A 121,896-nucleotide genomic window follows, 5' to 3' on the forward strand; every position below is an offset into this window, starting at 1 on the left:
GGTACAGAGAGCAGCAAGAGAAGGTCAATTCTCTCATGATTCTGTCAACTGTAGGTTTTCAATCAAAAGCCAAGGCCCATCCATCGAGCTCTCAAACAGCTCTCAGTTCTGGACACAGAGAGATGTAAAAACAAAGGTGAGGATGTAAAAATAAAAAAATGAAAACTTCACTCATAGTACATTAAGAGTCAGCTATCTTGACCATCATTGATGTGGTGTTTTTGCAGTCTAGTACCACAGAACACTTTTATTTCCTTGGATTTTTTTGTTGATGAATTATCAAATACTAGTTCAACATTTTGGGATATAAATTGATTCACTCTCTTTCCAAGAGTGAGAGGAGAAGATCAATATCAACCTCATGTTTGTGTGGTACAGAGGTGCAGTCAGGGTCCAGTTAGCCTCACTTAACATGAAGAGAGGAAGCAGGGGGGAAAAAGCTAGCTTAGCTCTGGCCAAAGAGAAAACAACCTATCAACAATTCTAAAGCTCACATGGATGGATTTTGTCAGAAAATAGTTCCAATGCATAACAAATGAGCTGAAAAGGCAAAAAAGAGTTTGGATGAGATCCTGGATGGAGAGGTGTGGGTAATGTGGACAGCAATTGGAGGCGAGTGAACTTTGTAAAAACGAAGCTAACGTCAGAATCAGGTCGGCTGTGAAGGTCTTTGATTTGATGTTGTGGGTGTTTACAGCTCATTCAGCTTTTCTTCCATTTCAGTTGTCCAGCGCTCTCTCACACTACAGACCCCTCTGCTCACCATTTTCCCTTTCCCTGTTTAATTTACCGATACACACACGCGTGACATCATCAGTTGCCAATGTCAGTTGCAAATATCAAACGTGTTTAAAAAAGTCTTTATATGAAGGACTGGCAACGACTGGATCTGAAGACTCATTAAAATCTTTATCACACACTGTATGTTTTATTTGTCGAACACCAACAGACCCAGACTGGAACAGACCAATGATTCAACTTGATCCAATCAGTCTTCACACCCAAATGTCATAATATGTGTTGAACTGTTCCTATAGGTTTTAAACAGCATACATACTGTATACTAATTTTTTAAAATGATCTCTCACTAATTTCAAGTTATGTATTTATCTAATGCTATTATCTTGTGACTCACTCGTTGGGGCGGTTCATGGAGGTCTAATAACTCACTAAGAGACTTTGTGTTGTTTTTTTCTTTAATTTGTCACACATTTGCATATTCAATTACCAAAAACTGTGATGGGAAAACAACAAATCTATTATTAAATACATCTGTTTTTGTTTGCCATAAGTTTATACCCAAGAAAACCAAATGTTTTAAACACCACATACCAATATTATATTATTGTTATATATTTTAGTAAAAAGAAAAGGAAATTGATATTTATTGATGTGACAATAAAACAGATGAAAAAATCCCACGGTAACTCTGAAGAAGGGTGTGGCAGGAGAAACATTTTCACCACAGTGACAATAACATTTGAATGTTTTCTCATGGTTGTCTTTTCATTTCCTCATAGCAGGAGCATTCCTTTATCTTTACACATCGTGCTCTCTGCCAGGACCTGATCAACCTGCTGAGTTTCTGAACAGGAAGTGTTTGATTATTACTGTAAGTTTGCTCCAGCTGTTCTGGGAATCACCTCAGCAGCATCACTTTCACAAAGAGGAAAAGGCTGAAAGTCTACATTCAAGCTTAACCAGACTGCAAGCGTACATACTGTATGTACTCACAAACGTGAGAATTTATAACACGCAGCACACACCCTTTATGATGATTAACTATTGTATTTACTTCTGTGTGTATGTGTGTTTGTATCTGCTGGTCTCAGCAAAGTGATTGTGTTAGATATTGATGCAATGCTCTTCACGCCTTTATGGAGTGTAAAATTAACGAGCTGTCGGCTATGCGGATGAGATTAAATGTTATGTGCGTGAGTGTGTATGTGTGTGTAAGAGTGTGCATGATTCATTGGTGGTGGGCGTTTGGAGAGCTGCTGCTCTGCATGCTAAACTGACGCCACAGGCGGTGAGGGTCAGCACGCACCCAGCTCAGGAAAAGGACGCCACAGTTGGGAGGAGAAGCTGGATTACTGTGCCTGTGGTTGACAATAACAATCCAAGCCATGCACTTATATCAAGATCAGAAACACTTTACTTTACTACACCCCCACGTCTAATATTAATAAGCTGTTTATGAGCAATAAATGGTTTATAACACACTGTAGGATAGTGATGAGCAGATATGAGCATGTGGTTTTTAGTCAAGAACAGAGTTTCATGTGGAAACATCTATGTCTGGTGAATAAACAGTTAATGAATGACTCATAACACAGCATAACATAGCTGTAATCATATTTATTGATATATGATCACACACAAACAAATCCTTACAGTATAAGACATTTATGAACTGTTCATACACATTTATAGATGTTTCATGATGACGTCTGGAGCCACTTAGTCCACTTAATAGATTTCTTCTAGAGCTTTCAGCTGCATCTCATAGCCTTCATAAGTGGAATGAGTTGTATTATGTATTTCATTTATACAAATTTAATAAATAAAATAAATTAGTCATTAGTAAAATAAACACAATAAATGAATATGATCAATAAATATGTCATATTTAATGTGAAAACTGTCACTATATTGTCACTATATTGTCAATCGCCTTCTCAACTCTTAAACAGCAAAAGTGTTATTATTCTTGTTCATTGGATAAGATGGTAGTATCCACACAACAATGCAAATTATGCTGATTTGGTGCTGCTTGCATCCCCATGTGAATGCTGGTTTTATTAATTATAGGGTCCTTGCTTTATTTATTTAATTTGGTTCAGCTTTATGCATGTTTATTTATTGTTGCTGTGGTCATGTGGTGTCCTGGAATTCTGGTTCTATAACGAGAGCAGACCATGGACTGTGCATAAAGATGGATGTGGCAATGTGTGACATCACCCACTGGTTTGGATTACAGCCAGTTTGAAGCCCAGAGTTGCAACTCATGGTCGGTGCCATCTTTCCTGTTCTAAATAAGGAGTGCAGGGAACACCAAGCAGTGCACACTCGGGCTAACATTAGCTACTTTAGCTAAATTGTGCTAACAGGGCAGGTAACATAAAGTAACATTATCGAAAGATTGCAACAATAATCGACTCAGTGTGAGTCCCGGAGCCAGGGAGAGCAGCATGTGAGTCAACTGTCAATCATAGCTGTCAATCAACGCCTACAGGGTCTACAAGTCTTCAAATCTTATTAACATAGCAATAATTTCCAAAATAACCACCAGCACACTTATTACAGGGCCCAAATTTAGTGATTGAGACTATAATGACTCACTGAAAAAAATTATTAACAGTATTTCTAGAGAGAAGTTTTTGAATGGGAGATAATTGGAGTACCTAGCAACCATATGTGGCACTAAGGTAACTGCATTGGCTTCAGTCTCAAGCTGTGCTAGTTGCTGATTGGAGCACACCAAAGCAAATTCCTATCATATATATTGAGATGGAAGTATTGAATCTTGAAATCTTGAATCTTAGCTTTTGACAAATACATATATATTAAATAACACTTAAAATGGCCTTATATATCTGCTTACAATTACATTATAGTGTAATTACAGTGTGTTATAAACAATTTATTAATTGTTTATGTAGAGCCTATATCTAGGTAAAGTGTTTTTGGTGTACATCCTGGTCAGAGCTGATTAATATTTAAGAGTGAATCCCTTTACTCAAAGCTGTCACCATATTGAAATAGTAGTCTGGAGTAATGGTTCTAAAGAGCACATTCACTTATCAGAGCGTTGCAGTTACTAAACTCACTGTGTAGCTCTATTAGCTGCTCGCAGTAAAATAATTAAAATCACAGCAATCTTTGCAAATAAGAAAATTGCTACCCCTCTAATTTGATGACTTAAAGGCAAGCAGCAGTGGTGGGTGGGGAAAAGCTCCAGACTCTGCTGAATCTGACTGCTGCTGTTATTTAATGCAGGAGGTATTTTGGGGGTGTGGGATGAATAAAACATCAGAGCACCTTGTTTATTTCCATCCTTCAACCGTAACTCGTTCTTTACATAATTGAATTGTAGTCCGTTCGAGGCAGTGCATCTAATTGAACCTCTACCCGTTAGCCAGGGAATGATTTGTTTCCATGCTGACTCCAAACTCTGATCCTCTGAGGGTTGCTCTGCACTGAGGAGAGCTCTTCTGGATCACATGAAGGGTTAGGGTCATGTGTTTTTTATCTAAGTGGACTCTTTGCATCATCTTTCCTTCTTGCTTGTGGATTTTAAGCTCCTTCTGCTTGTGTGCTCCCATCTTTTAGTGTGTGAGAAGCAGCCATCCTATACCTGGCAGCCATTCAACCTGGATGATTTACACACTAAACAGCACTGCCCCCTTTCCCTTCTCCAGGTCAAAATATCCCCCTCCCCCCTCTCTCTTCCGCTGCTTCTTTTCCCCACACAATGTGATTTTGTTAATGTGTGATTTGTTGCCTAATCTGTCATGTCTCACATTACAGTAAAGAGTGCTCCCCCTGGCAGGCTTTGATTGTGAGAGATGTTTGGCCCATTGTGCACTGAGGTTCTTTATGCACAGCCATGCTCGCTCCATATGGACGCCATTGTGGCTGGCAATTAATGATCACATTCAGTTCCACTTCCGCTTTCTCACACTGAGCAACAGCAGCATATTAGCATTCTGCCCCAGCATGAAGGTAGGGAAAATGGTCAGATGTACAGAAAGGGGAGTGATCCTAAATATACAGTGTGAGATGTGAACAAAGCATTACAAAGTGTTGTGTTGTGCTTTGTACTATTCTTAGCTCCATTATCAGATGAAGTTTTATGGAGTGAGCTAACAAGGTCTGCTATGGTCCTGTTAGGCCAGTTCAGCAGTCTGACCCTGAATGGATATATGAGTCACTTAATGGACTAAATGCCCTGTGCGAAAACACAGAATTGCAAGTTCTGCTTTATAATTGCCTGCAGCCAAAATGCATTTTGAATATTGATCAATAGCTCTTTTTTTAAAAGCTCAATGCCATTTTGATCATCCTTTCTACTCTACAATGGGATTGTCAGACAAATCTCAAAAACAACAACAACATCAGTAACCTCTGGTGCAGTGAAATGTTCTGTTCTATAGGTCCAGTGAGGTAAGGACTGGTTGTGTGGCTGAGCTGTGCTACTCCAGTCAGCTGGGCCCTAAGACACTGACCAGGACCTGTCGCTCCCAATTAGCCCCTCTCATCCTCTCACCGCTCCTAATTCAATCCCTCTGCTGAGCTCAGCCTGGAGTAAACTACTCACACACCTCACTACTTACTGCTAACCCACAGTCAGGAGGTATACACATGCTGCAAACATTTCACTGTCACTTATTAAAGATGTGACATACAGCACTTAATATACCTTTGTTAAATTAAATGTGATACATTGATATAATTGCCACAAACAAATGTAAGCCTCCAGCTATCTGCTCATGTCATTCTAAAAGTAACAAAAAAGATTCTCATAAATCACATCGCTTGCTTGATTGGAATATGGATGATACTGAACCAACAACAATACAACTATTATGTTGACTGTGGATGACTGATGGTCTGACAAACATTTTATATTTCGTTCTGAATCATTCGGACTTTTCATTACAAGGCTGTTTGAATAATTGTACATTACGGTTTTATGTAATGAACCTTATGTAATGTAGAAGACAATTAACATTTTTGTGATTCTTCTCATTGGCCTTTCACTCCTACCAACAGTTGCTGTTGCCAAACCTTTGCTTTGTTTGCTGTACAAGAAATACCTCCTCTCCTATTTTAGGATGTAAAACAATCTTTTCATCATAATCCAACACAATAACACATAATGTAACAAGAATAAAATGCTACAGCCATTGGAGCGGCTCTGTGAGGCTGTATTTAGGCACAGTGGTGCTTTGAGATAAATGCTAACGTCAGCATGCTAACATTCTCACAATGCTGATGTTTAGCCTCTCACCAAATAATAATCCTGTGCATAGCTATGACATCATTCATCTACAAGCGTGCTGAGCCGGAGCAGGGATGTAGAAAAGTGGTAATACAGGGATGTCTAGATCATCTTCATTTATTAGTTGTCATACATAATTACAAATCAGCTAGCGTAAAACGTGTTTCTCATCGTCGCCTCCTCTGGCTCATGGCATGATCAGCAACAGGTGTGTGCTTTTAAAGATTCTCATTACTCTCGATAGCCAAAGGTCAATTGCAGATCATGTGACACAAACATTTACATTTCTAAATCCATAATACACATATCACATGTCATATGCAAAGTACAATTCATGTTTATGTACATAGTAGTCAATGATACAACAGTTTCACCCATAGCAGGCCATTGTATTGTTTACCATGTTCAATATCTTAGTTTGGTGTTAGCATGCTAACATTTGGCTAATAAGCACTAAACACAAAATCATTAGAACGTCTTAGTTTTGCAGTTATTTGGTCATAAACTAAAGTATTGGACAAAGGCAAATTTTGACCTAATAATGGCACAAGAGGTAAAGTCAGGAGATCAACAAAGTCGGATTTGTTCTCTGAGCACCATGAGTACCAAATGTCATGGCAGTCCAAATAATATTTGTTAAGACATTTAACTGAACATCTAAAATGTCCACCTCAGGGTGTGTCAGTACACTGTGACATCAATGTCACAGTGTACTGACACACCCACACAGTGTACTGGAGTACACTTCTACATCACTGCACCAAGGTGAGAAGCTAAACCAGGAGGTAAGTGAAAACAAGATTTTCAGGGGGTGTTAAGTTACTATTTAACCCCTTAAAATGTTTTCCAATTTTAACCCTGAACCTATCAGGTGCTGGATACTCTGTATTATCTAGTCCCAGCTCTTCATTGAAGCTATATGATGTTAATACTGAGTGAAAAATTCAAACCCATGAGTGCATCATTTTATACAATTTCCCCAAAATTCAGCTTGACATATTTATTATCTTGAGAAAAAAAAAGGTTCTGAGGGTTCGAACAATGTTTGGCTGCACAGCATGAGTTTGTAATGATTGGTTGATTATGATCATATCTTAGACACATTTTCAGGGTACATTCAAACTTGTAAAACTGTCAATAAGCAAGAACCACTTCCTGCTCTCTCATTGTAAGCCATTTGGGATGAAAGTATCAACTGAATGCATAAACAATGAATAAAATGCATTGGGCTCGTTGTCAGGGGGACTGCTCTGAAGCAAATAGGTCAGAGGTCCAGTACCTGCAGTAATAACCAATGTGTCTATGAACAGTCATGTATCCTGTCGAAGGATGTCAAAGTGACCTTGAACAAAAACACAGTCTCTCTATCTGCTCACTTATTGTGAGCTGCTCTCAGGAAGATTGCCAGCTTAACGTCAGAGATGTAAATATTGCACAGTTCATTTTTCTACCACTTCCATGAGCTCATATTTCAATTTCCCTCCCCGCTTATCCAGCCTGCGGAGGTCACGTAAAGCTCCGATAGAGAATAATATGGGCCAGAAAAACAAAAAGTAAGCTGATCTCTTGTTTTGGAGGAAGGAGGATGTGATAGAGGTAGAGGTTACAGTCCAAGTGGAATGAATAAGAGCAGCCTCCTCAGCAGCGGGACATATGGGGATCATGCAGGTTCGTTGTGCGGTGACTGACAGCCGGTTTCAAGTGAACAGGGGAGGAAACCGGAGACGAGGAGGTCAACAGACACTGGGCTCACTGGCTCAGGTTGAATGGGTCAGTGTTTCCACTCACACCTCGCCATCCTTCGACAGGCTGTGCTGCAAAAAATCAACTGAACAAGTCATTTAATCCACAAGGTGGTAGAGCTTTCCTTCAAAGACGTGAAGAAATCTGCTCCTCAGCTTGTTCCAAAAGCTGTTTCAGCTTCTTTCTTTTATATATGTAAAACAGCATCATCATGAATGTATGCTTAGATGACAATATCGACATTTTGTGTAGTGCAGTGAAGCCTATAGGCCAGACAGAGGGTTTGTTTACCTCTTTGTGCCGTTATCCCACTTACTGAAGGAATTCATATAGAAACTGATACCTACACGGCCACAATGATTACGAGGGATCTTTACAGGGATGCAATCACAGGGATTATGCAAATGTATTCTCGCTCAGCAGTCGAGGATGAGGATACAGGATCCTGGGGAGGAAGTTACTTTAGCTGGGACAAAAAGCTCAGGGCAGCAGCAGTAAACAAACTGATACGTGACAGACACACTGAGAGACACCCACAGGTCATATCAGTCACCACTTACTGCTCTGTTTTCTCTTCTTCTGTTCTCAATGTTGTGTTCGGGGTCCCGGAGAGGCCGGACCCTCTTTAACAGCTCAAAAAATATACTTAATATTACTGTATCAGTTTGATAATTAATGGCTTTTAATTTTATGAGAATAGCTTACAAACATGTTTCATAGCAGACATGTTACAGAAGTCTGCAAATGACAGTGATGCATTAGTGTTGTTGTCTTGTAGTTAATCTACAATGGATTTTCTCGTCACTGTCCAAAGAAAACCATGCATCCCCAAATTTGGTCATTTTGAATTTTTTGAACCGAAGGAAGACGTGTTCTTCTATGGGTTGGGAAAGTTCTCTGACCTCTTAAGTGAAATTAACCATTTGAAAAGCCATTGTATTGTCACAAAACTGAAAACAAGGCTGTCTTTCTTAGCTTATGAAAAGTTGACATCTTGGAGATACATGGTTTTATCAAGACTGTGTTGGCATACAGGTCTATTTCTTTTATTTTGTAAAGATTTTTCAGGGCATTTTGCATTTATTTGACAGTCAGTGCAGAGACAGGAAACACAGGGAGACAGAGGGGTGCAACATGCAACAAAGGTCCTCCAGCCAGGAGTCAAACCATGGATGTTGCAGTTATGTGGTATGGTGGTAAATTGATGCTAATCTACATGCTATATAGTTTAGTTTTTTCTTCTTTGATGTCTTCCTTAACCCTTTTAAAAAATCATTAGCACAATCTTTTTTAAAAATTTTTAATGATTTATGGGCTCATTTGTTATTTGTGGAAAAAAATATTAACTAAAATTATATTTGTGATGGTGTTGATAGTACTTTTTACACAGCATTGCCTCTCTGAAATCCCATATAAGTGTGTACACACACACAATTGCACACATACAGAGTGTTCCAAGTCTACACACATGTACATTTGAGGATCTATGGGAAACTAAATTTTCAATTTCAGTTTGCTTTATTGGCATAACATGGAAAAACATTTGTGTTGCCAAACCATGTATAAGAAAATAGTAGCCAAAGAACAAGAGAACAGTAAGGATTATACTACAAACTGGTTTCAGAATATATAAGAAAACAATTATCAACAGTGAACATTAAAGCAACTCATTATATCTTGTGGAGCCTATCATCATGTGTTATGTTCATAAGAGTCAGGTCAGCTCTCTCTGTCTCTCACCCACTCAGCTTCTCTCTAACTTTAACACTATCGTGAAAATCATGTATATCCAAATTTGGTGATTTTGAAAATTTCAGTTAAACTAAAGGATTAAATGTTCCCCTATGGGTTGGGGAAATTCTCCTTTGTCTTAACATAATTAAACTATTTAAAAAAACAGTTGGATTATCTGAAAATACATCGTCACAAAGCTAAAAACAGAGTTTTTTCTTTGCTTATGAAAAGCTAACATTTTGGAGATATATGTTTTTCACATAACATTGTTCATGCAAAGCCCATATAACACATTAAACACATGAAATATTTCTTTATGTGGTGTAATAACAATGATGTATGGTCATTTATTTGTCACCTTCATCAAATGTGCATGCCCAGTTTGTCTTCAGTGCATTTTAAAATGTTGGGTTTTTGATGGGTTCAGAACAAAAGAGAAACATTTTGCAATTATAATTATTTTGGTGCACATACAGCAGTTGGCTCTGTCAGACCCTTATCAACGAGGAAGTAAATCCCAGGATACTCAAGGGTAAGATGCTTTAGAGACCTATGATTTAATCATAAACTGATGATATAAACATTTCACACTATGAGTCTGCGTGAGAGGGAGTTAAGACTTAATTCCCACTCATTAATTTGAAAAGGTCAGAGCTCACAGGCAAACAGGCAAATTTCAAGCAAGAGCATAAGCAAATAAACATATGCATTTATGTGAGCGTTCTCAAAGTGCACGCACGCACGCTTACATCAGCAGAAACAAATAGTATCTCATTATATCTCAGTTGTGCCCTGCAGCAGGGTGAGTATTCAGACAGTTGTCCTGAAGACTTCGCAGGGTTTTACTGTGTTAGATTGTGAGCAAATTAGTTTGGACCCTGAGGGCTAAGTCGATGCCAGCCTCAGGGGCTCTGTGCGTGTGTGAGTGTGTGTGAGTGTGTGTGTGACTCTTAGTGCGGAGCTACGCATGTTAAAGAGAGTGTGTCTGCTGCTGGATGTGGAGGACATCACATATGTCCCTGTGTGCCTCTGCCAGTGTCCAAAAATAAATGGGCACTTGTGTTGACCCCTTGTTGATGAATTTATTTAAGAGTAAAGGTCACTGATTTGTCAGCAACGTGTGTCACGTTTGTCTGCTTGTGATCCTCCTCCCCTGCTCTTCCTTTTCAGCCTCACATTAAGTATAATACAGTCGGTTCTCTCTTCACATTTCCTCTCTCATCTGCTTCCTCTGCCTCTCGCTCTGTATTTGCTGTGGCAGCTGTAGTTGCTCTTTTTAATTTTAGTGTGCCTGTTGGCTGCCTGGTGATTAATTGGACGGCGGGGCTCAGGTTGTAAATAGATGTTCTATTCTCATGGTTGTTTTCCCGGTTAGGAGACCACGCAGCTGATTAGAGTACTCACTGAATATGCAACACAGCAGGTGCTAGAAAGCCCAGGGTTAACACAAATAACACACAAATACAGTTGTCTGTGTTTCCTTTCATATGTGTGTGTGTGTGTGTGCCTCTGACAGACAAGTAGCATGTGACTATAAGCTAAATACACAGAAATGCGAGCAATGCATATTAATGTATTTTTGCCCGTCCCACACTGTTACCACATATGCCGTAACCAGAAGGCCCAAGATGTTGATCCTGAGTCATAGCCCTAAATACACGCTACAGATTCATCACTACAGTAAATGCAATAAGTATCCCATTTCAAAAAAGGGCAGATCACAACAACACAAGCCACAGCAGATGTAGTCCTGCTGTCCATCAGCAGGCAGCCATGTGTTCCCAGAAAAACAGTGGCTCATGAGCAGCAATTACAACAACCACCACGGGGCTCAGGTGACTGATGGTGGCAGACAAGGGTAACGTTAGCTTGCTATTGCTATAAAAATGAAAACCCAACTGTCTTTCAAATTAAAAAAAGTAAAACACTTAGCAGAGGATTACAATGCTGAACTAATTTAAAATGCTAAATGTATTACTAGGTTTCAACAGAGCATAATATTTAGCTCCAGTGTGCCGTTAGCACCACATGCAACAGATTTTTAATACCTCAAACCAGGTAATTGATGTTTCTTATTAAAAGGCACATTTGGAGACCTTAACTAACAAGACAATACTGCTGTGATTACAGCACTCAATCATAACATTTTCAAAAATATAAGAGAGAGTTAGATGAGTACATTGATACCACTCTCATGTCTCAGGAAGCTAAATATGAAGCTATTGCCAGTAGCTGGTTAGCTTAATTTACAATAGATTGGAAGCAGGAATATCTCCTGTAAAACCACAATTTGTTGTTTTTACACTTAAGTTTTTCTGTAGATTAAATCCAGATAAACTTAAACTAGATATAAAATGTTAATTAGTGAGCTTTAGAGGTAGTAGGTGGATTTTGTTAGCTTTAGACAGAGCCAAGCTAGCAGTTTCCTTTCCTCTGTGTATTTTTTTATAATTTCTGTGCTAAGCTACTGTAAGATAACCAGCTGCTGGCGTTAGCTTCATATTTACCCTTCAGACTTTAGAGTAGCATTAATCTTTTCCTTTAACTCTTGGCAAGAAAGTGAATAAGCATCAAACTGTTCCTTTAAAAATGGTTTCACCAACTGCATTGTGTTAAGGTAATTAAAATGCTCTCACTCCCTTGAACTGCAAAGGTCTTTTTAACTTTAGTTGTCCAGGTTTTGAGATGTGTGTCTCTTTGAATAATGTTAGCAATAACAATATTCAATGCCTTTATATAAGAAGGACAGCCTGCGCTTCCTTTCACATTGGTTTTAGCCTTGCTCCTCCGATTGAATAGTTGTCTCCCGCTGCTGTCATTTTGTTGGAATAGCAGAAAATACCAATATTACAACATGCTGTTATATTCTGTTTTGATAATCGAGTTTCCATGTGATTTTAGCAAGAAGGACATCAAATATAGCCTTATGGGCATGTGACTGTTCAACTGATGGTACTCGGTGAGTATTTGAAGTTGTTATGTCTCCTCTCCGCCTCCTCCATCGTGCTTTCTTAGACACAACACACAGCAGTTCCCCTCTAGAGAAACCTCACATTGGAGTCCATGTGAACTCTGACTAGAGTCTGGATTGGAGAAGTGGTGAGTGAGAGTGTCTGTCTGCTCTGTCCGGTGTGCGCAATCATGCATGTGTAAGAAAACAGAGAGGGGAGGGAGACAGGAAGCAAAGCAACACATAATGGTTACTGATGGAAGTTAGCTAAAATTACCTTTCAGCTATAAGGTGCCTGAGAAAGTGTGTGTGCCAACAGGCCAATTAATTGGCAAACAGGTGTGTATGGAATACATGTGTGTGTTCATTTGTGTCTGGATTAGTGGTTGTGGTTGTGTGTTGATGAGAGAAAAATGTACAAGAATAGACTGCTGTTTACTGGATCTGCTGATGAGCCTCACCTTCCTCTCTTGTTAGAGGATTCCTGCAACTGTTCTCGCTCCTTTTGCAGCTGCTGTAAATTGCTACAGATAACAAATATATTTTATGTACCAGTCAAAAGTTTGGGCAATGGGAATGTGTGTCCAAACTTTTGACTGGTTCTGTATCTGTCACTCAAATTTTGCTGTATGAAGACATTTTCCATCCCTTCATTAAGTTGTTCTGTCTCCCTGCTTATCTCAGCTGTTAAGAGACTAGTGTTCTCACTGCAGGCACTCTCAGAAATGGGCAAACTCTTTCCTACACACACACACACAGACATACACATACATTCAGTTTTAGCAGTCACCTATTAATAGATCCGGCTAGGACCACTGCCTCTCTAACGTCACTCCACTCCACTTGTCAGTAACTCTGCGCCTTGGAAACAGCACCCACGACACCACTAACCTATCACATGATGAGGGGAAATAGCCAGCTGCCCGTATCACCTGACCTGCTGGAAAAAATAACCAGGACTCACATCGGGCGAAGGCGCCATCAGCCTGGGAAGGAGATGTTCTGACTGCTGGCGTTAAAACTGTGGAGGCAATGTCTGGACACAAGAAATGTAAATGAGAGTAATAACAAAAAGCTACTGTATGTGTTTCTGAAGCCACATTTTCAAGGGAAAACAATTTCCTGGTGATGTCCAGTGATTTGCAGTAACTGTTGACATGATCTCTGAAGTTGCTAATATTGTACTTACTAGAATTTGTGAAGATAGCGGTCTCTTGCTAAAATTAACTTCGTTTGAATGCAAGTCTGGGAAATGTCTGTTGAGACTTAGTGCTCAGGCTTCCTCTTTTTCTTCTGAACACATGATTTTTTTTATTTTTAGCCTGTTCAGAAATTACGGTAATCGCAGATTCTGTAACGGAGAGCCGTGAAAGCATTTTTGGGGGGTGCAAATTACATTAATCTTTGTGCGTATTTAATAAAAGGCCAGGTTTGAGGGATAATTATCATAATTATTAATTACATGGGATCCTCAGTCACGAGGCACCAGGGCATCTGTTATAGGGGATAAGAGACATTCTACAAGTACTGATCCTAATTATCATTCATCTTTATTATATTATTGCCAAATTAAAGTGACCTAAATAAACCCTTTTTTTTTATTTTTTAGACATCGTGTAACAGGTGAATTAACAGGGAAACACACACAACATACAACCATTGAGACAATTAAACAAAAGTGAGACATTACAAAGACCAAAAAACAACAAAATGTAAGGCATGTTGTGTGGAGTTATGAAGGTACAGGTATGATGGTGTGATTTCAGAGTTGATTGTGACTATGACTCAATATGTTTGTATTAGGCTTCCTTATATAAAAATATGGTCCGCTAAGATCATGGCAGTTACAATCGAATAGTGACACGTTTTCAAAAAGTACTGAAGCATCCATTCAACTGCTTAAACCACTCATGTAGCATGATTCACTCATTGGCTGTATATCTGTATGTTCTGAACAGTCAAAATGGTATTTGTAATGGGTATTTAGCTATATGGCTCAGCCCAGTCCTCACACATGTCCTCCTATTGCTCTTGCAGTGGTCAGGTGAACTTCTCAGTTCGAGCTTACTTATCTTTTATTTAGAGTAGAGCTGCAACAATTAGTCGATTAATTGATCAGTTGATCAGCAACCATTTATCAAGCAAAACTGCCTTGTCTTAACATTACAGTACAACAGACAAGAAAAAACAAGACGTGATAACATTAAAGTAGCTTAACTTGTTGGAAATTGTCATTGGCATTTTCATAGTTTTCAGATGTTTTATAGACCAAATGATTAGTTGATGAATCAAAAAACTAATTGGCAGATTAACTGATTAAGAAGATAATCGTTACCTGCCTACCTTCTTTGGTAAAAAGTCATTCCAATGAAAACCGTTCTGTGGATTATTCAAATGAACCAGGGTATTGTTGACTAAAATGTCATTTTTAAATGCTTTGCTCACAGCACAAATGAAATTACATTCTCTTCCATTATAATGGGATGGAGACAGAAATATGTGTGGCTGATAACACTAGATGTAATTGAGAAAATATGTTTTTTGTCATTTGGGTGACCTTTTAAGTACTCTACAGCAAATCTCTATTGAGCAGCTCTAGCTCGAATCCCATACTGTGGCGGCTAGAGGATGTCAGTCACAGCAATAACAGCTTTATTTGTTTACAGAAATGAAATGAATTTCTCAAAATATATGCTGTAATATTTTATTGATGTTAACTTGATACGCTTAGTGCTTTCACACGAACACAAACATGCACACAAAGAAACACACCTGCTGAGCTACAGGCCACATATATGAATGCTCGCACTGCATGTGTGTGGCATGCAGGAGTATGACGCCACTGATGTATATCACAGGCCCAGGAGCTAATTTTGTCCTTCTCAAGTGGGCGTTGATGACAGGAACACAACCCCAGCTAATCTGCACATCAACAGGAAAGAGACATGTGAATGTGTGAAAATGTATCTGAATGTATGTCCTCTAAAGCTCATATTAACCTATACACAGTACTTACCTCGCTTACAGCAGCTAGAGTTCTTCTATAGATGTGGATGGTTGTATGAGCCAATTTATGACCATCTAACGGTTATGCAGGGAGGTTATGAAAGCATAAATGTCCCATAAAAACACAAATTCAGTCCCATTTTAATTAAGTTTTGTTTATAAGGAAACTCCTCTATCTCTGATGTCAACACATTTTCCAAATTTCCCAGCACAGCAATTTAGCTTTCACACTTAGAAGGAGATGTGGTATATTTCACCAGTTCAGGGTTGTGTGTGCAGCTTAGCTTATCACCAGGCGTTTGGGAGGAAGTGGAGGACTGTCCATCTCAAACACCAGCCACTGTCCTTTCCATTCAACCCTTTTGTTGGCTTTATCTCAACATGCAGCAACTGTAAAGGTCATAAATCCTGAGTCTTCTCCCACACTGACAGAGGACACTCAGGCGTATATGTGACACTTAACCGCACAAATAACCACACATGCCTGAGACTTCCCTGTAATTGGGATTTCACATAGGATATGATAACTCCACTCCTGTGCCCAAGAATTTTTTTTTCCAAAGGCTTGTGTTGCACGAGTAAATATCAGCTCAAGTTCAACCTGATTTTAACTTTTGAACCATTGCAGTAGGACCCTCACAAGTCCAAGAAACACAAAAGTAGAAGTAGGGAAGGAATTAACATGTTGAGAAGGATCTCAAGTTGAGTTTTTATAAAAAGATTACAAGCTTTCATGATACCTAGAATGGACAAATGTTGCTGCAATGAGCCTCAAGCACAATTAAAACAGTGATGTACTGTATCTGAAGTAAAATTAAACCTGTACTTCCCATCATCCCCTGTTAATCTCCAGTAACATTGTACACCTTTCTGTCACTTGTGTGCTGACAATCATGGACACAAGTCACTATTGAGTTTTCTCTTTTTATTCTCATTGTCCCAAAAGCATTGAACTGACACACAGAAACACACTCAGTGTTTGTCGAGTGGACTGACACCAAACCTTTCTGTGTTTGGTTTCTCAAGAGTTTGGCAGGTTTTTTCTTTTATTAACTTTTAAAACACTGTGTTTACCTGCTCTATCATAAGCCAGCATGTCTCACTTACTAGCATACTACCTTCAGTAGTAACCAAGCATTACTTCCAAGGCCACGGACATATACATAAGTTTAAGGTTATAGGTTATGTTAAAAAAAAAAAAAAAAGACCGGTTCCTCACTAGCACAGTATTTCCCCACTGTGTGAAAGCCAATCCTGGATGCTATCAGAGTTCAGGGGAATGTTAGCAGCTCTGTCCTGCTCTTACACGAGGTAACGCCATATTTGCCAAACACATTCATTGGTCTTCATTCTAAAAGCCTTTCCTCTAACATTAAAAGGGAGAATACGAACAAGTATGCAAGCGAAGCAGCCAAACATGGCTATGTTAATATGTAATAACAGTCTTACATTTTTACTTATTATAGGCTACTTATAATACTAGGACTAACTAGCTCTACACTGCAATACAAGAACAAGACTGCTCCTTTATTTCTATGTCTACATGGATCGTCAGCTGTTGAGGATACTGTATGTAGCCATCAAGTGCACATTTAAGACAAGGCATTAAAAAGTCAGCCAGAGACAGCTAGCTTTTTCAACCAACTCATGGAGCTAAACGTTAGCTCAGTTGTTAAAATCTGACAGCGACAGTTGTCATTTCAGCCATCACAATTGACTGTTGATGGATAGAAATGAGAAGCTTGCTTGGGTCTACATCTATCTGAAATCAAGGACCCATTGTTTCAAAAATAACAAAGATTTTTGACTGACAAATCTGCCGCCATTATCATCGTGAACTTTGCATGTGTATTATGAGAATGCAAATCTCTACAGGTGTATCAGCAGTAACTAAGAGGGCGGGGCTTCTTTTACAGTCCGATTATAAGTCTAAGCAGGTAGTTCTTTTCAGTTCCAGTTTGATGGCATTAAAATGAACTGACAATGCAAACAGTTGTTGATGTTACTGTCAAAGTCAGAACTGAGTGTTAGATGGATCTTATTCAAAGTAATGACCTGTGTGAGTTGTCCATTAATATAATGTACCTTTATTACACCTGAAGAAACTGTAATCTAAGAACTTTAAACATCTTACAACAACTTTTAAAATCTTTCACTATCAGACTGACTCATTTACAGTATTCAGTTTCTAAAGTTTCTTATTTAACTAATTCTATTTCCTCCTGCATATGACAGATGATATTTCTCATATGCAATCAGTGTAATATTACAGGGACTGTTTAAACTGTATTGCGTATCCTGCTGCCTTTAATTGCAGTTTGTTCAGTCAGTTATCTGTGTGTCCTGTCCAGAGTTTAAATAATGAGGAAGACATTTGTTTGCCATTTGGGTGTCACAGTTGGTGATACACTAGTCGAAGCTCTACCGTGGAATATTTATAACACACCCATATCAGGAGCACCAAACCCAATGTGGCAGTAATACAGTATATGGCATCAATCGATGTTAAGTAAAAGCTTGAATAAAAATACTGCAATCAAGTGTTATTAGCTGATTGCACAAGTTATGTCAAACAAGTTAGAGCCCACTGACTTTGTACATTATACAGAACATAGGACTTATGCATAATTCATACAGCTTCATCCTAAAGGTGAGAAAATGGGAACTTATGGGTGCATGATTCAGTTTTTTACGAGCTATTTGCGAACTGCTCAGTGGCCAGCAGATCAGACTGTGGTTGTACTTGACAGCTTCTAGGTCTGAATGTGTTTAACTATGTGAACAAGGCATTCCTAACAAAAAGTGAGCATTGCTCTCAATTAAACTTCCATGGATAAGTAAAGGTTTAAAATAAAAACTTGATTATTTTACAGAATGAGCAAATAAAGCCAGACAGCTCAGCTTTTTGCAGGGTCACACAGAGTAAATTAGGGCTACGTATTGAGAAGTTATGAATGAATATTAAGAGAAAGTTTGGATTACTAAGAGAAATTATCTTTATGTGAAGGTGACTAATGGGCTGAATTCAAGACATATTGGTGAAGTCCTTCAACAGTTTAAGTCCTTCGTATATGTTGGAGGAGTGTTTTCTGGCATTAGAAGGCCTGACCAGGCATTTGTTAATTGCTTGTCCCTAATCTTCAGCCACACAGCTGTTATAAAGACTGTTTTTATTTAGCCCCCCAAAAAACACAGAAAAAATGCAAGAAACTATCTTTGCCGAACAGTGAAGACATTCTGTGTGCTTGCCAGCCAATAAATGAATTTAAATTTGATCGCTGGCTCATTTAGCAGAATGGGATTCTTGCTTAGCTGGGAGACAATTAGAGCCAATCAGCTATGAACACAGCCTTTCCATAAATCTTATTTTCAGGCAGTGCTGCGCAGAGTCCCATGGCTCATTCCAGTCTTACCTCAAACAAGACAACTCCCCCCACACCCCCACCCCTTTCCCTAAAAGCAACTGAGAGTATTGATTTTGCTGTGTGATAATTATAGCTTTCATTAACAGAGGCTGCAAAACAGAGCAGTCTCCTCTACAAGTCACTTCACCCCAAGGACATGTGTGTTGTCTCCCTTAAATATATGACAGTGGATCTATTTGATGTCCAATAAATTGATTTAGAGCAGCTGGGCAGAAATGATCAAGAACATCTTTTGCTGAATCAACCTGGTCAACAATCTGTAATCAGAGGCCCTGAGAGAGTAGCCCTCTAATGTAGGCAGGTGCCAGACCCTGCAGAGCTCTGAAAATGATCACAGAAATCCTGATCTTGACATGCTGGTCAAAAAGCACTCTGGACCACTTGAAAGGGATCCAGTGATGTCTTTCTGAAGCAGGTGAAGAGGGAGTTACAGTAGTCTAGACCAGTGTTTCCCAGCCCCCTTAGGACCTCCAAAGGGGTCACAAGATGAAACTGAGGAGTCATGAGATGATTCACAGAATAAGAAAGCAAAAGAAATATATTCCTACAACACAAAATTATGAAATTCTAATAATATTTGATTTTTCATCTCAACTCGAGACACAATAGTCCTGAGTTTAACAATATTCCTTATGCTGGTCAGGTAGGTACTTGGTCACAAACCAAAGTATTGGCAGTTCATCCAATAGTTGTAGAAATATTTCAGTCTGGACCAAAATAGTGGTGCGACTGACAACTGACTGACAGAGAGACTGACATTGACATCCCTAATGCCATGCTGCTAGTGTGGCTAAAAAGTAGAGATGCACCGATACTGATACTGATATCAGATATCAGATATCAGTTGGACTGGGTATCAGTGACAATGGGCCAATCTGGTATCAGATACCATTATTTTAATAAATAACAATTCACTAAATTCATATCTTTGTATTTATTTGTTACATTTTGCTTTACAAAGTTATGAAAGCAATGTTTAAGTCAAGTCTGATGTTGCCGTACACATAAAAGAATGATCCCAGTCTCGTCCACACAGTGAGGCATACAGCTTATTAATTCAACACTGGTATCGGATTGGTACTCAGTATCGGCTGATAGCCAAAGCCCAGGTATTGGTATTGGGACTGAAAAAGTTGGATCGGTGCATCCCTACTAAAACGAAACAAAAATGTAGAAATGGGAAGGTAAATATTGAAAGAGTAACAGGTTAGACAGACTGATATAAGAGATAGATAGATAGAAAGAATGAGGAGAAAGAAACTAGAAATTCTTTTTTTGTTTGTTTGTTTGGTTTTGTTTCGTCTGTTGCACTGAGGGCCGGTACCTCAGCACAGGAAGGAGCCGGCTCAGGAGTAATATTGGGATTCAGCTCCAGTCGCCCTCCTCTGTTTTCTATTCTGTCTGTGTGAAGCGCAGAGAGAAGGAGAGATAGACTGTTCTCTGTATCAGCACTCCAGGGGCTGCATGGCAGGCAGACACAAGTTGCCAACAGTTTCTCCATGGCATGGAAAGCTTCTCCTCTGTATGTGTGCAGTCAGACCTGCCCGATATTTGAGACTTTATATCAGCTTTGCTTTGCTTTTAGTGTATGTGCATGCTGATTCAGTACTGCAAAGTGACACAGCATCCAAGACCCCGTAGCCTTATAGCAGAGGGAGTTAAGAACTCCCTTATGAGAAACATATGTTTCGATGCACAACAACTAACCTTGGCTTGTCACAGGAGCTGTTTGTTTTGGGCTATCTTCAATGTGTGTGTGTGTGTGTGTGTGCGTGTTAAGAGGAGGTACATCATCCCTCCACTTGAACAGCAAGCTGCCCTTGGGTTACTGCAGTATTTCTCTCTCACTCTCTGTGGCCCTTTATTACCCTCTCTCTCTCACGATCTTCCGGGTAATTGTATCAGACATAAACATGCAGACGTGCTTACTTGCATATGCACGTGCCACTGCGGTCACACACACGCACACACACACACACACGTGCAGACACACACACACACACACACAGACTCTCTCTCTCTCTCTCTCTCTCTCTCTCTCAGGGCAGATGTGCAGGCTTGAATGACCCGTTGTTTCTGAGCGGTTGCTAAAAAAAGCATCTCTCCCCGTTCTGAGTTGACGGAATTGCATAATGAGTGTGATGTCAGCATTGTTCTTCCCACGGTAACAAGTGACGCTGACGGGCAACGGAGGCGAGGAGCGAGCGGGGGGGGGGGCGGAGGAGGGGGGTGGTGGTAGAGAGAAAACGCAGAGAGTGGCAAGAACATAAAGGAAAGTCAAAGCTGCACTGAGTGAGACCTTTATGTCACAACATCACCCTAAATCACAAATTGACACTGCAACCGAGAGGAGCATCCCATTAACACGTACTAGGAAGCTGTACATTCTGTTTACCCAAATGACATTCTGCTGTTGGGTATGGACACTTCTCCTCCCACATGAAACGATGACTCAGAATGTAGGACCAAAATATATCTAACAACAGCAGTGAATTTGAAATTAACTCATCGTTAAATGTTTGGCCTCCCTCATCCCTGCGGTATCTGCTGATATAAAGAGTCACAGGCCAGGCATAAACATGAGCAGGCTGAGTGCAGTTTGCTGGAGGGGTGGAAGAAGTATTCAGATTCTGAAGTTGAGTAAAAGTAGAAATATTCAACTACAAGTAAAAATCTTGCAGTCAAAATGTTTCTTAAGTAAAAGAACAGAAGTATTTTCAGCAATAATGTACTTAAATTATAAAAATGTAAGTACATTAAAGTGCTCGCAGCAGAATGACTTCTTACTGATGGATTAATGTGACAGCAGTATCTTTATGTTGTGTCTTGATCAAGGACAAGCTGATTACTTTATGTATTGTTAGCAAGGATTACCAGCTGGGCAGAGTGGTAATCAACTGCCCCTAAACCCTCAGGGGCCACAAAGGCCCCAGGTTAACTGTTTGGCAATCACTCCATGGTGGGGGTGGTTGTTGCACTTCTATAAAGTGAGGGATGGTCGAAATTGAAGCGGCAAAGGTTAACATATCCTGATTTTTATCCTCTAGTATGGGTCAAGCTAGATAAGCAAGAAGCAAGAAGGTCTTGTGTTTAAACTTGAATGTCAGTCTTCCTCTTCTCTGCTTTCTACACATAGTTCTTACTGTTGGGTCACCGACACATACCTCTGATCCTCCTAAGGATCTGTCTCTGTCATGGGTAGCATGAATAAGAGGCTTGTGCCATTAACGAAGGTCACAAGACAGTTATGGATTTCTCGGCCAAGGCCACCTTGTTATTAGCTGTCATGTAAGGCAAGCTCAACAATTCATTCAGGATAATAAAATCATTTTCATATGGAGTACGTCCACGTGCGGCTAACCTTCAATGCATGCATCCATGTTTTCAAGCTGCAATGATTTTTTTTTTGGCTGTGAGGGGTTCAAATAACTGAACCTAAGCTCTGGTCTATTCTTTACCAACCTCTGAGGGAAACATTTAGCTCTTTAGCTGCTAAATGTACCTCTGTGTTCACCAGCTAGTCACTAACTTTGGTGCTGAGCAGGTAGTGTATAGTGGGTGTTTTTTTACTGAAAAACTAAAAATCATGGTTGATGAGAGCACATTTGTGGGCTGTAAAACTAAAATAATCAGCTTAAAGGAGCTAAAAAAGCTTGTAAAGTTAAGGGGGACTGCAGAGTTGTGTGACAGTTCTCTGTGGGTTTGTCATGATGAGCAATGCCTTTGACATTTAGTAATTTGATCCACTTTTAATATGAAAAATATTGATTAGTTCAGGTTTAATTGATATGTTTCAACTTCAGAAAACTGTGTAAAACCAGAAAACATCAACAGAACAACATGGCAATAATGATATAATTATCAGACACAGATAATGTTCTTTTCTTGAGGGTGCAATAAATAGTAATGGAATTAAAATAGTTGTTGAACTCAATTAACAAACAATAAGATTTGTTTAGCTTAATCAGTCCAACAGAAAGGCTCATTGTGATTCTGTAACACATTTATATATCATAATCCATACAGTGAGGCAGTTTCAGAGTGTTATACATATAGTTTTAAATTAAGAGTGGAATGAAAGAGGCATTTACGTACAAGAGACAATTAGACAAAAAAAAAATAATAATAATTACAAGAGGGATGATTGAACTTGAAGCAGCAGAGGTGGAGATATCCTGACTTTTAACCTCTAGTATGGGTCAAGCTAGATAAGCAAGAAGCAAAATGATTAGGAGGGGAAAAAACAAATTTAAAGAGAAAATGTCAAACCGCTTCATATCAGATAAATGATTAAAGGGGCTTTCCACCAATTTTGTGAAGTTTCATTTACTCATAGTCATATAATGTCTTCTGTGGCTTTGGGGGGAGGTTGTCAACTTTTGAAAAAAATAACCTTGATGATGTCATCAGGGTAATTACTTAGAAAGCAGGAAGGGTTTAATGAAAAATGCTGTATAGTTGGATTATGATAAATGTAGGATTCAGAATTTCTCTGGAGCTTGACCCATTCTCCTCATTCCAGCATATCTCAGCCTCTGCTGCTTTGATTTTGACCATTCTTAAAAATAAATAAATAAATAAATAGATATATAAGAGAATATAAAAGAAAATATGTACACAGTACAGTACATGTATACATTTATTTAAGTATAAAATGATTATTTTCAGCAGTGGTTGTCTGAACTGTCTACCTTCCAGCGATGTCAAGCATGGCTGTAGAGTCAGTGTTGCTACATCAAACCATTACCAAGTGCATTACTTTGTTCCATAGAAAGCCAGTATGGAATATAGCCAAAATCATCCTGACAGAAAGGAACAATAACATCTTGTCTGTTGTTAATCAATTCCTAAAAGAGTCTTCCTATTTTTCTGATGGATTTTAATGGATTCTTCAAGAAGCCTTTTATTTCCTTCAGATGGAAACACATCTAATTAGATTTTTTTTTTTTCTTTTTTTTTTTTGCAGCTTTTCAACAAAATTCACTTGACAGTTGGACAGCAACGTAGCTGGTATATGTGTGTATTTGTGTGAGTGAGTTTTTGATTTCTTTTTCACTGTTCTTTTATTGGGACAAACATGCTGTTAATTGACATGTTAGTTGTGTCTTTAGAGTAGCAGTTATAAGAAATTTGTGTCCCAGCTCTGACTGCTTGATTAGAGTTTCCAATTAGACTGATCTTCTCTGTTAGCAGAGGAATTTCCCCATAGACACACAGCTTCTTTCATCTACAAGTTAGTGTTAGACAGTTGCACTTTGTTCACGTACGTTTGTGACACCAGTTAGTAGTATTACAAAGTAGGCAATAATAAGGCAATAGGGAATAATAATGAAAAACTCATTTTCTTGACCTCAGAATAAGAAGACCTTGTTCCATTAAAGTGCTGTGAATCCACATACCCACCTTCAGTAAGTGCTGCAGTGTAACTTTATCTCTGTGTTGGCATTTTACTTGATAGAGTCAAAGTGCAGCAGTAATGTAATCACAGTGCAGTAAAAGTCACAAGGCAGTGCAGATCACAATGTGTTGATACAGTAAACTGCCTCTCAAGGTATCCTCATTTTCTCTGTCAACAGGTTTAGAGCTGGAAAACAAAACCGGTAAAGAGGTCTTTAAGCAAAAAACACACACATACACACAATGTATTCCCTCCTGTGGTTCCTCTGAGCCCTCGCACAATCATCTCGCTGCGAGAGAGATCAAGGGTGGCAACATCGATGTATTTTGGTCACATTAAAAAGGAGCGAGCATGCTGATTTGGAAAAATAGCCATATAATTACCGCGTAGGAAAGGAGAAATAATGAGTGTAAGCGCTGGAACGCAGCAGGAGGGGAAGTAGATGCTGAGGCCTCTATTGTTCAGTGCTGGAGAGTCTGACTTAACCAACAGTCTAATAAGCCAGAGAAGGTGTTTAAAATGAAATGCTGGAATGTATTTCCCCTCTCTGTGCCTCCGTCCGTGACCTTAGATCCTTTTTTTTTCTAATTCGTATTGTGACAGGGAGCAGTTAAAAAAAGCAGGCACTGATTTATTTTGGTGTTACAGACTATAGTGCTGTTGTTAACTTAAAATCCCCCTTGTGGTGCAATCAGTGTAATCCTTTTTATTGCTTCCAATCAAGCCAGACAGCAGGCCCATATTGGGACCTGGCACTGCCAGCATGTTGTTGGAGTCCAAACGTACAGCGTCATGATGGATTGTGTAAATACTCTGTTGCTTGAAGGATTGGAAACAGCAGGAGAGAACACCACTGTGCAAATAACCAGTGTCTCCCCAGCTCTGACGTGAATACATTGACGTCATGCATTTTAAACGGTGTGCACAGCAGGAAATGTTCCCAGTTGTGAATGTAATCATGTCCCACCTGCCCCCATACACATATGCACACACACAAGATGTGTTCCTCCTCTTCCTCCGCTTGCCTCTTTACACTTTTTAATGTTTAGCTAAAGCCTAGAGATACAGTAGGTCCAAATATAGCAGAGGAGGGAGAGGGGATGAGTGAGTCATCAGGATCAAACTGAATGGATGTGTGTGTGTGTGTGTGTGTGTGTGTGTGTGTGTGTGTGTGTGTGTGTGTGTGTTTCCATGTTCAGGTGTAATAAGAAACACAGGCACGTCAAGAGTCTGAATCAACAAGCAGCACCATTCAAATTTACACATGTAATAAAACCGGAGTAAAGATCAGAAAGTGTAAATAGTTCTGGCATTACTTTACATGCTGTGTGATACTACGTTTGTTATTTATATAACTGGCTGTAGGAGAATTGGATGTCTTTGTGTGAGTCTGATTGTTACAAAAAACTGAATTATACCACAAAAAAAAAAATTCTCACTTACCTGTTGTAGAAGCTCCAGTCAGATATTTTTGGTTCCATTTGTTCAGATTTGGAGAAATTAATCTGTGAAATCTTTGCCTTCTCTATGAAACAATGGAGGTGAGCAGAATTTAGACATGACACAAGGATGTCATTGGTGACTTATGTGATTATGCTGCAAAATGGAAGTATTCTTATTGCCATTTTTATGTTTGTATCTTTTTAGCGTAGCAGGTATTGTTATTCTTTTTATGTACATTTTCTTACACACTAGAACTTTTCAATGTTTTTCATGAAAGCAGGCACCTCCTTATATGTGTGACGACACTCTTCATCCATTGCACTATTGTCTTTTTATTGTTGTGTGTTTTGTGTGTGTATTGCACTGAAAGAACATAATTTCATTCTGTATAATGAGTGATGTATACATAAGGACAGAATGACAATACATTCTATCTTAAAACCATGAATTTAAAAATTGCATGCAACTTTTATGGCCAAGACATGTTTTTGTCTGGTTTGGTTCAATTGGTAACTTAACCAGTAGGTTTATGGTTGTACTGTTTCATCATTTTCAGGTACAGTATTACATAAAAAAGGTCATATTTTTTGTAAAAGTTACAAAAGTGGAAGTAAGGAAGGCAGACCTGCTAAAACAATGTTGATGGTAAAAAAGTGTATTACACAAATATGACCTTTGTGACCATTTTTCAATCACAAAAAATAAACAAAAACATCTTTCTGTTGTCCACCACAGCATCTGACACACTGGAGCTAAAGCCTAAATTTAAATTTCATTTCATAAATGTCTGAAAATTAGACATACTAGCAGCATAATACTAGCATAATATACACCTACTGTGCAGGGAAGAAGGACTTGTACAGTCTGCCAGAGTGGTGGGAATTGTCCTTTACCAAGCTGGAGGCCTTTCAGAAAACATCCCTCTCTGTAGATGTCCCAGGTGGAGGTGGAGAGAGACTTTGATGATTGTCTCAGCTGTCCTCACTATTCGCTGCGGAGTCTTACAATTTGATTCAATATGGTTTTCAATATAGTGATATAGCTGGTCAGGACATGTTCACCAATTATCCAGCAGAAGATAGTGAGGATGGGGCAGAGAGGAAGGCCATCCTCTGCTGAGCCCATGCCAGCTGTCCCTTTTACACAGACATCGTTCCGGCGATGTGACTACCTCCACTGCTGGTTTATTGGCAGAACAAGAATGCCCTCCCCATTCCATGTTTGTACCTTTTACACAGAACAGCAGGAATGGAAAAAAACCAGCAGACTGGTAGTGAATTTTAGTATGCCTAGTGCTGATGTCAGAATACCACAGGCATATCAATGAGCCAGTCAGATGAACAGCTATCTATACATAAAACAGGAAATAACATGATAATAACAAATCTAACACTGCATAGCCCTTGTTACAAGAGTAGCTACAAACACAAATTGAACAACAAATATGTTACAATTCAGAACCGCAATCATAACATGCCACAGCTGGCTGGAATAAATAAAAAGAAAACAGACTTATCTGTGCTGCTATGCTTACACAAGGCAGAGTCTTCTTGGCTTTGAGTTGAAAAGGTTGATTATGTCATCGTAATCTGAAGTGTCAATTTCAAAAGACAAAAGTGTGAAGTTGTTCAGGAGTCAACATGGATTATTTTAGGCGTGTCTGGATCCGGTTTGTTGTGGAGAAAAGTCTCTCACGACCATCTTGCTGTGACTTCTCTTTAGGCACAGTCTGTTCTATCGAGACACTAGACGCTTTTTTTTTAAAGCAGCTCAAAGATTGCTGTTTAGCCATCGTTTCCTACTTTCATCTAGCTGCTAGCTACACAAAACCGCATTCTCACAAGGTGTGTGCAAAGAAGTGTAACGTCAGTCACGTCAAAGAGGAAGTTTTCATGAATCTGATAGGGTGAGCAAACTGACAATCTGGGTGGGCCTGCGCACATCGGGGCCCACCCGTAGATCCACCTCTGGCTGGAATGAATGCACTGGAGAACTGCATACAGAGTCAGAAGACTTGAGAACAGGAGTTTGGCCTGAGGTTAGTTTTATAGAGAAAAAGAACAGATTCGTATTGGCAGCTTCCCTGGAGACGAACCTTAAACCTTGAGAAGACAAGATGAGAAACATGAAAAGCCAGTGACTCATCTCATCTTGTTTTAACAGTGTCTTCATCTGTATTCATGCAGAGCAGCCATCATGGAGTGAGTCTGCCTGCGCGGATCCACATTGCTGCCCCTTGGTGAGTTCACACTATGGGCCAATCAATACTCCAGGATCGATACTTCGATACTCACAAGTTACTCATTTGGTATCGAATCCTTTAAAAACATATTGATAATGAAATTATACAAATACAAATGGATGGCTTCATCACTTCCAATGATTTCAGTACTTTAATATATTTGTGCAGATAAACAGCCCTGACATATTTAGCTGGCCCATGTCACATGACTTTTGAAACCTATATGACATGAGAACTGAGCTCTGTGCAGTGCACACTCACTTCCACATCATACTTGTGACAGAATGGCAGAAAGGAAACGTAGCATGGTGCGGTGCTACCGTGCACCTGTAGATTAAAATACAGCAAGATGCACTATTTGTGACAAGGAAGGGCCACATAGCAGCAACACGAGTAACCTCTTCAAACATTTAAAAACAACACACCCTGAAAGTTATAAGGAGGCTGAACAAAAACAAGAAGACACCCATACATCCACATCTCCTGCACCACCCTCTGTCCAAGAAAAGATGTTGCAGGAGAGTTTTCAGAGAAGCAAAGCATATCCAGGTAGCACCATTATTAGTTATTACCTCTGCCAAGGAAGGGGCAGAGGTTATGTTTTTAGTATTAAACTAATTAAATTAAAATAGTATCAAAGTAAAATTGATAAGAAGTCTTATCAGTTTGAATGAGGGAGAATGGTCCCATATCAGCCAAGCCACTGAAGCCCTCAGGCTCATAGTAGAGGCCACTAAGCAAGTTTCAGCAGAGCAGTATGTCATACCTCTGGTCTCTCTTCTCCAAAGAGCAAACACGTCTGCTGGGCAGAAGGGTCCCATCCAGTTCACAGCTTGCAATGCAAGCGGCGCTTTCAAAACATTGAGCACAACTATACTCTTGCTGCCAGCACCTTTTTTGGACATGAGGTTCAAAAACATTGTCTTTTGTGATACTGGAAATGTGGAAACCATTAAATCACAGCTCATCAGTGAGATCCAAGCCCTGGACAGTTGTGGACAGGCAACAACCAGTGATCTCTCTGTTACTGCATCAACCGCCTCTATGGGAACAGCCTTGTCAGTGCTGCAAGGGTCACCCGCTGCAAACACTGAAAGGAACGGTGCAGACTATTCAACATCAAAAGGGAGGATTATGGCAGGAGTTTGACTTGAATGGCTTCTCAGGGGAATTGCACAGCAAACACAGATGCATACATTGAAATGCGCAGATACATGAAAGAAAAAGTGATCCCAAGGAGTGAGGACCTTTGCTTTGGTGGGGAAAAAAAATGGAGAGCACATTTCCAGTGCTCAGAAAAGTGGAAAAAAGATACTTTGGAACTGTTGCAACCAAAGCAGGAGAGACAATTAGTCAGAGGCAAAGTTGGCTTAAAGCTAAAAATGTTAACATGTTCCTCCTGCTGAACACCAATCTAAAACTTGAGTAAAAATGCCAACATATATATCTCTTGTGAGCACTAAAGAAATGTGAGAATGTAGGAAGTGTAGCTCTTTCCCCAAACGCTGCTATGAGGAAATGTGTTGAATGTTCTTTACAAAGTGTAACTCATTATGTAAAAAGATAACTTGCTTTTTCATGTAGGCTTAAGAAGATTAGGAAATCTTTGTGAACAATCAAAATGAAGTAAATGAAATGCCAAGATCTTTCTGTTTGGATTTCTGAAGAAATGTCAGAATGCAAGAAAATTAATGAGGTAGTTTTTTTCTGAACATTGCTGTCAGGAAGTCTTAATAGCTGAATATGCAGAAAGTAGAAGTTGCTCTGGAAAAATCTAATCTGTTTAAGAAGACTATGAAATCCTTAAGAAAGCGCAAATGTGCATGTTTTATGTTGTTGGTATTTTAATTAATTGCATTCACATTTATGTTATAATTATTTATGTATTTTATTATTATTTAATTATAGTATTTCTGTAAAATATTACTATTTTTACTATTATTATTGTCATTAGCACAAACATTTTTATTTCATTGTACTCATATTTGCTTTTGTAATAAATGTGTTATTAATGGTTGGTATGTATTATGTGATTTGCCTTTAAGTGTAATGATGTTTTATTTTTTCTAAAAAATTACCATTATTTTTGAAAAATCACACACACATTTAAGAAATTATTACTATCGGTATCGTTAAAATTTTAACAAAAATTGTCTGTATTATATTGAATTTAAAAAGTTTGGTATCGTCCATCCCTAGTTCACACAACTGTCTGTGCCAAGGCTTCTTTTTTTTTTTTCTTAACACAGACACTCATTTAAGTTTCATCAGGCTGCTCCTGAGGGGCTGAGAGGGGAGTGCGGAGAGGGGGTGAGGGGGGGATGGACTGCAGCCGGCAGGGAGGAGAGGAGCTGCTGTGGCATCAGCTCAGGCCATGGCTGAAGACCAAATCTAACAGAGTTGAGCCGCTCTTCATCTCCTGTCCCTGCACGCTTCTCTTCATCACATTAGTAGCAGTGCAGAGAGTGTTTGCAGTGCTGTGTTTTCCTTTCTCCTCCAGATAAATGGCCAACAATCACACAGCAGGACTGGATTAACCTGCTAGGAGGCCAGGGACAAAAGTAAGCTGCGGGTCCTGACTCTCCCTTCACCCCTCGAGTTCCCGAAGTTCATTTGATTATAATTTAAAATAATATTCACCACATGAGAATAATAAAAACTGAAATATTCAAGGTATTTTTTTTACACAGGACCCCTTTATAAGATTTATATTGTGCTTTAATGGTGCACATTGCCTAAGAAAATACCCCAATTACTGCAGCACAGCAAACAACGGGCCTTGTGTTTTCAGTGAGGGTCCTGACTGGACAGACTCGCTTTCTCCTCCTACAGGTGAAACCCACAGCTGAATCCAAGACATCTTTATTCTGTGCAGGTTGCCCAGAGGCATTCTGGGAAATATGCCTACTTTAGAGGAAGGACAAAAGGAGTCAAAAAAGTAACTTCTGTAATGTGTTAAACATTAAATTGCTGATATTTTTTTTTAGCATGCAAGTGATTAATCTTGCCTGGCGAGAAGCCTCTGAAAAAGGACATCATGAGTTGCCAGTGGGATCAGAATTTAGCTGAGTATCTTTTTTTTAGTTTCAGAAATGACAAGAGATCACACACTCAGGAATTAAATGAAGCTGGGGTCAGTGATTTTCACTGACGCAAGATTCTTCTGCAACTAAAAATGCAACCATACAGTAACAAAAATAAGCCGAGTTCCTAGATGGGGAAAAACATGTTTACATATCAATCCAGGATTGTTCCTTTAACAATCAGTATTATGTAAAGGAATATTCCCCGCTGTGCTAAAACTGTATCTATGGCATTACCTTCAAATCCAATCTTGTGATGTTTGTGACCAATTAGCGGATTAGCTCCAGAAATACTTGCTCAATTTGGAATTATTATCTTTGGATTTTGTCCCTGATTACAGTTGATATGCGGTTAACAGTTACTGTGTGTGTGTGTGTGTGTCTGTAAGTGTGTATCTGTCAGTACATGTGGCTTAACAGATTGTTTTCTGTGTTTAGGCTGTTATTTGTGTCAATATGTCTCAGCAATTCCTAACAAATTTGAGCGTGGGAGTGTTTGTGTGCTGGCCTGTGTGTGCTGAGTGTGTGTGTGTGTGTGTGTGTGTGTGTGAGAGAGAGAGAGAGAGAGCAAGCGAGCGAGAGAAATGGGAGAGTGAACACGATGTACCCAGGCACAGTTTTCCTGGGCCATGTCCAACTGTAGGAGTCTGCTTGCAGCTATGTACTTTGGGGACACCTCCTATCACGTCCCCCTTATTCTCTGTCCTCGCCCTAACCTGATCTCCCCCTGTGTCCTCACTATACCCTCACCCCCAACACATGCTGCCACTGATACCCCTCCCTTGCCCTTGATTTCCTGTCTTGTCCCACTCTCTGCTCCCTTCTTAAACCTGACCTGAGTCCTTTCACGGTTTTCAGCAGTCCTTAATGGTTTCTATACAACACTTCCCCTCATCTCCACCACCCATACAGCCTCCTCTCTCTCTCTCCTTGTATTCCCTCCCTCCCTACCTTGCACTTGTCCTCTGGAAGCTTAGTGGAGTAGAGGGTTAGGTCATGTGAGGTGAATGCTGTTGGCTGTGCCAAGCCTGCAGGCTGGAGCCAGTGGCATAAAGACAAAATAGAGCCCCCAAAATACACACACACACACACACACACACACACACACACAAACACACACACACTCTTAAGCGCTTCACTGACACGTGCACTGAGAATTTAAAGTGGTAATCCTTGAGATCCTCTTGTTTTTATTTTGGCAACATGTCTGGTGCCGAGCAGTCATTACGGTGGTGTTTTGGCTCGGTGGCCCGGACCTTTCTGTTGATGAGGTTTCTAACTACAGCTCTTCTTCTATTCGTTTTAAAAAAATCACTCCTCTGTGCCAGGGTATTTTTCCCAGAAAAGACCACTTATGTGTTAAAGGAACTGTGTATGGTGTGGCAGTCCTGCTGGACAACCATAGTACTGCAACCAAAAAATCTCCTGTGGCCCAAAAAACTTTTTTCCCCACAGACAAGAATTATAAAAGACATCCGTAAAACTGGTGACAGGAGTCATGAAAATGTAATATTTGTAAAACATACATACATACATACTAGAAAAGTCATTGTTTGTGTTGTGGGTCACACAATGCTAATGAGGAAGAAAAACAACGTTTCTAATGTTTTTTGGTTTTAAGTGCTGGGTAAGCAAGTTACATTCAAGCTAATTAGAGGGCATTTTATCATAATATATGCAGTTCTCCTTACATCATGGGAAAGACCCACAAGTCACCAAGTGTTTGAGGTTGTGGGACCTGGCCAGTATGTTTCCAGGCCTCTGAACCACAGAGAACCACATCTCAGATTTGGGGTACAGCTACTTTAAAATAGCTACAGAAACATTGTGACAAGCATGGATGAGCTTGACAAGTTGTTGCAACTTTACAGAAAAAACAAGTCTTAAATCAAGATGTTTCTCTGACCAGTGTGTAAAACCTTAAGTTAGCAGCTCCTAGCAACAGCTACACAGCGAGTGAGTGGAGGAGTCAGACATGTCTGTAGCAGGACAGAGAGGAGTGAACGCTGTACACAGCACAGATTAAAGCTTGAAAGATGAAAAACGACTTTAGAAGAAAGCATTGGGGAGTTTTATGCATATGAACAAAATCAAGGTATGGTGATGTGAGTTCTTTTAATGGGAGATGTAGTTTTTTCTGTGCACACATCGAAATAGTTTTATAACTTTGTAAAAATCAAAGGTTTAAATTTCTGATAGCAGCTGCTGTAGTGGATTCTGAGCTGTCTGAGAATATGGAAAGTAAACTCCAGGAACACGCTTCAATTTTTCAGATAGACAAATGAAAGGAAAATTGAATTAGATTGTACTGAGTTACAGAAGCTAGTGGAGCAGAGGCTAACCCAACATGATGTCATGACTTCAGCTCTCTATAATGTCACAATATACAGTATGAAGCATACATTTCAGAATAAAGACACTAATTATTTTAGATTTGTCAGCACAAAATAATCAGCATTGTAGAAAAGAATATGTGGGCACATCTGGTTTTAAATCTGCTCCTGCAAGGATGAAAACACAACAGTACAGCATGGTGGAGTGCAAAGACTACACTGAACTCTTAACACTGGGTGGGCGTGCCCCTTTGTTGGCCCTGGTCCTTGGATAATCTGTACAAGCCACTTGATTCAAACAGTATTTCTTCTATAAATCAGAAAAAAGAAAACAGCAAACCCCTTCATCCACAGCAAATGACAACAATGTCATATTGAGAACAGACTCCTGAATAAAGATGACACTAGAAACAAGTGTCGGTATGTTGAAACAAGAAAGGCAAATTATACAGATCACTCTACAAGCATCAAGAAAATCAAACTTTATTTGAAGAAATTTCTAGCATCAAAAAAGCAGGTTTGTGTTGGAAACTAGTTAAATTGTTTCAAGTTAAACTCACAGGAGATTTGAACCATCAATACAAGATTAAATGACTTGTTAAGATGGATTTTTTTGCAGTAGAAGCTCCTCAGGATAACACTCAGAGATCAGGGAGGAGAGAGGCGGGTCTCACAAGATAGAGAAACACTGATACAGAAATAGGGTGAGAGAGGGAGATGAACGAGGGAATGAGGGAAAGGATGGGATGAGCGAGGGAAATAGGTTTAAAAGCTTTGCTCTGCTTTAACACCAGCAAATTATTCAGAGCCTGCAAACAATGGAGCCATGAGAGGAAGAGGACTCAGCTGAGATCAACACCATGTAGGAATTAATGAAGTTCTCCGCCAACACAGAGCAGAGAGATTTTACAGTCTGGAGGCTGGAGACACTCTCCTAATTGTGTTTTGATAAAAACAAATGTCTCATACTTCATAACTGCTGCACTGATTAAGGAAGGATGATTTTTGTCTGTTTTGGAGATTTGTCAAGCAGTTGACCAAAGTTGCGCAAAAACCTTTGTTTGCAGAGACCCCATTTACATCCGTTTGTACGGAATGAATGTTGTTATTATAGTATGTTGTCATCACGAGCAGTAAAAATGGTGACAAAGCTACGACCTGTTCTAACAACCAAGTAGCAATACAAATGTAAAAATTCTCCATCACAAATAAAAGTCCTGTATTCTTTTTAGCTTCTTTTAGCTCATTGTTTTTGTTTTGTTTCCACAAATGCTGCTCTCCTCAACCAGACAAAGTTAGCAACTAGCTGGTGAACATAGCGGAGTGTTTGGCAGCTGAAGAACCAGACATTTCCTTCAGGACTTGGTGGAGTCAAAAACAGAGATAAAACGAAAGTGAACATTGGACTTTGAACTTGGATTCACCAGGTGGCCAGACACACGACTCCAAATGAATGATAATGTTGCTTCATGTCAGCTGGATGCGCAAATAGGCAACTGTTTGCCAACATGATAGCTGTAACAACTTTATAAGGTGGTAATATGCCAATGTTGGGTTTTCAACTTGTTACACTGCCCCCAAGTGGCCAAAAAATCTATTCATACAGCTTTATTAGAAGTACATACATACGTATTATAAGCTACATCAAACTTTCAAAAGTTAAAGTACTTGATTTGCAGAATACAGTAGCCCCTTTTACACTGTAACATTATTATAACTATAATGTAATTGCTTTATTATTGCTGATGCATTAAAAGGATAGTTCAGATTTTTTGAAGAGGGGTTGTATGAAGCATTTATCCATAGTCAGTGTATAACCTGCAGTTGATTTGTGTCGATACACTCCCGGTTTGGAGAAGCAGACAGGAATACCGGCACGGAAGCTAAGCAATGTACTGCTGTGGACAGAACCAACATATTTTAGCCACCTAAAAAAAGGCCCTCCTAAAAAAAATCAATATCAGTTTAAGTGTACGCTATATTTAGAATATTGTCACCTCTTTACCTTGCTGTCAGACAGCTTTTTCCTGTGGCACTAATTTTCTCATCCATAGAACCTCTGTATTCCTAAGCATGACGTGCACTGTATTACGCTGCAGCAGCACTTTCTGACCTAAACAGCTGATCTGAGGATACCTGCAATAACTGATTTTTTAGCCACTTGGGGGCAGCAGAAACAACATTGACATATTGCCTCATAAGTCTAGCAAACAGCAGCCTATTTAAACATATTGCAGAAATGGAGGAACATAAGAATTGATTTGGATTTGTGTTTCTGGCCACCTGACAAATATAAGTCCAATATTCACTCTCCTTCTACCTCTGTTTTGGTCTCCACCAGCTCCTGATAGAAATATCTGGCTCCTCAGCTGCTAAATGTTCTATGTTCACCTGCTAAAACATCAGTGACAACGATGGAAATAAGTCCAGGACTTAATCCTTCTTACTATAATATCCTCCTTAATAAACTTGCCTTGCCTATATTGTTCTGTCCTTGATAAAGCCTGTGTTGCATTTTATAAGGGTTGTCATTAGACCTAAATCTATACTACCTGTAGCAACAATAGCTGTCACATAAATGAAGTACAATATTTCCCTTTGAAATATGGTGGAGAATGAGTATTAATCATCATAAAACATCAAAAGTATTGTATTTTACATCAAAAAATATTGATGTAAAATACAATACTTGAATAAATGTGTTTAGTTATTTTCCACCACTGACCACTAATATGAACAAAGGTCAAATTTAGCCTAAGATGAGAATGAGTTTACTCTCTTCTGTCCTGAAACTGTTCTTTGCACAATTAGCAACACTAAATAACAACAGAAATTATGTCACACAGATTAAGAGGTGGATCAACTCTGCTGATCCAAAAATAGATGGTTTGTTTGAGTTTAGATAAGTTTACTTTCACTACAGCTCCAGCCAGAGGCTGATCAGACTTCCTCATGACTCTGATGCTCACACTGCTGTCTGTCTGCTTGAGTGTGTAACATAGCAGTGTGTAACATCCCTGATAGATCATGTATTGATCTCTCTCTCTCACACACACACTTACTCACTCTGTGTCTTTCTGGTTTGCCAGCACCCTGATTAAACTTCTAAAGCAGATTGCATAATACATGCAACAGAAGCGGGGCAGTGGAGATTTAGAACAGCAGCCTCTCTCTCTCTCTCTCTCTCTCTCTCTCTTTCTGATGAAGGGATTGCATAAGAAAGGAGAAGGGATGGATTCAGGTCATGGTGGCTCTGGGAGCCAGTGTGAGTGATTAGACCAGACACTCTCAGGCAACTCAAGCTCGCTCCCTGTCTGGAGAGGAGGGATGGAGGAAAGTAAAGGGGAGACAGAGAGAGACTGGCCTTCCAGGCTGTCAACCCATTCCACTTGACTGCTGTTCTATTCCTGACCAGCCTGTGTGCTGTTCCAAAAATAAAACACTATGAAGGAGTGGGCGAGCACTCGCATATGCAGCAACACTCCCCCACCTCCCTTTAACACAGACGTATACACAATCACTTCTCACATTGAGTGCAAGCAAAATATATCTTTTAAAAATCAAATCATTTAGGAGGTAAGATGCCTGTTTGGAACTCATGCTTTGCAGAGAAACATGGTTCAAACCCACCAAACTTTATTCTAAATTCTAGCTGAGATATTTCATGAGACGTTTCAAAGACATAATATTGGTTAAATATATATAAAATGATGCACAAAACAACTAGAATATTTCCATTGATTGTAGTTTAAAAGAAGAGCTTCAACAAGCAGATATAGAGAAGCCTATATATAACACTGTCACTAGATCCATCCTGAAATGAATTGTTCAACATTTTTAGGAATACACTTAGTCATTTTCTGTCCAAAAGTGTGTTAAGAAGACTGATATCAATCTCATGTCTGTTAAACTCTGTTAAGTACAGAGCTGTTAGCTTAGCTTAGCATAAAGACCGGAAACAAGGGGAAGCTAGCTCAGCTCTGTTCAAAGTTAAAATATGCCTACCAACAACTCTAAAGCTCAGTTAGCTCATATCTTTTTTGCTTAACCTGTATACAAACAGAAATGTAAAAACAACAGAGTCAAGAAATTGTTCCACAGCATAACTTCTCCTAAAACCACAATTTGTCACTTTTACATTTGTGTTTGAGTACAGATTTAACACACAATATTCATGTTATTTAGTGACCTTTGGAGGTGTTGATGAGAAGATCAATCTCATGTCTGTGCATTATGCACAGAGCTAGAGTTAGGACATGTTTAGCTTAGCTAAGCATGAGGACTGGAGGAGAGCGCATGAACAGATATGACAACAATTCGTTACGCTTTGGAGCTATTTCTTGACAAGATACAACATGTTAATGACTTTGCTTTAGAGATATTGTTGAGTTATTTTTAACGTTAGACAGAACCAGGCTAGCTGTTTCCACCTTACTTCCAGTCTTTATGCTAAAGCTAACCATGTCCTCATGTTCCGTAACTCAACGTATAAATATACGTTTGATTTTGATACTCTCATCTCATTTACAGAAAGGAAATCAATAAATGTATTTTCTGTCATATTACTTTAACACCAGAATAGTAAAGCTAATGTCAAACTCGAACAAGGAAACTGTGGTTAGTTTCTTCTCTGCCTTATATAGACAGCTTGGCACAGCAATTTCCAGTGATGAAGCACAAATTTACTGTACAAGTATGTTTATACCCTTCATCACAAATATTTGTCTACACATTCACAAGCCCTTTCTTTGTTTATGTCGCCTGTGTAACACACACACACACACACACACACCGCCTCACACACAAATCTCCTTACACCGTCAGTAATCAAGCACATGACATTTTATTCGGATTTAAATGTTTAATGTGAAATACACTCGGCTGTTATGTAATCTTTGCTGATGTTTACAGTTCTGAGGATTTTCATAGCATGCAATCCGTATTTAAGATCCCATTATTCATTAGAAAAAATGAATGACACCACTGAAATATTCAGGAGCAGTCAATCAAGGACAGTAAACTGCTTCTCAAAGTGTCACTTAGTTATCTCATCACCACTTGACATGAAAATAAATGAAAGGAGGACACACTTTCTCCCTTCATTTTCCACCAGTCAGTCACTGTTTTCCTCCGAGCAGTGAAAGTTGCTGAGTTTGCATTGTGTGTGTGTGTGTGTGTGTGTGTGTGTGTGTGTGTGTGTGTGTGTGTGTGTGTGTGTGTGTGTGGTTACATGTTGTCCCAGCCGTTTCATTACATAAGGACAGCATCAGCAGTGGAACAGAATTAACCGCAGGCTCAGTAACCGGTTTACAGTGTAAATAAATAAGGTGTAAATAAATAAGGTTGTAAAAAGCGTGATCTACCAGCTGGGTGGGAGACAGAAACAAGCAGCCAATTTGAATAGCTCACTTTAGTGTCTTCATTACATGGTCAGTTATCAGGGCCTTAGATAACAGCACCTTTTCACCAGAGGACAATAAAACTTGTGCAGCCATTGAACTACTTTTCCTGAACATGTTCCTGCATTGCGGGTAATAAGGCTCTGACAATGGATCATTGGGCTCTGAAGTTGCCTTACTGCCTCATGAGTCTATGAGAAAATGCAGTAACAGATAGGGAGTGAAATGATGTTGCCAGCACTAAGTCCTGAGCCACTCTGCTTCAGTTTGGATGTTGGGGGTGAACAGTTTATATGAGCCTCTGCTGTCCTCTAGTGGAGCTGAAGGTTTACTACATCTGCTGATGACATGATCTCAAAAAACCAAGACATACACAGCAGATATCTCATTTATTCCCTTTTTTCTGCTGGTTTCTTATTGACATTAAGCAGGAGCATATCCCAGCATGCACTTAAAATCATCCTGAAAGTCCTACCAAGTGAGGCACTCCCAATTCTGTAGACGGCTAAGAATATAATAATATGGGTTATAAGGAAAGCATCTTCTGTCACAAATATTTCATCTAACGAGACCAATGATCCACATAGAGTCTCGTGTTGCCTTTAAGTGCCTCTTGTAAGCTCCATAGTGCCAGTTCAGAAGTCATCAATACACTTTGTTGCATTTTTATTTAAATCTGCAATAATTTACAGTGGAAACAAGTTGTCAACCCAACACTGACATATCATCACCTTTTAAGTTTATATAGTGAACTTGATAGCAAACAGTTGCTAATTTACACATGCAATAGCTACAGAGAAACATTATCAGTCATTTGGAGTGGTGAATGTAACTCCAATATTCTCTCTCCTTTAGCTCTGTTTTTTGAGCCTTATAGAGCTATGAGAGCATTGAAAGTGAAGCGAAACAGTAAAGTTGCAGTCAGATAAACAATGAACTGAAACTCACTTCAAAGCTCCGTAAAGTTGAGGGGAGCTGTAGAGTCACGTGATAATTCAGAGGTTCAGTTTTTCAAGTCATGTCTTTCATGACTTAAAACAACCGTCAGGAGCCCAGATGAACATTGAAACAGGTTTTTCTCGCTGTAATCATTCCTCCTGTTCATACTGGCTATTAGAGATCTCTTCATAATGTACTTACAATGTAAGTGATGTGGGACAAAAAAAGTCCCTCTTTTTGTTACTATACTTCCATCGCAGCTCAACAGGGAAACACAGTCTGAGGAAACACAAAGAGGGAATTTGATGCTAAAAAGACTGTAAATGTGGCAGATATCCACTTGATATGACTAACTCAGACTGCTGAAGCCTCATATAAGCTTCACATCAACTTTTAAATGCATTTTTGCACAAAATGGCCCCCATCACTGAAAGCACATTTGAAGGGGATCTTTTAATAGCAAGCATGAACAGGAGGAATGATTACAGCAAGGACAACCTCTTTCACTGTTCATATGGACACCTGACTGCTGTTTAAAAGCACCCTTGAAAAACTGTGAACCTGTCCTTGAAGTTTTTTTGGGTAGAAATAATTCAAACACGGACCCCAGGTTGTTTTTTCATGGTTGATTATTTATTATTGTCTTCAAATCACGCAGCCCAAAACTGCATGGTGGAGAACAAGGGTAAAAAAGTGCAGAGTACCAAGTATCGATTTAATGAACAAAAACGCATTAAAGTTAAAGAATTAAACCTTTGGTGCAACACAAAAACACAGGTTATGCAATATCTTACTGCAGTATCATAGAATAATAAATATAGTAGGCATATTTCCAACTGCATATGAAGGCAACATCCTCCTTGATCAATTCTCTCAGTATATGCACAGAACACAACACTACACAGAATTGTACCTACACTTTAGTTCACACTTGTTCAATTTCAGTTTTACTTTTCAATGAATCTTTCTAGTTTGGATTGTGCTGAGTACCTGCAGCAGAGAGAGCAGCTGTAGGGTCGACTGTATGTGGAAAACTTCAGTCAACACCAGAGGATGCTGTGGTTCACACAAACTACGTTACCTGTACTTCATGAGCAGCGACCAACACTCCTCTGACTCTTTGTGTTAAATCCATGCGCTGTAAGGCTCTGAAATGATAAAGCTATAAGTCAAAATAATTAAGCATTGGCAGATATTTATTTCAGGTCAAGTCAATTTTATTTATACAGCCCGATATCACAAATTTGCCTCAGGGGGCTTTACTCTTTGTACAACATATGACACCCTCTAGACCCGTGATTTGGAGGGAAAAACTCCCCCCCAATAAAACAATTTGTTCCCTGAATAATGAAAGAAACCTCAGGAAGAGCAACAGAGGAGAGATCCATCTTCCAGTAGATGTTGTGTATATGGAATAGACCAAGAAAACAAAGTTACAATATGAACAAACATTTTTCCAAAAGCTGTTCAAAGAAAAACAAGTTTCTAAGACTAAATAATGACTTGTTGAAGTCTTTTAATCTTAATCTTAATTAATCTTTCCCTCACTTCATCATGCATTGATTGCCTTTTCAGAGAGCGACCATTAGAGAGCCTGTCACCAGTGACAAAGGAGAGTTTAGGGGTGAAGTGTGTGGCTCAAGGCTACCTCTAATTGTGATTTGGGGAAGTGACAACATTCCTTAATCATCTCCCCCCCATTTCCAGAGCAGGATATTTGAACTGTCAACCTCCCAGCCTCCAACCAGCAACCACCTACCAGCTTCAAACCCTTCAGCCTCTGCTGCCCCAGGATGATAAATTGCCTTAGGATCCTGCTCATCTCCAGTCAATGCGTGTGAGTGGCTACTGTATCTTTTCAATAGACGTTCCAAATGATATGACCATAACAGATGCAGGTCATGAATCAAAGGTCTTAAACCACCCGGCTAGCTGATGTGTTCCACAGGTGCTACTGTCCAATCTCCTCTGGATACTCAACATGGAAGCAGGACATAGAAATACACAGAGAGAATCTATCCAGCTCTACTGTCCCGGTCTCTGCTGTCTGCTGTGTCCGTTCTACCTGATGCATGTCTACATCTGAGCCTCGCATGGACCACACTGACTATTCCTGCCTTGTGTGAACTGAGCTTGTGAACGCAATGACCCCATCAAATCAACAAAGCCTGAGAGGAAGGAGAGAAGAAAAAAATACATGAGCGAAAATTCTGCAGCAGCATATCAAAGCATAACTCTTGTACCCTTTTAGTTGGCCCAACTCAAATTAGAAAAGCATAAAAGCGTTTGAAAAATAAGGATCACACATGTTTCAAATATGCTGAATTTTAATTGATAGTAAATTGTGTTTTTGTAGACTCCAGACTACGCATTGAAGTGGTTAAAGGTGTTTTTTTAATGGACATAGGCTGGAAAATCAGAGGAGAAACATAATAATGATGGCGTCTGAGGTTGTTTTGAGGAATTTTAGTTTGATAGTTGAACTAGTTCCCTCAGCTGAACTGTAGTTTGCATCTGTGAATGCTATAAAAATTTACCAGTTCAACTCAATCCAAGCTATAGTACTGTGTGTCTGCTCATTAGAGGGACAGTATAGTGTATACATATGTACCACTGATAATTATTACGGTAAGAAACCAAAGAAAAACAAAAATTTTCCAGTCATACCAATCTGTGGTTTAAAGAGCTTGTAATCCAGTGGTTCCCAACCTGTTTGAATTCTTTTTGGGGTAGAATTTTGGGTAACTTTGTCTAAATATTGTAATTTTCTTCTTTCTGTTTTTGCCATTATTTCTTTGCATACTATATATAGTATATTCACAGGTATGCACAACAGATAATTTGAATATACAAAATGTTTAAAAGTTGCATTATATCTTAATTACATTATTATACCTATGTTATATTGAAATCATACTGTAAATACAAATAATTTCTCTTCCCATTCCTAAATCATCCCACTCCATACCCCCTTCTACAAATACCAACCTCCACTTACCCAACCCAAACCGACGGGCAAGAAATAGCAATAATAAACGTAATATACACAGACATCCATATTTATGGAAGCTCATTGCTGCCAAGAAAAAAAAAACATGAAAAAATACTAATGGTACATCAAAATTATGAGATGGTCAAAATTACATAAGTCAAATGCATGAGATAAATTATGAAGTTTTAAATTCAAGATTAAAATCTCAACTTAGTTTTTCATAATTTTGACTCATTATCTCATGATGTACTACCTCATAATTTAGTTTCTAATTATTTTAACTTTCTTTTCCATAACGCTGACTTAGTATCTCATAATTTTGTAATTTTGACTCACCATGAGTATTTTATTTTAATCATGCATAACTGTCATGTACTTTTTTCCTTTCCTGTTGGAAATTGGCTTCCATAATATCCACACAAAACCTAAATCCAATCTAAATAAATACATGCAGACAATCATGCACCAATACACTCATAGTAATACACGCATGTGCATCCATGTAATAATAGTATCTGTGCAAAAAAAGTCAAAAGTAATTTTTTTTGCATATGTGGGTGTGCATGAACAACAGAAAGCCCCTGTATACAATAACTGCATATACAATACAAACTATTATGTTATATATTATTCCCTATAAGTATGCTGTATGGATGTGTGCATGTGCACCTGGAGGCCTTGGAGTAAGGTAAGAATGACTCACTACCCTGATCTCCAATTAATTCTAAAGCAGAGGCCTATTATTCTTTTCAGCTATTTAAAAAAATATAAATGATTAATTCATATATTTAACCAGAGCCATAAAAGTTTCATAAAGCACCATTTTGGAAATTATTCAAACATGATCATACTGTTTATTCTTAGTTTTCAAGATTCAAAATTCTGTAATAATTTATTCACTAAAAGCAGTAGAAGTAGGTAATCACAAATATACCCTTTGTATTTTCAGACCCACAAATTACCCTGAATGAACTGACCTATCCTGTAGACCTCAGCATGTGCAACAAGCTTTTTATGGCTAAATCTGACATATTTGAAATTAGGGACAAATTGGAGATATGTGATTATGAAATTAATAAAATGTCTTATTTCTGTGTAACGAAAAGCAATATGAAATAACTCTAGGTAGGTTTGTGTTGTTGATATGAACTTTGTTTGTATGCCTCCTGATGTGATACAATGTGCTGCAGATCTAATATTTTTCTCCTCCAGAGCCTCAACAGCTGCTGAACTGTAGGTCTGGGCTCCCTGGTGGTTTTGCCAGTAAAGGAACGCCGTACATGGGCTGATCTCCTGCCTCCCTCGCTGCTCTGGATGGGAGAAACAGAATCTCATCTGGGAAGTAGAACACCCTCGTCGAGGCCCACCAAGGCCTGTTGCTAGTAACCCAGAGACGCCTGCTGGCACGGCATGAAACACATAACTCTTGTATGTGAGTTGATCTGAGGTTTACAGCTTGGGCTCTTTACCCAATTAGACTGGATCATGGAGGCAAAGCAAAATAGTGTTTTTACAATGCCACAGGGGTCTTTAGAATGGATGGGTTCTGTTTTGGGGGCTTTTAGGGGTGGGGTGGAGGGACAGAGTGGGGTGGGGATACACTATTCCCCAGTCTGTTTTATCACAGCCTGTCAGAGGAACTACGCAGATACACAGCGCAGCCACATTCTGTCCTCTAGCAGGTACAGAGGCACCAAAACCAGGCTAAACGGTTAATTTGGTCAAACAAGGTCATTGTGTACCGTGTCCTATTAGCTACAAAAGATGAAACCATTCAGTTTATGGTATTGATATGAACAAAGATCAATAAAAGGAGCCAGAAGGAAAATCCCAAATCTTTATTTTCTTCGCAATTTACAAAAAATTATCCAAAATGCCGCTTTCATTTCAAAGAGGAAGTGAAGTACAAAAACAAGACAAAAGACAAGCTTACATGATAATAAATAGCCAAAAAGTCAGAGCATTAAAAATAAAAGTACATTAAAAATAAATGACTGACTGTGAGGGAGTGTGGTAATTAATAAAATATATTACAACTCATTTACCTTGTTGTACTGTATGTGTAGAATCCTGCACAGGTGCCGTTTATGGGAGTACTTATGCAACATGAAAACTGAGAAATATGAAGTAAATGTATGAAGTGAGAGTATATTCAGGTGTTCAGAGTGCCAGGCTGGCAAATAAAAGGATCAAAAAAACTGTGACAGTTAAATTATGTACATAAAAAATAAATCGTGTCTGTTTTGTGCTTCAATGCAAGTCTGCAACCTCCATTTCTGCAGGAGACAGGAGAGGGCATGAGGGAAGACAGAGTCTGGGGGATTAAGGCAACAAGAGGATTGTGATGGATGTCTTCTGTGTTCACATACATGGTATTTCAATCAACAAAACCAATGACCGCACCACAACAGAAATGCTCTGCTGCTAACAGACCACATGAAAAGACAAACACAATGTTAAATGACAGGGAACCCGATCAGGAGCTCCTGAAAACTCAAAAACAGAAGAAAACCTATTAAATGTAGTGAGAATGGTCTAAAAATTAAAACATTACTGCAATGAATGCTCAGAAGATAACAGACTGTTGCAGTTCCAGCTGAGTAAGGTTTCCCAACTCTAAACTTTATGTACAGATTATACCCCTACTGAGGGCTGTTAGTGATAGCTTTGAGAATGTCACATGTGTTCTTGGAGATGACTTCTTTAAGTTTCCGTACACGGCGGGGGCTGGAAGCGCCCACGTAGCTCTCTGGTTGAAGGACGGCCATGCCATCGTTGACATTGCCCATGATGATGACCTGGCCCTCGGCGGCGGCATTTGTGATGTTTGGGCAGGGGCAGTTCCAGTCCATGTTGAGGAAGGTGACTTCTAGAGGCTCTTTGCCAAAGAAGCGGAGGCCCATCTTCTCGTCCTTGAGGATCTCTTCCACAGTCACAAGGGCGTGGCCTGAGTCCTTCTCCTCTGTAAGCTCCGTCATGCGACCCAAGATGACGAAGTCGCTCCGGCAGAAGCTCGTCACAATCTTGCCTCTTGGCTTACAGGCCTTGCAGTGGTGGTTTTTCGGGTAGGGACACATCTCTTCACATGCTTCTTTGGATTCAAAGTTGTTGTCATTGCCCTCGCATCCTCCGTAGATGAAGGACTGGCACTGCCGCAGGGTGCTGCTGTAGGCCCAACGTGGCTCGTAGGCCTTACAGGGGCCCTGCAGGCTGGGGAGGCCACAGGGGCCTGACAGCTCTGGACCACAGCACTGCATGCAATCCTCGTATGTCTCGAACACCTTCCTTGGCTGATGGCTGTTGTCGTTGATGTGGCAGTGGGTGAAGGAGAAGCAGTTGTTGGTCTTGGGTTCGTAGTACCAGCTGACTTTCTCCAGCTCACTCCCACAGTCTTCTGGGTTATCAGGGGGTTTCAGGCACTCCTCAGGGAGGCAGCGGGTCACATTCTTGGGCTCTGGGCTTCTAGATGGCTTTGTGGGCAGCACAGTGAGCGGGTGGTGGGCCTGAACTGTGCCAGATGGGTTCTGGGCTGTGCAGGTGTAGACGCCTGAGTCATGCAGCTGAGCGTTGTAGATGACCAGCTGACCAATGTTAGTGACCACCATATTGCCTCGCACATGATTGGGCCTCATGACCACCCTCTCTACCCCCTCTGGCTGCTGCTTCTCCCAGGTGATCTCAGGCCGTGGGCGCCCAGTCACGTCACACAGGAAGCTGGCTGTGTCACCCACATTTACAGCCTGTTGGGATGGGCTGCTGATGACAACAGGTGGCTGTGGCTCTGTGGGAGGTGGGATAGTGGCCTGGAGGGGAGCAGTGGTAGGGCGAAGAGTGGTTGCCTGGGGCAAAGAGGGGCTTGTATTGGGCCAGATGAGGTGGAAGCGGCAGGTGACAACAGAGAGGCTGATGCCCTTGGAGCATGCTTCAGCGTCCATGTAGCACTTGTTGTAGTAGGTCATGCCATCGGAGGCACAGGTGAAGTGGGGCTCCCTCTCGCAGCGGTCCCGGCATTTACACACTGGCTGGCCATCCCAGATGTCACATTCAGACCCCTGCTGGGTGCACATAAAACTGGCGCAGGTGGCTTCCTTTGGCATTCCTATGGGGCCTTTCTTCCCATCCACATAACGGGCTGCCACACAACTCCGATTTCCACACACATTTTGGCAACACTTCTCAAAGGACTCACACTCCTGTAAGGAGGAGAAGAGAGAAATTACAGATGCTGGATGCTGCATGTATGTAGAGTGAATGTTACAAACTGTGAACAATGATAAATTAGAAAACAGAAAAGAGATTAAATCAAATTAACATAATGGGAAAAAACACAATAACATCTGTTAACCATGTAAAATACAGAAACTGGATACAAAAAAGCTTCACACTGACAGCAGTGTCAAGTGGATGATAAGATTTAAATTACATTACCTGATCAGATTCACACTCTCTCGTACAGGTACTCATGGCATCCACCCACAGGTTGGGGTTCATGTCGTTTGGGCAGATCCCCGCGTGTGAATAGGTGACCTGGGACAAAACTCCGACCTGGAGCTCCATCAACACTGACGCACACGCCAGGAACCAGATCCACTGTGGAAACAGCATCCACCACATCGCCAGAGCGGAGCACAGCTTAACAAGTGGAGAAATTTTTTTTTTCTTTTTTTCTTTTTTTTTTGTAAGTTGCAGATTTCAGTGATCCAGCAGTAGACGATCTTCTTTGAAGTTAAAAGTAGGTGAAACGATACAAATTAAAAGTGCCTCACACGTGTGAGTCTGCGAGTCAGGAGTCAGGACGACGTGTGTCAGCTGTCAGCTGATCCAGTTTATCCCACTTGTGCACCGATGATGCTCTTATATACTAACGATCTGCAGCCATCACCGTTAACATCACACGCCAAGCAGCTCACAACATGACAGTTATGAATTGCTTCTGAGTTGTTGGAAGAATCCTTTTTTGAGGTGGGACTGGCGGGGCACCTGCCTGTTAAAAGGATTGCTGGTAACCCCGTTTAACCCTTTGCGGGTTCCAGCGGCGCCAGAGCGCACTGTGCGCAAAGACGCACGGAGAAAAATAGTCAAATACAATTTATTTCTACTTCTTCTCCTTGTTTCCTCTAAATAATAATTATTTAAAGGTGTCTTAAAACCACGTTGATTAATTAAGCGTGTTTGAATGATTTAAACAACGTACGTGCTGTACTGCATGTTTTTTTAGACTTCAAATAATTAGAAATAATCGAACTATCTAACCTCGATTTAAATTTATTATGACAATAAAGATATATTCTTTCTATGTGGAAAACCTTTAAGTACTTCGATGTGTAAATTCACGTGTTTTACTTACCTGGTGAACGAACAGAAATTCCTCAGATTATGACTCTAAGTCGTTGATGTGATATCCATGAAATAACCAGAGATTATTGTCTATCGTTCTTTATTAATAATGCTCATCATTTCAAACATTCGCTTTTGCTCTAACAAAATACAGGAAAAATACAGAACCAATATTTTAAATAATAAACTGCAGAGGTCCCAGGGTTTTCCTCTATTTCTTAACAAATTCAGCTATAAATTTGATCTCTTTTATCAAACGCAATCTTTTGTGTAATGTTGTTTCCCACAGATAACGTATACAATGTGCTAAATGTGCAAAATCTAGAAGATTATTATTTCTTCTAATATTACACTTGAACATTTCTCCTGTCTGTTAATAAAATGCTTTAACATTTATAATACATGGGGAAGAAGGAAAATGATCTTCCTTGTATTTTGAATTATGATCAATAATAATAAATACAGAGGAAATTAATTCCAGGTTTTGATATGATATTAGAAAGTGTAATTTGATAGGATAATTAAATACAGATACATTTAGTCTCAATACATTTAGATGGTTTGGTTTTTAAAAAAATATAAATGTAATCCAATGCTGTTCAGTTCAGATCTTTATTGTACCCACAAGAGGAAATTCTTTTTGCAGCAAGGCAGCATAAAACACAAAACCAAGAAAACATGAGCACAATTTAACCTGACTCCGCGCAGCTGCATTTTAAAGAATAATCTGCACTGCTGAGAACATTTTTGCATATTCAGACATGTTGTTAAGAGTTAATGTCACAAAGTTTCACAGTCATGGATTGTAGAGTTGAAAATGTTGCCTTAAGCACACATATTTTCATACTGTCGGAGTTTAAAAAGATACATTTTTATCTTTGCTTATTCCACTGTTGCACAGCGTAAAATGGTTTGGATTACAGTTAATTAAAATACCTGAAGTAGAGAGCCTTAAGAACATCCAATGAAAGTCAAATGATGCTAATTCAAAGATACAAAGACATGTTTATACCCTTTTAATTGTGTGCATGTAACTGTAATATTGATTGACAATTTTCCCCATCTCAACAGTATCCAGTGCCTACATGTGACCAGTGATACGTGACCGCTGCTGCACAACCATTTCCATTCTTTCACCAACATTCAGCCCTTGACTTAAACTTAACAGTAGACATGTTCTACATTCTACAAAGCTCGTCTTTGTACACAGGATTAGTTGTGTCCGTAGAACCTTTGTGGATTTATGGAAATCTACAAATGCACAAATACCAGAGAAATGGACTCAGGCGGTTGCAAATACAGGCAGCAGGACATTATATTGACGAGAGAACCTTAATTGCAACTTTATAACAGATTATCACCCAACTCTCAAGTTTTCATTTATGAGTTTGGCTTCGTATCCAGGACTTAAAATAGCAAACACCACATTGGCGTGAAATACACCCATTTCTCAAATCTGACTCCTAAGCCAGGAGAGGTGAGATGAGGACAATATCATAAAAAAATAATTTAAAGATCAAGTGAGGTTCTCTACACAGGGTGTGTATTGGCGGCAGATTTAATGAATGAAGGTGTTATTATAATTCGTACTTCTTATTCCTTTTTTTGTGTAAACTACTTTGATTGGTTTCCTTCACAGTTCAGCTGAGGACAGGGGAGCTATTAGACTGCCTTCCAGTGCAATAACTGTGGACTCATGCTGTGTCAAGTGTGTGTTGCTGGAGAGTGTTTGAATGATGCAGACATGGTGATTTTTGTGTACGTGTGTTTGTGTGTGCAAGACAAATAAATAAGGTCTGTTTATCTCAGTGAAAGCTTCCAGAGCTTCCAGAGCTTCAGGTCTCAATCCTGTAAGAAGGATTATGTTTGCTCCATTTCACTGCTAATGACAAACAACTGAACATATTCTGAATGTATGATTAGCAATATCAGCTTATTTAACAGGTATTTACTGACTTCAAACACAACATCCTTCTAGCTCTCTTACCTGTAAAATGGTTTTTAAAAACGTGTCATAAGACACAAAATTCAAAGAGCTATTGCTGATATATAAATAAAGCCAAATCATCTCCCATCACTTCCCCAGGACAAGAAGGTGGCGGCTCACCTTATACGGCCCTCATTCAGTCTGAACCTGTCATTTACAAATTAAATGTTTCAGACGAGAGGGAATTAATAAACTCCTGTCAAACACAGTAAAGATGGATAACGTCTCGGGGCTACAAACACGTAGGAAATGATAGGCTTATTCTTTTTGAGTCAGGAAAACATCAACACATGAGGCTTTTAGTGGAATGAAATAAAAGGAAGCCTGACAAAGCACAAAATTATCCAACGGCACGTCCGCAGGCGAGAGGTTATTTGAGGATTCGAGCTTCAATGAAAGTAAAACTTAGCGGAAACTTTACTGTGTGTTTTTGAAGAATACGCCTCCGCAACAGGGAATTTAGATGAGATATAAGAACGCTGTGTGCAGTACCTCTGTACCTTGGTCACCAGCTTTATTAGTCCAATATCAAACGCCCCAGAAGCCCAGCTGGCTGACATTAGACCATTAAGTGTCTGATAATGAGCCTACTGTGCTGTGTAAAGTACATTTTTAGTACAATCATTCGTAAAGTTTGCCTTTATTCTGTTTAAACACCTGGACTTATTATAAGTCAATGAGACACAGACACATAAAGACCCCCTTTGCAACTTTGTTTGGCAACTGTTTCTGTGGTATTTTGCAGGTTAAGTAACTTTTTTTTCTTTTGGAGTGAAATACGTTTATTTGCTCGCCTGCCCAGAGTTAGAAGATTGGTATCAATCTTCTCATCTAACGCTTGGAAAACAAGTGAACGGGTATATTTCCTAAAATGTCAAACTATTTCTGTAACCTTAACTCTAAATGTGTGTTGTTGGTTGAAAACAGATCCTGAAATTTTGTTCATGATGAAGATCCCAAAGTTTCCTGTGGCTGATCCACACTGACATTCTTCTCTACAAATATTATACAATAGGGATGTGCAGAGAGCCCAGTATTTGTATTTGTATCTATGTTTGTTGAGGCAGCAAAATTATTTATATTTGTATTTGTATTTGAATGAAAGTGGAAATCCAGTTTTTATTTTTATTATGCTTTTAATTTTCGGATATTAAAGTGTTAAAATAAGTGTTTATGAATAATCTTACAAAGCAGATGACTGAGCTGACTACTGAGCTTAACTGAATGCATCACCAATGTTCAGATGGACCTCTACTTATTTATACGCCCATAACACAGAGACAGCACAGCGTGTAATGTGTAGAGAGGAAATTCAAAGGCGATTCTTGCTTTGCACTTTTCATTTACTGCCTGTTTTTTACAACCTAACTTTGTGGAAAGGAGAAGTGGAACAACAGGTTATGGAGAGTCCCTTGAAAGCACTTCGCTTGTGTCAGTAGCTCAGCTTTATCTCTGGCGAACACCCCCAACTCCAGGAGTGATGTCCAAATAAGGAAACGTGCATCATGCAGCAGGTGGATGTGACTCCCCTAGTTGAGACCTGCTGATAGACATAACAGCGGAGCAGAGGAGAGAGACTGAGACAGTGATGTAACTGACCTGCGCACTGGTATTTGACTTTTTTTTCCTTCCCGAAAACAAATAATTTTTAAAATATTTGTATGAAATAAAAGTTTGTAAAAAACCAGCCCGTTCTCACTCCCAACTCATCAGCTTGGTCAGGACCCCGTGGCGTCCCTTTTTAATGCACGGGTACCCCTTTGGCTTCACAGAAACAGATTTCATCCAAAATTTCAGAATGTCAAGGGCTACTTTCAACTACATCTGCAGGGCAGGAATTATACTACGGCCAAACAGCCAGTGCTATGGATGCATCAGAGTGTGGCCGTAATGCCCCTTTACTTAACTACTCACATGGCCAGTTTGGTATGCCCTGTTTTGAACTGGCCATTGTGCCCTTAAAAGTAAGTTGTGGATTTCCTCATTTAAAACTATATGCAACGCAGTAAATAAACAGACTAAACGTTTCCCAGTGTCTCCATCATCATCGTCACATCGTCAGTAGTCCAAGATTTCTTCCACCCCTGCAAATATACGTGTAATGTTAACATAAACATTTACGGTTAACCATTAGCTAACATTAGCTAACAATTAACAAGCAGCTAAACACTGTACAGTGTAAGTATTAATACACATTGTGATTTAAAGTTTACCAGTCACCCACTCTCCTGCCAGGCTCTTGGAAGCAGTCAAAAATGATTTACTCTGGCAACTAGTATTTATAAGACACCTGTCTGTGACAAAGCAATCTGGCAGCTTGATATATTTTGTCTCTGCAGTACATCAGAAGACACTTTGGACTCATTTTCACTAGTCATGAATTTATTTCCTCAGAAATAAATTCAGAAAAACACATTACACACGCCCTCAGAAACTCCTGCAGGTAAAACTGGACTAACGAAACACTACTAGTGCTGACTGACTCTAACACACTCATTATAAACAGATTTTAAGACCCTTGTTAGCCTAGCAACTTCAATGCTACAAACAAACCATAATGCAACACGTGTAGGAGTCTGTTTTACACGTCTGATGTTGTAAATTGTCTAGCTGTTAAGAGTGTGTATGAAAATTAACCTATAAGCCGACATGCGTAACTGGTCAAAAATATTCTCAGTGGTTAACCACTGACATTCCTAACCAGGATATTGCTGCGTAGTGTTAGCTAACTACAAATGTACATAGAGTTTATAACTCACTATGAGGTCTGACGAGTTGCTACTTTTTCAGCGTGATGCAACGTTAACACACACTCACACACACAGGCACATACACTTCTCTGTAAGCAGACAGACACTTCTCAGTTAAGACAGATCAGGAGAGTCTGTCAGCTGTTACGTGACTCGCAGCTCTCATCCGAGTCTCTCCTTTAGAAGTTTCTTATCAGTGTGTTTAATGTTTAATGTAAAAAAGTGTTTCAAGTCGTTTTTGTGACTGCTGCTGTGATCTCAGACTCAAATGCTAATAGTTGCATGGGTGTTGAAACTTGTTCAGATTAATTTTGATGACCCTTATCCCGTTTATAGACTTTATTTTATTATTAAAATAGAACAGTAACAATTAATATAATGAATTGTTCACATTTTTAAAAAATCAATCAGACAGCATTTTGTTCAATACGCTGACTCCTAATTGTTGTCTGTATACTGTTTTGTCTACATATAATACAATTATAACTTGCACCATTGGTTTTGGCCTTGGTGCCCCAATGAATTTGTATTTATCAAAGGCCAAAGTGGCCTTGCCCTAAAAATGACTTAATGTCAGGCCTGATCTGTCAGCACTTCTTCAAAAGACTCTCACAGCAAGACACTCAGTTCAGGCCAGCAACGTAAAAATCAAATGAATTCCAATATGACTGTTCACTGAATATAACTGAGGTCACATTGCAAAAAATCAGACGTGTATCTGATTTAGGACCAGCTGCTGGCTTTAGCCTCATATTTAACAGACAGATATGAGAGAGGTATCAATCCTTTGATCTAACCCTCAGCAAGAAAGTGAATAATTGTATTTCCCAAAATGTCAAGCTATTCCTTTAACTTTTTATAGAACAGTGGGTGGCCCAAAATAACACCCAGAGGAGCTATCAGGTTGGTATTTACAGACGTTACATTGAGCAACACTCTGACAAATGCTGAATAATGAGCCGAAAGAAAAACAAGGAGCTTCTTGCTTTGTCACCACTTTGCTCAAGTTGTTTTCCATCTTCCTCTTACTTCTGGTTCCTAAGCCTGCAGCATAAACTGATGGGGCAAGTCAGCAGACAGCCAGAGCCAAACCTCCCTGCCATGTCATGCAGCTTTGCCCATAGGCAGGAACATTACCAAGCAAGCTGACAGTCGAGCACTCATTCATCACTATCTGTCAATTTTGGCATGTCAGAGACAAAGAGAGAGTGTATGGCATCAGTAATTTGAGGAAAACATTGCAGAGAAATGTTAACCGCAGCTTCTCCGAAAAACATCAGGCCATGGTGTGTGTGTGTGTGTGTATGGAGCAAGAAATATCTTGCCGTGAGGGATCTGCGGTGAATTTGTCTCCTCACTAGTCTATAATTAGATTCTCTTAATCCTAAATCAGTCCTAAGAGCAGGCAACATCCAGTTTCTCACCTCCAAGTGATGAAACACGTTCTCCCCAGTCATCATGACTAGAGATTAATCATAAACTTAATTATAAATTATTAAGAAATAAACAAAAAAAATCCTGAAACCGTGTCCAGATGTTCTGAACAACATGTGCTACTCAGTTAAGTTAATTGTTTGACATTTGGACTCATGTTTAAGTTACAGAGTTTTCTTGTTGATTCCACTTGCCAGGATAATAACTAGTCATATTTAGGTTTTTATATGCATTGTGGATTCTTATTTGTTGGTGGGCCTTTCCAAGGCATATAAATTCCAGCTGTGACATCAGCACTGTGCCAGTATGAGAGGATTGTGCCCACGTTACCTTGTGCGGAGCCATGGCCATACACAGGATTTTTGAAATACCAAGGTCCAAAAAATGAGCTTGCCAGGAGGGACTGGAGGTATGAGTACCTGCAAAATGTTGATTTTCCTGATATAAATATGCGCATTTAAAAACGATTTGAGAGCAAAAACTGAATAACAATAGCTTATAACCATATCATTGGACAATATCATAAATTATCTGTCAAAGAGTAACACACGAGAATCAGCCACAATATGTAAGTCTGAAGGAAATACAAGAATTTGGGGGGAAAGAAAACAAAAAAACAAACAAAAAAGCTTATATCTCCATTTTACATCACTTTACATTATAGCGTAATTGCTTTTTATCAAACTTTGTTTTGGGGTAATTATAGCTATATTTGACACATTTATTTTTGAGAAGGCAGTACTTTTCCTCATCTGTAAGTGGTCTTTTTTTCAACTTGGCTGGATCCAGTTCATGTAGAAACATGTCTGTTTGACTAACATCAACTCTCTCACCTTTCATCTCTCTATCCTCTCCTCTTGTCACCTTTCTTCCAACATCATCTCCCCCAGGATCACTCTGCTTGTCTGGTGTCTCTCTCTTGTTTTCCTGACTGTGTCCTGTGCTCTTTTGGTCAACCACTTTTTCTGTGTCTTTCTTCCTTCCATAACCTGCTCTCTCTCCCTCATATCCACTTGTCTCTTTGCATTCAACATTATATCCTGTCTGTACATTTCACTGTCCATCCTCAACTCTTTGTTCTCTCTCCTCCCCTCTTCTCTCACCCTGTGTTCACTACCTGTCCCTTTCTTTGTGACTCCTCACTTGTGTCTACGGAAGAGGATTAGGGCCATCTGAAAATTTATTTGAATTCTGACTTTAAACTCAGAACATAAATTTTTCATGTGGCCCTAATCCTCTTCTGTATGTGTTTCCTGCCAGTGTGATAAAGTCTGAAAATAATTCAGTAAAAGTAGATACATGTTCTTTATTTCATTCTTTTTCTTGAGATTGCATTGTGTGCAGTACAGTGTGCAGTACCTGCTGCTCTTCCTCTGTCATCTCTATCGCCTTCTCTCTTCTCTTTCTCTCATTCACCTCTTGTCCCACATCTCCTCCTGTCCCAAAGCTCAGCTTTGGCTGCCTTATATTTATCATTTTCTTCTCTGTCTCAGTGAAAAAGTTAACATAGGGTCAAATGGTGAACTGAAAGAAAAGCATTTCACTTGAAGTTTATCTGTCTGTCATCAGATGACTGGCTACATTAGCTAGCTAAATCACAGAAATGAAATGAATGTATGGCAGGCCCCAAAAACAGAGTGCGACCCTTGCTGCTGTGTGAAGTGTGTGGGGACAGGGGGCACACTAGTAGTTTTCATTGCAGGGCCAACAACCTCTGTTTCCTCTGTTATGCTTCTGGCCACACATGTGTTAATTGGGGGAGGTGTTGGGCCAGTAGTTATTCCCCCAAGTACAACAGATAGTAATTTGGAATCTGTTTATAAGAGTATATGTGAGGAGCTGAAACTGGAGAGTAAAGTCAAATTGCAGAATACACAGAGGGTTGTCCCTTATGATGGGCTGCTCCATGCTAAAGTGCTGATTGGTAACAAAGTGGAGGTGGATGCTATGCTTGATAGTGGTTCAATGGCATGTAGCTTAAGTTCAAAAGTTTTGCCGTGGCTGTTGCAGGGAGAAGTGATGAAGAGTCCTTCTTTAACACCTATGAATGTGGTTTTGATTGGATTTGGCTGGTCAAGGACTAAGCCTTTGGGAGTATGTGATCTAGAGATGGAGCTGTTTGGCTTCCCATGGATTGTTCCGACACTGGTGGTTGCTACACAAAGTGATGAAGGTCTTGAGGGATGTTTTGAGCTGCATGCCTGCATATTAGTGCAGTGAACAGCACAAGCTACTGAGCTTGTTGGCTAATGTGGAGGCGTGGACAGGCAGTGATACCCTCGACAAGGTAGGAACAGTGAGAATAAATAAAGCAGTGACTCTTGATCTTCTAAGTGAGCTAATGGTTTTGGGTTGACTTCAGAGTGTTGACAACATCACAGTTGGCAGTGCTGTTGTCACAGTGAAAGTCAGTTTTTGTTGGGAGGACTGTGGCATTGCTCCGTAGTGATGGTTGGCTGCCACTTAAAGTGATAAATCCTTCTGATAAGCCTGTGACACTAAAACGAAATGCCAAGCTTGCTGATGTCTATCCCTGCATAGAGTTGGAGGACTTTGACTGCCCTGGTATGTGTGATGACACACAGTTTGTTTTTCAGCAACAGGTGCAGAAGTCAGGTGATGTAGTATCTCACAATGAGAAAGATTCCAAGTTACCATTTCGACGCGTCATACCCAATCAGTACAAAAAACTCAGACAAGTACTGAATGAGATTGAAGAACGAAAGATCATACAAAAGTCCAGTAGCGACTTCACGTCACCCTTGGTCCTTGTTTGGAAAAAGTTGTGGGACCTGAGACTCTGTACTGACTGTTATATCAATGCCCACACCATAAAGGACGCTCACCCATTTCCCCATCAGGCTGATGCTCTTGCAGCAGCAGGTGGCAACACCTTTTTCTCAACCATGGACCTCACATCTGGTTACTACAACGTCTAGGTTCTTGAAGATGATAGGAGATATATGGCCTTTACATTGCCATTCAGGTTGTATGAATGCAACTGCATGCCACAGGGCCTGTACAACACCCCTGCGACTTTCATGCAGATGATGCTAAACATCTTTTGGGGCCAGTTATAGAATGCCATTTCTTGCAGAGATCTGTGAGGTTCCTTAGTCATATAGTGAGTGCAGAGGGCATCGCTATGGATCACGAAAAGGTGTGGGCCATTACTGCCCTATCTGAGGCAGATCTTATGGAAGATGGTACAGAGATCCCACTTCAGCAAAAGACAAGGCAATTTCTGGGAATGGTGGTGTTCTACCAGCAGTTTGAGGATTGTTCATCAATCATCATTGGTCTCACAACAGGGCACAAGGTTCCTCTCCAAAAGAGGAAAAAAGCATCACACTCTTCAGTGGACACTAACAGCTGCTGACTGGATAGAGGAGTGCAGACAGGCCTTCTTTCTGCCTTCTTCTTCTGGGGCACAGTAGCAAGGCTGATTGCTTGATTGCTTGCTTGTAAGTCGTATGCACAGTAGAGGTACCCTGCACACAGACTAGTTTTTGCCATAAAATGGGCTGTCTGTGACAATTTCCATCATTGGCTGAAGGGACACCCATTCTCAGTATAGATGGATAATAATCCACTGACATATATCCTGTCCAAAGCTAAACTGGATGTGTGCGGACAGACATGGGTCACCAAGCTAGTACCATACCAGTTTGATATCAAATACATCCTGGGTCCCAAAAACATTGTTGCAGAAGCTCTGAGCAGGGAGCCCTTTGTTCATCCAAGCACGCTCCACGACAAGATTGAGATGACAATATGAGATGCTGTTGGTTGAAACTGATGCTATTTGCATGGATCAGGTGCAGGATGTGTTTCGGTGGTCTACTCACCTGCTTGAGAGGATCACTGATGTTGGGCCTTCTGTTGCCAGCCAGTCTTCTGCTGTTTTCTGGCTTTGTGGCTAGGGCTTTGTGTCAAATCAGGAAGTGGCAGCTGTTCTTCAGTCACTCAAGTTGCAGAAAGGTGCAGTGACACCCCAGGCAGCAGTTTTACTGGCCAGAACTGGAGAAGGATGTTGTAGCATGTTGAAATGCTGCATGCATTGTGTGCTGAGCAAAACCAGAAGCTAGAGCACTGCTGGAGAATGTCATGATGGAACCTCTTGAACTCTTGTGAATAGACTGCCAAATCTGTGGCCCACCAACTGTGGCATAACTTCTTCTATATCTATGGATTTCCGAGGTGCATTCACTTGGATAGAGGGACTGATTTCGAGGGCACCCTTATTGCTGACCTCTTGAGCATCGCTGGCATTCAGAAGTCCCATATGACACCATATCATCCAAAGGGCAATAGCTCATGTGAGAGGATGAACAGGACTCATGGTAACATGATTCGGGCTCTGCCCCCATGGGCAAAGCACAGATGGCCTCAGGTGTTCATATTTCTCTCACGTTTGCCTATAACTATCCATAAGACTAAAGGGTATGTGCTCTTTCTCATGATGTTTGGGAGGATGCCAAGGCTGCCCATTGACCTGGCATTTAGCACTGTCCTGGATAACTCTGAGGTTGTGAGTTACGATGAGTATGTTTAGTTTTTGCGGAGGAGTCTGAAGAAAGCTATGGGTATTGCACATGCTTCAGCTCCCAAACAGCTGAAGAGGCACATTGATCTATATAATCATAGGGTCAAGGGAGCTCCAGTTGAAGTCAGGGATCATGGATTGGTGGCCAACAAAGGAGAATGTTGTAAATGCAAGCTTGCTAACTACTTTTAGGATGCCATTTACCTGGTCATTGGGGTGAATGCTGACAGCCACACCTTCAATGGTCCACCGCAGTCTGATAACACCGGTCAACTTTCTGCCATTGAAGACAGGTGGGACTTAACTGCCTCATCTGCTTGTGATTATTCATATGCAGGACAGAACAATGCTGTGATGGACATGTCGACAGATGCCGCTGAGTATAGAACCAGACTCTGGGTGTCACAGTTGCCATCTGAGGGGTCTAGTGACTCAAGTACGGAGGTTTACAGTCAGTGTCAGGATGCCCAAGATCCTCCACGTTTTGACCCATCTCTGGTTAGGCCACAAAGTGGTGGTCCTGACCTGTCTGGTAGTCAGGGTTGTCCACTCCTTTATCCTGCTTGTGTGGGGCTTCAATCTCAGGACCCCCATCAGCTGGTCTCTGAGTTAGGTAGTGTGGAGACTGATCAGGGTGACAGATCTTGCACTGTCCTGGCTGATGTTGCTGGGTGAAGTGAACACATTCCCACACTATACAATACTGCTGCTCCAATTCCACCAGTGGGACCATCACACAGTGTCAGGTCTAGAACAGGGAGGTTACTTAGGCCTGTGACCAGGCTTATTGAGATAATGGAACAAACGATAAAGGCAATCTGATAAATGGGACACTAGAGTTCAGAAAAAAGTAAACTAGGGATTTAAATGGTCTCAAGGGTAAAGGTGTTGGTTTTGAATGTTTTGTTTCTGTAAAAGGAAGGAAAGAAGTGCTTGGCATGCTATTATATGTATAAGAGATGTTACAATTTTTGTAAGATGTAATATCTTTTGGGGTTTTTTCCACTCCTATGTGGCAGGGTTTAGACTCATATACAGTGTTAATGTGGGATGGGTTTTCTGATAATTAAGTCCCCAAGAGTTGATTATTAAGGTTTGAGGTTTTGTGCAGTCACATTGTGTATTAGACATGTAACACGCATGTTTACCTGAGATGGTTGAGGAGGTTTGGCCAGCCTCTTTCTTCTCTAATTCTCACAGAGAATAGCCTCCTGACTGGGTTGCATGTGACTTCACAGGGTCTGCTTCCTCTACTGGTTTTATGTATGTATGTATGTACAGACAGGTGACAAATTAAAGGAGAAACTAGAACAGGCCTGAATGCTTGACCTCTACAGTGAGGGGATCCTCTGGCTCTGTTATGCTGTGGGGGGGCATTTACCTGGCATGGTTTGGTCCACTTGTCCCCTTAGAGGGAAGGGTCACTGCAAATCAATATAAAGTTATTCTGAGTGATGACCTTTATCCTATGATGAAACATTTCAATCCTGAAGGGAGTGGTCTCTTCCAGGATGGCAATGCCCCAATTCACAGGGCACGAGAGGTCACTAAAAGATTTGATGAGTATGAAAATTATATGAATCATATGCTATGGCCTTCACAGTCACCAGATCTCAACCCAACTGAACACCTATGGGAGATTTTGGACTGGCGTGTTAGACAATGCTCTCCACCACCATCATCAAAACACCAAATGAGGGAATATCTTTTTGAAGAATGGTGTTCCAGAGACTTGTAGAATCAATGTCAAGGCTGAGGAGCAATATATATATGCCTATTGGTGTTGCATTGTTGTTCTGGATTGTACTTACATTTGGTACCTGAGGTATTTTTATTTATTTTTTTCTCTCTTTTATGGATAGTGTTGTGAGCAAGTTGAATTCAGGGAGTGTAACAGAGTTTTTCGTATTGATTCCATTTGCCAAGATAATAACCAGTCATATTTAGGTTTGCGTATGTATTGTGGATTCTTAGGATGGAGATACACTTGCTTTTTATCCACACATTCGCGTAGACAACTGGCTGCATTGTGAATGTAATTGTTCACATATTTGCCTATGTACTTTGTGTGTTACTGGAGGACTCACCAAAGAACTAAGGAATAGAACTTGATGTAAAATCCGCCAAAAAATGCAAAGAAGAAGAGGAAGCATGATGTAAAAAAAATAAACATGGCGACAATCAAGAAGGTTACTACTTTGTTAAGTCAATCATATTTGTCACTGTGCCGCGGCAATGACACTTCGTACAGATGTGGGTAATTGCGGTCTTTGTCTATTAAATTCAAAACTTTCTGCCATTGTTGTTACTGGTTTCGTGCCTACTGACTCCTGACCCTGTCACATCCCCAAACTGTTCCTACACTGCCCCTACCGTTTGTGCGTGTTGACGCGTTGCGTTAATTTCTGAGGATGTGCACAACCAACACTCTAAACGGACGCAGGATACGCAGGCAGCCATCATGCGCATGTGAACGTGTAGTTAAAAGCAAGTATATCTCTAGCCTTACTGGTTGACGGGCCACTCCTTGGCATATAAATTCCAGCTGTGACGTCAGCACTGTGCTAGTATGAGAGGATTGTGTCCGCGTTAGGTTGTACAAAGCACAAAATATAATCTAATGAAACAGCTATCATGATATTATGTTGGATTGCATGACAGAACATAGTGATTACATTGCACTTACTTGAATGTGCTAAATTGGTTATATTTTTAAAATATATTTATATATTTATAGCTTAATTAGCTAATTGGCCAAGCTAACATTTAATTTTTCTATAGAACTGTGCCTAGAGATTGCTGTGCTTATGTGACTGACCAATGGCTTTCCATGTTTGTTGACCAGGCAATAAAAGTCAACACAGAAATGGAAGAGTGTCAATCCTTGTCTCACACAACACAACGCACACTGAAGAAGAGTTATGATGATTACACTTTCTTTATTTATCAAATGTCAATCCAGGTGAAAAATCGGGGGAAAAACCTTCTGTTCACACCCTCGTTACTAAACTACATCAGCTTAAATAAAGTGATAGGGACACTGAGAAATGGTAGTGAAGTCTGGAGACCGTGACTCTAGTGAATCCCTGACTGTGAGCGCCCTCTAGTGGATGGCTGTAATAATTACATTCTCTTTTTCTTATTATATTTCACCGTGTATACTCAGCTCACCAAGACTGATCATTTCTGTACAGTTTTTTGTCAAACTTAGACTCAAATGCAGGTTTATCAGGCACACCTACAGTTTCCAATAATCCAGTCTAAACCCTGCAGTAAATATCAATAAAGATTATAATGTTTTAGAAAGTTGTTCATTCAACTTCATGGTCATTTTGAGACTCTTATTTGTGGTGCTGTTAATTGTGTTGTGTTATAGAAAGAGGTTACAACTTTATGTATATCAATGATGATTTTAGCTACTAATGCAGTCAAATAAAACAGCCCTGCATTTACTTAATAAACTGAATGTATTCCATCCCTCTTAAATTAATAGATATTTGACTTGAGAGTAAAATAAAACCACTTATTGAAAAAATCAAAACTTTCTTCACTTATGCTGCTCTGTAAATTGCAAGTTATCAAGCCCAAGGTATGATATCATTCAGAGATCTGTAGCTCTACTTGGAGGACACTATTGGTCTTTAGTTGTGTTCCTTCTACACTTAAAATTTATCATTTCTGGCAATCGCATAACAAATTCACAAAGCCAATGTATGTTAAGTGATGCTGAAATTGAGTGTCAGAAATCTAATATTTGGGAATGATTATATGTCTATGATTATATATATATAATAAATCATGTTGGAAACCACATATTAATTACTGTCAGTCACATCAAAAAATCAATTGCAATATATTGTAATTGTCTTGTTAAATCAAGCTCATTCATTATACCTTTTGTATTGTCCACTTAAGCAACCGATACTTACTGCGTGGAAATATGATGAACTACATACAAATCCAATTTATATACTTCAAAAGAGAGCTACACGAGTTGTGAAAAAATTACTTTCCATTAACCAAAAAACAACTGTTAATTAAATGCCTCAAAATTTTTAAAGATTTGAAAACAGCACAAATCATGTATACGGTCATAAACAAAGGTATCAAAAAAGAAGAAAAAAGAGAGAGTCAATATGATTTGATAGGAATGTAAATGTTTGAAGGGTCAGAACGGATAAAAAAAAAAAAAAAAAAAATCATTGTACAGTTAAATGGGTGAAAGTGAACAGTTGTAGTGAGGAATTGAAAATGTTTAGTGCACTTTGTACATTTAAAAATAAAATAATTTAATTGACAAATATAAAATGCATGATCAGGATAACATGTTGAAATTAGTATAGTAGGGACAGTCTGATGTTTCATTTGATAGCCTTAGTCTATACCTTTTCAGTCTGTAGAATTTTTTTTATGCTTTGTTTTCTACTGATTTGTTGGGAGCAAGCTGTTTCTGTAATAATTTACAGACTAAATCAAATTTCATTTTCAATTTCATATAAATTTTCAATAAAGCATGTGATTTGTTTACTTCAAGTTTACACATTATACCAACTGGACTATGATTTTTTGTTCTTAAAGGGATACTTGAGCAATTTAGTGCTGGACCTCCATAAAGTTCAGGGAATCTTGAAAGACAGGAGAACGGTCAAAATCTAAGCAGCAGAGACCGACATATCATGACTGTTAGTCCTTATTATGGGTCAAACTCAAGAAAGTTTGTACAGTTCCCATAATGCAACACAATAGACTGTCATTGCTAGACCTTCCCTGCCTAAATGGCCACTTTTGAAAACCCCAGTTTGTGACTCAGGTTTTGTTAAAAATGTGCACTCTCAAAACCCCATGATGACATCATCGGCATTATTAACACATTTTTTAACTGCGTTCACAAACTGACCTCCATGTGTAAAATTGTGGAGTGCCCCTTTAATGAATACATCTATTACTTCTCACAATGTATAATTACAAGACAGCACACAAACCTCCGTTTCTTTTTTAATAAAGGCATCATATTTAATATTTTGGTGATACAGAATTCAAGTTTTTATAGATTTGGTTCACAATAGAATCACATATTTAAACTGAGCAAACTTCCCTAGATGAGACAAATCTTTAAAAAGTAGCTTAAATAATGGTACAGTACAAAAATAAGTGGGTTTATCACAAAAGTGTATGTTTCTTTTTTTAAGAGGACAGTACAGTGGCACAGTATTTTTCTTTGTAGAAAAAATAAAATAAAAAAGTTCCTCCTTTTTTTGTTTTTTGTTGTTTGTTTTGCAGCAGACAGCCGATTAGAAAATGATACATTCACTGGCTTTCTTCATCCCACTGGCAGAAGGCACTAAAGGTCAGACTTGGATCAACTAGTTTTTGCAAATATGGCTTGTTTTCACTTATTTACTTCCTATTCCTTCCTATTTGTAGATGCCAAATTGACGGTGTTTGCCACACAGGACGATACAGTCAGTGCCAGAAACTTAAGACAATCACAAAAGAGTATGTAAGTGTCCTGGTGTGGATTCAGACAAACACTAGAAATGTTTGCAAATGCTAATTGATTCAAGTCTGCAAAGGAGTTCAGGCTTGGCCTCAAGCTGAATTCAAAACGCGCAGTAAAGTGCCCTGAAAAAATACCAAGTGCACATCAAAGGTACTCTTCAGTTCCACTGCCAGGTTTGAAGTTCAGAGTCAGACTGAACTGAGCTGATCCTCAACCCAGGTTTATGACAAGAAGGTGGTTCTACTGTGCTATTCCTGCGTCTTTAGCCATGCCATAGAAGATTCCTCTCTGTGATATGAGGTTTGTAGGAGTGTCAAACTCTGCAATCTGTCCCTTGTCCAACACCAGCACTCTGCACAGGGAGAGAGAGAGAAGAGAAAATGACTCATTCACAAAGTCTGTCTGTTTTCATGTCTGTCAATATGTGTTAAAGGAAAATTTCACCTTATTACTATGTTGCACATCATTAAATTCAATTTTAACTACTGCCATAATCATAATTAACTGCAAGTACAGTTTCACCACACAGGCTGTTTACAAAGTTTACAAGGTAGAATAATTCTGAATTTTTATTCAGATTTTTTAAGATAAAACAAAATAAAGGATATGCACATTTATACATGTTATATTTACATACAGTATGTATAATATACAACATATCTTTGATCTGTGATGTTCCACACATTCCTAGAATCCCTTTCAGGCATGGAATATGTAATATTTCTGGCTTTGTCTATCTGTTAAAGTGATGACTTTTTATTATTCAGACATAAGTTTCTTTTACTTATATATTAAATATTTGTCATGGCTTGGACCATAATGAAGAGAGCCACAATGCTCACGTGATATTTCATTCAGCCCAGAATTGACAAACCAAACACAGGCTCTAGAGAGGACCTGTTGCATTTTTTGCGAGTTTCGCAGCCACCATAGGTTCTCCTACAGACTTGGAAGGGCAGGGTAAGGAGTATTCAATTGGTTGTAATCTGCAACGTCACCACTAGATGCCACTAAATCCTACACACTGGTCCTTTAATCTGACGGCATTTCATACGGACTTGTGCTATGATGGGATGTGTCACAGAAATGTTAGCAGGTCTGCAGCTTATTCAGAAATGAGACCAACATGTTTAATTGTCATAACATTTAAAGGGGCTTATGAGCCAGTATTTATGGTAAACACATTTTATTCAATTTATATCCAGAATGCTTTCTGACAATTATTTGTTATTTTATGGTGAACCTTTCCTTTAAAGCAAGTATTCATAACTACTGTATCTAACCTTGTGTAATCCATAATTGTGTTGAGTCTGTGTGCGATGGTAAAGACGGTGCAGTCTTCAAACTGAGTCCTTATGGTGGACTGGATGAGATCGTCTGTCTCCAGGTCGATAGCAGCTGTTGCTTCATCCAGGATGAGGATCCTCGTCTTCCTCAGGAGAGCTCGAGCCAAACACACCAGCTGCCTCTGACCCACACTGAAGACACAGCAGATTATGAGACACAGAGTTCCAGAGAAGCTTTACTGAGCAGACACAAACACTGCGTCACTCGTCTTCGTCTCTTTTCCTCTGAGCTTACCTCAGGTTCTCTCCTCCCTCTGAGCACTCCAGCTCCAGTTTTGCCTGCTGGTTGCTGACAAACTTGTGGAGGTGAGAATGTTCCAGAGCTTTCCACACCTCTTCATCACTGTACTTCTCGAAGGGATCGAGGTTCATCCTCAGTGTCCCGGAGAACAGGACAGGCTCCTGCGGAAGAGAAAAGACTTTTGAAGTCATTGAAGAGAGACAAAAACACAGATGCAACCCAACTGTGTTGGTTTAGTGGACAGTCCGTCTTACTGTAATTACAAGCTTCTAGTCATGTGCAATAGGAGAAGAGAGTTTTCTATGGTGGCAGCAATAAATATTTTGTATACATTTACATTATTGATTCATTTATTATTATTTTATTTATCAAATTGTCTTTTAGACTAAAATATGTCAGAAAAAGTGTAAAAAGCTCATCACAATTTTCCAAATTATTGGTTTTGTACAACCAACTACCTAAAATCCAAAGATGTTCACTTTACTATAATATAAAACAAAAAGTCTCCCATTTGAGAACCTGGAACCAAAGAATGTTTGGCAGTTTTCCTATGAATTTACTGTCGACTGGCTGGTTGACTTTTAGGCAGACACAATATATTTTTTGGATTTAAACACACAATATCTAATTTCTACCTCCTCTCCAAAACAAACCCTGAGATTAAAACAGGTAAAAACACTGAATAAAGCATTTTAACGTAAAAAAACGACGCTGTTCGGTGGACACAGTATGTGCGGGAGGGGCTGCTAGCTGAGCTGCTGCTAACGTTTGCTCAGCTTGTTTCTCTGATAACTTAAGTTCCAGACGTCTGATGGCTAAAATCCTTCATCTGGTTAAAACATATAGTTAAAAATGACCAAGATCTAAAAAGTTGATCATAAAAATGTGGTTTAAAACTTTATGACAGTTTCTGGCGGACAACCACAACGCCAATGTATTATCTTGTATGCACATACTCTTTGGTAGACGCCACTGTGGCAGGCAACCACAACGCCGTCGCATGCATCTTGGGAGCTTATATTCTTTGGTAGAGGGGTATGACTCCACTGACAGGCGACCAAATGACACGGACCGTTACCTTGATTACAATTACAGATTTCTCTGGGTTTGAAATTGTTGGAAAATTTTTGGGATAATGTAACTCATCAAAATAGATAACATAGGTCTAGTTGTTTTTAGACATTTTAATGCAGAATAGTTACATATTATAGATATATTAACCTCCTGATAAAAAATGATTAGAACAGATTTTTATCTGAAAATTAACTCCAGGAAGTAAAAATTCATTAATTCATCATAGAACTCTCTTGGTTAAATCGTTAGTACAAAAGATGAACAACTGCGTTAGAATATCTGGTTCTTTGATAAAGTATCAAAGGTACAAGACTGTGTACATAAAATTTGGGGGTTTAAGTTAACTACGACTCCCAAAGTGCATTTTAACAAGACACATCCAATCACAGAGATTAAAATTTTGTGCGCTGCTAACGGGAGGAAGCTGAAGATTACGATGTTGAGAAAACTGATTTTTCAATCTGCAGCTTAAATCAGTTCACTTTTATTTCTGGGTTGATTTGGGATGAATTCAGCAACTTTAGTGCTGCATTTTGTTACAACTGCAACAACCAAGCCTTTAGAATTCATTAGCGCTCTGATTAGTGCTTCTGACTGACTTCTTCTCCATAGCAACTATGGCTGAGGCTCATGGGTATTGTAGTATTTAAAGCCATCTGCCATGCCAAACTGACAGACAAATCATTAAAACACTATCTCAGAGACAAAGTTGAAATAATTAAAACTAGTGTCTATAACATAAACTTAAAGAGAATTTTGAAATAGAAATACAGGATTAGATAAAACACTTCCAGAAACAGCAGCTCCACTTCACAACTCTATTCTTTTCTGCAGTGAAATTTCCACTCATTGTTTATTAGCTTGAGCCACAGAGACTGACAACCACTGACTCAAACACTATTCCAGAAATGTCTGCCAAGAACAACATTTGGGGAAAACTGTGACAAAGAATATTGACTATCAGTAGCTTCAAGTCAGAAATATTGCTGACAGGCTTCAGGATTGACTTCTGTAAAACTAGGTTTTTTTGTTTGTTTTCGTGTGTGTGAGTGTGTGTTGTGTACCTGTGGAATGATGGTAAGTTTGGACCTCAGGTCATGCAGGCCTATCTCTGATATCTTAACCTCATCAATGGCGATCTCTCCTGCTGCAGCTTCCAGCAATCGGAAGAGGCAGAGCGTCATGGAGGACTTGCCGGCGCCTGTGCGACCCACGATACCAATCTGCACAGACACGTACATAAAACAACGCTGTGATTAGTGACGCCACTGTGTTCAACCACAACCCTCTACTGATCCCCTTCTCACACCATCCCCACCTTCTCTCCTCCTTTGACGCTCAGCGTAAGGTTTTTCAGGACCAGGTCCAGTCCCTCTCGGTACCGAACGCTGTAGTTGTGGAACTCCACGTTCCCCTGCATGGGCCAATTAGGAGGGGGCTTCTTGTCCTCCACTTCCCAGGGGGCCTGTGAACACAAACGCAGCATTTCGGACTAGGAAAACTTTCTGAACAACTCATTAGCCTGCTTGGCTTTTAGCACAACTGATTTGTTTATCACTCTAAAAGAGTTGGAGCTCTCTGCTTGCGCTCTGGCTGCCAAACATTTATTTCACCTCTGGGATGTTCCCAACAAAGGTTTTCACTAAGAACTATACCAGCTACAGAAGGGGCACATACTGTGATGGCTGCAGCTGAAAAAGTACATTGTGTACAGTACAAATGCCCTGTTTATCTCATGCAACAGAGGGGCCCCTGTTGGCACAAGGTGATACAACTTTTCTGGATCTAGTTATAGTTTATAGGTGCTCTGTTGTTTGAGAACATGACTTGGCAGCAGGACACTTTTTTGGAATGTGGGTAAATTCCTACTTTTTTAATTGCAAAAGTTCCTGCAGCACAAAGCCAACACCATTTCATTTTGAAAGCAAACACATGCGGAGTCGAGCTTCAACTTCTGTCGATTATGACAAATAGACAGACGCAGCCACATCCTGTATGTACGCACGTGCCACATACCTCTGTCTTTGTCTCAGAGTACTCCTTCACTCTCTCCACTGCTACGATGTTGCTCTCCAGATCTGAAGTCATTCGCACCATCCAGTTCAGAGACATGGTCACCTACAAAAACAGGACAGGTTGGAAGGTGTTACTACCTCAGGTGCTACTGTATATCTGTTAGGGTGCAGTGGATTTGGGCTGCAACTAATCATTATATTCATCATTGATTAACATCTCGATTCATCAGTTAATGATGTGGGCTGTAAAACATCAGAAAATAATGAAAAATACCCCAGAACCCAAGGCCGTATATTATAAAGTATTGTTTTTCACTCCAAAACCCAAACGAAAAAGCAAGATAAGCAGACAGTTCTCATATTTGAGAAGCCAGAACCATCAAATACTTTATATTTTTGCATGAAAAAATACTTAAATGATTAATTAATTATCAAAATTATTTAAAATGTATTTTCTGTTAATTGATTCAATAGGAAATTGTTTCAGCTCTACAATAGATACTGCTTCTGATAAGAGATAATTAGTGCTGAAGCTAAAGCTGCATTCATTTATTATTTTGGCCAACTAGGGGCAACACTGACATATGGCAAATGTGTCTATTTACACACCCAGCAGACAATGAGCATCATTTGCATTCATTTGGATTCATGTTTCTGTCTGAATATAAGGCCAATGTTCCCTCTCCTTTTTACTGTTTAGTCTAAATGTTCCACTGTGTTCTCCAGCTAACCACTGACATTGTTTGGTTCTGGGCAGGTAGTTTACTGTGGGTTTATCTCAGCTGTTTCAGTGAGAGCAGCTGCCTGCTGCAGGTGAAAATGAGGTTGATAAGAGCACAGTTTGTGGACCAGAAAAACAATAACAATTAGCCAAAAGAGGAGAAAAGGCTCTTTGAACTGAGTTGAACTGCAGAGTTGTGATAATTCTCTGTGAGTCTCACTATGAGTGACAGCCTTCACATTACATGTATTCATTTGACCTATTGTTAAATATATTGATTATTGCAGCTTTAAAGTCATTACTGGTAACATCTTTCTCTGTCTATGCTAAGAAAAACATTAACTAACTTTAGCTGCTGATTTAAGTCATTTGAGTTAACGCCCCCCTCTGCTCAAAAATGTGTTTTGTTTCTTGTTCCTTGAGTTGAATATTTGAGCTTCACTGTGCAGAGATGTATGTACAGAGTTTGTTTTCACTTTCATCTGCTGACGGAGGAACTTTTCTCTGTACTCACTGAAAATCTGATTAAGGGGCGGGCCTATGATCATGATTTGTGACATCACAACTAGTTTGGAGGCTAATCCTGGTCCAGTACTCGACTTACACAAGTGTGATGTGAAACTTGAAGCCTCCAGTGGACAAACACTGAGAATGGACTTTAGAGTGAAGTAGGAGACATCTTGTGTCCAGCAGTTCAACTTTTGAAATGAACAATATTTGCATATTCAGAGATTGTGGATTTTTCAATGAGGGAGAAGGACTAGATGGAATTTTAAGGTTTTTAAGGAGGTAATTGAACTTGTTTTGAGGAAAAAACATATTAGACACATACTATTATTCCAAGCAGAGTATATATATATGTATATATAAATGCTACAGTAGATCGTATTACAGTGAGTAGATTGCAGCGTACCTGTAGAGCGTAGGACACTGACAGACCCACGAGGCCAGGGTTCAGACTCTCCTTTCCAGTCACAGCGAACAGAGCAGCAAACAACACAATGCAGTTCCCAATGAACTCTATACGCACCCCGAGCCACCTGTATGACAGAGTATTACAGCAGCGTTACAGCAGCAAACACAGACCCTGTCATGAGGGCAGATATAAGAAGTCAGAGGTAACAGAGAACTAAGGAACTCAGGAGTATTCAGATGAGCACGTATGTTAAACTACAGGCTAAATCAGCACTGAGTCACATACACTAGTTACAAATAATCAGGCATATTGCACTTCTGGTCACACTCCAATTAGTGATGTCACAGCTGGTGTCTTGATTACTGATTGAAAACACCTGCGGTGACATCACTTATCACTGTAGCATGCCTCAAAGTTATGATTCATTGTTGATTTAAATGATTAATTTGCTTTCACATGCTAATCAATCATTATTGGCCCTTTTCAAAGCAGACGTTTTGACGTGTTGTGAGAAGAAAAGCAGCAGGTGTAATTAATAGTATTAATGATGGCTTTGTTTCATGAAAGTGTTCCACTTCCTGCTATTACACATCCTGACTCATGGACACTTAGAAGAACTGGAGGCATCATTAATGTTCTTAGTTACACCTGTGCTTGTTTGTACTACTCAAAATTTCCGCTGTCAAAAAGGTCTATTAAGTGAAATAAAGAGATAAAGGTCTACAGTCAGATAGTGTAAGCACTGTATACTCAGTGTACTGTACAGTAAGTGAACACTGATCATATATATGTCTGTTATATAGCTGAGTGAAGTCATCCCTCTGCAGTGATGAGTCTTTGAGCTTCTGGTGTGTAAGTGTTGATTGAAACTGTGAGCAGCTGTGTTCCAGTGTTGAGATGTTTTCTCTCAGCCACTACAGTCTGAAAAGACTGGCACTTTAATTTAGCTAGAAGCTGGAAACAAAGGTGGACCAACATCCTGTTTATTGATATGAGCACGTCCCTTCTGTATTGTGTATAATTGCACAACATAGATTTCTGGGTCCTGAAGTTCTGACTGCTTGCCAAATTAAAATCATGCCAGAATCCACTTTCATTTCCCTTGCAGATGACATAAATAAAATAAGGTTTGACGTTTGGGGAAAAATATGCTTATTCTCTTTCTTGAAGACAGTAACATTAGAAGATTGATACCACTCTCATGCCTCTCTGTTAAATATGAAGCTGGGGCCAGGAGACTGTTAGCTTAGCTTAGTATGAAGACTGGAAGCAGACAGAAAGAGCTAGCCTGGCTAGCTACCAGCACCTCAGCTAACCAATTACCACATTATATCTTGTTTGTTTAATAAAAGACAAAAAATTGTGGTTAGAAGTTAGTCGTTTCCCCCTACTTTCAGTCTTTATAGCTTCCTATTTGGTTAGCTTATTTCCCAAAACCTTGGGCTATCCCTTTAAGTCCCAAATCATGCATTTCTAATAATTCACAGCTGTTTTACTTATTTTAATCTGAAGTATGACAAGATGTTTATGAACATGACATGCAATCAAAATGCTCCTATTGATTTGCATTTTCCTTTGAAATATGTCAGGTTTATGTTTTGACAACTGCCATCTGGAGTCAAACACTGGAACACAGCTGCTGTTTTCCTGAGCTGAAACAGGACACGTACCTGTTGGACACTATACCAGGGTAGTAACTCTTTTGGTTCTCATCCACTTTCATATCACTCATCAGAACAAAGGCAGAGTGTCTGCCATAGGCTCGGATTACACTACAGCCAGTGATGGTCTCAGAGAAATGGGAGTATATGGGAGAGCGGCTGACCGACTCCAGACGCTTTAGCTGCCGTGACGTGGCAACGTAAAATCTCTACAGGTGTTGAGGGGGAGAGAAACAAACAGAACATTACAACCGAACAAGACATTACAAAGGCTGAGATATTCAAAAAACAATTATGATGCACACATACACACGCAAGCAGTCACACGCACCCAGAGTAATAAAGAAAGCTTGTGTTAACGAAACACCTGCAGGGCTCGTATGTATTCCAATTTTCACATTGTTGATGAGACGCCAGCTAATGTTACATAAGCTCCTCAGAGAGTTCAGTCTACATGCAAATCACCTCTTCAGTATCGCTCAGTAATGTTTGACACTCTATGCTGCATGTAAACAGATTAACAACATAATCAAAGGAAGAGTAACAATTTGTTGCTTAATAATTTACAGTAAACAATATTTATGCTATCCATAGCAGCCTACAGCGCTGCTGAGGTTAAACTGCAGGTGTTTTGTTGTTCATTATACACATTTTTGCATCAAAATCAAATTTACAGTCTAATAAAAAAAAAACACAATTATTTTGAAAATGTTAAAAAGCTTTGAGCAACAAAGCTGTATCCCTTAATATTAAAGTATGTGTCATCATATTGTTTTAGTGAGTAGTTTGGTTTTCTCATTTGCAGAATTTCACCACGTATGATTCAAAGGAAAGTTCCGACAGTAAGACACAAGATGCAGCAAAGACGAAGGCCATGCAGCGTAGATGTTATGATGAAGCCAAGGGAATAATATGAAGGTTAGCTTGTGTTATTATAGCTGATTTTAGTCATTGGAAGGTCCGGTTAGTGTAAATGTTGAGCAGACAGACCCTAAAACACCCCATGAATCTCTGCTTCAATCATTTTTCAAATTGATTTCTGAATTTAAAATAATGTTTAACAGAGATGCTTTTACACAAAAATGTTCCTTATAGTCACTTTGAAGTTTGATTCATTATTTTTCATTATCTTGTTAATATGTTTTCCCCATTTACTGTGAATCACTTTACATTGTATAAAGTTATATGAAATGTGTTACTGAGTGACTGCTGAACTGTTTGTCTAACTGAAAGACTGAAATCTAATTAGGTTTGCCAAACTGCTAAAAGTGTCTGATCTCTGTACAGTGTTGTGAACCAGACGTAACTGCAGAAATGTGCCAAACTGTGCCATCTTGAGGTCAGGTATGGGAGTGTGTTTTGTGGATTAAATGGAGTAGTGTAGAACATATTCAATCTGAAATGCTCCTCAAATGCTTATAAATGATATTCTAAAAGCAAACCTTTTCTTTGACCTCCTACACTCTTATCCTCAATGAATACAATACATGAATACGATGATCCATTTGATCTGTTTGAATTAGTCAGACACAAAGATCCTACAGTAATCACATCAATGCTAAATTATACTGGCAAAACTACTGTGCTAAATTGGTGAATGATTCAATTATTATTAGTGTCATTTATAAAAAAAAAAAAAAAAAAAACAACAAAAGAAAGAAATCAATACTGCAGTGATGAACGCTACACACACACCACCATTATCAACTGCTGTTCTCCAGCTGCCGGTTCACTCGGCTCTCACACCAAAACCACTGTCAGATGGATGTTAGACTGAGCTGCTCCAGTGGCAGGAATAAGCTAAGTGGCAGAAGAAGTTACTGTAGCTACAGTATCTGGGAAGTCTGACTGGCAAAGAGGTCCCTCCTGGGATTTAAAGTCTTTGTGGGTCAGTAAGTATGGGTGCTCTGAAACTAGACGGACAATTAAAAGAATTCATCTACAAGAGACAAAATATTTACCTAAAAACTTACAAGTACGGCTTGTTCTCAGTAAGCAGCATCTAACAGCTCAGTCCTAATGAAGCCTCTAGGATAAGCAGTGAAATGTCTTCCTGTCCAGCTTAAATTGACTGGTGAACGTGCTCCTGTTTGACTGGCACACAGATATATAACAACAGTGAGATTATTTCTGCCTCCGGAGCTTTGAGAATTGGTTGTAATCAAAGTAAAATTTCAATTTGCCAATGACATCAGAATCCAGATTTAAATGTTATGTTTTGTAGCATAGTAAATCCCCCAAAGATTACTGGTGTAACCAAATGAACCATGTGGAGCTACTGACTAGTGCTGCGACTGTGTCAAACTACAGACTGGCCAGTGACCCACTGAAGAGCACGGCCGGCTATGACTAGTGGACTAGCAGAGACCAAACCATGTTGCAACTACAGCACTACAACAGCAGTGATCATCACTTCAACCACATGCAAATGTCTATAGCACACACACTCAACAACACTCTCAGACATGCATGTTGTATTAATGAGTTAGCAGACTCGTTTCCTATTTACCTGAACCCACCAATAGAACACCATTAACGGGGCTATGACTATGAGGAACATTGGGGTGAGGGCAGAGCATATGAGCAGCACATTCAGTGTGTACCAGAAAGTGCGCATCCATATGTCAATATTTTCTGGGATGTGGGAGTCTATAGCATCCACGTCTTTGCTGAAGCGGTTTAGTAACCGCCCAGTGGGGGTGCTCTCGAAGAAGGCCTGCGGTGCTCGCAGGACCCCCTGAAGCATGTTGCGGTGTGTGAGCTTGGCTGCCCGCAGCATACTGTAGGCCCGGCACAACAGGCAGTTAATCAACAACAGCACACCTGCGAGAAGGGGGGAGGGGAGGGGAAAGGGGAGGGGATCAAGTGTGACAACACAATAACACCTGCGTTAAATAGATTAGGACCCGTCCCTTGTTTCTATGTTTCATTAAACAGCAGCTTTCACTGTCACTGCAGGGTACCTGTACGTTTCACAGTACGTTTCACAGTAGTGCTAAATGTGCTAAAAGTCACATTTAACACTTGATTGTGGCTTTAACACCTCAGGACACTGAAAACAAGACACAGTTCAAGTTTTTGTCCCTTTTCCATTTTATGTATCTATTTTATGCTAACAGCCAGCTCTAATATTAACACAATCTTAATAGTATTTGCTCAGACTATATGGCTTAAATGTTGTGTCTTTACCCACAGGGATTTCAGTATTCCCAGAACAGTAAATTCAGCCCATACAGGGACATTACATATTTGTCCGTTGTGGGCAACATATCTTCACTTTGTGACACGCATCTCAGGGCAGTTTTCTCTTGTAATTTACACAGCAGTAAATGTACAGTGGCTCTGCTGCTTTTAAAGTTGATGAGAGCAGTGTTGATTGGGTATTATTGATGCAGGATACGTCTACGATATGTCTCACATGTGAGAGACATAGTGTAGTTTCAAGCATTTCTTGAATTGTTACTATCACACCCAAAAATAATGTAGAAAAGCTGCTCATTTCCATGTAATTCTATTATTATTTAATTACAATTACCTATGAGGACATTTGGTCATTGTATGTGCATTTATTATTTTCTGAAACTTATTTTCTAAAACTGGTCTTCTGTAACAAATACACTAACCCACTACTTATTAATTATCCCAACAGAGAACTGAGTTCAAATCTGCTCCGTTTTTCTATCAAAACAAAAACCACTCTCTCCCATGTATAAGCTTCACATTACACACTGATGACATTAACAGCTCTATAGACTTCACTTGTGTAATCCCTATAATAAATCCAGACACCCTGGAGTTAGACTGGCCTACAGTAAACCCAGTTAATTCAGTTGTAGTAACACTTGTCCACCACTAGAGGGAGGTTCTGGATCATGTAAGACTGAGCCACACTACTTTTGGTGAAACTGTCAGATACCGTTATACATCGGGGTCAGCTTCAGTGTAATGTGTGCATACTGGGGCCAGGCTGTATTGCTCAATTTGACAGATTGCATGTCTTTGGGAGTGTTTGTTTGTGCATGGGTGTACAAGAATGTAGAAGCAGGCTGTGGGCAGGACAGGAAATGTTCTGGCTGAGGAGAAAGGAAAGTGAATTCATGATTGAAAAAGAGATAGTAACAGCAGCAAATACTCATCACGGACAACATCGCAGGCTACGGAGAAACAAAAGCCAAAAATTTAAAGGTTAAAAAAGTAGCTGCACCAACATGCATGCGGCATGCCATTCCAGGAAGAGGAAGAGTCACAGATTTGCATGTTTGCAAAGAAAAGAGGAACACAAAGGATCATCTGGCACATGAGTAACATTTTCCTCCGAAGTCTTTTTGGAGAGTACCTGCACAAAGACGTATATGAAAGCCAGGGGTGCTATGACAACTGCAAAGATGGGAGTGGTGGAAATGATAACTATCATGGTGGAGAGAGAAACGAAGAAGGTGCTCAGGAACATGAGCACGGTGGAGGGCAGAGCCTCGTCTATGACGTAGATGTCCTTGGAGAAGCGGTTGAGGACGCGTCCTATAGGCGTGGTGTCAAAGAAAGACTGGGGTGTGTGAAGTTTGTTGGCGAGCAGGTTATGGTGCAGTTTCTTGGCTGCGCCGATGTTTCCCGTGGCTAATGTGTATGAAGAGATGAGCACCAGGATACCTGGGATGAGGTTTGAACCAGAGGAAGAGGAGTTAGAGAAGGGAAAGTTATCAGAGAGGAAGGTTTTGTTGTGGATTGAGAAAGTAATGGAATTACTAGTAAACACAGGCAGCATCTGTCCTGAACAGTTCACTGAAAAAGAAATATTATGCATCACGTAAACAGCCTCCATGCATTCAACATCAAACCTGAAACAATGAAAAATGAATAAAACACAATGTAAACTAAGTGTTGTACTGGTGAACTCTGTCTGTATGAATACACACAGTTATTATCTGTGCAGTTACTTTGACACTAAAGCTATTTTTGGTGAGTGTCCTCTGGATGATGGCATATCAAAAGCAGACCTTTCACCTGGCTGGAAAGCAAATACATATCAGTTTATTTCAATGTGCTCTGAAGCAACAGGCTGTGTGGGTGGAAGCGGTATTTGGCACCATGGTGGCAGCGTGGCAGCACAAATGAACCTTGAAACACACCTTTTCCAAAGGCAGTTTGGACAACATTGTTTACATAAACAACAATAAATGCATAAAACTAAACAGGGTTCAGAGCTGACTGTCTCTTACCTTGTGCAATGCCCAGTGCTGCGTACACCCCCACCCTCATATGAACGTTCTCCTTAGTCTGATTTCTCGAGGCGTCATTGGTCCACTGACTGAGCCAGATGTTCGCTCCGATGGCTGCTGCACTCTGGCAGCCGTACAGGCAACAGATGAGCACTGACAGCAGCGGTCCCACCGCCTTGGCGTACTCCAGGTACACTTTTGTTTTCACCTGGTGAGTGAGAGGACAGCCACGGTGTTATTAGATTCATATGTGCCCAGGTTTGGGTTAGGAGACCAAAACAAAGGACGGAGAGGCATTGTCTATTGTTTGAAGTTAGTACAAACTGTGGATTGTGAATGAGCCAGTTTGAAGGTGCAAAGAGAACAGAGCCAGTATTAGGGATCTCTACCAGGTGATGGTAAACTAAAAACATTCATCTGAAATGTTTAGATGTGAGAAGTGTTCTTGACATTAGTAGCTTATAGCTGACAACATACAGCATCTTTTAATCTGTTGGCATCAGCTGGATTAATTGTGCAGCTGTGTGTCAATCAAAGTCAAGCTTTTGCCCTGCTGAAATATAATATGTTAAACAAACATCAATTAAAGACCACATGCATGAGAAAGGAGCTGACAAGTGGGAGGCTGGACCGACCCTGCCTGTCTCTGTGGTCTCTGCCTGGATGAGTTTCTCCACTTCCTGTGGCTTCTTCTTCTCTTGCGGCTCTGCGTGTTTCCTCTGGCTGCAGCCGTGCCTCCTCACTGAGCGAGATCTGGGGTTCTCTCCATCTGCTGAAATTATGCTGATCTGCCTGTAAGGGGAGAGAAATGTACAGCACCTTTTTGGAAGATGTTATATAAAGAGGACCATTCAGTCTGTGCAGTGAAAGACCAAATAATAAGACCCAGTCAGTCACTGCTTCATTGTGTTTATCACAATGGGTAATTTAGGCAGGTTGGAAAGTTTTTTTTAGATGCCAGACTTGATTGTAGGTTAGAGTTTAGTGAAAAGCCTCTGCTGACTGATCAGATGAAAGATTCATTCAAAGAGAAAAATGCATCAGGGTGAAGTGAAGCAATCGAATTAAGAAAGAAACTACAGTTTGTACCTTATGAAATTTCTCTTTGCCTCATTGAACACCGGCTCATTGTCCACCATGTCAGTGTGGTTGCTAAGGGCGTCGTCAGGGAACAATTCCTCATCTTGGATTAGTTCCTCTTTAAAAACGTTGAGACAAACTGTATATTATACTGCCAACAAACAAACTCAGTCATCTATTTTTACCCACACTGATGTGATTTTCACTTTCACTTTACCAGTTGCCTCGTCCTCCTCTATGATGTCCTCCAGCGCGTAGTTCCTGAGAAACTCTGCGAATGCTCCGTTCTGTCTGAGCAGCTCCTGGTGGGAGCCCATCTCAGACACCCTGCCGTCCACCATCACCACAATGTTATCCACCTGAGGCAGGAAGCTGATGCCATGTGTCACCAGAATACGCGTCTGGAGTCAAACAACAAAAGAAACTTTGTGATCAAATAAAGCAAACACAGAATGATATCAAACCAAACCCACACAAAGACACGGGCAAACATTTTATTACACGCTTAACTTCTGACATTCAGTGCAATATGTGCGCTTCACCCGCAGAATGCAGACAAACAAGAACTAACGCAACTCCTATCATAAATTGGTGTCATGAATATGAAAAACAAACATGTAATAAACTGATAAGATTTAATTTCTTCTCAAGAGAAGAAGATAAGGCATAACTTCCTGTATTGAAAAAAAGCGCTTACTTTGAGCTGCACAAGCAGAGTCTGATCAGATTCTGAGACAAGATTTACAAGAGGTTTAAGAGGGGAAGAGTCACAAGAACTATTGCCTATGTCATACATCACAAGTAGAAAAACTAGCACTTAACAAAAATTAAAACCTCAGCAGTGGATGAGGAAGTCAATTTGGCTCTGCAGTGTTGTTTACAGGGGCTTTTTATCTCACTAATGTGTGTGTGAGCATTTCTTTAGTAGCAAAAAGAAAAACATAAAAAGCTAGACATAAACTCTCTTCACCTTGCCCTTTAGCGCCCCCTCTGGACCGATGAGGTTGTCAAAGATGTGTTTGGACACGTGAGCGTCCACAGCGGACAGCGGGTCATCCAGCAGGTAGACGTCAGCATCACTGTACAGAGCTCGGGCCAGGCTCACCCTCTGTCTCTGGCCACCAGAGAGGTTGATGCCCTGCAGGATGGAGACACAACAGTGTGGGTGAACATGCAGACAGAGAAAGGCTCTAGCATTTGCTCTGTATCCAAATTCACTAATATTTCACATAAAGAGAATGCATGCAATCAGCTGTTTTGCTCATGTTTAAGACAAAGTCGATATCACCCTATTTACCAAATGAATTTTTTTTTACTAATAAATCAGTATGTACAAAAGCTCTCCAAAGACAAACCCTCATTCAAATGGAGGACAGAGCTCAGACATAAGAATAGCAAAAATGAGTCAAAGCTGATTCCTGGAAACAGAAACAAAAAGTGGATCCTCACTAAAAGAAGGGAAAATGACAGTACCTTCTCGCCTATCTCAGTCATGTCTCCTCCAGGCAGAACCTGCAGGTCAGGGGTTAAGGCACAGGCCTCCAGCACGCAGCGGTACTTCTGCTCATTGTAGGGTTTCCCAAACAGGATGTTATCACGCAGGGTGGCATTCTGTATCCAGGCCTGCTGAGGTACATACGCCACTGAACCCTGAGAAGAGAGACCGACAATCTTTTCTTCACACCACTTCCTCTAATGACGGTTCTGATATGACTCTACAAGGTCTGCTTGTTTTTCACTTGATATTAACGTGTGTTATGTTTCCAGAGAACAGGTATACACCAACCTTACTTATAAATTCATTGTCAAATTTATTGTTATTCCCCGGTAGAGCTGCAACAATTAGTCGGTTAATTGTTGCAAACTATTAAATTAAACCACAACTATTTTTTCTGGTTTCTTTAGTCTTTTATGAAGTAAACTGAACATCTTTGGGTTGTGGACTGTTGGTCGGGACAAAACTCTGGGAAACAGTGGTCAACTTTTTCACCATTTCCTGACATATTATGGACCAAACAATGAATCTATTAATCGAGAAAACATTTGACATTTTTGATAATAAAAATATTCTTTATTTACAGCCCTATTCCCTGTTATATTTACTGAAAACAAATGTGACCATGGTCGAGAGGACTGCTTGCTTGTCTCTTACATCATAGGTATTGCTAGTGCTTATGTTTGTCATTTTCCAAAACATATTTGTTTTATAAAAAACCTAGTTTGTACTTGCAGGTCAGTGCCTGAAGTCATATTGTACACACATTACTTCAATGAACTACTTCACTTAACCTGGCTTTCATTTAAAGGAGCTTTCTGTCCAGATATTTAACATCCGTAGTTGAGTTCAGAGCTGTTAACCATGACACCAGATCACAGAACAGGTTCACTTTAACAGTTCCTCATACCAGTTATGAACTGGGGAGGACTGGTTTCCAGTACTATGTACCTCACTGCTGGAATGAACTGCAGAACAGACTGCTTTGTGTGACTGAATTGTCTTGTTGTATAAATAACAGTAAACTAACTTTACTAACTTCAATGACACAACAAGGGTCAGTTCACAGTCAGAGAGATTACATTATAGCTATATAGACAGATGTCAATAAATAACTATTAGTAATATTTATTATTAGAAGTGGGATTATAAAGGGTATTTAAACTCTTCACTGGTTATTAGTTAGTTTAGAATTGTGTCTATAAAAAGACTAAAATCACTTGCATGGACTACACCTCGGAATTTATTGTGTATATCTTTTTATTTTTGATCTATTTTAGCATTTTATCTTAAAGTCTGTGTACATTTGTCTGTTTTTTCTCCACTCCTTCTTGAGTACACTTTGAACTGCACTGACCATTCATCCGTTTTCTACACTACTTATGAGCTAACCTGTGCATAAAGTGCTAAATAAATAAAGTCCAACTGACTGACTGGTTCCCTCCTTTTTTCCATCTTTGTGAATGTGTGTGCACAGAGCGTGAAAGTAAAACAGAGATGTTGCTCTCATAGGATTCATCTGTGACTAAAAATAAGTTATAAAATAAGTTATCTGACAACAATGCCTTCAGGTGCATTTACAGTTTGTGCTCTTCCTCTGGAGATGCACTATTATTACCGTTGGTTGAGGGTCTAAGGCTTCTGAATGCACACTAATAAGAATATTAAAGCTGCGTTAATTGATTTATTTTTGGTCACTTGGAGGCACTGGAACAAGCTGAAAGCGGCAACACTGGCATATTATCATCTTATGAAGTTGTAATGACAACAACTGCCAACATTTACACCAGCAGATAACATTAGTATTCATTTGGAGGCTTGTTCAAGTTCAATATTCACTCTCATTTTAGCTGTTTTGGGCTCCTGAGTGATTCCTGCTTGTTTTAGGAGCAAAATGTTCCACTAGTTGCTAACTGTGTCTGTCTGCTGTTTGGTGCTGAGCAGGTAGTGTACAGTGAGCCTGCTGCAGCTAGAAACATGATTGATGAGAGCGGTGAGACCTGTTTTCCATGCTGTACTTCTGTGATTTGTCTTTCATGTTTTATTCTGTACACACAACCTCTATTGCATGTCTATCTGTCCTGGGAGAATGATCCCTCCTCTGTTGCTCTTTCTGAGGTTTCTTCCATTTTTTTCCCTGTTCCAGTGGTTTTTTTGGGGGGGAGTTTTTCCTTTTTCTAATCGAGAGTCTAAGGCCAGAGGATGTTGTGCTGCTGTACATATTGTAAAGCCCCCTGACTCAAATTTGTGATATTGGCCACACCAAAACATTTAAGTTGCAGTCCATACAACTGAAACAATGAGCTGAAAGACCCTAAAACGCCCTGTGCAGCTGAAGGGAACTACAGAGTTGGGTGATAATTCTCTGTGAGTTTGTCAGCTCTCTCTTTCACATCACACTGTCATTTGATCCATTGTTGGCTTTAAAAAACAGAGCGGGGAAAATGAGGCTATACCCGTATAGAAACCTCTCCTTCCAGTTTCTCCATTTCACCCAGCAGCGCAGAGATCAGGGAGGACTTCCCACAGCCGACATGACCCACCACCGCCAGCAGGGAGCCCTGGGGCGCCATCACGTTAATACTACGAACACACAGTCAACATTCACATGTTAAAGAACAGCCTCGGGTATGACAACACAAACGCGTGACATGTGTGAACACACTGTAGTAAGCTTATCATGACATACTTGTGCAGAACAGGCGGATCTTCTTTACCCCAGGTGAATTTCCCGTTGACGACTGTCACTGAATATTCTGTTGAACGACAAAAAGTGAATCTTTTTACGGTGTAGTGCCTTTGAATGGTGACAGCACTTATGTGATCTGACAGGACAAACAACTCAGGAGCATTTCCGTAATATAAGTCATCCAAAGCCCCCTCTGGCTGTGAGTCACTGGGTGAAAGGTACAAGTGACTCTGCACCATAAACCCTTGTATTTCAACAGGCTGCTGACTTTACACAATGCAATGAAGAGATGTCATGCACATTTTCTCTAGGTGGCATTCATTTAAGTCAGTTCTAAACACATAGAATGACAACAAATTCAAAAACTGATTAACTGAAGCTGGGAAGGGTGGGAGGAGAGAACATGTTTTAATCAAAGCAGGAGCAGTTTCATTTTACCTGAGGCTGTGTTCTTTCTGTCCACTGAATTTGGATCCAGCTCATCATGGCTCAGGAAACCTTGGATTCTCTTCAGTGAGACGCTGGCCTGGGACAGATAATAAACACACAAGCACTTAATAAAATCTGGCGAAACAAACAGAAGAGGAAGGGGAGAAAAAATTAAAAGGAAAAGAAAATAGGAAGTTGTTCCCACCTGTACGATGCTGCTGATGACTTGGGGAAGCATGTTGAGAGGAAACCGGAGGATGTTAAAGAGCGAGAGTGACACAAAGGCCTTCTCCGCATCCAGGATGTTGTTCTCATCCACAGTCACATACACGGCAAACGTTGTCAAGGCAACCTGGAAACACATAAGCAAACAGGCCACTCAGACGTCGAGGTCCATCGGTTTACTGTAGGGATGTGCAGCAGTAAGTGCTGTGATGCTAAACACATTCGCACAATAACCGGTGACTCAGCAATGACCTGATTATCAACAGCTGGTGAATACATCACAGAGTGGACAGGGTTTATGATGCTAGTAGCTTTTGTCTGATAAAGTGTGCATTAATCTGACACGTAAAACCTCTCTGACAAAGATATCAATCAAACGCTGTCATGTAACCTATTTATAAAACCTGAGGAGTACTGCTCCCGTGTTATTGCCTTGGTTGTCATGGCGTTTGCACGGATATTTCTCTGCTTTACTTCACACAAAACTAGCAGACCAACAGGATCAGGTCACGCTCACCTCTCTCATGTTATGATTTGGGTCAGTAGACAGACAGGTGATGAAAAGTGGTGTCTACTGTTGCTTTGGCATCTGCGCTTGAGCTTGGCCAGCTTTGCCTTGCGGTAAATGATTCCCAACATGTCTCTGGTGTTGTGGGTAAGTCGAGAGGAACGTCAGTTGTGAGATTATTTAACCAGCCTGTCTGCCAGCAAGTTTAACGGTTGGTTGAAGTTACAGAAAGCTTAAGTTTAACACAAAATTACTGTATATTTGTGCAGCATAATCCAAGTGTTACAAAAGAAACTTAAATGACTTAATGAGGTTAAAAATTCTTAAACAGGGAAAGGAAATGACAATGTTTGAATAATATGAATAATTATCCAGGCCAAACCAAACCTGTCCAAACTTTCCAGCCACAACAGATACACACAGACCGTCCTCTGTCCAAGCATAATATACAACACGCAAGTGACACCGAGATCAAAAAGAGGTTTATGGCATGCCATCTTGTTTAAGAGGCATATGCTGATTCTGAGTGGAGTATATACCAGAAGAACCGGTCCACCGGCATACTGATTCGTATTAACATGTGCTACTACTGACTCTCAAATGCAGCTGCTGTGTTCCACTTATAAGCAGCACTTGTACAAAGTTGGACCGTTAACGTCCCCTTTCAGTTTTATTTAATGATCTAACGTAAGAAGCGGTATGTGTGAGTGAAGCAGCAGAGACATTAGGTACAAGTACAAAATACTAAAGGAAAGTGTTTAGTAGCAGCTGTATTTTCTTAATGTAGAGCTTGCAGACCATAAAACATTTTAATTACTTATTTTAATGTGGGCTAAATGTGCACTGTGTAGCTGTTTTATTTAGGAAGATAAAAATTAAAGTACAATACAGAATAAATATCAGATTAGATGTATTAAGATAATATTACAGATAATTAATATTATTAATATTACAGAACTTGGCTAATACCAATTATGCCAAGATGTGACATTCTCAGTCTTTGTTGAATATCTCAACGTTGTTAACATACAAGCTATTAAAATATCAATTACAACTTTGACCCAAATATTCTCCTCCTCCTCCTCCACTCTCTGCACCATGTTTAAAAAATAGTTTCAAATCAAGGCCCTCTGTCATTTCTGACTGCAAACTAGGCTATTTGAACACTTGCCAAATTGTATTTACAACTGTCAACCTTGACTTATGAGTTCATTAAGATTACCTGACAGCAATCAGACTTCCTCTAACAAGCCTTAAAGCTAGAGGCAGTGACTCTGGAGGAAGATTGTTCAATACACGTTTTGTCACATTCAGTTAATATCTCCTCCAGGTCTGCTAGCCGTCCTTTCTGTGTGTGCACTAAAAAAAAAAAAAAGGTGTTCATACACAGCCCTGGCTCTGTAACTGAGAAACAAATAAAGTGGCTTGGAGTGAGCCACACAATGCTATTCCAGCCAATCAGCAGGGGGCATTTGCACATGACAGTCTCCTATCTCCAGCACCTGTTGAACAGTGGGAAAGAGAGGCGGTCGCTAATTCACATACTGTAAAAAGTGTTTTCTCACAGAACAGATACACTTCCATTTTATTAAATGTATCAGTCCACACTGAATCAGAGACAGTCTCACAGAGACCCCCCACGCTTGTTTTCGCTCCGAGTCTGTTTCTGTCCCATTTAGTGAAGCGTAAACTGAGCAGGCAGCTGTTTAAATCAACCAAATATCCCGCTGTATGTGTTTTCAACTTATTAACCGTATCAATCAATAAATAGAAAGAGTGTCAATTTCATCCTGTGGAGTCAACATGCAAACTATTTTGGTTCAGTTAATTTCTGCTGTCAGTCAGCCTGGTGAAGGTAGTTTGGCCGGCCACTGTCCTCTCAGCTCCCCAGGAGCTGCAGCTGAGCTGTTGGGTCTCACACTTAACATCTCTGTCCTACAGCCTATTTAAAACCAGGAAAACCTATTTTTCACAACAAAATAGAATAATAATGGTCACAGATAATTGTGACATTCACCAAATGCTTCATTCCTGACCAATCAGAGTGTGATGAAAGAAAGCCAGCTTCCAGACATCTGAAGTGAACATACCAGGAAAGGGGCGCTGGTCCAGGCCATGGTGGACAGCGCTCCCAGGTAGGCAGTCTTTCTCAACACATTCAGCTCCTTCTGCCGAATGGCCAGAACCTTTTCCTTGAAGGAGTTCTCCCAGGCATACAGCTTCAGCACTTTGATGCCATTCAGGATCTCATTCATGAGTTTAATACGAGAATCCTTGTACTGCATCTGCTCCACCTGAGACAGGGAGAGGAGTACAGGGACAAGGACAAGACATGAATTCATAGACTTGAAACTAACTGAACACACAAAGAAAGTACACAAAGGTGATGTATTTGAAGTGCAAACCCCATGAATAACGTAGAATTATCTTGCAGATACTTGAATTGAAGTTTGCAAGGACATTAATGAATTCAAACTGACAGAATACAACACAATGATACAACTGACAGTTTGGACCTGAGTACACTGTTCTCTAAAAAACCCAAGGCTGCTGTTTGAGTCCAAAGCTGCGTTTTGACTGCAGGAACTTTTCTAAGAGAGTCCAACAGAAGGAATATTTTGAGGTGTTATTGTCACTGTGAGGTTGCCAGGTAACTAGCAGAGACTCCAGGAACTTGTTGCCCCTAACCCAACGGTGAAATGCTTTGGCACATAAACCTAAACCACAACTTCTTGTTTTTGCACTTCGGTTTTTATGCAGACAATTTACTAAGAATTTGCTTGAAATAATTTATTTAAAAACCAGAGCTGTGTAAAAGGATAACATGATTCTATCATTGATACTATGCCACTGAAAGTCCACTTTGACTGTTCATACCTGGTAAGCTCGTGTCTTCATGGCAATGACAGCATTAAAGGGGATCAGCAGGATCATGACAGCCACTCCAGCCATCACAGACGGGCCAAGGTTCTGTAAAACAGAGTATAGTCACTAAACACACATCCAGCCAGTGCACTAAGCATCAATGCAAAAAGTAAATATAGACATAATGTTACATTCATCACTATTCAAAAGATGTAATAAATGTCCATGCCACAATTTTATTAGTGACTTTGTTCTACAAAACATGATTGAGAGATTGTGACATTTCCTGTGTGTGTAATCTGCAGTGTTTTTGATTTGAGCACGTACCTGCCAGAGGAAATATAGAGCCAGCATGATCTGAAGAGGAGCAGACCACAGCATGTTGAGGAAGGTGGTGAGGTCCATGAACCTCTGTGCATCCACAGACATCAGGTTAACTACCTCTCCCACTGTCGATGAACGTTTGGCACTGTTTGTTATCACCAGGGCCTGAAGAACACGGACAGGGACACAATAATAAATTGCATTTCTGTGAAGAATCCTATATCTCCTGCATGTACATGGTAAAACCTCAGTCAGAAAACTAAGACGTGAAAATGTTGAACTATTTTTGAGAGTAAAATCCGAACAGGTGTGACTGTGTTTGTGTACCTTCCTGTAGATAGCTCCTATGAGAGCTGTGCGTACATTCATGCCGGTGACAAAACAGTACTGAAAGTGCTGGTGGAGGATCAGAGTCTGCAGGAAGGCTGTGAAGAACATGAGGAAGGCCAGCGCGTAACCCCACCAATCAGGAACCCCCTTCTGCTTTGTGAACGAGATCAACATCCTATAAAAGGTAAAGAAAGTAAAACATTTCTTTTAGATTAAACACACACCCCTGTACTACTAATCTGAAAAAAGGTACAAAATGTCTCTCAAAAATAAAAACCAAGCAGTCACTAGACAACAGAACTAGTCCCTGATGAATTTTCTCACATTGGCAGTCTTGTTGCCTCCGTGCTGTGAGAGGGTCAGCACAACCAAATTTACATCTCATCATCGTTAAAATCAGACATGCTATATATTTTAATCACTGGTCTTCTAGTGTGCAGTAACGTGTTGGTGATGGCGATCAGAGTCACAGAAGATACAGTCAGGAAACTTGGACCACTAGATAAGATTTCTGTGCACATTTGTTAATAAAGAAAATCACATTTTTCCTTGTTAGCGTTTTCCTCAAATAATTATTTTAGGTTTGTTTGCGTCTTTACTTGCATTCTTGACTTTTTGGTACTTTTAACTACTTTTAACTTTTCTTATTTTGAAATGTGCTGTATGAATAAAGTTTATTTATTATAAACATCTACAGAAGATGTTGAACTGTAGTCATCTGAATGAATCAGTATTCCCAGTATTTCATGGCATGTTTTCCTCACATACTGACCAAGGCAGTCAACATCCCAATTTACCATTTACTAATGACGTTGTAATAATTGGAATATTACAGTTTGGAGGAGTTTTACTTTATTTTTCCTTCATATTCATTTTGCTCTCTGTTGTGCCTGATGAATTAAAATCATAGTCATGAAATGTATTTGAAAAGGCTCCAGATGATACTCTGTGTCATATAGAACTCGCTCAAATCACGAGTTCTATTATTTGAAATGAGTGGAAGCAGCACGACATTATTTACAGTTCCCAAATCAGTTTCGATAAAGGTAAAAAATGTCAGAAAATTTGGTTCTGCATGTACAGTAAATTAACATCACACGAATATAATATCAAAATAAATTGTGTGATGTAAGATTTCTCACAGATAGCTAGAACATCCAAAATAAAACACAAGATTTGACAGTGTTTCCTGTGACACCAGTGACTGATGCAGGTGTCAACCACATGACCGTAACAAAATACATACAGGAAAACTATGTGGTCAACTTTCTCTGATAGCTTATCTGACTAATGCGGAGATAAGGCTTTCACAGAACAGCAGCTATCACTAAAAGTCAGACGTGTGCCATTTAAAGCTTAAAGAGGAAACATATTTACATGATGACTTTCCACCCTGGACAAGGACAGCATGCATTTTAAATAAAGACAGCTACTATACTTTGGATACAGACGACCAGCATGCAAACACAACATGCAAAAGAAGCTCCTGAAAATAGTATATGAAGGCACTGGAACAATGGTAGTTTGTTGGCGTGTTGTGCTTGCAAATGTGTTGTTTGAGGACTAGCAGCGAAAGCACGCAGCGGGAGCATGAGTCCACCTGAGCAGCTGAGGGTTGACGAAGGTGATGACATCCTGCAAGAGCTTGTAGGCCGAACCGATCAGGAAGTAGGGCCCGAAGGCTTTGATGAGGGCGCGTAAGAAGGACGGCTGGTGGGGTGCAGCTTTCTGACTGGATAGCAGCACCTCTACTTCCTCTGGGCTACTTTCACCTCCTCCTCCTCCTCCGATGTGGTTGGTGGTGGATGGAGGTGGCTTGGAGTACACAGCCTGACTGGACAGAGTGTGTTCACTGGAGGCAGATGATTTGTGCGAGGTAGGGAGAGACAGAGGGAGAGAGTGACATTTAATGTGAGGATATAAGTTTTCTTGATATACAGTAGCACCTTTGTAGAGCGAGTGCCAAAAGTCTTTCACAAGTAAATAAAAACTCTACAAGTCCTAGAAGTAAGACAATAAATATCACCTAGTATGATACTAACAAATAAAACACACTACGCCAGCATAGATGAAAATGAATGAATGAATGAGCTGTCTGTATAAAAAGGTTTTCAAACATCATTGGAAAGATTTATGAAGCATTTCGATCATTCTCAGGAATGGCCCTGAAAGTGATCCTTGCACTACAACAACAACTCTAGTTGCAGTTTGAAATATGGAAACATCTGAAATGCAGAAATCAGGCAATTTTGCGTGTAGGTTTTATGTGTAAAGGTAAATAATAAGTAAAAGAGTTATGTATGGAATAACATTATGACAACATTAATATATAGCTTAACTGATGCTGTATATGACATTAACTAATAAGCCATGTGCATTAGGCTGTAAGTAAACACTGGGAAGCTACCTGCATGGATTATACATTAAATGGCAGGTTCACAATTTTACATTGAAAGCACATTTGAACAGGATCTTTTAACAGCCAGTATGAATCATATGGACACCAGACTGTTGTTTTAAGACACACTTGAAAAACTGTGAACCTGTCCTTTAAATGTATACCTGTATAATTTAAACTTGCAGGCTAGATCATCATATTCAGCTGTGTGGCACATCCTAGTCAGCCCAATCCAATCCCATCTTTTACACAGCCTGTATTAGCATTGAATGTTGCATGTATTGTCAATATTGCACACTCAGTGATGATGAAGATGATAAATGGGGATGTGGGCACATCATCAGATAAAACATGGAATTTATCTCTTTTTTCTATAACCTGATGATGAAGTGGTGGGGAAATGAATTAATGTGCATTATCTGAGGAGATGGAAGAATTATCACAGTCTGATTTATTACTGCTGAAACCGTTGGTTGCTGCATTTTCTCCGTCACTGTGAGGACTTGTTTTTTGTGCTCTCTCTCTTTTGCATTCTATACAAGGACCGTCAAATCATTTCCAAACTGAATCTTTTAATAAGCTCATAGTGATCAATGAAAGTCTCTCCTTCCTCAGAATGTGCACACTTGGCAACAGGTAGAACACCTCTAGAGTTCACCTAAAAATTGGTTGAGACAGGAGTCATTTCCTAAGTTAAAAGGTTACATAAAATAAACTTTAAATGAAAGTAAAATGCTTTTACTTTTAGTCCTAAAAGTTTGCATCACTCTAAAGATTTTTGGCCAGTTAGGAGTGTTTTCTACTCTCTGGGGCCCTGATGTCCACAGTAAAGCTGTTCCAGAGTCTTGGGGCCACCACAGCAAAAGCTTGGTCACCCGTGGTTTTCTTTACAGTTATCACTTTCTTAGTCATCATGAATCTCTTTGGAAAAAATGGATCATGGCAGCAGCAAGTAGTCCTGTGGTTTGCATTTGTTCATAAAAAATGTTCATTTGTCGGGAAGGATCTCAGACAGTGAGACATAATGTAAGAAATGCTCCAAGATTTCAGGGAAAGGAATGTTTTGCAAACTAAATAAAATCTACTCTAATACCGGCTTAAAGCGCAGGAGTCGGATTCCAGCAGCAAACTAATTGGCAACTACAGTTCAACAGGACAACTGTGATGGAATTCAGCTTAACACCAAACAGGTTTCCAGACCACAACTGAAAAGACTTAATGGAGCTTTTCCATATCATTTTACATGCTGCTCTCAGTGAGAAAGCACAATGAAACCGGCAGGAAAACTGCAGTGCAGAGAGAGAGGAGGCAGCCTGATGAAGGTCAGAGTTCACCTGACTTGTCAAGAGTGTTTGTATAAGAAATTCTTTTTTCACCACAGTTGTACAATTCTCCGATATGCAGCTCCAAAGACTTACTGGAATACAGTATTGTAGAGTTTCAAAAACTGAGCTATGCAGTTATTAATCAGCAGCACATCATACAGAGCAGTGGGAGGTGGATTTAATCTTTCAAGACTCTGATATTCAAAACCGAAACCATACAGAATCCATCAGAGCGACAGCACTGTTGAAAAATGCTTTTCATATGTTCTATGTGCTGCCGACTATGTGCGTTTTCATGTTTCCCACATCACAGCACATAACAGTAGTGATACAGGTTTCTGCTAGAGTTAGAAAAAACATCAAGTTCGTGGTTTCACTTGTACAACACACACACACACACACACACACACACACACACACACACACACACACACACACACACACACACACACACACACACAAAGAGAGCCCAGCCCTCTAAGACAACATCCTCTCCCCTCTCTGTTCTGATAAGAAAGTAAAAGGTGGGGCAACTGACAATGACAGGATTTAGACTTTGGATTTTTTTTTCAGTGAAAAGTAAAAATAAGAGCAGACTGTAGATGTCTGTGATGGAAACTATACATTCCTCTCCTGATGTTAGTTAGTTCACAGTTTTTTTTACCCGCGACCACAAATCTTATGTCTTGTTCAGCAGGTTTTCATAGACTTATGCAACAAGGCTTCTGTTGGTTTTCTGCACGGATCTGATAACTAAACATCATGTAATAGTGAAACCTGTTTTGTGTTAACACAGCTGGTGGAGAAACCTGATTTTTCTTGACAATCTAAAAATCATTTAAGTCTGGTGACATTTTACATTTTATTTACTGTGTAAAGCTGACAATGAATTCATTCCACAAGCAAATATTGTCTTTGTATCCAAACCTGATATATCTTATATCTCTAAAACTATTATAAACACATCAATGAGCCACACTGACACTGGTGACATGTTCTTTTGTTACAATGAACATGGGCACTGTTTATTTGTCAATCCCACATGCACTATATGCTGCTGCTGCTGCTGTGAACACTAGAACCAAATAGTCCCCAACAAATGCTTTATTAGCTTTTGTTTGAGTAATGTTTGCTAAAAACTACAGTGCCCAGCAGTTTGAAGAAAATACTGAGCCTTTTAAAAAAATATACTATATAGACACCCTGGGGATGATGAAAAGTGTTGAGATGGATTATTGTGTTGTTGGTTTTGGTCTTTTTATGTGATTTGTTGACAATAACAAAAATATGGAATACTGCTGGCTGTAACCTTTAATCCTTGCAGGAAAAACAGTGTGTTCCCATTATAGAGCCTCTCACTGTGCCACCAGTACAAACAGTCTCACCAGGAAAAACAAAACAAAAGCTCTTGAAGCTGCAGGTTAGTATGTAATATAATACACTTATGATATACTAGTCCTGGTAAAAAAAAAATATGGTAGAAGACAAATCTGATTATTGACCTTCAGAGTGTTTTTCAGTAACCAGGTTACAGCACTTCTCCAGTTTCCTGCTGTAACCTGATTTCTCAATAACCTGCTGTCTTTGTACAGTTTGTAAACAGAATGACTGTTTCCTCAGTTTTAGTATATTTCAGAAATGAACACTACACACACACACACACACACATATTCTTTTCTTCAAACATTTGAACAATAAGGAAAGCTTGTCTTTCTTCTCTCTATCTCCCATTCATCCCTCCTCTTTCACAAACATACCTCTTGTCTTTGGACTGCTCCTTCTCCCACTCTTTGAGGAGTTTGGGCACCATCATCTTGGAGCTGTCTCGCTGGTTCAGAGACCACAGGTCTTTGACCTCCAGGGGCATTTTGTAGCCTTTAATGGCCAACCTGAGAGAGAGAGAGAGAGAGAAACAATTCAACTCACCCTGGCACATTAAGCAAATTTAACCCTAACAAGTGTAATTACTGGCATGAGACAATCATGGGTTGTCAGCCTCTACCTGCCTCACTGCATTTTCAATCTTTTCCAGTACTTATGTCCCCTGTTGTATCTTTCATTCACTGGCAAATATGAATCTGTAAGTAAAATCCTCTTCCTTACTGACAACTTAGTAAATATTGCTTCCCACAAAGACACTTAATTGAGTTTCCTGGATTTTGGATTCATCATTTATGTACTACGAGATCAGATTTCACCGGAAATTGGCTTGATGTATTTTACGGCACAAGGGGAGATTGGCTTACAGGAGAAAACAGAAGGACGCAGCTGTACTTCCAAAAGGAAAAGATAAACCTTCTCTGTGAGACAGAGGTTCCCAACTGTCTCAAATATAGTCTCATTTGTTCACTGTAATTACCACGGCAGGATTCCTCTTACATAGTATTTTTTTTAGTGCAACAGTAAGCCTTTAAAATCACAGGCAAGCCAGTCTCATTTCTAGCAGGGAGAACGTCAGTAAAGGGAATTATACAAGCAGAAGTGGATTACATAAATACTTATGCTCTGAATTTATGAATTACTAAAACAAATCCTCATATGTATACACAACAAAGAGTGCATGTGTAGGTGTTGAGCACAGTGGTAGATATAGAGCAGTGTGAACCCACCTCGTGAACCACCAAAATGTAATGGTGGAGAGGAAACCCGCTGTGGTTTCAGGGCAGGGATTCTGGTCAGAAAATGTGCAGAAAAATAGGCCAGAGAGGTTAAACAAGGACGACATACTTCTTTAAGTAGCCAGTTACAAACATGCTCTGTGTATGTGAATGAGTGTGACCTCCTTTAAGAGGCATGGAGCGGGCCCCACAGCACACACTCAGAACCACTCATAACACTGAATATACAATGTCAAGACACACACACACACACACACACATATATACACTTGACGGATCGTGAGCGGACTCTGCAGCAGGATGTACGACTCACAGGGTCTGTGACGACGTTGGAGAAGAGGGGAGGTTTTTCATTGAAGCAGCAGAGGATCAGCTCACAGACCACCAGGCCGAAGTAGAAGTAGAACGTGGTGAAGCGCAGCTTGTCCGTCACTTCGCTCTGGAAATGTAAAACAAGGACACATGCAAATGCCGGAGGTCAGTTCAGACGTACAGCCGCAAGCCTCACCTGTCGAGCAGTGAGTTTACATGCAGTCAAATTAAGCGTGGATATCATGTAAGGGACTTTTTCCCGCCGAAACAGTGCCCGAATTGATATCTTCTGGAAAGTAGAGGGATGATCGTGACAAAAATAGAATAAAATAAGACATTAAGAATGACATCGCTACATCAACAGGCAGTTTTTGTGCTTCCAGGTCATTTTTGTAGAGATCTCTGCCCACAGTGAAATGGTTAAAACAGCTAAATCTCTTCTTCGTCCTCTTTTCAGATGGCAAAAAAACAAAACTGCATCGCAACCAACAAGCAGTGACACTAACTTCCATCCAATTTGAGTTCTCAGAACAGCAACACATAGAGGGAAGTCACTCACTTTTCTTAATTCCTCAGCCACACACGAACATCAAAATCAGCTGAACACGATTATGAACAGAGGCGTCACCTTCAACGGTGCAAAATCACTCTCTCTTTTTCCCTAAATCATATTTGCATGGACTGGTTTTCTGGATCAACGTGATTATGGCAGCACAGGTCTGCAGTAGCCTGGTCTGACCCCAGCACATGGCTGCTTGGTTAACCGCCTGCCTCCCTCACACTCTGACCGAGTGACTGAGGCTCTGCCTAGACGTCATGACTGTCTGCTGCATGACTGTCTGGGGTGGTTTTTTACTTTTATCACCAAAGCAACCACTAGATTTATATGTAAGACTTTAAAATAAAAATTCCCAGTTATATTGATTTGAGGTATCTTTTGGCATCAACTAGGAAAGCTTTACACTTTGAAAAATAATGTCTAACGCCATTATTTGGTAGAAAGGGGCTGTGACACAACAACTAATCTGTGGTAACAGTAACGCATCTTTTGCACTCCGCTACCCCGGGTAGCAAACAGTCAGCTGTAGTTTTAGCCTTAATATGTGGTGCCAACATGATGACTTGCATTTCTCCAACATTTGTCTGGTCTACTGCGCAGGTTAAACATGTTCTACTATGTTGAAGTCACCATAAAAAACAACTAAAACATACCATGTTATAGTAAGATCACAAGGAACACCTTTAGCCATTATTCAGGTTATTTTCCATAACACACAAACACAACTATTAACAAATAAACTCTGATTATTGACCATAATCGCACCATTATGTGCATGTCGACAACACATTTTCACAATAAAGATGAGAAAGTGTGCTAATTAGAGCAGAGATTGAACAGAAATATCTAGCAGTGATATAAGTAATCATAACGCCAAAAACTTCAACCTGCATTCATTGATTTTTGTAAAATGTAAAGACAACATTGACATATTATCACCTTATAAAGCTGTTATGGCTAACATGTTAGCAAAGAGTTGCCTATTTACACATCCAGCAGTTACGGAGCAACATTAGCATTTAGTTGGACTTGTGTGTCGGCCACATGACGAATGAAAGTCCAATATTCTCTCTCCTTTTAGCTCTGTTTTGGTGTCCATCAACTGAGGGAAATATCTGGTACTGCAGCTGCTAAATACTCTGCTATGTTCACCAGCTAGTCGCTAACTTTGTCTCAGCTGGAAACAACAATGATGAGAGCAGTGAGATTGAGTTGAAACAGTGAAGTTGTGGGCTGTAAAACCAAAGCGATGAGCTAAAACACACTTTGTGGAGATGAGGGGAACTACAGAGCAGGTTGATCCACTGTTGATATAGAAATATCAATCATAGCAGCTTTACACTGCTACAATTAACTGAAATCTCTGCAAATTCCAAAATCTTGTGCTTGCCTTTATACCAACAATTCCTATCACATGAAGTATGAGTGAAATGATTTATTGATCATACAAAATACTCCATGTATTTAGAATCAATGGCAGCATCATCACATTCAGATTAATACCAAGATCTAAACTATTGTTCTTTGGGTCTCAGTCTATATTTTCACAAAAAAAAAAAACGCTGAAAATCCATTTATTTTTTTGCTTGATTTTTGCTTGGAAACAACACTTTTCATCCTCTGTAGTAGAAATGTTTTTAGGTCACTACTCACCCTCCTCTCAACAGAAAAGAAGACTTATTAAGGAGTCTTGTAATTTCAACAGATTAGAGCTCTACATTTCTGAAAGCCAGAATTCTCAGTGCCTAGCAAAGTAATCACCCAGGTCAGTGGTACTTATCAATAACCCCATAAATCCCACTTAACGTATGATGGCTCATTTTTTGCTATAGAGCAGCTTCTGATATGCATATTTGATATTTTTTCCGTGTTTTCCACATTGTCCCTTGTGCTTCAGTGTATCTGACACCACGCACTTTATGCCTGCCTTGTCTGGTTACCTGCAGGGTTTGTTTGCTCGTGAGCTGCGCAGCACTAGAGGTGAGATAAGTACGCTTGGAACAACAGAGCTACTATTCCCTCTCTGTTCTCTGCTTAGTGGTGTCCTGGACTGACCCTTCAAAAACAGGAAGGAGGGGGGGGGAAAGTGTACTGATCAAGCTGAAGTTCTCTTTAAGGTCAAGAAAACTGAGGATGAGAAGTGACAGAGGAACAAAATAATAATAAATAAAATAGCAAAGAACAACAAGGGAATAAATAAGGTACAAGAAGGTAAGCAGATAAGAATCCAGGTGAGGTGGTGGTGTGGGGGGGGGGATTAAAGGGCACCAGGCAGAGAAGCTGATGACAGACATGTGAGAGATGTTTGAGGGCTTCTGCGTGTTCTTACCTGGCTGGAGGCCTGTAGGATCTTGGAGCGGAAAGGCACGATGGCACACAGCACAGACAGGAACCAGAAGATGAAGAGGACCCCTGAGGACTGAACCCCACGTAACCTCTCAAACTGGATCAGAAATGTGGCCAACAGCTGAGAGAGGGGGGTCGGGGATATTACACAGAGAGGGGTGGGGGGGCCAGAGGGAGAGACTGAGTTAGATTAGCCGAGACAGAATCACTGAGGGCATGTAAGGTAAACCGCAGTCTGACTGGGTCAGTCTTTCATGCTGACTGCTCCCCCGTCACACAACCTCAGCTGGCTTAGACGTGCTGCTCCAGGGGTTTTCACCTGACATAACCTTTAGAGGAGCGACGGATAAGTTCTCTTCCAAGTAAACTGCCTTATCTGAATTCTTTCAGCCTTGCTGTTATATTCAAATGTATAATGTATATTCAAACGAGTTGCTGCTAGTACTTATGGTCTTTGACTCTCTCTATTGCTAGCATAAACAGCGAGAGCCAAAACCATACCACACAGCTGAGTATGTACTGTGTTTACACTGGAAAAGTGACAAAATTAAGTATTCTCAAACCAGACAGTATGTATATATTTCTAAGTGTGTTGTCCAAGTACACTATTTTCCCACAATGCAATGCAAAAATGAAATGTGGCAGGGAATATAAATAATTTAAAGAAATGATTTGTGAGTGGTGGTGAGACAGCTGCAAAGATCTTGGAAAACAAAAAAAAATTGTATTAAATCTTAAGAAGGATATTTTGCTGCCTCTGTCTGAACTTTTCTTGTTAGTATAAAACAGCTGAACCATTACTTACTGCTATGATAATAAGTATGTAGCACGTGTTAATATGCTCACAATGACTGTGAATGTTTATCACGTTCGCCATCGCAGTTTAGTGTGTTAGCATGCTAACATTTGCTAATGAGCACAAAACATAAAATACAGCTGACACTGATGGGAATATCATTAGTTTTGCAGGTATTTAGTGTTGAAAACTTGACATTTTGACCTGATGATGGCAGAAATGATAGTCAGGAGATTGCAGATGTTACAGAGTCATTACAGTTCATCCTCTGGAGAAACATGAATGTCTGTACCAGAATTTGCAATCCATCCCACAAAAAGCCAAAACTGTCACCCTAATAGTAGCACTAGATGAAAGTCAGGGCATATATAACATTACTTGAAATTTAAATCCTTAATATTTTCTCTAGTTACTTAATTATCTCTTCATTATCAACCTAAAATTTGTATCGTATTTCTATCAATTCCTGTGTTATAGTCCACTCTGTTAAAGTACATTGTACCTGTATGAATTATTTTGCTCTCCTTTCTCTTATAGTTACTATAGATATACAATATATGTGCAGGTATGTGAGTTATTGTTACAATTTTATATGTATGTAAATCCCCTACTCTGTATAAAGTCACAACCTTAGATATGAAAATGTACAGGTGTGAGTGCATCAAGTACATGACAATATATCAGCAAACACAGGTGTCCAGATTTAGCGGGGTTTTTTTTAGCTCCTCTATTTTCTTGCTAAAAAGCCATTTAAGATGGTATCATGACATGCACACATTCATTGTCTTCTAGTGTGAGTGCAGATTGAGTTCTGACTGCAGTTTGACTGGAACTGATCTCAGACACCTCAATCAGGCGACCTTGTTTCAGAAAAATCAAAAAAATCCATGTTTGATTGAAGTGTTTGATTAGGACTTAACAGCAAGCATGAATAGAACAGTTTGTCAGTAATTACATGCCAATAACAGAAACAACAAGACTGGTAAAACATTCCTTTATTGAAAAGAAGGGCGGAAAGAAATGTTACCTTCCTGTTTAAAAAGGAACATGCCAGAATATCTCTTATTTACACAGCCTCTGGTTAGGCCTACAGGCTTAAGTGTTTTTAACAAATTTGAAAACATGGATGCTAATGACTGAGCTTCTGACAGGCTAAACAAGTTGTACCTGTTGGGAATTCCTCTATTCCCCAAAGACTTTCCTTTTAATAACAAAGTACTATTAATAATACATTTTAAAAAACACATTATAATTGACTGCAAGGAATGGAATGACTAAATGTGATTTACTGTATATTGGACTTAAATCTAATTTCTGTACACTTGTGTTTCTGTTGTCTGTCTCTGTGATTCTTTTAAATCCAGACAGTTTTTAACTGAATAGGTTTTCATTAATTTCATTTATCTATGTTACTTGAACCACAAAATCAGATTGCAGCAGCATTTATGGTTAAAATAAATCTAAATAAATTTAAAGTAATTAATGCATTTGTATGGCGCCTACTGGTTAAGCACATGCCACATGACCGCAATGTCTGTGGTTTGATCCCATCAGTGGACCTTTGTTGCAGATTACTCCCCATCTCTCTCTCTCTCTATCTCTCTCCACTTTAATGTCATACAGTGAGTTCTTAAACAAAATAACAACTAGGCTTGTGTCCTAGTGTGTCAACATGTCTCAAAACAGCTGATTCTCCCCTTTACCTTTAGAGATGAGGCCAAATCCTTACAGTTCTCAAATAAGACAAATATCAAATAAATTGCCCACTGCTGCTACACATGACTGCTGGTGGCCTTCACATGTCATTACCACCGCTGGTGTGACATACAGATCAGACTGTGCCTGTACAGGTGTGAATGTGTGTGTGTGTGTTACTTTATAAATCATCTTGTGTGTGTGTGTATCCAAGCCTGATATATCTGATTCCTCTGTGACTTAGACCTCAATTGTTGTCCAAAAACTAAAAGCTGACAATTTCATTATCACTGTTATTAGACTTATTCAAAAATGATTGTGAACATTTTCACACAAGATTATTGAACAGCCTTGGACTTTCATTTTAACAGAAGACAATTAACAGAAGGCAGCAAGACCTAATCAGAGCACACGTCCTCCCTTTCAGGAGTAGTATGTGAATTCTTATGTAACCGTGTTTAGATGGACATACTGAGCCGTATCCTCACCATGGTCATGCCGAGCACCAGCGGGGTGACAAAGTAGATCGGCGGCTGGCTGTGCCCCTGCCGCAGTTCGTGGAATGTGTAGAAGAGATCTGTCCAACACACGATCCATAAGAGCAAGCCAAATACCTGAGAGGGGACAGAGGGAGTGAAAGGAGAGAGGGTGAGAAAAACAGAAATGAACACTAGACAAACAGAGGAAAGTAAAAGAGATGATGAACTGGCTGGTAATCCACCTAAACATCACAAGGCATGGGGAGTGGATTTTTGGCCAGACCTGTGCTCATTTTTTCAGTGTGTTCTGACTTGTGTACTTGTTTGGTCAAAACTAGAATTACCAAAAGGAAGAAATTGAAGTTTTATTAATTTTCCTACAGTTCTCCAGGGGACATTCATATTTTGGTTCCTGTTGACATTTTCATTACTGGTAATTTGATTGCTTCTAAAAATGGTTTGTTATATCACTTCAGTTCCAACACACACACATACAAGGCAGCTAACAAACTGGAGGGCTAATGTTGTTATATAATGTAATATTGTTTAGTCCCATCTGTGATTTGAGCACTCCCTTCATTACTCTGTGACTCCGTACATTAGTTACTCTGCGTGATAAGAATAACTGGGTAATGAACAGTTATGAGTGCTGGTAATTAGCCATCATTACAACCGGATGCATGCTAATGCTAACTGGTCCTTTATATAATACAGGACAAATACAGAGTGTGCGGCAACTGCCAGTGACTGAAATATCAAAAAACAAAAAGTAACAGCTAAAGAGAATCAGTGCTAACATCAGCAAGTTACAGTACCAAAAAATAGCTGCAATATCATTTTAGGTTCCTTACACAAATAATGAGGAGAATTCAAATTTCAGTTTGACTTTAAAGTGAGTCTTACCTTGCTTTGGAGTACACTGCATTAAAATATAAAATAAAGCCCCTTCTCACCGTTTTGAATCTGTTCATAATGGACATCATGATGTAGCCTCTGTTGTTCCTCTTGAGATAGAGGAGGTAGACGGGGCAGACAGCCCATAGGTAGATGCACGGCAGCCATGACAGGACAGAGAGCTGAAAGCACTCTGGGAGGTCGGGCCGATCTGTATGGAGCGTCTGATTGGCTACCTGCAGAGAATGACAGGAAGGGGAAGAGCAAGTGAGCTTACAGAGCCGCATCTCTTATCAAATAAACCCAAACGGTGCTATCCGTACGGAAATCAGCACTCTGACACACACCGCACACACACGCGTCCCACCACCTCCACCGGACCAGATGTTTACCTTCAACTGATATCTGTAAACACTGTAACAGCTGATTTTCACATTTGCCCGTCCTTGTGGTGAGGAGGCAGGCAGCATGATGTGAAATCTACCTCTTTACGTTTTAGAAACTTGGCAGACACCCTCGGTGCAGCATTATAACCTTAAATTCCAAGATAACCAGCTTTACTGGCAACCACTAAGAGAAAAGTTAAAGGTCAGAGTTGCAGCTGCTTGACGTGTGTTCTTTAACCTGAAATCTGCATCAGTAGCTGTTTGGATGAAGTACCATACCTATGAGTAAAATTCCATTTCACTTTTTAGTGCATATAGGCACAGAAATGAGTACGTGTGAAACAGTGATGTGCATACAGAGTTATGAAACTGTGTTCTTCCTAAATTAGTCAGAGGAAAAACCTGGCAGTGCAGCTATGATCGACTTCACACGAAGGCGGTGCACAGTAAAGACACCGCTGCCCGTATATGATGAACCAGGGAATTATTGTGTTAAAACTGATGATTTTCATAACATTAACATGCGTCAACACGCTGCTGCTGTGGGATTTCGGATGAATTAACATTGCTGTAGCTCAGTTAAGCAGAAACATTTAAAGCAACAGCGACTGAAAACAGGTTGCCTTAAGGCCTTTTCATACCTTCTGTTTTTCCCGCATCCACAGACAGCTGCAGACTTGCACACGAACCGCGGACGGACACGCACGCGCTTCCATTCATACTTTTACATACCATGACGCTCTCAGACATAGATGCATGATAACATTTACGTCATGCCGACCAACGTGGACCCTCACGGCTATGCGAAAGCAGAAAGCATGAATTGGCCTTTATAAACATGGAGGTCAGGCAGTGTATTGAATCAGGTAGGTGTGTGCGTGCGAGTTGCCCAGGCAGAGCACCCCCACCCCATATTCTTCCATTAGTTTTGTGTTTAATCATATTATCACACAGCAAATCTGGGGCTGTGTATTATTCCAGATTAAGAATACAGTATACAATGGACAGAGAGCAGGATTAGTGGTGGTTAATGGGCCCCAACAGCTCATTTTTGCCCCTGGGAGCCCAGACAGGTTAATCCGGCCATGGCTAAATATCCGGCTATGGTAAAAGAGAAAATATGTTTTATTGTAATTTATGTGAACTGACCCTTTCAGACTAACACTGATAATAACTGATCCAGAAGTCTTTGCTGCCCCTATGATGACTTGTTTTGTGCTTGTTGGGCTTCTACTAACTGAGTTAAAGTGAAGGAACAGAGAGCAGTGCTGGGTCAATACTAGTTTGTCTATTAACTTGTGCACCTATAATCAATATAAGACACTTCTGTTGTTCCCACACGCTCAAACAAAGAAATAAATGCACTTAAAAACATGGTCACAGAAACTTCCGGAAGACGAGTTCCACGTGTGATATGTTCATATTTTATGCGTTGTGTGAAAACAGTATGATTAATAATTTATTTCGTGGGTAAAGAACAGTGACTGAGCGATCCGGAGGACATCTGGAGGAGAAAGGTAAAGTAAACATGAATCATAGTGAGAGGCAGCCCTGACCCGTGGTTATCGTGCTCCCCTGGACAAACACGGTTGAAGGCCCACCCACAGATAGAATCAAGATAAACACAGCTGGCGGCCTCCAGCCACTCTCCATACGTCGCCACACCCACAGGGCCGAGGCATGTGTGCACGGTTAAGTGTTGTGGTGGTAAGGAGGTGATGGGTAACTGCTTGTGCTGGTGTGTGTGTGTGTGTGTGTGTGGGTGGGTGGTGTGTGTGTGCAGGGCGGCTGTAAAATGTCTCTACTTCAGAAGTTCTCAACCTCATGAGCCCTAAACATATTGAAGAATACTAAACTGGTTTCATTCATCGACCTGACAGCAATGTTTTGTTTAACTGACATTTGTGATCTGAATTTTACTTTATACTTTTAAAAATATTCTATGATAATCTTCCAGACGTTTTTCTTCATGTCTGATTGACATTTTGGATAATGTGCTGACTTGCCATCTTGCCAGGAGTTAGATGAGAAGATCGATAGCGCTCTCATATCTGTCTGTTCATTATGAAGCGTGTAAATCTATAAATCTATGTACTATGTAATGTAGAGAGGAGGGGAGGGAACTGGATGCCACATGGGTGGGAGGGAAGGATGATCTTTTTCTGGTCATAGTGGGGGTTGTTATATTTTGATATCTTGTGTTTGTTATTGCAGTAACTATTGTTCTGCTTTCTTTTTTGAAGTAAAAACAATTGATAACAAAAAAAAAAAGAAGCTAGGACAAGCAGCCAGTTAGCTTAGCTTAGCATAAAGACTGGAAACAGCAAGCCTCGCTGTATGTAGATGCCTACCAGTAGCTCCGAAACTCAGTACTGGACACGTTATATCTTGTCTGTTTAATATGCAGAAAATGTGTGGTTTGACAGGTAGGTTTTGTGTGGGATTATTTTTTGGCCATGTGCAGTAACTTCCTGCTGATCGCCTGCCAACCTCAAAGTGATGACAAGACAGCGACTGCACCAGCTCTTCAGAAGTTTAAATGAGTTCTTGTGATAGCATAAATGCTTACAGAATGGATATTCATGCATCACTGAATTAAAAACAGGTTTTCACTCACAAATTTAGTAATGGTATTACTTGTGCTTGCGCAACACAATCCTGGAATCCACTCCACTGAGTCAAACAGTACTTCCAAATAACAACACCGCAGCCAGACAAAACATACTCATGCTCCGTCCTTATTACTGGCTTTTGCCTTTACTATATATGTTCGTTAGAAGAAACGGCTCCTTTAATGTTGGCATAGCAAATATGTACACAACGACTTACTCATTCTTCATTCCAACCTCTGTCCTTCCTGCAGGTCAACATGTGCAGCAGGAGAGCAGCCAACATCAAAGTATTTGTCTTCATATGAACACACATTTCTTATCTTACTCAGCATGAAACAGAAATGTAAATGTCAAATTTAAAAGCATTCAGGTATCTCGAGTGCACGCTAGGGGGAAAGGGAGTGAAGAAAATACCATGTTTAATGACTAACTATAACAGACAAAGAGTTTTCCTTTGTTCACCGACATCACATTCATTCTTATCTTGGTGACAGAGCGTACATAAGCCCTTTAAACTGGAACATTCATGTAAGTGCAAGACATTTTAATCCTGCAGGTATTAACACTTCTGCATATTTTGACAAAGAATTATTAAATGACAAAATATTTGGTTTTAAAATGTGCCTGTGTGTGTGTAAGTCTTTTTCCTGCTCTTGTGTGGAAATACCTGAAACTCAGTCTTGGAAGCCATCGTGTTATAGATTTGTCTAAACATTCACAAATCTCTATACACTTGCAAATCTGAATACAGATATGGAGATTCTTTTACACATTTACAAACGTGATAACACACACACACACACAAATTCTGAATACACATTTGCTGATTCCTGTACATTCAAAAATTTAATTTGCATTTAGGGATTTTTTTTTTTTACACATTTGCAAATGTGATTATGCACACACAGGGTGGGACACAGTCTCGCAATTCTCCACGCACGTTTGCAAATAATATTGCAGCAATAATATCCCCATAAACCAACGAGAACAACAGTGTGTACAGAGTTGACGGTAGCATAAATCTGCATAGTCAAAACTGTGTCTGTCCGAGCTACAGAGACATTTAAATGATGTTTTAAAGATAAATACTACCATGACATACACACACACATATTACCTACATATTTACCAGCATAAATATAGTAAAAAAAACGTATTAGCTCTACTTTAAGTGATACCATAGTAAAAATAAATAAAATAAAGGCTGTGATTTGTAATCTCGTTACTATAAAAGAATGTGGTTATTGAATAAACACATTCCCTTTCTGAAATGTCTCATCTGATGATCATCTGCCTGTTTTCTACACCGCTGCTTATAAAAGTTATGCCCTAAAAATATTACACATCACATACTGCACATAACAGCTTGAGGAGTCTTTTAAAAAAAAGTCATGGCTCAATATTAACCCATGACAATCAAATGACGACTATCACTTTTATAAAAGCTAGCAGTACAGTAATTACCATCATCTCACAACAAGACACACTTTTAAGGATAATTATCATGAAAAAAGAGAAAAGTTGCTCTCAACACACTAAACGCAGAATGTCTGTCTTTCATTCCATTTCACAGTCTTCACAGGCAGTTATCACTACACTTAATACCTGAAACTCGAAACTTCAACAACAGGTGAGATGAAAAGAGTGAGGTGTTCAGAGATAACAGCCGGCCAGCAGAGACTTGAACAGGGAGATTACTTCACTTAACCAGGTAAAAAACCTTGCGATAAAAGGACAGGGAGTCTGAAACACAACTATGAGATGAAGCAGATAGCACATACAGGTCTTCCTCCCTCGTGAGGCTCGTCACTCGATGGGATTGTTGCGTAGCACCTTGCTGTCATCACAGGATGGTTTTAAAGCCATGGGGATCTAATGGTAACACCTGACTTAATAAACACAATGTTACATCACTTTGTGAAAATAAGCATTGCTTGATGAGCATTAAGAGAATCAATGTTGGGAGAAGTTAAGACTGAGATGTAATCAGGAAACTATGCATTTAGTTTCATATTAATGAATCTGTGACATAAAAAATGTAAAGTCCCTGAAAAATGTATCGAGACTGATTTAGTAAAGCACTTCCACAAAGTTAAAAGTTTAAAAAAGAATGTTCAAAGAAGCAGCAGAGGCTGAGAGAGCCTGACCTTTAGTCTCTAGTAGTATCCAAAACTTCCACAATGCAGCATCTTACAAACCCTGCCTGCATCCTCTTTCAAACACCACACCTCCGCTTTGTATCGCAGGTTTTATGTTAACAATCTCTGACTCAATACAAGATGACCCTGATGATGTCATCAGGGCTATTTACTCAAACTTTAGAAAGCTCCTCCAGAGCCACAGAGGACATAAACACTTTTCCACAGGCTCAGTAGCCCTCCTCGTCACAAGTAAAACGAACTTCATGTGTTATATCAATGGAGTGCCTCTTTAAAGGGGACATGTCATGCACATTTGCAGGTCTATATTTTAATCTGGTGCTCCACTGGAATATTTTTGCATGATTTATAGTTAAAGGCCCTTACTGGTCCTTCATGCAGCCCCTCAGTTCAGCCTCCGTCTGAAACAGGCCGTTTTACTTCCTGTCTCTTTAAGGTCCCCCTCCCAATGAGCTCACTCTCTCCTGATTGGTCAGCTCCCAGAAGATGTGTCATAACTGACTTCTGACCGCTCGGGAGGCTACATCAACAAACCATGAAACAAACAATAGTAGCAGGATTTCACTACTTCTCAAATACATCCGTACATGTTTAAGCTGAAATGTGAGATTGGACAATGCCAAAAAAAACACTTTTCCCATATGAGCCCCGTCCACTTCAGATACAAACAGAAACCACTGATGTGAAATAACAAAGACTGTGAGAAGACAGAAATGTTTATGAAAATAAAAAAAATGTTTTCAGGACCTTTACAGCTTCAGAAAAACAAGGCGTGTAGTTTCGTACGGCAATAAGCGCCAATATTTGGATGATCTCAATCACCCTTCGACAGTGGTGCTGCATGACCAATCATATCACATTGTTCTCTGTCTCATTTTTCTCTTCTTCTCACCAAACAATAAGATGAAACAAAGAGACAAACAAATCCTCCCCTTGAAAAAAGAGAAACAGAATACATTACACATCAGCTCATCCTATTACTTATAGATTCAAATGACTGTTTAACAGAAACTAAACATCTCACATTCTTGTCAGCTTTCATAATATTTAGTCATCTTGAAATACAAGAACACAGTATTTGCCATTATTGCAACAGGAGGATTGCAGACTGTAGACTGTAAACATCTGATTAACGTAAAAGGTAAACTGTTGAATTTCCTGGAAAAAGTTAAGCTTAACAAAAAACACTTCTCTGTCCTGAAGACAACGTCTCTCACTTGCCCCCAAAATCATCCATCAAACATACTTTCGTATTACTCAGACTGGAGTCAGTGTGTCAGAGTGGGTCTTTGAACAGCTCTGAAACACTGTCTAAATTGTTTATACATGGTGGAACATGTGATTTTAGTCTCAACTTATGTGACCTGAGCTTTTTGAGATGACTTACAGTATGTGAGACTTCATTCATTTAATTCTCTGTCTGTGCTCTCTTCCTTTTCACTGGCTCTGGTACAAATACTTAAATGCTACTCGTGTGCATGAATAAATGCTACTTGTGTGTATGTAATGATTATAAATGACAGCCCTGTTGGTGTAGATGTGATTCTTTTAGGGTCTCGTTTTACAAGCAGTTCTGCTGTTATTGATCCATGTAGACAGTGAAATGTGACTCTTGCTTGGCATTACCCAGGCTTTACTGTAATGTTTGAACTAAATAAGATTACCGGTGATAAAATTCCTACATGAAAATTTAATATTATACTGCAGCATACTCTAAACCTTCTGAGCTTGTACTCACATGTGTGTCTATTAGTCAAATGAGCTTCTTCTCCACTGTGTGAACTTGTCACCTTGCCAGCAGGGAGTTCCTGTGAATCCACTGCAACTTCAGTCAGAGGAGGCTCGAATTTACCTCTTTCATCACACTACGTGTGGGAAGCTGGTCTTCTCAAGAACACTAATCTAGCTGATGAGGTAAATCAATGGAACACACTTCAGGCCAAGACTAACACAAGGGAGCATAAACACTGAGACTCAGACATAATGTCTTAACAAAAGGCAACCACTGACCTATCATTAAACAGTCTGACTGATTCAATGTCTCCCCAGACAAACAAAACCAGGAAATGAGTCAGTGTGGAGTATTATATCATAAATATCTTACTACTTTTACCCCAGCTTTCTCATATCTGAGCTAAAAGCTCAGCCACATTACTCTGAACGGGATGTGCCTACTAATATTAAGACATGTAGACACAAGCGATTCTTTAAAACTGCACTGAACCTTTTCTATAGATGCCATGAATGATGCTATAACCGGAGAGAATAGAGAATAATTGGCTGAGACAGCATAAGTGGTGAAGCCGATGGCAGCGAGCTGGCGCCAGGTCAAAAACAATTTGGTAAATCACATTGACACAAATTAATTTGAACATTTGGACACTGCAGCGGTGTTTGCTGCGGAATTACATGGATCTGTACCAGCTGCTGCAAAGAAATCAAAATCCTCAACATGGCAAAGTTGATCAGTATCAGTCAATCAATTCACTTTCTGAAGCGGTGCAGGTGGTGTTGAGGTGACAGACTTCTGTAATGTTTTCTAGTGTGTTTAGAGGTTTGAGAAAATGCATCGCAGCAGGCTCTGCATCTGGTCTCTGTTACACTGGGAAGCTGTGGGTGAGTGGGATGAATGGGAAGGCTGACGACAGTAAAGACTACAGGAGGACAGGAACTGCTGCTGGCCATGTTCTCTCCAACATGGAAAACATTAGCAAAGTTATTCATGGGCTTGTGTTCTTCATATTTTACTGGATTCCTTAAATGGAGATTCAAGGAAAGACATTCCTATTCATAGTGGACAAAAGGTTACAATATAAAAGGGAATTTGCTGTGTTACTCGGAAATGAAAACCAATAAAAATGTTACAGGACATGCAGGAAGTGACTGAGACTATGTGGACTGTCGGTGTAATAAATCACAGACCAGCTGCAGGAGGACATGGGTGACATAAAAGAGCTACTCACATGTTTGAGAGGTTTAGAAAAGAATTCAACTTATTCTACAAATGACATCTTTTAAACAGTGAGTTGGCACGCAGCCTTTTTGACATCATGTGGTTCACACGCAAGGCGGTGAGACCCCTTCTCATTCCGAGATGAGAATGAGGACATTTCACAACTCTCGATTCCTGGTTTTTTGCTGGGTTTGCAGTCTCTCGGTTCAGGAAATAGATTCTCCATTTGGGGGATTTCTGTGAAACATACCGTGTTACAAGCACACTGGTGTTCACTGGCGGAAGTCACATCCCTTACTTAAGTGAAAACACCAGTATAAGAATGTAAAAATACTGAGTCCTGCATTCAAAAGCTAAAATAAGTTAAAGTACAGAAGTATTATCGGTAAAATGTTTTAAAGTATCAAAAGTAAAAGTACTCATAAGGCAGAAGAATTCTCCCTGTGAGTAATATTTGATATAACATTATCAGATTGTTAATGATGCATCAGTGCATAAGCAGTATTTTAGTGTTGTAGCTGGTCGAGTTTTTAGTTTTAACGACTTTATTTACAGTAGTTCCTCCTCTAAAGGGTCACAAGATAATACAGAGGGATTGTGAGATGGAAAATCTATATTTAGTTTTTAGGAAGTTTAGAAGAGAAATGTGTCTTTGGTGGAACCTCTAAAAACTCATGGATTTTTGTGTGTTTTTTTCTTAAATTGTAATCTGGGAACATTTAACTGCAACTGTCAGATAAATGTAGTAGAGAGGGAGGACGATATTTCCTTCTGACATGTAGTGAAGTAGAATAAAATGGAAATACTCAAGTAAAGTTCAAAAATGTAGTTAAGTGAAGCAGTTGAGTAAATGTACTTAGTTGGTTTCCACCACTGCTGAAGAAAAGTGAACTTACATCCAAATCTGGAAGTTGGTTTTAATGGGTCTCAATAATAATTAGAAATGAATGATGAATGAATGGAGTCCAAGATGTCTAATTTCTTATTAGATTACATTATATCATTATCAGTACTGTTACTGTTTCCCTGCGGTCAGATTGCTGGTTCACAGAGTGGAAACTCTTTTAACCTTGCAGCAACAGTATATATATATCTGCACTGCACTATCTCACTGTTAGTAGTAAAGATAACACACCTTAAATCTACTGCACGCACTGGGAAGTGTTGAACTTTTCCATCAAATCTTCCTTGTCATCATGACTTAGTTCTTCAGCGACAACCACTTCTCTCTTTTGGTTTCCGTTCAGCTTCAGCTACACCCGACAGGATCAGGAAAACCCAAACTAATGAAGACAAACTATTCCGGGGTTATGCAACGCCTCATAGATTGCATAGACTGTGATAACGCGGTGCATTCGAGGCAAACTCTGCCCCTGCTGCCTGGCTGCGATTTCCCTCGACGCACAGCTGTGATCCAAGCTGCTGCTGACAGATCGAATTGTTGGTATTGTATATAATGCTGCTGTTAAACAGGCTTTGGATCAGCCTGTTAGTGTGTGTACTACTACATGCCGTACATTCTGTCTGCTTCTGCTACACCTTCCAGTATATACAATACTCATAGCTTTTCCTGTTGGAGAGGACAGTCGGTACATGCGTTTGTGTCTTCGTGTTTCCGTGTTACAGGCGGGGTTCAAATCACGGTGACGACAGATGAACAATTAGGATGATTGAACCGACATTGTTTCAGCTTTCACTAATACTTCCCTAAAGACAGCAGTCACTGTATGTCAAATATCAAATTCATCATACAAAAGACTTGGAATGAATCATTTGTGCCACTGCTGAACGTGCACTGGTATTTTTTTTGCTCCCTAAAAGTCGCTGAGTCAATGCTTCAGTTGATAATCCCCTGAGTTGAGTTTTTATTTCCCATGTCATTATACGCAGACTAACGGCAGGATAACAAGGTGACAGAGTGACAGGATGTTCATTTTTACAGAGTCTTGTCTCCTCCACCGTCCAGTGTGATCGATTCTTCAGCTGACTGTTCTGTTAGCAGCCAGCAGGAGAGATGTCTGTGGTGCGCTTGGATTTTATAACGGAACTAATAACAGGAGCAAAGCTTTTTATTTCACTGACTGTGTGGAAATCTGATGTTTTCACATCAGAGATGATGAACAACAGCATTAAAACACAAGTCTTACAGGTAAAACATGAGACTCATGTAGCTGTTATATCAGTTTAGTGTGGGGCGGCTAATCTGCAGGTGCTCTTGATTTGACTGTATATGCAGTAACTGGGCAAAGACCTGAATAATATTTCTCATAGGAGGCTGTATTGAAAACATAAGAACAACATAATGTTGTTTTGTATGCAGACCTATAAGAACAAAATATATGTAACAAGATAAATATACTGTAGATGATAATACATCTACAGTATATCTATGTGTCTATGCATCAGTCTGAAGTGTCGACTCTGAGTCCACCGTGAAAATCCTGAGTCGAGGACTCTATTTTTAATTGCAACATATTTTGGACTTAGGAAAACCATCTCACCACAAAGTCCATTAGAAGCTGTTCTGCAGCTTTCAATCATAATCACACCATCTTTCTTGGCAACTGAAGTCGGCCCGGCTGTCATGAAATTGCGGATATTGTTAAAAGCTTTTAAAAAGTTGCCACCTGCTGTTTCTAAGGTTAAGAATTACTTTAAATCTCAATTTTTAATCCAAGATGGACAGGAGTTCCTTCAAAATGCTCAGAATAATAAAAATTTGAAGCTTCCATAATATTTCAATTGACAACTGTACAAACCTCATCTGTTGAGGAGGATTGTCTTACGTAATCCAAAGCCCCGGGACAAGGAACTCACAAAATGCAAATAATTTTCCACATGCCAATCACTTTGCAGCCAAATTATCCAGCTACATGCTCCGAAATTTGCATGAATTAGCTGCCATGTATTCATAACACAGTTCACTATTGTGGCTGTAATGAATGACCTGATCTGTACCACAAATACAACCGGACTGCCAGTGTTTTTAACCTTTTACATCATACTACTGCAAGCATGATACACACACTTACATGATGATTATAGGGCTGAGAAACATTTTACCACAATCATAGCTTCGGCTTAAACCACCAGCACATTGCTGCAATATCAAAATGAGCCATATCCTGTAAAGGTTTTTATTGTGAGGCAGCTGCAGGATGACGATGTGTTAAGTTAGTGACTGAAGGTACTTTTTATTGGTGCATCAGAGTAGGATATAGTGCATATTTATCATGCAGAATAACTGATTGTGTCTGGTGTAGAGCTGAGATGATTTGATGGTTAATCAACAGAAAATTAATCTGCAACAATTCTGATAATAAATTGTGCCAAAATTCACTCATTCCAGCTTTTCAAATCTGAAATGAGCCAGATTAAAAGTTGCTAATGAAATAGTTATTAGTTTTAGCCTTATCTGGTGTAGGGCTGCAACTTATTTTACTGATAAATAAGCTGATTATTTTTTCAAATAATCAATTCATTGTTTAGTCTATAAAACATCAGAAAACACTGAAAAATGCGAGTGAAAAACATTCTAGAAATCAAGGAGACATTCTTTAAATGTCTGTCGAATAACAGTCCAAAACCTCAAAGTGTTTACTTTACTATAATGGAGGACCAGATAAAGCAGCCAATTCTCCCATCTGAGAAGTTGGAAACGTCAAATGTTTGGTATTTTGTTTGAAAAGGTTGGAAAAGTTGGAACATGCTGTCTTTTGATTTCATTACACAAAGATCTTCATTCACCTGTCTTACAGCCCGGCACAAACAACAACAGACGCGCTGAAGCCGCCATCACAATATTGACTCGCAGCATGTTTTCTCTACATCACACAGACTGTTTGAGGGGAACACTGATTTACCACAGCAGCACTTCTCTAAACAGACTTCCTGGTAGCCGCGCTGACAAATGTAAAAATCAAGGATTTTTCAATGAAATTGAATTGTCCGTGAACGTTTGTGATCTAAAGGTTAGTGTGCTTTGGGATAAAATCAAATCAGTTCTGAATCACACATCAAAGAGGTCTTGTTTGCTTGATCCATGTTGATCTTGTCAAGGTGAAGTAATGAATTGAATTTAAAGCATCTGTTACAAACATGCTGACAGAGTAGCAGGACTTCCAACTTGTCTGCTTGGAAACTTGAAATCTGATTCATAAATCTACTGACAAAGCAGCCACCAATATGTGTACTGATTTTACTAAGCTAAATCTTGTCTGAGCTACCAGCTGAAGATAAAGGTGTAGGTTACCTTTAACACCTTTTACAAATAATGAGATTGCACATAAACTCCTTGAACCAATCCGGAGAACTTAACCCGAATTGCACTGCGTGCGCACTGTTGAGTGCATGGGGATTACAACTGCCTTCAGTTTGTATGAAGTGGACGTAAACAGTAGCAGTTAGTTTAGGTCACCACAGATGGCCTGGAAAACAAGCCAGCCTTTAGTGTAATATCCAGCCAGAGGAAAATCAGGTGCACAGTCTTAACCCTTTTTCAAACAACAAAGTGCCTCAAATCTCTCGGGTCTGGGGCAGAGAGAGGTTTCTTCATGGCCGTGTGGCTCAAAGGCTTTCCAAAATTTCTCATGTCAAAGACGCCACACCAAATAGATACAGCATGACACAGACAGTATAATCAGATTTGCCCCAAGCATGGAGACATCTGAATAACACAGAGACACAAACACTGGGCTCAATTCGCAGCAATGGTACCTTAGTCTGACCGCGTGCTCCGACTGTTTTAACAGCGTGTTTACAGGTGGGCACAACGCTACAGATGGTTACGTTTCTATTCAGTCACACTGATGTGATTCAACTGAAACACACCTTCAGTGGATCATCCATATTCCCAGCATTTGTTATAACACACTTCCTTGCATCTCAGTTTCCAATCATCTTGGCTCATCTTCATCACCCCGCTACTTGCCTCTTCCGCTCTCACATAATACTTCCAAAGTTGGCCCTAAAACTTCAAGTACTGCCTGATACACATTCAAGCTGATTCATAAATAATGCACTTAAGGAGCTATACATTTGCTGTTCGCTGTTTACTAATAGGGCTGCATGACATTTTATCACTTTTGAAATCTGGAGTCAATTACCGAGATTCACAAAAGACTTTCATCCTCCAAGAAACTGTCAAAAGCAATAGTCAAGGATGGGTAACAGGTCTGGAAGGCCGCCAGGCCAAAAAAAAAACAACAAATATCCATTCATTCAGAAATCAATAGCATTTGGGAGTCTGTGCAGCGCCATACCAAAACGTGAGTCAACCTCTTTGTCATTCCCTGAGAAACTCTTGGCAGCGTAGCGCCTTTTAAGGAATAGAGCGAGTGAGTGGTTGAGTGAGAGAGCGAGCGACAGAAAAGTGGCGGTGAATGCGAGCGGAGCAGAGGAAAAGGTTAGCTGTAAGTTGTCAATCAGGCAGTAAATGTACAGTACAGACTACAGTGTGTCAGTTAATAAATGCTGCAGCGTCTCAACACCAAGAAAAGTCTTATCTGTTGTTTTTCCAACTGCTGGAAAAGTGGAGGGGGTTAGCTCCAAAGTTAGCAACAATAGCAACACTAAACAGAGAAATAGAGAACAGAGAGATGTGTGGCTGCTGAGTTCACTCTGTCCTGTATAGTCCAACAATTTTTACCGCCCACCCCCAGCGGGCCAAAGCAGTCAACCTGGGGGAAACACTGGGCAATATGACAACCATGAAATAATATAAATGTATCTACCATCAGTGATTCTGCCATACTGTTCATAACAAGGTGGCCACTGTCACATTTGGGTGTATTAGGCCATGATGAGCAATGCTGAAAATCAGTAAGCAGGACTACTTTTTAGCAATATTGGATTTTGACATTCAAGATTCAATATTTTATTGCCATACAACTTTATGCCCATGACAGAACAACAAACAATCACAGCATAACAGTTAATAATAATAATATAAAATCCACGGATGTAAGATATTAACAGTCCAAGAGGAAAGTCTAGTGCAAAATAGAAATAAAACGTCTGGTGCTTACAGTACAGTAGTAGTTAGTGCTTTGCTTTGGTAAAGTGCTGATGCAGAATTGGGAGGCCATTTAGTAATTGGATGGTTCTGCAGTAAGTGCTGTTGAGGAAAGGGTGTCTTAGTTTTGATGGCCCCGAGTCTTTTTTCTGAGGGGAGAGTTATAAGAGGTGGTTGGCAGGGTGTGTGGAGTCATGTAGTATTTTTCAACCTTTGCGCTGAGAGATGTCAGAGATGGGTGGTGAGTTTGCAGCTGATGGTTTTTGAGACGGAGCAAACAATTCCGTCTAGCTGCTTCCTCTGCTGAGCTGTGGAGTTGCCATACCATATATATATAGAAAAAGGTGAGAACACTTTCTAACACAGCTCACAGCAACCCCTTCTCTGGACACTCTAAACTTTTTGAGCGCAGTAAAAAGAGTTAGTGGGCTTTTTTTGATGATGCAGATCAAGCTGTCATCCCGTTACGTAGAGGGAGAGAGTGTTGTTCCGAGAAACTTAAGGCTGTCTACTCTTTCATCCTCCGGGCCAGCGATGGTCAGTGGTGAGAGAGCCTCCCCGTCTCTATGAAAGTCGACCACCAGCTCTTTAGTTCTGGAGACGCTCAGTTTCAAATTGTAGAGACAGCACCAGTCAACCAGAGACAAGACCTCATTTCTGTAGGCTGATTCACTGTTGCATGAAATCACTCCTACCACTGTTGTGTCATCAGCAAATTTAAATATTTTGACAGAGTCACATGTGATATGCAGTGGTTTGTGTTCAATGAATACAGGACAATTATATGATTTTTTGAATCAATGTGATGTAGTTCCCTGATTACTCACAAAGATTTGGCTGAATTAGAGAAAAACACTTTCAGTCTGTTATTTCATCCACAAACAACGTCCAGCCACCCAGAGCAATACTGTGTGAGGGCAAGGAAGAGCTACAGGAAGGTCGTTACTGGGAAGCGGCTGCAGGCACTTGACACACTCGTGTTGTGTTAGTGACCGAGGATGCTTTTTCACTGGTGCATCAGGACAGGATGCTAATGTTTACTGAACATCCTGAATATTGTTGCTGGTGGACATAGTTGAAAATGAAGCTGGAGAATATTCTGATTTCACTACAGAGAGAAATATGTTATGTATATTTATTTGCAGCACAAAAGGACAAAGCCACCGCTGACAACAACAACAACATCTGTTTTGTCATATTTCACATCCCCATCACAATATTTACACAATTGTGTGTTTTCTCTACATCACCCTATGCTAGTGTGGGGAACACTGCACCACTATAAACAGCACTATAAGCAGTTTGACACTGACACAACTGTCAAATTCAATAACTTTGACAGGAGTGTGCATGCACATCCAAACGGAAGAGGGCAGGTGCTGGGCTGAGAGTGAGCAAATGTCAGATGAAGAGCAGTAGCGCTCGAAACATCACCTTGGTGCAATAAATTATAAGTGGACATTGGAGCCCTGCAGTGTATGAGCTGTTAATCTGTTTTTGGTTTTTTTTTTGAAATTCAATAACTTTCCAATGACCTCATGTCTTGCAACACATGACGAACCGAAATCGGTACGCTTTGGGATAAAATCACACACAGATCAGTATCAGACTTCAACCTATTGTGCACTTAAGGAGCTGCTATGCAGGTGTAGGTAATGAATGAAGTTTCTATCATTGCATTGAACCCTAATTAGTATTTCCAGGTCGCTGGACATGACCCCAGTTACCTTTAGCTCACTGTCATCATCCATGTTGTTTACAAGGTGTAGTGAATGCTACTGTGGATTTCTGAGGAAAACTAAGCGACGTAAGAAAAAGAGAGCTTCCCTAATATTCACATTGGGATTTAATGTGTCTGTGGTACTGGTGAGTTACCTTATCTTACTATAGTCTATGGTGTTTCTCTTTACCTATAATATTAAGGACACTTAATCAGTACTTACTCAACAGGTTATATGTCTGTGATGCCAAACAGTGATAGAACTGCGACAGCTTCTTCATAGTATTTTTGTCTCCTATCATATTTGTATAAGTTGACTTTTCCAATTACACTGTCTGTGATTTTACCAGCACACAGAAATATTCACAGTGGGACTATAGTGTGTCATTAATAGACTATCCATTAGGCTAGCTACTTCCTACTCCATGATGTTGTTATCCCCACTATAATATTCCCATAGGGACGTAAGTTAGCTGCTGTATACTGACTCAGATAAGTTTACGGACCTTACTGTGTCGCAGATGTCGTAAGTAACCAGAAAGCTACAAAAACATTCATATTTAGCCATACTTGAGTTAATTATCGGGTGTTCTTCCTCGAGAAGCGAACAGTAGGCTACATTGTCCGACTTCTTTATACAGCACGTAATTCAACATGACAGTAATTGGGAGCTTGTTAACACAGTAAATGCTATTAAGTGGATTATTTATAGTTAGCTATGACCGTTACTGTACTTCTGAATGGCTGCCCGGAAAGAGAACACAAGCAGACAATAGCAAAACACTGTACAACCCTGTCAGGTAGTAGCTAATACACCAAGTACACACAAGGCCAACGGAGTTACAGTATCTTGTGACATACACGGTAAACATGACAAAAACACCGGGTCAAACACCGGTTGTGACGGCAGCGTACTTACCCAGAAGGGGAGCTCTGGTCCGCACAGCCGCTCCATCTCCGTCCGTCCGCGGCGGGAGACCGGGGAACCACCGGAGAGCTCTTTATCCCCTCTACAGGTCGAGCTCTTTCTTGCCGACCAGCTTTCCTGTTCCTTGGCTTTAAAAGACACTCGCTGACTGTCACATGCCACACAGACAGGTACGTGTTGTGGAGGCGCCTCGCTCTCTGTGTCCCCTAACAGCGTGGACCGACCTGCGTCAGGAAACACTCCGCTCCTTCCGCTCTGCTGCTGAGAGGCGCAAAAGAAAAGTAATCCGGAGCCAGCGAAGAATTATTTCTATGGGAGCTTGTCGTGATGGCAAGGCAGGGCGTCCGCTCATGAGTCCCCGCCCCCCTCTCGCTCTCGCTCTCTTACACACACACACACGCACGCACGCACATACAAACACACAACATGACTCAACAACATGAAGTCATGGCTTGTTGCCGAGTCATGTAGTCGGGTACGGTGCTGGGAAAAAGTGACATGTAAAGGTAAAACTAGTCTAAAGTTTAGCTTTTAGGGTCTTCACCAGGTTAGAGGGGAGGGCTGGATTAAATTGCGTTAATTATAAATATATAAGGTTTGGAGTAATTCCAAACCGAAAGATATATTACAAATGTACTGTATGTGTGTGTGAGAGGTGACAGCTGAATGGCAGCTCTCAGTGTAATTATGTCTTACAGTGTGAATGTGAGTTGTGTTGTTGTTGAACAGGTCCGCCCTGCAAATTCTCTGGGCTACATAAGCACAAAAGGAAAGAGGTTTTTTTTTTCATGATACTGAATGAATTTGTAGTATTCAGTAGGTAGAGGTATTTTCAGCACAACACTGAGCGGTTTATAATTGACACAAAATCCAAATTCACATAAACCATTCACTAAAGTAGTTGTGATGTGAGTGTGAGTAATGTGTCCCTGTTTTAGTATCACATGATCTCCTAATTGTAGATGGAGGTTATTTCTGTGTGTATATACCTGTAGCCAACTGGATGTGCACATTATCCACCTTCTTTGCTTTATCCTATGTGTTCTTAATAAGCAAGTAATTTAACACAACATTAATTGGGAGACTTCTGAATGAAAGTGAATGAATTAAAATGTGTTGTTTATGGTGAGCTTGTATAGTCCTATACTTTGTAAGACTATCACTGTACTTCAGAAAAGCTGCCAATGATATTACACTGTACATCCTTGCCGTGTTGTACACAAACTATACACACAGCTAATGGAGATGTGTACAGTAGAGCCATGACAACCACCAGAGTCACCACCGGTGATGGTAATGGACTTACCCGGGGGGCGGGGGGGCTCTGGTCTGTACAGCTGTGCCATCTCTCCCGGGACACCAGGAATAACATTCGCAGTTGATACACACTCAGCAAGGCACCATGGGACTGTATAGTATCAAAGACTTGTCTGTTAGACCTGCTTGTTTTTGCATGACTGTGTACAACCGTTCAGTATCACTAAATATTAACTCCGAGAAGGTGCCACGTCAATACTTTCCTGCACCAGGGAGCACAAAGAATTTCTCCATCAAAAAAACATATGGATGGAATACTACAACTTACCTACAGTTAACGTAATATACATCTTACCACCAATTCGACATATAGCATAAAAAATAAATAACTCCCTGTGGATACAAGAGACCGCACTCTTGTATCAGATCACTCACAACTGAGACAGAAAAAGCATTTTCAGTAAAAATAGAACTGAGGCTACAGAAAGCTCAGGGCTAGCTTAACCTCATTTCACATTGGCTTTTTTTTTTTTTTTTTTTTTTAAAGGCCCGCAGGAAGCCCTGGGTCCAGGATCAGCGGCCAGACTTAGCATCCTCAAAATGCTCACAGCATGTGATTTGTTTCCTCTCACAGTAAAACAGATGCATGCCTCTGTTTGGAGCTGCTGGCCTCAGAGCTGGAGTTCCCCCCACATGTGGCCGTCCGCTGCCTGTCACCCCATTCTAGATAGGATGGGTCAAATGCGGGTAGGAGTAACGTCCCCACAGGAGTAACATCCCCACATGGATCAATATCTGAAACCTGTTTGCAATTGGTAGCCCAGTAAATCTGTAACCTTCCTAAACCTACAATCCGACAAGCACAAACCCACTTTACGCAGTGATTGGTCAGGTGTGCAGATGTGAGAAAGTAAGCAGGCTTTGAACTTGTCTCTATTTTTATTATTTAGAGAACTATATCTGTCACTTGTCATGTGGACAACTGATTGCAGTACTATGAACGCCTTTGAGGAACAATTAACCAACAAGTAAAACTCCAAAATATGTACATGTTTTTAACCATGCCGCTGCAGTTTGATATTACCTCAAACACATTATAAAAGACAGAAGAATGCATGATACCAAAGAGTCCTTCTGTTTTGGTTGAGGCTGTATTTGTGCGCTCACAGCACTGTAGGTTATATCTGCCTGAGATAAAATGTTCTGCGATACCGAGCTTTAAAGTTCTCAGTAATCTTTGAGTTGTGATGGTGGCTCTTTGTGATTAATCAGTTTTGACAAAAACATTAGATAGAGCTTACCATACCAAGGTCAGGCACCGTTCTGCAAGCAAGAAGAAATGTACTGTGCGCTAAATTGTTTTCGATTAGTAAAACTGCAGACGTTTCTTTTCTATTGTTTTGAGAGAGATAACAGTAGGAAGAGGGAATTTCGTGTTTAGGAAAAACATTTGTCCTTCAAACTTTGGCAGCACTGACTTCAAACCATATTGTGCTGGAATTGCTGCTTTATGTGCTGTAAAGGCACGTAGCAAGTAAGGCTTTGTTAAGTCTCCAGGGCTGCAAGTGTCAGTCCTCCTTGGCCAACAGGGGATCTGATTACTGGACGTTAAGCCCTTCTGTTCTCTTCTTATGTTCCAAGAAGAGCTGACCTTGGCTCACAGGCAGATGCTTATGTGTCCATGATTAGTTGGATATCCTTTCTGATGCTGCACAGGTAAATGAGGCAACCCGGAGGAGGACCTGCAGAGTGTGAGCGTACTGTGACACCTGAGGAAAGCCCTGTGTTGTATTTACACTGCAGGAGCTGTCACAAGTCCTCAGGTATCAGCAGTGTCACGTTATGCAAGTAGAGCCTATACAGAGCAGCTCCACTCCTGGCCCTGTAAACCCTTTTATCTCTCCATGCCGGCCAGGAGGGATTTCCCTCTGGCTCATTGGATGGTGTTTGATTTACGCAGGAGATCCAAAACTGCGCTCAGTTTAGGTATATGGAAACTTAGCTGAGAATAGGCAGGTGTTAGGTACAATATAATAAAAGTTGCTAAAGGCCCAGGATGCCTTCAGTATTAATTCACTATGTAAATAGGACAAAATGAATTTGAAAAAACATCAAATTTTTATATTGTGCATACTCCTAACGTTTCATTGTTGTTCATTGTATTTTATTGTTCTTCTAAATAACAGGGCCATGTAAGTAGATCTCCTGTAAACTGTTCAGTGTCACACCTGGTTCAGGTGTTACCAGAGCAGAGCACACCATCTAGTGGTCAGTTGGGGATAACTGTGACTTTGTACCCAAATAAGCATTAGTGATAGCACCAGTAGTAGAAGCATTAATGGGAACTACATTGGTATTTGTTTTAGTATATATCAGAATATGAGAATAGGTATATCATTGCCTCCATTTCCCATCGTAGCATTTATAGCTGTAGCATTAGAATATCACCATTAGTATAAGTTGGATTTGTATCAGTGTTAGCGTTGGTAAGCCTGCTAGCAGACAATGTATCATAATACAATCAGGATTAGGATCAGTGAGATTGGTATTACCTACTTAGTTGTAATACGTAGTAGAAAAAGTGATTAAATCCTTTACTTAAGTAAAGTAGCAGTACCATAATAAATGAATACTCAAAAAAATACTAAAATCAAAAATGTATGCTTTATGTATGCTTTAAATTAAAGGGACACTCCACCAATTTTATACATCCAGTTCAGTTTACTTGTCATGAAGAGTGCTTCTCAGCCTGTGAAAACAGCTCTATAAATGTCTTGCATGGCTCTGGAGCTTTGTCTTGGAGACTCCAGTGTTTTGAATGAAAACCCAGAGTCACAAACTCAAGGTGTGGAGATGAGAGCATTTACTAGACTCAATGCTATTGGTTGCATTACAGGGAATAAAGAATCCAGTATTTTTGTACCTTGATCCATATTAGGGGCTCAAAGTCAGGATATTACAGTCTCTGCTTATTTTTTCTGTCTCTTGTGAGTCATCTGTCTTCATGGAAGTGCAATATAATCACTGGAGCACCCCTTTAAGTAGGTATATTAGCAGTTAAATGTC

At 39.9% G+C, this 121,896-nt stretch overlaps 2 protein-coding genes across 12 annotated transcripts; both read right to left on the bottom strand.

Moving 5' to 3' along the window:
- Positions 1-44,701: 44,701 nt before the first annotated feature.
- Positions 44,702-48,137, bottom strand: wfikkn2b (WAP, follistatin/kazal, immunoglobulin, kunitz and netrin domain containing 2b). Of its 2 annotated transcripts, XM_042397785.1 has the most exons (3): positions 48,039-48,137; positions 47,120-47,281; positions 44,702-46,884 (listed from the first exon to the last, which is right to left on the bottom strand). In XM_042397785.1, exons 2-3 carry the CDS (start codon positions 47,246-47,248, stop codon positions 45,334-45,336), a joined length of 1,680 nt encoding a protein of 559 aa, XP_042253719.1. In that variant the 5' UTR covers positions 47,249-47,281; positions 48,039-48,137; the 3' UTR covers positions 44,702-45,333. The 2 variants fall into 2 exon arrangements, with proteins under 2 accessions (XP_042253719.1, XP_042253718.1); XM_042397784.1 differs by lacking the exon at positions 48,039-48,137 and having other exon boundaries at positions 47,120-47,396.
- Positions 48,138-63,727: 15,590 nt separating this feature from the next.
- abcc3 (ATP-binding cassette, sub-family C (CFTR/MRP), member 3) lies at positions 63,728-117,929 on the bottom strand. Of its 10 annotated transcripts, none has more exons than XM_042396440.1 (31): positions 117,565-117,913; positions 100,862-101,038; positions 99,918-100,043; positions 96,922-97,059; positions 94,035-94,160; positions 93,713-93,774; positions 92,861-92,992; positions 88,981-89,232; positions 87,378-87,555; positions 87,054-87,215; positions 86,739-86,831; positions 85,952-86,155; positions 83,334-83,480; positions 83,138-83,225; positions 82,700-82,766; positions 82,467-82,593; positions 79,989-80,165; positions 79,486-79,653; positions 78,733-78,916; positions 78,525-78,633; positions 78,071-78,227; positions 77,436-77,643; positions 74,729-75,042; positions 72,229-72,428; positions 70,556-70,682; positions 68,923-69,024; positions 68,225-68,371; positions 67,971-68,129; positions 65,827-65,993; positions 65,529-65,723; positions 63,728-64,597 (listed from the first exon to the last, which is right to left on the bottom strand). In XM_042396440.1, the coding sequence occupies exons 1-31, from the start codon at positions 117,598-117,600 to the stop codon at positions 64,486-64,488; spliced, it is 4,641 nt and encodes a 1,546-aa protein (XP_042252374.1). In that variant the 5' UTR covers positions 117,601-117,913; the 3' UTR covers positions 63,728-64,485. The 10 variants fall into 10 exon arrangements, with proteins under 10 accessions (XP_042252374.1, XP_042252375.1, XP_042252382.1 ...); XM_042396441.1 differs by lacking the exon at positions 74,729-75,042 and adding an exon at positions 76,556-76,866; XM_042396444.1 differs by lacking the exons at positions 63,728-64,597; positions 65,529-65,723; positions 65,827-65,993; ... (2 more) ...; positions 68,923-69,024; positions 70,556-70,682 and adding an exon at positions 74,193-74,313 and having other exon boundaries at positions 72,413-72,428; positions 74,823-75,042; positions 117,565-117,929.
- Positions 117,930-121,896: the final 3,967 nt, after the last annotated feature.

Source organism: Thunnus maccoyii, chromosome 20 (assembly GCF_910596095.1).
Source record: "Thunnus maccoyii chromosome 20, fThuMac1.1, whole genome shotgun sequence".
Classification (NCBI taxonomy): Eukaryota; Metazoa; Chordata; class Actinopteri; order Scombriformes; family Scombridae; genus Thunnus; species Thunnus maccoyii.

Excerpts from the sequence above, each read along its gene's own strand:
- wfikkn2b (XM_042397784.1), bottom strand. The coding sequence starts at position 47,305 with ATGTGGTGGATGCTGTTTCCACAGTGGATCTGGTTCCTGGCGTGTGCG. Across the intron at positions 46,885-47,119 it reads GAGAGTGTGAATCTGATCAG|GAGTGTGAGTCCTTTGAGAA; the intron begins GTAATGTAATTT and ends TCCTCCTTACAG.
- abcc3 (XM_042396440.1), bottom strand. The coding sequence starts at position 117,600 with ATGGAGCGGCTGTGCGGACCAGAGCTCCCCTTCTGG. Across the intron at positions 82,767-83,137 it reads CAGAAAGAACACAGCCTCAG|AATATTCAGTGACAGTCGTC; the intron begins GTAAAATGAAAC and ends GTCGTTCAACAG. Across the intron at positions 65,994-67,970 it reads AACTTACCATCATTCCACAG|GAGCCTGTCCTGTTCTCCGG; the intron begins GTACACAACACA and ends TCTCTTCCGCAG.